General features: G+C 40.9%; 1 protein-coding gene and 1 long non-coding RNA gene across 2 annotated transcripts; both read left to right on the top strand.

Annotated features, from left to right (window-relative positions):
- Window positions 1-40,511: 40,511 nt before the first annotated feature.
- On the top strand, window positions 40,512-73,152 carry GRPR (gastrin releasing peptide receptor). The gene is made up of 4 exons (XM_083844827.1): window positions 40,512-40,981; window positions 41,073-41,576; window positions 61,059-61,410; window positions 64,641-73,152. The coding sequence occupies exons 2-4, from the start codon at window positions 41,158-41,160 to the stop codon at window positions 65,031-65,033; spliced, it is 1,164 nt and encodes a 387-aa protein (XP_083700953.1). The 5' UTR covers window positions 40,512-40,981; window positions 41,073-41,157; the 3' UTR covers window positions 65,034-73,152.
- A 16,753-nt stretch (window positions 73,153-89,905) lies between these two features.
- On the top strand, window positions 89,906-91,627 carry LOC310892496. The gene is made up of 3 exons (XR_014578183.1): window positions 89,906-90,413; window positions 90,539-90,592; window positions 90,932-91,627. It is a non-coding gene; the product is annotated as an uncharacterized lncRNA (long non-coding RNA).
- Window positions 91,628-144,179: the final 52,552 nt, after the last annotated feature.

Here is a 144,179-nt window from a genome sequence, read left to right as displayed (position 1 = left end):
ACTGCCACCAAATGAGCAGGGCTCCATTTTCCAAACAGGGAGCTGAGACACAGCTATTAGAGTAAAAAATATTTTCCTAAAATTTGAATATCCAATTAAAGAGACTTAAAACCACATTTTTTTCAGAGCATTATATAACACATTTTAATTCAAGCAGCAGCCCTGAGAGTTAAGTGTTTTGGTAGATCAGACCCCAGAGTCTCAAATCAGATATCACAGAAAACAAGGAAAGTACCATTTTTGATCATGTATGAAAGTCTCATCAGATGCCCCACCTGGTCTTGCAGACGAGCACAGTGTCAGAGGCAGGGATTGATGCTGATCCCCTACAGGGGCACTCAGCCACACCAACATCATTTTTTTCTCCCACAGACGCCTGCAACTCCAACCACCTTCTTTAGTAAACAGCGAGAGGTCCTACAAGGAGCTGTCTCCTGTACTGCATATCCCAGATGTACCCCTAAAGAAGTTTAATTCCAGTTTCTCCCTGACCTGACTTTCTCCTCCTTTCTTCCACTTCCAGCCTTGGTGTCCCCCCTCTGATCTTTCCCATCTCTGTCTCTGCTCAGGCTGGCCTGGAGCTGCGAAGGGGTGGATGCCTCAGTTGCTCCACAAAGAAGGAGACCTGGAGATGTGGACTTCCAATGGCACAGAGCAGCCATCAGGGGTGGATATTTAAAAGAGAAGAACCTGTTAAGTCCCCAGACTTTTACTTCAGTTGGAAAGAGTAGAAATTCCTCAGACGGAAGATGCTGCCAGATATGCACAGATCTCCCTACAGTGACAATAAGTACGTTTCCGATAGAAAGCCCACAGGTCCTAAGACCCTGAGCCAGAGGACGCAGGTTTTGTTTCTCTCTGGAGATGAGATTATGGGGCATTTCTTAACACTGAAAACTAGCTGCTGCTTTTTCTTCTTTTTCTTTTTCTTCTTTTTCTTTTTTTCTTTTTTTTTTTTATTTTCACTCCAGTTGTTTTCTTCATTCTCAGAAATGGCTAATCTGCTTTACCTGAAACCTAAAAAAAAAAAAATAATAATAAAAAAATCAGCTCACAGCAGGCATGTAGCACTGGGATTTTCAGCCTGATGCACTCATGTTGGACAAAGTTAGAAACAACTGAAAACAGAGTCTCATAACAGCAAAATCTGAGCAAGCTTAATAATAGGAATCTGTACCATTTCTGCCTATTATAATGAATGATCCAAGGAAGGTAACTCAAAGGACTCTCATTTGCCCTTTCTCAGAAGACAGGAACAAGACAGCATTAAATGAAATGAAAAGCCTGAAGGGAAATATTCCTCATACAGCACAACAGCACACAGCACGTGAAACGTGCTGTCACAGGATAATGCTGAGAACAAGAATTTAGTAATTCACAGAAGAGTCAGATACGTATAATGAGAACATCTACAACCACATTTGATAGGACACGTTTATAGAGGGTATTTTTCTTCATGCTTGAGGACATATGCCAAGTGCTAACTGCCTAAAGAAGAACCTTCCCTTACAGTCTCATTGGCCACTGTCCGTAACAGATCTGTTCTTCCAAAGCATCCAGCATTATTACTGAGTGTAAGTTGACTATATTCAGACCCACCAGTCCATTTTTATGTGGACTTAAATAGACCATTTGTCAGATCTAGAAAGGTGATTCCAAGGACCATGATGAGAACTCCTGTTCTTTCAGCTCTGTCTTTCTGCCCTATTTTTGTTAATCTTTTGTTTTTGTCAGACACTGTTGTTCTTGCCTTTTTTTTTTTTTTTTTTTTTTTTTGCAAACAGTTTAAATGAAGTTGACTTACTCTATTTAAAGGATGAAACATTTAAACGTTTGCAACTTTAGGTCCCTTCATGAATGAAATAATTACAACTTTAACATCAATATTCATTGTTCCCCAAATAAATTGAAACTACAGTTATTTATTTAAAATATAACCTCTTTTCTTGATCAGTATCTCACCAATGGTTTTAAACTGTAACATATATCCTCTCCTGCAGACAAGGTATGGTATAACACATTTCAAAGGAAGAAAGTCACAATCACCTTTCACAGAGAACGTCTAAAATGCAGCGCACTCTTTAATTGTCAGCTTACCACCAGATATTTTCTGCTACTTATCTAAAATACTGCTGAATGTTGTCATCAGTGGCACAGATGCCTAGTAATAAAACAAACACAGTTATCTCCCCTGGAAGCTGTTTACCCTGCCTACACTGATATGATGAAAATGTATGGGCATTGTATTTAGAATTTATTCTTTAGCTATGTGGTTCATTGTATCTGTGTAATAACGTTCCTTGTATAAGCAGAATACATTGTCTTTGAACCATAATAGCCTAACACACACTAGCTGTGAGTTTGAGATTAAATCACTTACCTTTATCAAGTTGTGCCATTTACATTTGTGCATATACTTTTCTTTATCTGGTAAACCTCTAGCTGCAGCTAACAGTGGCTGCTGTTAGTCTTGTTCTTTAGAAAAGAAAGAAAGAAACAAACAAAAAACAGTTGGCATGTGTGTTAGCTTAAATTAGTCTTGATTCAGCAATTCCAGCTGGGCTAGAAGTATTCCGAATAATGAGTTTCTCTCATTTGAATATCTCAGTATGCTGGTGGGCTTTTAAAATTAATACTTGTTTACAACTCACGTTAGATATAAATCATATCACAGAATCATAAAACCATGGAATCATCAAATCATAGAATATCCTGAGTTGGAAGGTGCCCACAAGGATCATCAAGTCTAACTCCCGGCTCCTCACAGGACCACCCCAAAATCAAACCAGATGTCTGAGAGCGTTGTCCAAATGCTTCTTGAACTCCAGCAGGCTCAGTGCTGTGACCACTGCCCTGGGGAGCCTGAAAGTCCCAGCTGTGTCCACTGAACTAGTCTCCAGTTGTGTCCACTGAGCTATGCCACTTTTGTGCGTACACCATCCAGTTTACCACAGGACTGCTCAGACTTGGTGGGGCACCCTTCCATCCATACAGGAGGCACTGACTCCACAAGCCCCTGAAATGCAGCTGTCTCAGGTAGGAATACAACACCTTCTTCACAGTACATGGCAAGCCTTACTACACTCATGGCCAGAAAGAGAAGACCACCATATACCACTGAAACTGCAGGGGCACTATTCATAACAAGCACAGAAAAAAAAAATAGGATCAAGACACAGAGCCAACATACACACTTTTGTTAAAAGATCAGTACTTGCCTCTAGCACTCAGTGCTTAGAAACCCAGCATAACACTGTGTCCCCCAAATACACTGTAATGCAAAGCTTGTTCTAAACAGGAGACAAAACAAACCAGACAGGAGACAATGAGAAGAGCAGAGGGACAAAGGCTGAATAGTGTCCCTGAGAGCTTTAAAAGTACCTGTATTTTAACTGTACTGCCAGATAACCCTTCCTAAAGGACAATTGTTATGGCTGCAAAATAAGCACCAGTGTGTGTGGGTTGGGGGAAATTTTTGTGAGGGAAACAAATTGCTATTTAAAGCTCTTTTACATAACATAGCTGCAGAATCTCTTAATGGCTCTTAAAATACTTTAACCAGAAAAGCACTTTGGATGACCAAGAAGCACAGGGAGAATGAAGTGTAGCTGTGTTCCCAACCTGATGTCTGTGAAACTGTTTATAAAGAAGCAGCATGGGAATATCTCACACTTGTGCTGTGCATCACTTTCATTACTCAGACTCCATGGGAAGCACTTCGTTAAGGAACCAAAAATGCCCAACTTCTAGCTGTCTCTTGTGAACATGTTGACATAACAAGGTAAAGCTGAACTAGTTTTTTTTAGGTAAAATTAAGAATTCATGGGATGCACTGGAAAAAATGTTTCTACAGCAAACTTTTGGCAATCAAAAGCCAGCATAAAAAAGCTATTGGATTTTGTTGTTGGTGGTGGTTTTTGTTTGCTTGTTTTTGTTTGTTTGTTTTTCTCCTTCTCCCATTTGTTTTTAAAGGAAGTTTGAACCTTTTAATAGAGAAGAGTATGGTCATTTTTTATCAGTTTTTTTCCAGAAAACTGTTTATTAATGAGCTCTTGAGTATAAATATACTCTGGGTATAATGGATTTTTCCCCTACGGTTTCTTGCCTACAGGTCCCAGAAGCAGACAAAATCACCTGTGGGTCACCTCTAGCAAGGATGCAATTCTCTGTTGTCTTCAAGTTTGCTAGGCCTACTATCCATTCATTTCTTAGTGAAGTACTGGATTTTCTTCTCTATTCTACTTTTTCAGGACATGTTCCCTTCTTAGTGTAATGATCAAGCTGTTAGCTAAACTGTTGGGAAGAAAAAAAATCAGGGCTGGAAAAAAACATTTCAAAGAATGGAAAACATTGACTGATTTATCAAATCATAACAAGATTAAAATTGCTCCATTTGAAGTCCTGGAAAATATAATTTAGCTCCAGGAGTATCCAAGCGAGTATCAATAAAAGCACTATGATATGATTTCACACTTCATGTCAATGCATTACTATTCTTGCTGCAGGTAAGCTAGAGAGAGAAAAGTATTACCAGCGCATACTAACAAATATGTAACTCTGATGAGTTGTGCACTGAGTGCACTAGTCTTAGAAAAATAAAGCCTCTAGAACCTGGGAAACCAACATGCTCCCTGAAAGACATCCACCCAAGGTCCACACACCATCTGGGCTAGTTGAAAGGCCTGCTTTCCTAATTAAAGCTGCATGCTTGCCACAGTCCTTTCTCTGGTAGAGCATGGGCTCTGCTTTTGCCGGTGGGACAGGAGCTCTTGCACTGTTTCAGGAAGAAGCTGGCGTGTTCATTAGTTGCTCTTTTGGGAGCTGCAGGGGGCATTCCTCCAGTATAACATGGCTTTCAAGTACTAACATGAAAATTCTTGAGACAAAACTTATATACAGTGTAAGCCTAATACCAGTAGCTCAGCTTGGGCTGACTTCAGCATACCTCCTTCCAGGAAGAGACACAAGTCCCCATAAGGCACAACTATGTGGTGGCACAAAACCAGGTCTCTATAACTTTGGGATGAAAGTAAAGACACAGATGTAGACAAGCAGGAAATATATATATATATATATATATATATAAAATCTGACCATGACATAACAGAGGTCACCCATTTTCATTTAATAACAAAATACTTCTCAGACGGTGCTGTCATCACCTGTGGAGGAATAGGACAAACCATCCTTCTCACTGTGGATAGCACAAAACCATCACCACTGGAAGGTTAGGAACTTCTCTGTATAAAAATGCAACACCTGCTCTAGCCCTATCTCTCATGCTGTTTAAATTACGCGTCTGTGCTGCAGGGCAGTCAATGCAGCCAAGGCACTAGGGAGGAGATTTGAGATTTCTGGGGTAGCATGGTTCTAATTTAAACACCAGATTCTTGCTCACTACCAAGAGAAAAGCTGGGTTACTTAGCTGTTTTTAACCGGGACATTTGGCTGTTGTTTTAACTTAGTATTTGTGTGAGAGGATTGAAAGAAATATACTCTATAAACTCAGCCTGATCTTGCAATACTCAAGTCACAGTAGGTGTGTTAAGGCTACAAAGACAGACCTAAATGATTCTTCTTGCTTTCCGCTATCAAGAGAGACGCTAAACCAAGCAGTTTCAAAGAACTTCCTAGGACTAAGTCTGAAAGCACTTGTGAGACTAACTGCCACTGTAACGATGGGGTCAATATAATTTAGCTTAATTTCTTTTCTCTGTCTAGTTTCTCAATTCACTTAAGCTGTTACTCAAGCTAACTCATTATTTCAGGTGATACAGAAAGGTTTTAGCTAGCAATTCGTACAATGCAGTATGAATTGTAACCTTTGATGTCAAGGGTTACCACCGTTGAGGGTTAGGGATAGTGTTTTGCAAGATAGAATATGCTGAGACCCAGTGGATCTGGGGCTGCCACAAGAAGGTGAAGACTGCCAAGAGCTTTCAATATTGACCAATTTTTGGTGGGAGCCAGAGATGGGAGGCCCTGTTGCACCTGGTCACCATTTAGGGTAGGCTTAGGGTTAGGGTTTTGCAAGATAAAAAATGCAGAGCCTCTCTAGTTGTAGGTATGTGGATGGGTGGCCAAGGGAAGGTGAAGTCTGCCAACAGCTTTCATTTTTGTCCACTTTTTGGTAGGAACCAGAGATGGGGGCTCCTGTTGGACCTAGCCACTGTCATAAATATCACCAAAGCATTACTTTATTTTTGTCATCAGACTTTTAAAACATAATAAAAAATGAGAGAGGACAAATAGGTTTGCATAACTGGGATTTAGATCTAGTTTTAGATACACCTGTCTTTTATGCAGGATATCGATCAGTAATTGACAGACTCATAACAGTTCATCTCTTTGTCATAACCTCTGCTTTCCCAATGTCTAGTGATGAAGTTTTCCTCTGCTGGACCAGAAGCTGCATGCCAGTCTTGACTTTGACAGGACATCCAAACAGGCAGTAACAGGCAGAAACAGTGAGTGCAGTGTCTGCGTGCGTGCTGCATTCCCCAGTGCAGTCCCCTGAGCACCTGGAAATGAAGAATCAGCTAGTGACAGCACTGAAGCTCTACAGCAATATTTAAAACCTCACAAATTAATAATTTAAAGGGAAAGTATTGAGGTGCTCAGGGAAAAAAAAATCTTGTTCAGATTATAGGGTCATTAAAGGTTGTCAGATTTCTTTTTTTTCTTTTTTCTGCACTGAATAATCAGTGTAGTAATTCAATTCACTGAAGCAAAGCTAAATACGTGCAAGAAGGATGCTGGAACTACTCAGAGCTTCTGCAGGTCTGCGTAAGCACCAGAGATATGTGTACTGCTTAATTAGTAAGAGAAAAGAGTCAGAAGGAAGCAGCTGGAAATGCAGATAAACTGTGGGAGGACTGGGCATTCTGATCATTTGCTACTTCATATTACCAGGTCTCACCCTCATGTCTAAATTGTTTAATATTTTCATTAATCAGTGGTAAAGTGGATGAAATTTAAAAAATGTTAATTTTAGTGACATTTAATTTCTGATTGTAAGTAGATGATATAAAATATCTGAAAGGAAAAAGATATGGAATGAACTTAAACTGCTAATAACTGCCCAATAGAAGAACAAGATCTTTTCAATATATTTGGAAGGAAAAAAATCAAGAATATTTAACAGACAATGGGACTGAACAGGTCATTGCATATATATGAGGAGTACCTTCGGCTGCTGCAGATTTATATGTGTACATCGGTGTGTGAACATGTGTGCTTATATAGTACATAAATGTATGTTTGAACATATATTTATTTATATCTATATATTTATGGGTTTGTTTATATCTGTATACATAAGGTGTATGAAATCACTGGAGAAGCCAGATGTTTAATTTTATAAGTGGGAAACATTCTGTGTGCGAAAACCTCAATTTTCTTTCTAATCTATCAAGAACACCAGTCAAGGATAATTATCTGATGTCAAAGTGATACCGGTGGGAAGCAGAAGTGAGAATTTTCCTCTTCAATTGCAAAACTATGCAGAATATTGAATATCCATTTTTTCCCGAGGTGCAAAACTGGCTGAAGAGGTTCTCATCACTGTCCATTTAGCTCCGTTACTATAGAGTAATTTGCTGCCCTTTCAATTAAGACAGTCCACATGTTAGTGAGTCTGCAGTGTGAATTACACAAGTGAAATCAACCTGGCTAAAAATAACACACATCGAGTGTAATTTTTGTATGGATATTATTAACCCAAATTATTCCAGCGTTCTGGCCTGTACTCGAACATGGAGTTGAAGTGAGAGGCAGTTTTTTTGGGGCAGCAGGAAAGAGCAGGCACAGTGAGGACCACTGAAGCCAGATTTGCATCATGTATAGACATACAGAGTTAAAATCCATAGAACTGAACCAGACACACTGAAATGTCTTTCTAAGCTCCAAGAGCATCTGGGAAGCAGCCTTGTCTTGGTGAGGGATCTGGCCATGCTGTGAGGGAAAAGGTTCCCAGTCTGTGCTGGCCTCTGAACAGCAAGCACTGAAATCTAAAGGTGAGATGATGTATGGCCATCGGTGCCCATGCCATGCAGTGCAGCTGGGCTAGTGTGAGCCACCCCAGCTGCTTGCCCATCAGCATAATTTAACTTGGCTCATTCGCTGTTCACAGGTGAAGTTCAGGTCACATCCCCTGATTTTTTCTCAGTGAATTTCTGTGGAGAGAGATGCCTGCACTGGTCCAAAATCTGGGCATGCCACCGGGGCCAGGGTAGGTAGGAGGCAGCATGGGCAGCAGCTGCATGCAGCTGAGTCAGGCAGCTGGGACCACAGTGACTGGCAAAGACACATGGGGAGCAGGGCATGGGCACCTGGCTCCTGCAGAGGAATGACACTCCTGTATGCTCCATTGGGCAGCCTAGATGTCATTTCCCAATAAAGCTGCCCTGCTTGCATACAAAATCCTGATAAAAAGTCCTTTATGTAAGCATTAAGACCAAACATCCCCAGACATACCCCAGAACAACCAAGTTAGGTTCAGCAGAAAGGCTGGAATTCAGCTGTGTTACACAACAAAGTCACCATAGCTACAGCAAACCCATAAAATGCCTTTAAAAATCATCTGAATCCTTGTAAGGCCAAAAGGGCTCCAGTCAGCTCTTCAGAGTTATGGGGTGTGTGGTGTGCCTGGGGAGACACCCTCAGTCACCTCAGCACCTGGGGTTTTCTTCAGCACTAAACTTCTGATCTCTCTGTGGTATCGAAAACACCAGTTTCTGGTGCAACCTCCCTATAACATTTTTGTCACCTTGAGGATTGCTCAGTGCTAACCCCAGCCTAACTGATCGTTGCAGCAAGGAGCTGCTGTGCTGTGGGACATGCGCATGCATGACTGAAATCACAGGGCTTTAATTCACTGGGAAATCTATGCCATTATATCACTCTATCTGCACACTACAGCATGTCTTGCTGCTACTTCTAATTTTATATGACTTGCAGCCACCCCTTTCCCGTTTGGTCAATAATGCTTCAGGACCAGCATATCAGCTGGAGTTAACCAGCACAAAATCACTTGTCTCCATAGAACTATGCCACTTTGCATCCACCATCTGGCCTAAGGCAGTTATGATGACTCTTATGTCAATAGTTATAATTTTGGTTCAGTTGCTTTCACTTATCTGTGACATACCAGCTGCTAGACACAACAGCTTTTTAAATTTTTGATTCTTACTCCATATGGTAAAGTGCCTGAGTATTTTCAGTACAGTTTGACAAGCTAAGAAAGTGCCAAGTGGTCCAGTCTTACAGATTGTCAACACTATTCTACCAACCTGTCTAGAAGGATAATCTTAGGCCATAATTTGCTATGTAGGTTTTCTTTGTTTTTATTTACCATGTGCTACATTTGAACTATTCTGCTTCAGTGTGAGGTCTGTACATGGTTGCATGGCTATATGGAGTAGGGCAGTGTGAAAATATAGGTGTATATTTTATGGTTTATTCAAAGTGCAAGAGATTTCTGCACTCATGCAATCTAATTCTCTCTCCCAGGTTAACTCAGCTTTGGGGCGTACAAAGGTCTTTGCTACTTCAGCTCTTTGCTGTCATTTCCATAATGAGCTGTCATCTCTGAATTTGTAGGTGTAATAGCTAGTTTCTGCTTATTTTTACAGTTTCATTGCAATTTAAGAGATGGGGTAAAACTGACAAATCAATCCCAAAAGAAACAGCAACAAATCATATGTGTACAACCATGCTAGTGTCAGCAAATACACAGGAGGATTTGAATAATGAGAGAAATGAGTGAATAATAAGAGAGATAAGGGAAATGTTTTCATTAAGGTAATTACCCTGGAAGCAGTTATTGTTTGAAACAATATAAAGATTATATTTTGCTTAGAGCTCAGTTTAAAGAAATTATTTAATACGATACTTATGAGAGTTCTGCTGCTTTAAAATAAAAACAGTACAGTCTGAGGCTGTGCCCAGGGAGTTAATGACAAAACAAAGTCCTTCAGCCTGGCTCTCACTGACATTAAAAGCATTTTACATTGCCCTACCAGTCTCAAAAAGTCAAACCTGTGCCAGGATTAAGAATTAGAAATAAATGTGTACTTTTGCACATTTGGATGAAGTTCAAAAAGTATCTGAATACTGAGTACATTTTAAGCAGGTTAAGGTAGCTTTACATGATGAGAATGGTGGAAAAGCTCATTAGAGCAAATGGCTATGAGGTGCAGCAGCTTCAGATATCCACACTCAAGCCCCAAAGCCAGAACCATATTGTGCTATTCTTACCAACTTCCACTCTGGTATTTATCAGCTTTCCAACATCAGAGATAGCCCTGGGTACCAGTACCACTGGGACAGGTTCGGATGCAGTGTTTGAGACTTCCCCAGAGAGCAAAGAAAGGTGTTTTGGTACAGAATGCATTAGCTGCAGTAAACACAGTCTTGGGGTATGAAACATAACTGTTAAGGGAGTTTCTTTTTCCAGATTTGTGTGGTTTTGCCTGCAAATTAAAGCAGTACAAAGGAGTTTTCCAGACTTTGAGCACTGTACATCCCTAATGGCAAATTGTTAGACAGGTCCTCGGTATGTTTCAGGTCTGGGCCAGCCCCTACCTGACAACCTGGACCACCATTTGGGAGCTAGCATGGACCAAGGACATCTATAAAAGCTCGTAGTTTGGGTAATGCTGTTCCATTTTGGAGCATCCTTCAAGGGAGTCCAATGCTGTGGACATAGGCTGCTTCACATCAGTTTGATGCATAGGCATAAACAAAGTCTCCTATGCACCATATCAGCAGGTCTCCCCCTCTCTATGCCTCTTCTTGATGTCAGTACCTCTTAAAAGCAGCCTGTACAGTCACAGGCTGAAAACAAGACTTCTCCCTTAGAGCATCAGCCAGAATTCTGAAGACGTTTAAGATATGACAGAAATACATAGACCAACACTTTCCCCTGATTACGCGCTAAGGTCACATACAGGTCTTCAAACTGAATAAACAAATTAGCAGTGTTACTGTGGAAATTCCTCCCAGACCCAGCTCTGCACAATGGAAAACTTGAAGTTTTATCACACTATGAACAAAAACAATTCTACTAGTATCAGATTGTAGCACCAAAACAAATTTAGTAAAAAACAAGCCTTTCAAATGTCATGGAGGATTAGAATGAACCTGCAAAATCTTTATCTTTTAACAATGATTTAAAACTCTGCTATATTACATGGTGAATGAGTAGAGCAAAAAGGTTGGACTAGATGATCTTAGAGGTCTTTTTCAACCTGAATGATTCGATGATTCTATGAAAGAAAAAAAAAAACAACTCATAATCAAAAGGAAAACCAAAAAGCAGACTTATTTCAGCCTCTTTGAGACAGAAACAAAGCCAACCACACAGATATGCTTCTAGTGAGTTATGTTCAAGTGACAATGATTTACTTTTGAAGAAAAGTCTTACAGTTCCAAAAATAAACCTGAATTTAAAACTGAGTATAAATGTTATATCATCTTCTGAATTGCAGTCATTTTTTTCAGTATCCCTGCCTTCTCTGCTGGGATGGAAAAACAGTCAGTTGCAGGGTAACTTTCGCATATGTAGATTGAAATACAAAGTGCATGCAAGCTCATAAATGTCAGGCTCCTTTTTAATTACTCTTCTGCAAATCTCATGCTAAATTCCTGAATATTTCACTGCTCAATATGAAGAACCACTCCTGTAGAACTGCAAACTGAAACTGGTTTTAATTCTGTTATAACCTGCTTAGACTCTACACCCTTCCAGAGAACTTCATCCAAAAGAAAAACAAACAAACAAATAAAAAAGTATTGACAATATAGTAAGGAGGATTCCCTGATTATATGAACACGTCGAAGTCTGGAAGATGTTTCCTATTTGCTTCAGCAGACCACTGAGTAAGTCTTACAATGCTTAATAGTGTTCCTATTGTATTCTAGAGACTGAATGAAAAGATTTAATGAAAAGGGTACTCTGTGGCAAATAATTCTTTGTTATATTGTATGTTATTTTATGCAATGTCTTCTGAATTTTAATCCTGCTTTAATGCTGGAACTCATCCTCTTAAGAACATCCATAAACAGTAATGGGAGGATGTTGTTCTGTGGAGTGCACACAGACCCCTGCTCTTAATTGCCATTCCAGATACTTCAGCTTGATGCAGTGCTCAGGCTAATAGATACCGCTGAGAGGGAGGGAATTATAGCCAGCACGTCAAAGACCTAATGCATTTAGTCTGTTCCTGGAGGTGACTTGGTACATCCATATAGATCTGTACAATGCTTAATTGGTTGTGGAGATGCGTCTCAAATATACATAAACATTGACACATTGGCACAGGTCTGAAGAGACAGCCTGGCAGAAGACTGAGCATGTGTATTCTTGATATATTACTTAGGAAAATGTCATTAAACATTTCTTTCAGGATACACCAACATCAAAACTGAGGGGATGGGATTTGCAAACTGAATATATATGTGATTCAGAAACTCTCCTGGACTTGACATTGAGACAATAATGAATTTCGCTTCCAGTCACGTGTCCTGTCTGTTGATACTCCTTTAGAGTTTCATGCTAAGGTAGTACCACATAATAATATCTAATGGGAACCCCTTTGCAAGCATTCATTAACCACCTTAATGATGGCCTCTTCATAAAGTGGCTTCAAAGGATGATTATTCAAGAGACACTGACAAATGAAGCCTGGCACATACTAAGCAAGGAGGGGGTGTGAGTGAAAAGCCAGACTGTTATTAATGCTCAGGGTAGAGACCTCTGCCTCCTTCCATCACGCACAAATAAGTCATTCCACACTTGTCTCACCCCAGCCAGGCCAATAACGACAAAAAAAAAGAAATCTCATAAAAATGGTAATGCACCCAGGAACTAAAGACTGCTTTTTGGTGCAGCTGCAATACAGCAGGTGAGGGTACCAGCCCAGGTCTTGGTGCAGTGGCCACAATGCCAGTGCAAAAGTCCCTCTGCAAAGCCCTGCAGAGAGAATGGTGGCCCCAGGCATCCACATGCTCCTCCTGTAGACCTAAAATCACCATTTTATTCCTTCCATTAAGACCTATTAGTTATTACAGCGACTATAAAGTAGCAAGAAAGAATCTATCCCTCCCTTTTAAGTGATTTCACTTAGAGTAGCAAAGCTTCACCAGAAACAAACATTGCAAGAAAGAGATTACTCCCCTGTAACCAAAACATAAACTCTTGGTGAAGGAACAAGATATGTAATAAGAAAAAAGCCCATAGCAATATTTTGTTAAAGCAGTGAGGCCGAGCATGAAAACATGATCCAGATGATACCTATTATGAGGGCATAGTGAAGATTTAGCTCTATCTTACTCTACCTGTTCAGAATGTCCTCTCCTAATAGCGTGGCCCTAATGGGGCCATGGCACTTCAGCATTTCAAAACCTGTTTAATCACTGAAAGTCTAAGCAAAGGGTGTTTCTTGGACATTTAGTAGAATTTGTTGAAAATTTTCCATGGGGAAAAAAAAAAGAAAAGAAAAAAAAAAGTAAAAATATAGCTTTGATGGGAAAATGTACAGATCAAATGTCTCCCTACTTAAGTATTTTGAAGTTCATTCTTCTCTATGCTCTCACGTATCACACACCCATCAGCCTTCTATGTATTTTCCCTGCCAGAAGTTAATGTGACACAAGTTTCCATAAAGATAAGTTCGGTCAGTCCCACTCTGCACTGAAAGGGTTTACCAGAGGAGACTAATGACTCTTCGAAATACTCAACGTTTTTTCAGACTGTCACAATATCCATCAGCTTACTCTCACCTTTTGCTGCACAAGTTTCATTGGTCTCATTTATACTTGATAGAAAGGACTGGGAAAGAAACATGTCAGAAAAGAAACTGAAATATTTAGAACATCAAAGAAGAGATCAATTTTTCTTCCGCTCAGATTTTATTTCCATTTTTACTGTCTTCCATCTGGGAATGAGAAAGAAAGGAAGAAAACAAATTGTATTTGGTTAATACATGTTTTCTTATAAATAACATTAACTAAATTCAGTGATATTGAGTTGCTGGTGAGGATATCATTAATTTTACAGGGTATTGAGACAATATTGTGCTAAGAATTATGTGTCTTTTCTGGCTTCGCTCTGCGTCTCCAGCCTACAAGGTCCTTCTCCCAGACCTTTATAGTAAGCTCCTATTCTCAAAATATGATGTAATCACGAAATCATAACCCAGATATCCTGGTCTTCTATTATTTTCCCCACTTTAAATGTAAAATTGTCAAGCCACTCTATTAAAACTGTCTTTGTATCAATGTCAAAATCATATTTTCAAATAACAGTAATTGTTTATCATTAAGCACCTACCTCTACTATTTAATTTGAACCACTGCAAATAAAAGTAGTAGTAAATTTAATCTTGTTGAGAAGCATTTATGGAATCATTCCGTTTTCCACAAACACATGTAATTTCTGTAAGCAGTAGCAAATGTTTTCTCTGAGAGTATTTTAACAGAGTATTTTTTCATTTTTCTGTCTTCAAAAGTACTTGGCTGAAAATTTGAGGCAGGCGAATAATGGCTAGAACATTCCAAAAGTTTGAAATGCAATATTGGCACCACAATGATTCATTAAATTAGATAAGAATTCATTAAGGTTTTCCTAAATTTCAGGAAGCTGTCTCACTTACTATAAGTGATAAATATTGTTATGAAAATAATTGAAAACCAAATCACTGCTTTTATTCCTCAAAACATTCACAAATCACTCACAGTAATGAGTCAAGATTAAATATACATTTAATGCTTCTGGAGCATCTCAACTTTATGCATAAAATACCTGTCCTTCCTGTCTGCTGCCAGAGGCTTTGTCTAGGGTGGGATCTCAATCCTCGTTAAGCTGTCCTTGCCCAGCACTGTAGCATACTGTAAAAGGTTGGATTAAACCAGTGCCGTTTCCATTTGAGCAAATTCAGTGTGCATTCCCTCTTCTGTTAAAAAGTGTTCTCCTTGGAGATCTTACTTACAGTGGCACTTGGATCACCGCTGATGGCCAAAACCTTAGCAATAGGCATGATTTACGAGGCAAACCTGGGATATAAAATTCACAGCTCTGCTGGTGCTCAACGTCCAGGTTCCAGCAGGGATGCTGATTCTGTGGCACGGCACAGATTCCTGCACTGCACCCATGCAAAGCAATTGAGCCCCTAACGGCATGGATTACCAATCTACCTTCCCATCACACAGGACTTCTCTTTGCTACTGCATTTCCCCACTGCACTCCCACCCACTCCACAGGGATGAGATGTCTTTCTCTCTCAGATCATCCAGCAAAAAGCACGGTCAAGCGCAGCTCAGCACAATGACTCTCCACCCATCCTGAGTGTTCAGTTTGGAGGGCAACTTTCAGAGAAGGATGATTTGTGTACAGTGTATTCTGATAAAATAAAGGATACACTAAAACTTCTCTACAGAGAATGAAAGACCTGTCACAAGTTTAAGCATATAAATAAATGATTTTTACATTTTTGGTCATGATCCTTTGTTTGTGGCCATGACACAGTTTTCTCACTGAAGACAATTTCTGACTTTGTGAGCTGAAGATCCTGAAAGAATTAAAATCCATACATTTTGCCTTTCTTATTTTTATTCTGAGGCTGGGGAAAACATTGTGTAAAACAAATGGTAAATGTAAAGGTAAAGCTTAGACAAGGTCAAAAACACTTTGGAACTGGTCAGTGGCTGTAAATATCTCCAGTTTTACTGCAAGTAGGCAAATAAATTTTATGTTTTGACTCAGAACAATAAAAGATTTTAAGCATATTTCCAGCCAGACTTTTTCACTGCAGCTGCCAGAGGCTTGAGGCAAAATCCTGCCCTTCACCTCCAGCCTTGTCTATGCACAGCCCTAGGGCACCTGGCTGATTGTTGCTGTTCACCTCCCACAACAATTCATGTTCGATAGAAGTCTATTTACTGCTTGTACCAAACCACTGTACCTTGTTGGTTTCTGTTCTACTCAGGCATCTCATCATCACAAACACCCTTTGAAAGTTGGCTGGGTGTTGTTCTTTTTTTTTCCATTCCATACAGTTACACCCTCCTGTTGCAGATGCATCCATTGGGAAGCCCAGAATAGCCGTGTTTTGCTGCTCACTGACCCTTTGACGTTGTTAGCAGCTTATCTGCCCACCTTACCTCTGAGTTTAGGAACGGGGCTTATTAATTTAGTTTGGAGCATTTCTTGGCGGGTGCGTTTCCTTTCTTTATCAGCAAGGATGGATAACCTTCTGGCAGGTTAAAACATGTCTGCTGTAGCATGTTGAACAGGCTCATAAAGAGATATAAAAGAGAGAATGGAAATAACGCAGAGGTGGGACAATCCATACAAAAACAATATGATCTAGATCCTTAAATATGCCACCAATCTACCTTACCCCATACCTCAAAAACATGCAACATCTTTCATATTTCTTTCATGGTGAGTTAGCTGTTGGAGTGCATTACTGAATGAAAATCATCCATTTCCAAGAACAAAGTCATAGGATGTCTGGTGGATTGGTTAAGAATAAAGAATTAGGTGGTAAAAGAATATTAAGAAGAAGAACCTTGCCTCAAAACCAGGTAATACAGCTGTGAGGGTGCTGGTGAGGTGGAAGCAAAAGAATGGGGTTTGTTGTAGGTGTTGTAGGTGTTTTGTTGTAGTTGGTTGGGAAGCCAGCTGAGATTATAACAGCCAATTATACTGAACTGAACCAAAGCTTCAGCAGAGCCCTGATTTTGCAGAGGCACCAAAGCTTTTGTCAAAAGGTATTGATTGACAAAATGAATATGTCCTCCAGCCATTGGAACATTATCTATTTAACTGGAAAAGAAAAAAGAAAAGATTAGCTGCAGCAGCAAAATTCACTGTGGTAAATTCTGTAGAGTCGGTTTATCTGAGACTGGAAACACTCAGATAACTGTGTAGTGGTGAGCTTCCTACTAAGCCTATAAAGAGTGTTCTGGAAAAGAGTAGCAAAGTCTGTATCAATTAAAGATGCACTGTAGATGTTGGCCAAAACAAACTGACACGCTTCAGAAATATTGAAGAGATTACAACATTGCAGATGAATCTGACTCAAAAACTATGGCTACAGAATTGACTGTTGTTCAAAGGAAGGACAGAAGGACAAGGAAAGATGATGACTGCAGGGATGAAACCAACAGTGAGTTTCTGGCAGTACCTACAGGGACTTCAGCCTGAAAAATGCTGCTAACTAAAAGAGTGCTTTGTCAGAGTGACTGACTCCATGTGTCTTTGTTATTAAAGAAGGACTGTAGGGAAAACAATTAAGACAATAAATGATATAAAGAAGAAAACTGTCATCATGGATTTTTCTATCTGAAATAGTTACAGCAGTAAAGAAGATCTATTTGACTGTAACTGCAACTAAATTATTATTTTTTTAATGCATGAGCATGTTGGAGGTTTTTTATAACTACACTGTTGCTTAGACTTTGAGCAACTCAGCAATCATCTCAGAAGTTCAAAGCCAGACATCCCATAGCTTACATCCTAAATGTATAAAACAGACACAAATTTAATCTTAATTTTCAATAATTATTAATTTATTACCTAGGTAAAAGAAACTAATTGTAGGGAATATCCATCTCTTGCTGTTTGCTTCTGTTGTTGTTGTCTAAATATCTTAGGAAAATTTGAGCTCTGTTGTATTTTTTCAGTTCCTATGCTTTTCTCTAAAGGCCATATTCTGGAATTTCTACTTTCATTGTTCTTATTTTATTTGTGTTCTATTGGATCTTTAGATTCAAAACCTCACTGTAATAGGTATCTCTGATGTGATACAAGGCCAGCATATACTGCAACATCAATGCAGTAAGGAGTCAGAAGTGCTCTAGCACAACGTTTTGTGTCAAGGATGTCCCTAGGAATAGAAACGTAGGGAAGCTTTGGCAAAACAATGAATGAACAGATTTGAAAGAAGTTAGCCATCACATGGTGGAAGAAGGTACTTTTTAAATGTGCTGTGTCAAAGTATCAAAGATTCTGAGAAAAGAAAGAAAGAAACTTGAATGAAAAGTATCACCTAATACAATGAAGGGAATGCACAAAGAGCGAAAAAGATAGAGTCGACCAGTGGAAAGGACACACACCAGAAAGAGGTCTACAGTGATAGTAGGTCAAATGGTTGTTGTTGTTTTTTTTGTTTGTTTGTTTGTTTTTGTTTTTGTTTTTGTTTTAAAGGAGGGTTGCGACAATGCACTTGCCACACATCATCACTTAATGCATGACCCATGAGAAAAGATGACACGGATAAAAAGTTCCTTTGGAAAGGGCAAAAGAAGTAGCAATTTTGGGCAATCATCAAAGGGTGTAATTGCTCTGTTTGTACTGAATGAAGAACATTCTGCAAAGGAGCCAATTTACATAATGTGCAGGCATTTACTATGATTTATAGATCTGCTTTAGAGGCAGTGGAGTGAAAAAAAGCTGTCATTTAAAATCCAGCTTTTTATCAGAGGAATAATTGCTGTTGGACCAGAAACTTCAAGGAACAGCCAGAGCTGGGAGACAGAAGCCCAAGGAGAAGCTGCAGAGCTCTGGGCCATGCTTTGTTGCATGGTTAGCCGAGGCACTGCACCGACACCTCTCCCCTACCACTGTCTTGGGGATCAGGAGGAAAATGCCTTGCAGCTATAGTCAGAGGACACAAAGCACTGGAGACACTTTCCCCTGGTGTGCTATTTTGTGGTGCAGGAGTGGGTCATGCCCTCCACCTTTATCATGAAGAAGCAGCTGGCTGCCCTGCTGCCACCACCGGAGATGTCTGTCTGTGTTGATACCTTCACGCCTGGCATCTTCCACCCTCAAACTGAGGGCAGTGGGATGGGGAGGATAAGGCAGCGCTGGGATGAAAGGGGAGAGTACACTGTCACGTATCTAGTTAGATGTTAGAGGTTTTCCTACAAGTCAGAAAGTGGGAGCATCTTTTCCTTCCCTAGCTTTTTCTGGCATGCTTCCTGTGTGTGCACTCTGCTGCATGGTCTGGGAGGCAGAGCCCAGCTTCCCTCAGCCTCAGGGCTCATGCTGCCCTCCTTATCATATTCTAATATGCTCTTCCCAGGCTCATCACAGAAGACAGCTGTTTCCTGGCTCATCATTTACCTCTCATGGAGTACCAGTTACCTCCAGCACAAGGTGAGAATTGGCATAAGTTGCTGAAAGATACAGACCCTGTTTTTTATCATGAGGCAAGCTCCAGTGCAATGTAGGCTACCTCTCTGGGCCAAAGCCTTCACCCATCGCAGCACCCGCTGATTGAGGAGGGTCTGGCCTTCTTCCAGCAGCACACAGCTCTGAACATAATACAGCTTTCTGAGCCCAACCAAATTACAATCAAGTGAAGTGGAGATAAAGTGTAGATAAATCAGGACAGAATGCATTACACAGGTATAACAGGGCAGTCCAACATTGATAACAGGGAAAACTAGCAAAGAAGATCTGGCAGAGCTGTGAGAAAAAGCTCACTGAAGGTGGGTTGCCAGCCCTCCATGAGCTGCATTACTCACTTCTTGCAGGGACCAGTGATTGATGCTGGGTGTCTTCTTAGTTTGATGAGCCTAAAGTTGTAACACTGCCTTGTTTCTGGAGCAAAGACATTTTTATTTCCAGGCTTTGCTCCAGCAAAGTGACTGCTTTTCCTGGAGAGCTGCTACCCCAGCACTGGTGACATTATTGCTCTGTGCTGAACCCTTGGTACTTTTCCTGTTTTGCAGTTTCAGAAGCCAGGACATATTCGCTCTTTGCAGCTTACAAGTGGCTATTCCCATCAGTCCTGCACTGCTTGTAGGATAATCTCCCTTTCAAGCAGATCTGGTTTACAGTGCTGCTCACATTCCTGCTGGGATCGAATTGGTCACGTGCTTATTTGTCTTACATCACAATGTGGTCATCTTTTGATTTGTCCATGGATGATATTTACTACAGGCTTTTAAATGGGAAACTTCTTGCCTTATCCTTCAAGACGTTGAGCACTCCCAAATCTCACTGATCTAAATGACTAATCATAATCCCTTGCATGACAAAGGAACCATCTTGGTGATCTTCTGATGACAGTCACTTAGAAATGGATGGAAGCTACAGCTAGACTGTCTTCTTTTCAAACTTAAAGTACTATTTACTTGCCTGAAAAATACTGGGTTTAGGTTTCCTCAGCAGAGCACAAAATAATTTCTGCCACACAACCACTTAGGGAAGTAAGCTGTTCATGAATTCTTTTGAGAGATGTAAAAAAACAGAATGAGAACATTTTTGTGAAAATTACCACAGATAATGTTTTACTGTTTATCTTTGAAAAAGCTATGTTACACTAAATACTCTGCCTCACAGTGTCAAGAGCTTCTACTAACTGCAAGTTAAATGTTGATGGTGCATGTAAAATCAATACCAGATAACTTAATTGTTGACTAATATCAGTTCACATGTTTCCAAGAAAAAATACACTAAAAAGCCTGCTGTGATTTTTATCACAAGAGTTTGGTTAACAAAACAGTAAAAAAAAAGGAAAGGTTGCTCCCCCAAACCCCCTGGCTGTTCTACAAACTTTATAGATTGTCCTCTGAACACAGCATTCTGCAATAGCGAGGGAAGAGGAATTATACATCTGATAGAAAAGACACTTGTGTAAATCATATTTCGAACTCCCTTCATAAATATTTTAGCTTTCTAAAGATAGAAAAAAGATTTACCTCCACATGTAATCTAACTCCTAATCTCTGTCTGGTACTATAGTCACCACACTTGCAATTTGAATGAATTAAATAATTTAAATAATTTAAACTCATTAGGAACTACAAGACCATCATGTCCAGGGAGCAGTGTTTTACATCATGAGTACTCTCATGGATCTTACCTATGCAATAAGGTATTGGCCAGCCTCACTAAAGATGGTGTAGCCTGGTCCCAGGTGCAATGGTAGCCAGGGTAGAAAGAGCAATTGTCAACGTGTTATTATGCCAGCATGAAAGGTCTTAGTGTTCCCAATCTAATCCCCCTTAGTCCTGAACATGCTCATGTCACACAACTACTGTGGGATTCACAGCTATTTCAGAGTATCCATGACTCAGTTATAAATCTTCATAAACAAGAACAATTGTCAGCATGGGCACAGGTGAATTTCCCATTTTCAAGGAGAAATAATCATCTATTAAGAAGTATATTTCTCATCTCACATGTTAACACAAATACAGCCTCACGTCATTCAGATCTACACCCCTTAAAACCTGCCCAGAGAGAATATGACTGCACCTGGCATGTAAACAAGAAGCTTTCAAGGAGCTGAAGTGGAGCCACTGAAACACATAGAGGAGGGATGGCATTGAGCATAAAACCCAGCAAAGAGATGCATGATGCAATATAACAACATGGAAACCTTGACAGAACAAGAATTGTGTTAATAGCTTACAGTGTTTTGTTTTGTTTTTAAGGAGAATAAATTTTATTTCCAGAGTGGTTAAAAGGTTTTTTTATGTGTTTAAATTCTTTATAATTTTCTTCACATAATAGCGTTTCATGTATTTTTTTTCTTGGAATCCCTCAGACAATATGCACTGCTGTTCTGCACAAGCATTTCTGCCAAAGATAGCACGCCAAATATTGATAATCATCTTACAGGGGGATGAGTTAGGTTTCAACCATCTTAATCCATCGTATTTTCTGTTTCTCTCTTCAGTGAAAGAAAAGTAAGTTGCCACATACTTCACAGGGATTTGCTCCAATGGCCATGAAATTGCTGAATGATGACACTCATACAGATTTGCTTATCTGGATGAGGCTGATATTTCTATTAAGTCTTAATAAATGTCAACAATTCCAGAATTAAACCATTCTCCTCCCTCCTTCATCTGATAAGAACTGCATTTGTAAGGGAACATACTTAACTTTCAGTGCAAAACCTGTTATCAAACAGAAGTCTACCTCTATTTATAGCCTTTGACGCCTGACCTTAAAAGGAAGCATCAACCCATTTTAGGCCCCCAAAAATGAATTAAGTAAGGGACATAAATCATACCCTGCATCTTTTCCCATAGTACAGGGGTGGAGCCTGTGTCCTTAATCTAAAAATCCAAACACCTTTTCACTATTCCTAATGAAAAATGAACTTGGGTGAGGTGAGGTGATTTTCTGAATCCTGATATCTAACACAGAAAAGGTGGTAGTACTTCATCCCTGACAGGTATCTGCAGAGAGTTTGCCAGCACGCCAATTCCTCTTGATTAGGGCCATTTGGGCCAACTCCAGTGAAAATGTCAATGGCTCTACTGAACCAACTACAGGAATGGTAAGACCAGAGAAATTATTATTGATGGGCTGGCTGGTGCAATGACTGCTGCTCTAGGGAAATGTGCTGAGCCAAAAGCGTTAACAGAGAGTGCAAGGCTCAGGAATGGGAAGAAAATGAAAAGTCAGGGTGAGAAACGTAAGGAAAGCCAATTGCCTCATGGTGTGGGTGCCCTGGTCCCTGGTCCTGGGAATGAAGTGGGAGCCCAGGTTCCACTAACATGTGTTCCCCTTCCCCATCTTCCCACTGGTTCAGTCCTTCAGTGTGCCATGAATTAAACAAAAATATAGAAACATCTCTATTTTCTGTAGTCACACAGTGCTTTTCACTCATGACCACTACCTTGCCTGTGCTGAAGTCAGTGTGCATTTTCCTGTTGATTTCAGTAGGCCTGGGTTCTCACCAACCATATTTCTTCCAAACCTTGGTGATCATTGTTAATCATTTCCTGGAGGAGACAGTGGAGAGATGTATTTTTCAGAGGTGAAGAGATTAAAGACCAGAAAGTCTCCTGGAAGTACTGCACCACCATCGCTGCTTAGTTTGGTGGCATTTAGGGGTCCTGCAGCTCCTGGTGGGACCAGCATCCTTTCTCAGAGTTCAGTTGGGCAGACCTGGTCCCTTAAGAATCCTGCAGTTTTATCAGCTTAACTTGCAGAAATTATAATTTTCAGATGAAAATTTATAGTTTTGGAAGCATTCATAGATGTATACTGAAATACAGAGCAAATTTCCTACACCTCTAAATAAAAGTCTTTGAACTCCACAGACAAATTGTGAGATGTGATTTCTTAGAGTGGAAGACTTTTTCTAATAGCTTTGCATTGCAGATTTGATTAACCTCATATTACACTGGTTTAAGCACTGTTAATATCCATGCTGAATGAAAGAACAGTTTGGGCAGTGAGTTGAGGCTCCTGCTGTGTTAGCCCAGATAAAAAAAAGTGTTTGAAATTGCCATTACACACACAGACATCTCTGTCAAAACAGGTATTGTCATCTACTAGCTCCCTCACAGAGATTTCATGAGAATATTTTCTAGTTTTTCTGGTTCTTTACTGTAAGATTAGAGGTACTCGGATAGGAAATGTAGGTTATCTTTCAGTGTACAAGGAACTTGCTACCTTTTAGTGTCCAGTTTAGGCAAGGTTTCCATGGCAGGTAAAGTGCTCTGATTAGACGCTGAAAGACTGTGTTCACTACTCAGCGTACTGACATTAATGCAAATCCTCCCTTTGACTACTCTGAGTTTGAAAAAGTGCCACAAAGACTGTGCTGACTTTTCAGATGTAACTGAAGGTTTACGGCTGAGTTAGGTGGTGTGTATCTGAAAATTTTTGGATACCACAGTGGATATGGTCTCACTTTACCTGCATCATGTTTAACTCACTTGAAATGGTCTGTTTGCATCAGGCATTGCAGAGAGCAGCCTGAACTATTAATGCTGTAAAATGTCTTCTCAGTGCTAGGGTTTTTTCATCTAAAGAATTGAATAGTTTTTAGTTTTGGAAGGCAAAGTGTTTTATTTTTTCTATTCTTTCTTTCCATAGCATTGTTCACATTAGTGTGATATCTATGTTTTGGCAAACCCTGAAGACCAGATTGAATCAGATTAAAAGTTTAGCCTCACAGAAGGTGAGTGAAGGATGCTTTTGTTCTCAGTTACTGCCTGAGTTCCTAGCAAGGATTTGCAGTGAAACAGCATCACTGGTGTTGTACAGATATTGACAGTTCAAGTTCCTCTGGCAGCTTTTTTCTCTGTGTCAACTACCCTAGCAGAACTGTTATTTTCCTGAGAGTGGCTGTTCTCCTTTGTGATTCTGAATTATTTTTCTTGACAATTTCTTTGGAAAATAAATGTCTACTGAAGTTCTTATCTTTACTGTATGATTTATTAGGTGGAATCTGAGGACCCAGATTTCTCCATGTAGTCCACAAAGTGTAGATATTGTGTAAGATTTTAACTCCTTTGCCTCCAAAGAAGGGAATAAATTGGCTCCAGATGCATATCACCCATTCTCAACACTTTGGGTACGTGCCAGTCAAGGTTTTCTGATGTTTATTTAATTTTAACAAGACACATGCAGCCATTTGGGACGATCAGTATCAACAGTTGATAATGTGCCTCTCATGAGTGTGCAAGACTGTTTTTGCTTTTCTGGAGTTATCTGTACTGCTAAATGTTCCTGGTCTGGGAAGTGATTTCTGACTGTCAGGGCTCACAGGGTATCACACCTTCTGTTCAAGCAAGTCCTGTACAGATCAGCTGGTGCATCCACATTGTGCTGTACTGGTGCAGGCCTCCTCTGGATCCCAACATATGACCCACGTATTTTGTCATGTGTTTTCTCAGTCCATAGTGTCTGAACGTCTTGACTGCAGCCCACCTGAGTGGTATTTTTACAGTGGAACACCAAGAATATGCAGGGCATACTTTGGGATGTGGTGGCATAAAAACACTGGAGAATACCTAAGGATATCATACTCACAGAAGTAGTGTTGGAGGACCTTTGGGGGTTAGGGAGGGAAACATGATGAAGCCTTAATCAAACTGATTGTTGAGAGTAGTCTCTGGTTTTGTCTGAGAAAAAACTAGTTGGTTCAGCCTTGGGGTTGTGATTTACGCAGTGTAGACAATCAGTGGGCCAAGATCTGAGAATGAACAGGGAAGCTCAGACTTTTGGCTATTTAGACATAATTCATACATGTATTGTTCAGTCCACTCACCTGTGACTTTTCAGAAGATATTTCGTATGCAGTGGTACAACATCTGCTTATGATGGAGAACCTCCTTGCCCTTTCTTCCACTTTCACTGTAAGGGTCAGGAACAGTTTGGGAAGGAATTCAATTAGTAGGCAGACTACCAATGATCAGTGTAAATTCCTTTGAAGTTCATGTGTTATATTTGACATTTGAGTGAAAAAATGCATATTCCCTACCACCTGGGAGGCCCGTGTTGTGTGAGGAAGTATTAACATTGTAGCTCCTGCCCTATTACTGCTGAAAGGTGAAGCTATTCTAAAAGTGACAGACAGCTATTGAGCAGATCGGTTTAATTCAGCTGGAAGCAATCTGTGAACACAAATTTACTGTCAGCTATTAACTGCTCTTTTGGGTTTTCTAGCACAGCATATTGTATCCAAATCAACAACACAAGCAAACTAGAAGTATACTAATATGTGGATTGTGTGGTGGATGAAAATCACTCCAACGTAAATAAATATCCTATTTGCATGTGTCTAAGTAAAGGGATCAAAGCACCATGTCACAGCTACTGCTCCTGTTAAATGACTGCATAGAATTGTCTCTTGGTAGCAGAGCCTCAAAGCATTTCCTAGAAGCTTTTGTCCCTTCCTTTATTCAAAGTTTCACTGAAATTCCAGGGTGATACATATACTTAGTACTTGAATTCCTGTCTCTTTTAGCGTTGTGGTCTAGCAGATAATAGGATTATTTCCATGAAATGAAGAAAAAGCAATAATTATGCTTGTGCTGTATTGTGTCGGAAGCCCCTTATTTGGGATTTCTATGAATAGGATGCTTGCTGAAGACCAGTGCTATGCTGAGGAAATAACTCCAAGTCATTTATTTCCCACCCGCTTGTCTGTCTGCCCAGTAAACTACTAATTTGTTTATTCAGTTAAATAAGTTGGGATACTGACTTGTCAAAATTTTGAAAGGAGTGTCGAGAGCTGTCACTACATACCTGAATGCAGATATTGTTTTCAGATGACGTTGAGCTGATTTTAGCTGAGGGTATATGCATCGTTCTCAAAGATCTTTCCATTTGGTACAGAAGGCGAGGCATTATGGCCACTGTTATAGCTGTAAACTCCAGGGATCTCCTGTCTCTCTTATTTCATGTAGGTAACATCCAGTGTTGGAAGCGGTGGCCAAAGAAGAGCTACATTTTAGTGGAATGATGTAACTGAACTGAGGTCTTTGTAAATCATATCCATTGGCACATTGTCTACAAATCTTTTGTAATCTGATTTCCCAGTGAAGTTTAGGAACGTGTTTATGAATGGATTCTCCCTAAACAGAGTAGAAGTTGCACACTGTGCCTTTTTTATTCAACAAGTGTAGGGAGCTTTCTTCTGATTCAGGGCCAGATTTTCCAAGTGCACACATATTTCTGCATGTCAGTCTTGACTCTCTCTGCAGCTGCTATAAATGCATAATACAATTTGTTGTGCATTGTTATGTACACTTTTATGGTAAATCAGGACTGTAATCTGCAGAGTTCAGGGAAGTTATGCCATTAAAAAAACAGGATGAGATCAGAATTGGCTCTCTGTCTCATTGCAAGCAAAGCTGTGCTCCAAATAAGACAAAACATGACCAATTTCACACTTTCACGTTCTCTTCTGATGCAGTATCTATTCTGGGGACAAAAGCTCACCCTTGTAATTCTATTTCAAAGTCTTCACCTTCCACCTGCTTTCTTTGTAGCTAATCTAATTGCTTGTTGCAAATGATTCATTTTCCCCTTTTCTCCTGTTATTAGTTCATCATAGTTTAGATGCTCAGAAATACCACAGGACTGCTCCAAATCTTTCAACCCACATATTTGCTGAAGTTTTTTATACAAAGCACTCCTCTGAATACACTTTCTTGGCCAATTAGCCTTGCCGTCCTCTAACAGAGTCCATCCTTCAGCAGACACCACAGAACCTGAAGCAAGGATGTGATCCCACGTGGTGGGGCTGCAGCAGTGGTCCTGGAGTGAGGAGATCCCTCCCAGACCCAATCACCAGGCGCTTGCTCCCAACCCCACACCGGTGCACACTGCCTCGCTGCCAGACTGTGTTTTCCTCATCCACCTTTCTCTTCCTTCTCAGCACAACGGTGGAGGAAGACGCCGTCAGTGGAGAGAAAAGGGGAATTATTTAAGCCAGTGTTGTCCTCAAAGCCCTGCATCAAGGACATACTGAATTGTGTCCCATTTCAGGGAGAGCATGCACAGACAGGTAAGGTAAGATCATTTCATCCACCACTGGTTGGCCACTCATTGCCATGCCGTCACTACTGAACACTTTATTAAATTGACAGACTGATCCAGTAAAGATGTGGAAGGCTTTGAATAATTTTCCAAACGGCTGTAAACCCCCATATATTTGCTTTTTTCTTCTTCTTCTTCTTCTTCTTCTTTTTCTTTTTAAAAAAAAAAAAAAAAACTCCACTTCCTGAAGTCTTTGAATTCCAGAAAATCCCAAACCCATTATTATTATTTTCTGTTACATTGTGATCTTCATCCATTAATGGAGCCCACTGAAACCAGCAGATCTTTAGCTACAAATTTCTTTGACAGATTTGCTGTCAGATGTACTCATCTAAATTGCTATGGTTTGGGAAAGTCATCAAATGCTTCCTTCAACTGTTCATAAAATGATAAAATGGTAGTTTGTTGCAGCAGACATTTAAATGTTATTCCAAAGCAATTCAAGACTCTGTGCATTTTTTTTTTATATATATATTAGTTGGTTTAGCTTTTTTCTCAAGGGATGATAGCTTAATTTATTTGAGTCTGAATCTTATTTTCCTTCAAGAGCAGAACGATGACTGTGTAGTCTACAGCAGGGACAGAGAAAGCAGAATGTGCACGGCATGCTACAGGGGCTTTTGTGTTTTTCATAAGGATGACTAACTGAAAATACAAAACCAAATTTCTCATCAAGAATGTCTAAATCAAGTTTTAAATTTTGGGTTGGTTCAGACTAGAATCTTCAATTTTCCTAAACAGATCACAAATGTCTCTTTCAGAAGCAATTATAAATATATATATATATTAAATTACATTCCATATTAGTCTTCCGTTACATGCAGCCGTAATTTATGTTCCTATTCTCTTTTATGGAGTTAGATGTATTTTCCAGGGTGGAAATGCATTTTTTCTTCTGAATCTATTATGTGCCACATCATGGAGGATGCCGTAAGATTTGGATTAAAGGAGATAATTATGACGGTTGGCTCCCCAAATAAAGGTTTAACACAGTCACGTCACAAAACAGGAAAAGCAATTATTTATTCACCTGAATTGAAAAAAAAATAATCCAATTTGTTGAAAAATTTGAAATAAAATGTTTTTGATAAATCCAAATAACAAATCTTCAGAATTTTGATTGCATGTCCTTATTTGGGCTGAAAAAAGACTGGCTATCCCAGTTTTTGATGGGTATTTGGGATTTCATTCAGCGGAGTTGAACGTGAGACTAAAAAAATGGCTGCTATCACAGAAATCCATATTTGTCTTATATTGCAACTCCTTTTCATTGCCTTTCTGTCTAGCTAATTAGAATATCTGATAACAGTGGTAACAGATACTGATTTTCAATTTTTTTTCCTAGTATTCTGACTTTTTAAGCTTATGGCACCTTTGGCAGTCAATGCAAACTCCAATTGATGAGCAGATCTCTGAGCTCTCTCAGGTGTCACCAAAGTGGTGATTATGTCAGGGATCATCTCTCTCCTCTGAGCCCCAAAATGAATATTGACAGAACATAACCTTTATCTTAGGTTAGATTCTGATGATATTGGGATATTCTTGACAGTGATACATTGGTTAGCACATTGGAAGAATACAGAGCTCATATCCTGCCTGTCTTCATAGACAAAATATGAGTTTCCACCAGAGAATATAAGCCTTGGATATGTCAATATGTTAATTAGTACAAGAATGTCAAGAGCATCCAAACATCATTATTTAAAATTTAATCCAGGTCTTACCAGCTTTTCAATCTATAGCTAATGAATAAGAAGACAGCTGTAGGTGATTGGCTTCACAAAGCATTTAGATACTTAACTCCCAGTGTTCACACTGGGACTTATATTCTTAAATGTTTTTGAGGATCGGGGCCAATTCTGCTTATATGTCTTTATGATCATCCTTCAGATGACTTCTGGAGGTATGGACAATAATCTCCAGGGTTTTGGTCACACACAACTAGTTTCTCAGCATGGGACAATGTAAATATTTACATTAGAAAACACTAAAAACTAAAGATTGCTAGCCAGTGCTTCATTATTGACCAATTTTCTGCTGGATTGCAAATAAATATGTCCCAGCAACCTCAAGCACTGTCATGTGATAACTGTTGGCAAAGGCAGATTAAGGCATTCCATGCCATGCAGAGCAGTTCCTATTCTTTAATGCAATTAGCGCTATCATTTGTAAGGGGCAGGAAACCCAGACATTAAAACGAATTACTCATTCCCTACTTATTCCTTCATCGTTCCTTCCTTGTTGTTTGCCTTTAGGTCTGTGTGCATCGAGCTGATGTTTTTGAGTACTAATCACAGTGATTTCAAGGTTGCTTTTCTTACTGGAAACAGGTTGTTTAGATCCCATCAAATATGGGTATGATTACTCAAAGTCGTTTATTCCCATGAGTATCATATTGTCTTTCTTGTCATTTATTGTCCAGCCACACAACCCAAACACCACATTTCCTGTCAGTCTCAGCAATCAGTTTTCCTTGTTAGTGTTTTGAAGAACTCAGGACCATCAACAGACTTTGGCTCCTTACAGATCACTCCCTTTTCTAGAATATTTATGAATATTTTGGGCCACACAGAGAGTAGGAGAGCTTTCCAGAGTGCTCTGGATGCCTTTCTTCTTGGAGAAGAGTGACTCATTTCTACTCTTGATTTCCTATTTTGTAGGTGTTATTAAACAATAACTTCCTGAATGCTTTCAGAGAGTCCAAGCTCACGGGTATCATATGTTTATCGTCAGATACAGCCTCCTTGCCTGTTAACTTAAACAATATTAGTTTCATAAATTATGACTTCCCCTTATGAATGTTATGTTGAGCTTTCCCCAAGACCTTACATTTCTCCACATAGCTACTGATTTTTTTTTTTTATTTTAGCATACTGCCATCTAATATGACATCATCAAAAGCAAGGTGTCTGTCCTGTGGCACCCCGCTTCTCTCTGCACATCTTTTGGATATCAGTATGGCAACTGCATCATCTTTCTGTATCGGGTTTACATGGCAAGGTTTTGGTAGCAGGGGGCTTCAGGGGTAGCCTCTGTGAGAAGAGCCCAGAAGCTTCCCCTTGTAAGAGAAGGGCCAGTTTCAGAAGGCTCCAAAGGGACCTGACACTGCCCAGACCTGAGCCAATGACTGAAGTTGTTTGTGCCTCTGTGAGAGCAGATTTAAGAAAGGGGGAAAAAAAACAACTGCTGCACAACAGCAGCTGGGAGGCAGGAGTGAGACCCAGCCCTGCAGCCCCCAAGGTGAGTGCAGCAGGAGGGCAGGAGGTGCTCCAGGCAGGCAGCAGCAGTTCCCCTGCGGCCTGTGGAGAGGCCCCTGGTGGAGCAGGCTGTCCCCCTGCAGCCCATGGGTCCCACACGGAGCAGATCTCCACGCTGCAGCCTGTGGAGGAGCCCCCGGTGGAGCAGACCCCATTCCCCATTTCCCTGCGCTGCTCAGGGGGAGGAAGTAGAAGTGGATGGATGGGGGAGTGGAAGGTGTTTTTAGTTTGTTTTCTTTGTTTTTCGCTTCTCTAGATTGCTAGTAATTGGTAATACGTTTCTTTAATCTCCCTATGCTGAGTCTGTTTTGCAGATTATGATAATTGCTGAGTGATCTCCTTGTCCTTATTTCAACCCTTGAGCCCTTTTCATCGTATTTTCTCCCTCTTTCCTTTGAGGGGAGGGAATGAGAGAGTGGTTGTGATGGAGCTCAGCTGCCCACCTGAGTAAAACCACCACACTTTCTTTCTGCTACCCCTTGTCAGGTTCAACATGGCATATTCTACAGCACTAAAAATGCCATTTTAAAAAAAGAGTAAACCCATTTCTTTGCACAAAAGCCAGTGCTGCTATATATGTAGGAGGTGTTTTAAGAGACTAGACTACACTGGTAGGTGGTTTTGCTTCCCAGAAAACAAACAAACAAACAAAAACATCCTGTGTTTGTTCCTCAGGCACACTAACCTGTGCTTTCATATTTTAAGTTAGCTCAAGTTGACCAGTAAGAATGGAGCCCATCAGACAGATGCTTTGTTGATATTCAAAGACACTAAGATGTATCCTGCAAATGGGTGGTGAGATACCGGAGCACAGACCACCAAATTAAACCCAGAGTTTAATTTAACTGAGACAAGAAGAAAAGGTCTGCCTTGCTTCTGCCTCTTCCTCTCATTGCTGTAGGATTATCCCCCAAACAGGGGCACCCATCAGTGCAGCAGAGTGCTTTGCTGGCGCTCACTTTTCCATTTTTCTGCATACCCCAACACAGTAGTGATTTCCTTTCAGTCATTTCTCTGTCCCTGAGGGTGGACTTGTTTTCAAGTGTTTTTTGCTTGGAATGCTTTCCAAACACCTTCTAACAGTGCCCACCCTTCTAACCCAGATTTATTTGTGACCTTGTTGAATATTTTCTGTGTCCTCTAGGGTTGCTATCTGCTCCTTTCCAGCTTCTGTCTCCTGCAGACACAATGATTGCAGGGAAGAGGTCTATCTAATTATCTACTTGTGTGGTCTCTTGCTACCCAGGGTCAGAAGATAGACATTAGGGTTGCTGCCTTATATCTGGAGGGAGTTGGCCCTGTGATTAACACCCAGCCCGGCTCTCCAAGTCCTTTTGCTTTGCGGGGAATATATACCCCACCAGCGGTCATGCCATGAAGTGGAGAGAGCCATGTCCACGTGCTACCATCCCCTCACAAAGGGACGTGCCGGTGTACATGCAGAAGACTTAGAAAACCGCTCTGGAGAAACAGCAGGAGCATGCCAGCCCCTCCACTTCGTAGTACTGCTCACCCTGCACCATGAAGTACCTACTTGCCCCTACCCCACTCCATCAACGGAGCAAGCCTACGCATCATTTAGCTTAATGCAAAGTGGATAGCAAGCCAGAGCACTGCTCAGCAAAAAACGTATGTCACCCATGTCCTCTAGTGGCCAATATTCTCAGACAAAACTCCTACCCTCAGCGTTTCTGTAAGGCTGTATGGGTTTGAGGTTTTTTGTTTTGTTTTGTTTTGTTTTTAGTTGTGGTGTTTTTTTTTGTTTTTTTTTTTTTTTTTCCCCTTCTCTATGGGAAGCTGCTGTGCCACACATCACAGGGTGGAGGTCTGGGCCCAGAGGTGCAAGGTGGATCCTGGGATTCATCCAGGGCTCAACCCAGAGCATCTGTGGGGTCTGCTCCCTGCTGTCACAACTGCAGCTGTCCTCTGTTTAAAGTTAGGAGGCAAATTAGAGCCTCTATCTGAAATCTCCTCTCCTTCTCATGAGAGAGAAGATAATAGAAAGCAAATCAGATAGTAGATGTCGAGAAAAACAATTTGTTCAGAGTTATCGTTATCGAATGCCTCTGTGTTATGTGATTTGCTTTCTGAAACATCCCTCAGGTACAGTATAAAGATGGTAAATGGTAATATTACATTGCTGTGTTTCTCCAGTGCATTTCTTCAGGATTTTTGCCAGCTAGCTTTGAAATCCCTTTTTAAGAAAAAAAAGTTTAAACAACCTTGTTGACAACAAATTTTACTTTTTTTTTTTTTTTTTTTTCTCTTAAAATAAGTAGTTGACACTGTGGTGTTTCATTTGTTCCCATCTCCCAGAGTACCACCTTTATTATTAACAATAACAATATTGCCATCTTTGTCTGTCTTTCTGTTAGCTGGGGAATTGTTCTCTCCCATGGCAACTAAGATTTAAAAAATAAAAAAATGCATCTCCAGTACATCTTTCATTATAAAATGGAAAGAATAGCATGCATTCAGCAATAATTTATTGCACCAGCTGCTTGTCAGCAACAGCACTGGAAGAGAGAATGTTCAAACTCCAAGAGCCCACACGGGAGCACTGGGATGGGACAGGGACGGGGGTGAAACTTGAGTGAACCCATCAGCCCAGCGTAGGAGCTACAAGGGCTTGCAGCTCCTGAACACTGCTTCTGCGTGCCAGGGGCCAGGAGAGACAAATGTCTGCAAGGTGATACAGCTGGGGAAGATGTTCACAGTTCAGGGTTTCACACAGATGTTAATGGCCTTTAGCATTCCTGTCCAGTCATGCCAGTGTTAATATTTAAATAAATGCTGAGGCTGACTCTATCCAGATTTCACCTACCAAGTAAAGTCTATTAAATCAGCACTGACATAACTTCCACCTGTCCCAGTGGAGTTCGCAGCTCTCTAAAGAGAAGTTTTTCAGCAGGTTCTGAAAAAATGTGCCTCTAAGGTAGGTTTTCAGCCTTGAAGTTGGTGTTAGAGCCCTAAGGTTACCTGTTTTGCAGCCTTCCTGTGCTCTGCTCTACTTGGCTGTCTCTCCAGGGCAATGCCTCCACATCCCTGTTAAGTGCCAGCAACCTCAGGAAAGTGCTGGCTCTGCTGGTGGATAAGAGCAGGAGATATTTGCCTTCACCTTCCAGGAACTCCTGACCAAAGTGTCTGGCTTGGAAATGCCCTCCAGAAATAAGTAGAGAACAGAGGAAAAACATGGGGTATGTGCAATTTCCTTGCCCTTTCTAAAGCTGCTGTCCTCATCCTTTCTAGCACAAAAGTCTCTAACTCTTTTAGCCTAATCTAGCTTAAGTTGTACACTATCCTTGGCCAATTAGCTATTTAGGATAATATGCTTCAACATACACTTAACCCAAAATCTTGGCCTTCCCTGATTTATTCAACTGACCTCTCTTCTCCTGCCCACTTCTTCCCTTCTGAAGCATTTCTAATGGCTTCTTTTCATCTTGCTCAGATGTCTGTGGGGTTTCAGGGTACTCTTCAGTTGGTTCTCTTCTTTTCCACTCTGAGCAGTCCATATCCACAATCTCATCTCTTCTCTTCCTGCAGGTGACTCTCAAATCTCTCCAACTTTGTCTTGCCTCCATCTGACAGGACAGGAATCTTCCCCTGTGATGTTTCTTTGGTAGTGATCAGTTGCCAGCAGAAGCTCAGCATGTTTAGCAGAGGTCTTGTTTTCTCTGCACCAAGGTCACTCTGCTGCCATCTTTCCTGATTGCTTATCAATCAAGCCAGCTTTCTGTTTGTTTCTCTGCATCCTCATATCTATCACTTTTGAAGGGGGGAGGAGAGAGTCTGTATATAGGATGAAGCTTTTCCTATCTCTTTTACTGCTAGGGTTTTGTATTGGGTTTACGTGCCAAGGTTTTGGTAGTGGTAGGCTTCATGTTTGGCCTCTGAGCAGAGCCCAGCAGCTGCCCCGTGTCAGACCAGAGCCAACTCCAGCCGGCTCCAAAAGGGACCTGCTGCTGGCCAGAACCAAGCCAGGGATCAACGCTGGGTGGGCCTCTGGGGGAGCAGATTAAAGAAAAGGGAAAAAACTGCTGTGTGACAGCAGCTGGGAGAGTGAGGAGTGAGAAGCAGCCCTGCAGCCCCCAAGGTCAGTGCAGCAGGAGGGCAGGAGGTGCTCCAGGCAGGCAGCAGCAGTTCCCCTGCGGGCTGTGGAGAGGCCCCTGGTGGAGCAGGCTGTCCCCCTGCAGCCCATGGGTCCCACACGGAGCAGATCTCCATGCTGCAGCCCGTGGAGGAGCCCACGTGGAGCAGGTGGATGTGGCCTGGAGGAGGCTGCGGCCCATGGAGAGCCCCCGCAGGAGCAGGCCCCGGGCCGGAGCTGCAGCCCGTGGAGAGGAGCCCACGCAGGAGCAGGGGGTCTGGGGGGAGCTGCCGCCCGTGGGGGACCCGTGCTGGAGCAGTTTGCTCCTGGGGGATGGATGGACCCCGTGGTACGGAGCCGTGTGGGAGCAGTGCTTGAAGAGCTGCTGCCTGTGGGCAGCCCCCGCAGGCTCAGTTCGGGCAGGACGGCATCCCGTGGGAGGGACCCCACGGGGAGCCGGGGCAGGGAGGGACCGAGGAGGAGCGGCGGAGATGGAGTGCTATAGACTGACCGCAGCCCCCATTCCCTGTTCCCCTGCACCTCTCGGGGGAGAGGAAGTAGAAGTGGGAGGATAGGGGCAGGAGGTGTGTTTAGTTTGCTTTTTGTAGTTTGCTTTTTGTTTCTCACTGCTTTACTCTTCTATCAATAGACAATAAATTACATTATCTCCTTATTCTGAGTCTGTTTTGCCCATGACAGTAATTGGTGAGTGATTCCCTTGTCCTTATCTCAACCATGAGCCCTTTTTTATTGCATTTTCTCCCCCTTTTCTTTTGAGAAGGGGGAGTGAGAGAGTGTTTCTAGTGGAGCTTAGCTACCCATCTGTGTGAAATCACCACAGGTGCCCAGTATCTCGTATCTTTCCGGCTACAGCATTGTTTTCTCTGATCTCAAAAAAGTGCGGTTGTGCTCTTCCAATATATGCAGAGGGCTGCTGCCAAGGTCATTTCCCTTTCTGTTTGCTCACACGACAGTCTTCCTGCACCTTTTCCTGTTGCTCCATCCTCAAGAGCATCTCATACATGTATTCTCAAGTCCCTCCTCATCCTACATTTGCAAAGCCTGGTCTAGTTCCTTCCTCTTGCTGGTCCAACACTCAGCCTCTGTCTCGCTGCATTTTTAGATGCTGTTACACTTTTGCTTTATCAAGCCTGGCAGGAGATTCCTGTAAATAAATGTCTGCATGCTCTCTCTTTCAAATCCTTCCTTGCCTGTATGCACATATCCTAGGTGCTATCCAGTTCAGACATCCCCTCCAGCCGTGTCTGTTTTTGATGACTTTGTGTCATGATGAGATACTGGGAGTGAGTACAGGATTTATGAAGTTCAATAACAAACTGAAGGAGTTGTCTAATTTAAGATGAGTAAGCTGTTTTCAAAGGCACAGTAGGAGTGCCTCACATTCTGGGATTTGCATCTTCTGCTTGATCAAGGAGCAAACCTGACAATGCTTCATTTCCATATTTACACATGCAAGAAATCAGCATGTAATATACACTCAAGAGACTTCTGTACCATGGGTTATATTCAGTTTCCTCTCCACCCCCTCTGACCTCCAGTTATGCAGGTACGAGACCAGATCATTGTTTGAAAAATATACATTTTAATGTAATTATCTTGCTGTAAAGCTCTACTGTAAACCAGATCTCTGGAATGGACTAAGTTAGAAAATTACCCTTTTGTAAACAGTTACTGTTAACTTCAGTGACTGAAACAGAGAGGTGAACTGAGACAAAGATCATGATGTGAACGGGTCAGGGTAACAGCAGTGAAAATGAAGACCTTACTTGAACAGATCATAGGAAGGATGTTCTCCATAACTTTGTTCCCTCTAGGAGATAATTTGCTGAAGGGAAATATTTGGTAAATCAATGGATGAGCTCAGCAAGGAACAATCCCTTGTCACTACTCCTAGCCCCAGTGACCCAGTTCTCAAGGAACAGTAGAGCCCTAAGTCCAGAGACATCCTTTCTGACACTTGACTGTGGAAGGTAGTTTATCCTTCTCCTCCAAGGAGGTGCTCAAGAGGCTGCTACAAAGGAAAGTCTTACTAGTAGCAAAGTAACGAACATGACACCCTCAGCAAAGAGCCATGCTCTCCGGGGGATGACCCCCATCACCTCCACCTCTGTGATTTCGAGCGTGCTGCTGGCTCGAGCCAGCCACAGAGTCTGTGGGTGGTCACAGCAGCGTCCTCTGCCTCCCATCACCAAAGCATCTCCTGTGGGACCTCACAGGGTCTGTGTTCCTGAAGTCTGCGAGGTTTCTTAGCTGTTTGGAAGGTGTCCCACATCTTAATTTCTCTGGGGAAATTTCCACTCATCTTAATACACAGAGAGTAGTTTAGTGCTGTGCTTGTTGGACTAGATTTTCAAAAAAAGCCAATTTAGATATGAAGAGTAAATGATCAGTGTCTTTCAAAAGATCTCAGTACACTGGGTGTTTGAGCTCTTTGATAATCTGCCTGTGGCTGTCACTGTGGCAGCTGCAGCTTGCTGAGTTCCTTTGAAAAATGGGTCCCCATGTACTTCTCTCAATGTGGGTTGCATTCGTTTAAAAATTTGGCTCCATTTCTGGGTGGTGAGTTCATGAGCAGTGTAGAAGCCTAAAATTCATTACTTTTCAAATAGGTTTAACTGCTTTTGAAAATTTTACTCAAGGACCTTTTTTACAAATTTTGTGCACAATTAAGGAGAAAGAAGATAGTCTCTTTGCAGCTATCATTTAGAGGCTGGATAAAGGTTGAGAACTGACAAAAGCATCTATTGAAAGTATCTGTGGAATCTCTCATTGTCCAGCAGAAAAACATTACAATGCAGGACCAGGCTTGGGAGACCTGCATTATTCTATTCACAACTCTGCCAACAGCCTGTTAAGTAACATTGTGCCAGTCACTTTTTGTCTGCATGTGACTGAAGGTTACCCCCAGCGAAATATGGATAATGATGCTTACCTTGTTTCGGAGAGAGGTTTGGGAGCTTGAAATGAACACTACAGCAGAAGTGCCTATGCTCATTTAAAGGCCCAAATGTTTTGTCTGCTCAGGGAAGATAATGCTATACAGCATTCATTTTATGATGAAAGAAAAGTTTAATAATTAACAAAACTTCTCATATGCAAATTATGACAAGACAAAAATATCTCTGGGAAGCGTGTTCTACATTTCTAAGTTACTTATGGGGAAGTAGGCTAGGCAAGTGTGAATACAGCCTGTGTCCTGCATGCTGGTAGCAGGCATGTAACCCAAAGCAGTCTATTAAGTCTGACATAAACAATGAATATTTTTGTAATCTGAACTAAGCTTCAGGCTTCACAGAACCTGTAGAGTTTTTTTTTTCTTTCTTTTTTTTTTCTTTTTTTTTCTGTATGTATTTTCAATTTCTCATTCTCTATGATCAAAAGAGGTTGTCCTAAAACCTGAAGCCTGGTTTTATTAAACCCCCAAAACTAGAAATCTTTTACTTTAGACTCGAAAATTTTCTTGGAATGAAATAGCTGCCTTGCAGTGACAAAGGTGAAGTGGATCTTCTCAGAGAACATGAAAGCCTCTTCCATCACATGTGAAAACACCTGGGACATGCTGATCTGCCTACACTCATCTCAAAAGAACGGAAGAGTGACCCAAATCCAAGTCTGCTGGAAGATAACAAGTGGTTCCAGCAGGGTTTTCCCTTTCCTGTCTTTGTTCACCCCACAAAGTTCACTATGTAACAGTATGAAAAATGTCAGCATATAATCATTTAAACTGTGATGAATCATGACTTAGTGGCTGTACTAGAGGATTTTTGGCAAATGAATCATATTGTTGTCCATCTGGAAGACTAAAGGCTCGTGGTGAGAGCTGGAGCTGTTATGGCTCTCAGTTGTGGGTTTACAAATCCCAGAGGTTCACAGAATTACAGAATGGTTTGGTTGGAAGGGACATTAAAGTTCATTTAATTCGAACCCCCCTGCCCTGGGCAGGGACACCTCCCACCAGACCAGGTTGCCCAAAGCCCCATCCAGCCTGGCCTTGAGCACCTCCAGGGATGGGGCATCCATAGCTTCTCTGGGCAGCCTGTGCCAGTGCCTCACCACCCTCTGAGGGAAGAATTTCTTCCTTATAGCTAATTTAAATCTACTCTCTTTTAGTTTAAAGCCATTATCAGTTGTCCTATCACTACGCCCCTGACCAAGAGTCCCTCCCCAGCTTTCCTGTAGGCCCCCTTTAGGTACTGGAAGGCCGCTGTAAGGTCTGCCCTGAACCTTCTCTTCTCCAGGCTGAACAACCCCAACTCCCTCAGCCTGTCTTCATAGGAGAGGAGCTCTAGTTCTTCAGTCATCCTCGTGGAAGCACACATTCTTCTGTTGTGAAGTCCCTCTGACCAGACTCCCAACAAACCTGGGGGAACTCCTGGGAGAGGTGTCCCACTGCGCAGTGTAGACAGGCTGCTTTGGTAGCCCCGTGGTGTCTCTCCATGCCCCCAGCATGTATTCTGTTGTGCCAAACCCTGTGCTGCCTCCAGCTGGGCTCTGCCCAACCTGGCAGCCTTGCACAGGGCTGGCCCCAACCCACTGAAGCACTTTTTCTAGTGCACCTGGATCAAATAGCACAGTTGCTCTGCGTCCTCTTTTTTTTTTTTTTTTTTTTTTTTTTTTTAACATTGGAAACCTAAGGTCTATTTTTTAAAACAGGCTTTTGTCTGAAAGGAATACCAGAAAATCTGGCTTGTTTTCCATTCCCTTGAGCTCTCAGCACAGCACTCTCTCGGGTGCTTGGTTTGAAAACATATGTAAGTAGCCCTTCTTAAAGTTAAGGGTACACATAAGTCCTTTGTTGACTGAGTGAACAGCAGCAAAGCAGCTGAAAACACTGACCTGGGTCACAAGAATGAAGCAGAAAAACGGCTCCTGGAGTCTCCCTCTTATGATCCCTTTCTGGGACATGGCTCCCAAGTGCCTGGATATTTTCCAGATCATGTTCTGAAATATTTCCCTTCTCAGCAAATCAATTATCACACTTTTGTCGTCTAATGTCTGATTTGAATCACCATCTCCTTCACTTCCAAGTACTTCTAGCAGTTGATAAAACATTCTTTTTGCCTGCAAAAATGAGCAGTTGCAAGGGGAAATGTAAATTACAGCTTCATTTAATTTTGCAGGCTGGATTCCAAATTAGCTGTATTTTTCTGCAGTCCAGAAAGTCCTTGTATATAATTGTAAATAGCCTATCTGTTATAAAGCCGTAAGCCATCAGTGTTGGTTATATCTTAATTAAGCTCTAAGAAAGAGCATTTCCAGACTTTTGTAATCTGAGCAAGTCCCTCTCTGCTGCATCTAAACATGTGTTACCTACAGATGCCATTATGATGGGTATCTCATAAATAGCAATGATCACCTTGAACAGTAAACTTTGTCCCTTGCTATTGTTACCTCCAAATTAAAACATAAACAAAAAATGTGCAGAGTTCAGCCTTCCATGGTTAACTGCAGGTGCATGGTGTTAATATGCATTTGCCTGCTTTAACTATGTTGCTGATTTTATCTTAATTGGCTTTATTCGGTTCATTTACCCTGGGGGATGAGTTTGGCTCCATATCATTACACTCTTTCATTGGAACAATTGAATACTGGAGTGCAAACAAAGTAAGTGTGCTCTCAGTTAAGAATGCCCAAGAGCTGTTTTGGTCACATTATTTGCAGTATGAAATAAACTTTTATTTTTATTATTTTTATTTTTGGCGAGGCGGTGAACCTCATCTCACGAGGTATTAGTGAGCAGTCCTTTTTTCATCTAAAGAGTTAACGGAGATTTTTTCTTCCCCCTATTTTTTCTCCTACCCAGGCAGGGATGAGATTGTCCAGTAGGTGGCTGGCATTCCCCGGCACTAGCCGGCGGCTCCCACGGAATGACTGCGATCATTTAAAGCAACCCTGCTCTCATCATGGGAAGCCGGGGAAGAATTGACGTCCGGAAGATCCTGCCTATAGGATCCGAGCCGTCAGAGGAGCCGTGCTTTTCCCTCACTTTAAATCCGGCCGGCGAGTGCAGGTGCTGAAAGCCAGAAGATATGGGGAATGCAGCATGACGGCAACTACCAAAAGTTCTTGCTGGCTGCAATTCCCTTGTTTCGGACTCCGTTCTGCTCGGCAGACCTGGAGCTGGGAAATTAACTAGCCTTGATTTTGAAAATGCCTCCCACTGACTGGGCTTTGAATGTGATAAATGGCCTTCCAGAGCTGGGGAGCAGCTAACAGAAAGACAAGGCAACGAGGAAAAGACAAGTTCCAGGATTCAAACTCTGGTAAAAGATGTTCTCTTTTCAACTTACAGAAACTGTACTGGTAAGCAACGTGCAGTGGCTTTTTTGTTTTATTTATTTTAAAAACGTTTCACAAGGTGAAATGACTTTTAAACTTTTCTGACTGTTTAAAGCAACCAAGCGGCAGCAAAATCAAAGGAAGAAATTTTATTCAAGGATTTTCAAAAAGTTGTCTTCTGAGAAAAGAAAAGTAGGACAATGGCATCTGGAGAGTGCCTTCTGCTGGACCTGGAAACGGATAGCTTCATTCTCTACAACATCTCTGTCAACCAGAGTGCAAACCTCTCCATCCTCAGCGATGAGTGGTTCTACCCAGCCTTCCTCTACGCCATCCCCACCATTTACGGGATCATCATTTTGATAGGCCTTATCGGCAACATCACTTTGATTAAGATCTTCTGTACTGTGAAATCCATGAGAAATGTCCCTAATTTGTTCATCTCCAGCTTGGCTCTGGGAGACCTGCTGCTCTTAGTGACTTGCGTGCCTGTGGATGCCAGTAGGTACCTTGCTGATGAGTGGCTCTTTGGCAGAATCGGATGTAAACTTATCCCCTTCATACAGCTCACTTCTGTAGGGGTGTCAGTCTTCACTCTCACTGCTCTCTCAGCTGACAGGTAAGCCTGCTGCTGTAGCTTTGAAAACTCTGCATATTTCCAGTTCTGTAAAATGCACAATTATGGACATCTATTTTCAGGTCACAAATACATTGCTCATAAGTGACATTTTTAACCTAACATTGGAAAAAGAACACATTCTTTTAAATTTCTGCTGGTTATGAGCACAAAACTTGAGGAAGAAACAAGCTGAATGCAGGTTACTTTTTCTGGGTTAAACTGTGCAGTTTAGCAACTAGTCTAACTTAATTAAAAGAAAACCAAGAACAGATCAAGCCCAGAGAGGAAAAATAGCTATTCATGAAAGAAGCTCTACTAAAAGACAGCATGTCCATATTTGCCAAAAAGATAATTGATCCATACTTCATGAAGTGTGAAGGCACTGGAACAGCAATTTAAAGTGCAGTTAGAATCAATTTTTTCTAGTGGCTTGCTTCCTTAGGGCTAACACCATATGAGGCAACATTTCATGAAATATGTTCAAAGTACTCAAATAAAGATGCCTGAAGTCAGGCATCTCAGTTCGCTGTAGTCAGTACATTTCCCTTGATTAAATGCTTTGCCCCGTAGCCAATCAAAAATGATCTGTGCTGTTGGTTTGGAAACTTTGTCTTCCAATAAAGTTTGGTGAAAAGAACATGTAATAGCTGTGCTATTTTAGGCTATATGAGAAAAAGGTTTTCTGCAGATGATAAGCTTCTAATAATCCAACTCTGTTTTGGATTTCTGTGAGGATTTGGAAAATTATCTCAGAGCATTCAGATTTAAAATCAAAAGACCTTGAAATCAAATGTTGTTTTGAAGAAGGAAGCCTTCCTTTATGAAAAGATTTTAAGTATTTGTTAGACTGTTGGCCTTCACAGAAGCTCATATGCACATCACAGAGGCTAAGATGTCTTGTTTCTAATTTTGATGCTTCAGAAAGAGACTAAGGAATACATTGTCACCATGTTAAACATAGGAAATTTCACAGAAATACTAAGATTTCATATGAGAAAAATCCTTATAGTTTTGTCTTGGTCACAAGGAAGTGGAAATAGCCTTGTTTTAGGTAGTGCCTTACATGCCATGCTGTGTGTCTCCTCCCAACCTCCTAGTTTAAAATATCAGACTGTTTATGCTCAGTTTTCAGGGTTGTTCACATACACATTTCAATATACCTTATGGGATTTCAATAAACGCAGATCACACACTGTGTTTCAGAGACAGAGAATGGTCAATATGTTTTGTATCACAGCAGTTCAACTCCTCTGCGATAGTTATGTATAAAAATAGCACCGCCTGCCCCAATAGCAGATAACAAACATGCCTATGTGCAGACAAAAGTCTTCAGACAATTTACTGTAAAAACACTGGGAAAATGGGAAAACTGCACAAACTCTTTACTAAAGGATCACCTACACTTTCACCCTTGAGTTTCTTGTGACAGCTGGAACCCTGCTCTGGAGAAAATGTTAGGAAAATAAGTATTTCTCCAGGGAATTCATCTTTCCAAAGCTCTGGTCAAAGTTGTTTTAAAAAAAGTGTCAGGGAAAGAAAAATGCATCATAAAGAAGATTATATTAGAGAGATTTGTTGCTGTCTCATCACGCCACATAAAGTAAACAAGGCAAATGCTTTTACTGAGCAGCACATCAATAGTGTTTTTTGCCTGAAGTAAGTCAACAGAGCAGAAAACAGCAGCTGTAGCAAGCTTGGGTTTTGGTGACTTTAAATTCCCAACTTCAGCATTGTCTGAATCCTCTTAACCATCATGCTGCACTGGTAATCAAATTTTGCAACACTTTTCCAAGCCAGTTGGCTATAAGGGAGGTGGGCACGTGTGTGCGAGAAGACTTTATGTTCCTATCTTCAAGGGACAATTTTGCTGTCTTTGAATGCATCTCTAGTTCAGTGCAGAAGGAGATAATAATAAAACATTTACCTTTATTAGATCTATGAATCTTAACTGCTGTGCACTGGACCACAAAGAGGACTTATATATTAGGTTTACTGAAGTTTTCGTTTTGGTATATTAGCAGCAGTGCTAGGATAATTTTCTTATGGAATAATATGGTCTACATTTTGCCAACTCACAGACCATTAGTCTATCTATATTTTCTGAGAAATGTCACCCCAAACTCTAGTACACAGTATTAATCATTTCAGAATCATTAAGAAAATAAACTTAAAATGTACAGGGAAAACTTCCAAGACATGCTTTGGCTGTGAGCAGCATGGTGATGCCTGCCTGAGTCCACGGAGGGACCATTAGTCCAGCATTCTGAGGTGGCCCCTAGGGCAAGGAGATGCTGACCCTGGAGTGTGGAGAGGTTTCATAGCAGGCTGCTTCCAAGGTCAGATGTGGCCTTGCAGAAAGGGTGAGCAGCAGCTCAGCCCTGCAGGGAGATGTCTGAGGGTGTTGTGGTCAGAGCAGGGTAACAGGAGGACTCAGGAGTCTGGTGGGTGACACTGCTCAGGCACAGCTCATCTCCCTCAGCTTTTGCTGTCTGAATGGAGGAGCCCCTCCAGGATAGCCAGCAAGGTGTCCCATAGTCCATGGAGAAAGGTACCTCCAGAGGAGATAGGATAAACCACTGTGTCAGGATACTTCCCTTCCTCCTTGGGTACAGACAAAGTCTTGCTGTTTAACATGAAACCTGCCTGAGATGCTCACATGAAACACGCGAATTTCCCTGTTCTCATGAATCAAAGCCATGGACCTTTAGAGAGAAAAGCCTCCTAACCCATCTGATGTGAATAACACTTCACAGCACTGTCTCCAAGGAAAGGGAGACCTGTCGGTGCACCACAGACTTTTGTCTATAATTCATTTTCTGAGGAAAAAAAAAAAAAAAGATAAAAAAACGCTCAATTATAGTCAGCTTCTATTAACAAAAAGCTAGTAGGAACAACTGCAGGCATTGCTGACAGTGTCGTGGTAATGCCTAGAGACCTGGTATCCCTGGGATCAGAAATCTGCTGTGCAAAGAAAAAGCAGTGTGATAGAACAGGGTTATTCCCATAGAGGTGCCCATTGAAACATAGTACGAAAAGCAATGGGTGGATGTGATGAGCCAATACGCTATGGCAGAGAGTGGTGAGAAAAGTCTGCTAGAAGTTACCACAGTGCCACAAACCATCTCTGTTGCTTTACATCCCCTTCTGAAGACCAGGGGCCCAGTTTTAATACGTTGTGCTCACCCCACATCAAGGGGGCAGAGGTGTCCTGAGGTACACTATTATTCTTTCCATCTCCACTTCATCATGTGTTAGGCAGGGTCAATAACACCGACTCTGTCATCTCCTGGTGACTGCAGATGCTGAGGTAAGTGCCAGCCTCCACCACAGAGCACTCAAAGCAGCTCCGTGGTTTGACCCGCCAAGACCCAGAGGTTATACAGAGGATTGGTTGCTCGCTTGCAAACCTTTCTCAGAATAAAACAGAAGGACAAACTGCCAGCTTCATCTTTTCCTGCGGTGGGAGTCTCCCAGGCTGCGAGGTGCTCTGTGTGCACATGCACACGTGCAGATCTGCACAACTTTAGTTACATAGGACATAGCCATGGGGTCCCTGGGTGTTCAGCCTGGCTCTGTGTACAACCAAGAGATTGCATCAGGCTAAAGTTAAATTATTCGAGAGTGTGAGGTAGGGTAAAATAGATTTAACAATATTAGAAATGTATTTTCTTCCAGACCGCTCCGATGGCTGCATAGTGTCCTCATCTGTCTGGCCACATTTGCAGGAGCAGTGGGAGCTGTCTGTGAGACTTTTCCTTTGAGCCTGGCAGATTTACAGAGCAGCCAGGACAGGGTTAAGGCCTGTGGTGTGCTTACAGCCACCCTCCAGGAGCGATAAGGTGCCAGGGCTGAGTATACAAGAGCAAGGAAACAAGCAGTCGATGAGTGTGTATGCGTGTTTGTGTGTTTTAGAAGGGCTGCAAACGAGGCGGACAGGGGAAGGACATCTGTCTGAGCTGCTCTTCTGCTCTGACAGAGCAGCAGATTTCTTCAGCTACTCTTCAGCTCACCCCTGCAAAGAGGGAGCTTCAGTTTGCTTGTCTGCCCTCCTCCTGCAAGAGACTCAAGGTATAGAGGCAGCCTGCACGAGTGATCAAACCTGGGCTGAGAGCCCAGGCAGAAAAGCCAAAGCTGGCTTGGCAAGTGACAAGAAATTAAGGAAAATTTTTGCACAGTAAGAGGAAAAGCAGCCCATTTAATTGCCCTTGTCATGGGAGATGTCTTTATTTAATTGACTGTTTCTCCCATGACTGACAGGGTTTAGACATTTGCATTTAAATTAGGCAAGCTGTCAGGCACTGATCATACTTGCCCACTGTTTTGCTGAGATTGTAAAAAAATCGAAATGCCCTGGTGCTCATGCAATGAAGCCTTCCTGAAGTAATGTTTCTTTTACAAGTACACAACAGAGCAAGTGTAAAGCGTAATTGGAGTTTGCAGGCGGAATCTTTACCTTAAGCACCTTGCATTATCCAGATTTTAGTGCTGGAAAACTGCAGGAATGCCTGACACCCTGAGCTGCTGCCAGCCAGTCATAGGAGGCAATGACATTTATTGTGGGGAGACACATGGGGTGACGTTATGAATATGAGGGTAGGTGGCTTACCTTGGTGAGACCAGCTGGAGACAGCAGGAATTGCAGTAATACAGGAGCTCTGAGGCCTGAAATAAGGGCACTAACAATGGCAATCACTCTTGCAAATGTTGACCTCAGTGCTTGGATGCAGGTATGGATGCAGGGATGCAGCAGTGGGTCCAGATGCCCTGGACCCCTTGGAGTGGGTCACAGCCACAACCTTCTGATGTTCCTCTGAACTCATGCAGAAGTTTGTTTATGTAAGAAATAAAGACCCATACAATCCTCTCTCCCCCTCCCCCTCCCCCCCCCCCCAAAAAAATAAAAAAAATCAGTGGTGGAAGGAAAGAAACAGACCCAGAATTTCTAGAAGGAAGCCTCTGAATATGCAAAAAATATTTGTTTGGTGGACTCATCCCTTTTGAGCTTTAGATGTCTCCTGCTCCCACTATTAATAACACATACAATACCAGAGAAGGAGTAACATCTACATGTCAGTTCATTTGTTTTATTTCACAATGCCAGATTATGGCTCCACAAGAGGATTAAGTGTTCCCCCCTGAAATAAAGCTATGAAAAGCTTTTCCCGCTCTACTCTGCGCTGGTGCGGCCTCACCTCGAGTACTGTGTGCAGTTCTGGGCACCACAGTACAAAAAGGACATTAAACTGTTGGAGAGTGTCCAGAGGAGGGCGACGAAGATGGTGAAGGGCCTAGAGGGGAAGACATATGAGGAGTGGCTGAGGTCACTTGGCGTGTTCAGCCTGGAGAAGAGGAGGCTGAGGGGGGACCTCATCGCAGTCTACAACTTCCTCGCGAGGGGGAGTGGAGGGGCAGGTGACCTATTCTCTGTTATCACCAGTGACAGGACCTGTGGGAACGGTGTTAAGCTGAGGCAGGGAAAGTTTAGGCTGGACATCAGGAAGAGGTTCTTCACTGGGGTTGTTGCACACTGGAACAGGCTCCCCAGGGAAATAGTCACTGCACCAAGCCTGTCTGAATTTAAGAAGCGTTTGGACTGTGCACTTAGTCACATGGTCTGAAATTTTGGGCAGACCTGTGAGGTGCCAGGAATTGGACTTGATGATCCTTATGGGTCCCTTCCAACTCGGGATATTCTATGATTCTATGAAAAGCCAAACTGATTTCCACAGAGTTGATTTACAGAATGATGCTTTTCTTTAATACATCATTTACAAAGTGTCAGGTCCACGGTGGTTATGAATTCATTCCAGGCAGTCTAGTAGCAACATTCATGAAATCCCTTCAGGTCACCAAGGCACAATTTTGGGGCAATTTACTTGTGCTGTAAGTTAGTGTGCAGCCTCAGGAAGGTTTTGAAAGGGTGGCTGAGAAAGCCGCTCTCTGAACTACCAAGACAATCCCGAGTCTGGTCAATGCAAGCTGGCAGAATGATACCCTCACACGTGCATTTTGGATCCACCAGTGTGATCTCAGCCAGCATATCAGTCCTTCCAAACCAGAGAAGAAGTCCTGAGGGGCTTTGAATGCCATCCCAAAGCCTTCTCTCCCACTGAAGCACGGGGCAGGCACTGCCAGTCGGTGCTGCTGGCATGGTGGCCCTGCCGCTGCTCTTCCTGTGCTGATGGCAGAAGGTGCACACAGGGAGATACAGGTATCTCTTTCATCCCATTCTCCAAGTCTTAGATACTGTGTTGCTGCCCAGTGTCAATACAATACAAACACTCTTAACACTCTTGGTTTTAGCTCTCATTTCCTAAGCTCCTGCATCCATCTGTACCAAGAGAAACAGATCAACAGCACAAACTTTCAGAGTATCTTGATTAGCTGGAGCAGATGGCTAAAACATGATAGATGCAGTACTATAGCCAGGAACATTAGAGCTCCCATTCATATCAGTGGGACCAGCGCACGAATCCAGGGCTAGAGTCAGTGCTAATGTGTTGGAGACTGTCAATATTTAAGCAATCAAAAGGAAGAAAAGTTGGATTACCTATTGTTTACATTTCAGTAAAACCTGAAAACCCCAATCAGTTGTCATGGTCTCGTGGTATGAGGTGCTGTGTGCACCGTTAGCAAGGAGAGCAATTGGCCGCAGAGAATTTGCCAGTCCCATCAGCTCAGGCATTCGTACGTGGAATTCAGAGGTGGGCAACAGCCTGGCCAAAAAGAGGAAAAGGGATTTCAGCTGAAAAAGCTCACCTGCATATGCAGTGAAAAATCCTATATCTGCTTTGCTGGCAGAAAGCCTCTGGAATAACCTGTTTTCTTTTTATTTTGAAAAGCGACTCAAGCATTAGCCCTGCAGAGACCCCTCCGGTTGCCTCTCACCAATTCTGAACCCGCGTGCCCAGCTCACCCATGTCGTGTGAGCAGCTGGGGACCATGGGGTCCTGCCCGAGCTCCTGTCAGCAGGCTCTTTGGTTTGCCCCCACACCATCTGATCGAGCAGAGCAGGGAATTTCAGTGTCCAGAAACCAGCCTGTGTCTTGGGCAGAAACCAAAGTGATGCTTCAGCCCATTCCAGTGGTGAAGCACCAAAAGGAATCCTAGCACCAGCCGATATGTGTGATGTAGAGAAAGGCAGAAAGATGGAGTCCCTTGCAGAAAACTGCCTTCCTGACCACAGGCTAGCAGTCAGTTTAGCCAGAGTGCAGCAAACTGTCAAGAATCAAAGGGAAAAGCATTGCCAAAGCTCTGTCCACCCTGTCCTTGCCTGCCCTCTGGACAGTCCCTGTGGCTCCTTGGGAGGGCAGGACGAAAAGCAGCAGTGGCACTCTAAGAGTGAAAACTATTTCTTCATACCTGCAGACAGCTCTGAAGCATGAGATTTAGCCATGGCTGGTCAAATGGCCTGGAAGGGCCAGAGATGCAGATGCTGGGCCAGAACTGACGGCTCCGGCCATCCAGATCAGCTGCTTTTCTTGCCCTCACCCACACACAGAGGCTGCTGCGTATCTCATGGCATTTGTATTAAAACAGATCATTTCAGTGACACGAGGCAACATTAAAATATTCTAACTAAAGGTGCCCTTTCCCTCTCATTGGTCTCCAATATTCTGCTATCCTCACTGCTTGGAAATTGTCATATTTCAATCTAAATTTGTCTGACCTCTGACCACTGCATCTGTCTATGCCTTTCTCAGCAGGATGGAAATATCCCTTACCTCTGCTTATCTTCTCAATATGAAAATGCATTCTTGTGGTGATCAAGGCTCCTTGGAAGGCATCATCCAGCTACACTGGCTTAAAGCTGTATTCTCTGATTCGATCTCCTCTTGGCAGGCTATTCTGAACTCTTCCTGCTATTTGATATTCTTCTTAAAAGCATATGGTACCACAGACAGACCATTCACCATGGTCCTACAGTGCTGGAGGCACTACAGACACCATCACTTCCCTGCTACTATTAATAATTGAACTAATAACAGCAGTAAAGGATAGTGTTAGACTATTTAGCCCCAACATGGAGCTAAAAGTTGATATGGAGGTAATGGCCTTTTGGGACACCTATCTTTGATGAAGCCACAGAAAGGACATACACATCATATAAGCATAGCTGACAGCTTTATACTAGCTAGCTCAGATACTGATTGCTCCAAAGCCATAACACCATAAGAATGGCATGGGATATTTGATTGCCAGGTGTATAAGAGATGCTCCAAAGTCTTGTTCTCCTTTCCTTGAAAGCCCCCCAATTATTTTGCCGTAATCTGCTCACTTGGGTCCTACATGCACTGCACTCATATGAGTTAAAATGGCTTCTGTTAGACTATGGGCAGTTATCCCAATGACTCTGACATATTTTTTTGCAGTCTGCTCAGCCACTGTGCCATCTGCAGACTTTCCCAGCAGAGGCTTCATACCTTGCCCAAGGCACCTGATAACTGCAGTAAATAGTACTGCAGCTAGAGCAGGTTCCCAGGACCCAGGCTACAAATGGCTTCACGCACTGCTACAATTTTACCAGCATGTTTGGGGACCCTCTGGGGTTGCCAAGGGGCTCGGGGTCCTCACCTGGACCAGCTCCCCTTCTTGAGCCAGGGCATCTATTTTTAACCCTTGTTTCATAGGAGAGAGGCAGGGATCACCTGGGCATGTATGGAGAAGGGAGGAGCATGCATGTCTGGGCACACTCTTGGGCAAGTCTACATCTAACAAGGTCACCCATGCAAGCATGCCCAAACAGGCTGCTCGCTTGTATGCCAGCAGGGCACACACCCTTCTTACATCACCTACAACCTTGTGACAACAGAAAAAAAAAAAAAAGAAAAAAAAAAGACTAACCTTGCCATACATTAAACAACAAGGACTAATATTAATTGTCATCTGTTAGTATTATTAGCTTCTCCATTCTACCATCTACTACTGGCCTTGAACAGCCCAAATTCTTGCACTTTTCTCAGTCACAACTTCCACCTTTTTGAACTTCACAGTTTTGGAGCCAGTTCCCCAGTTCTCGGGAATTTCTCTATTTTTTCAAGATATGTAGAAAAATTAAAAAAAAATAAAAAAAATAACACCAGTTATTCCCCAGCTGGTTCCTTTAATACTCCTAGGTGCAAATTATTCAGGCCTGCTGGTGTGAAAATGTTTTGGGCTTGCAGATGTTGGCTCACATCTTCTTTAATACAGCTGGTGACTTTTCTGCTACATCTAGAGCACTGCACACAAGCTATGGATACCTCCTCCACATTTGGGCTTAAATATCTAGTGATTGCCTTTCACCTTGTCTCCATCATTGTTTATATCTTCACTGTTTATATGTATGCCTGACTTAATGATTTTTTTGTTCCCAATGTATTTAAAAATGCACATTTGTTTGTCACACAGCGACCTTTGATATTTTGTTGGTTCCTCCAGCTTTCCTTATCAGACACCGACATTTTTAAACTCCAATATTTGCTGTCATTTACTTTTGGTTTTTTTTCCCATCTGTTGCATATTGATTTTTTTTAATTACTTCTTTGAGGTTCTAGCACAACTCCTCATTTTCTCTCACTCAACGTAGCTTTTTGCCCTGCATGTTTTTTTCAGGGCAAGGTGTAGCAAGGGAGGAGGCTGGTGGTCAGCTGCTATTGTGTCATTAGCATTTCTCACTTTACATTTGCATTCCCAGTCCATTGCACTGGCAGCTGTTTTTAACTTCAAGAAGCCTGCTTCTTTTAGGTTCCATATATATACAGCGTTTTGTCCTTTTTCCACAAAATAAAGATAAGGTGCCATGGCTGTGCACTGTAGTGTAAGTGCTACGGTGTAAGGAACTGTTAAGTTGTAGGTCAGTGATGAGCTCTTCTTTCTCTGTCAGAGCAAAGTACAATATTGATTTATTGCTCATCACAGGCAGGACTTCTGGGGCTGAGAAACTGCCATTTTTAGAAACTCCAATGAATTTCGATTGCAGGCTCTGTAAGATATTCAGCAGTTACCTCATGTGTTTAGGTTAACCACTGATGCTCCTTTTGTGCACTGAAGGCTGTGCTTTCCAGAGAAATTAGGCTGACTCTCTAGTGAGATGAAGGGTCTGCACCTGAGGCCCCAGCTTTAGCTTCCCTGTTAAAATTTTAGTTCCATGCCCTCAGTCCTACACCACTGACAACACTGGAGACTTGTCCTGTTACAGCAAATCCTTAGATGGAAAGCATCACCAGCAGCCCTGGCATGAGCAAACCACACTGGTGGTGCCTGATCCCACACCATGCAGTGTGGGCACCAGCACATCCCCCTGTCCATACCGGGTGCTGAGCACTCAGAGAACTGCACAGCAGTTAGCTGGCACCAAGGAGCTTCTCCAGCTGGGGCACTGGCTGTGTTGGAGAGCTCACTAGTTTTGAAATCAAAGGAGGTATTTCAGTGCATAGGTCCCATCCCTCCCTCAGATAGCAGGTCTTATGTCCAACTTCAAGAACTGCGGCAAATGGCAAGGCTGACCCAACCGAAATCTTTGACTTGAGATCAGGGTTTCATTCACAGGCGTGAATGAAGGTCACCTGCAGAGAATAAATACCCTAGGTGCTAGGGGGTCTTTCTAATAAGGACAGCATTGCCCATGGGACATCCACTATTTACTCCAGTGACCTTTATATCTGTTGCTTCCTATATGTATAGTTAATTTTTTAAATATCTTGTCTTCTGGGTAGTCATGACTAGGAATAACACAGTCATTACTAAATAGTTACTATGTAAGCCTTCTTCCCCCCAGTGTGTAGTCTCAGTGTCGACCCCAGTCATTCCTGGATTGAAATTCCCATTCATCCAGATTTCAGACTAATGTAGCAGTGTGCAGGTACATGGACTGAAATTGGGAAACATGCTTCAAAAATTTAGAACTACGCCACTCCGTTCATTGCATCCTGTTTCTTTCTGTTTGAATGTTAATTACTGGAAAGAGAGAGAAAGTAGGCAGTACCTGCCAATGTATGTAAGACTAGCCCGTCAGGGATGTCTTTGTGCCCATGTGCAATTTACTAAAGATTTTAATAACAGATGTTCACCCAAGAGTCATGCATAATAACGATGATCTTAACTAAGTATGCAGAAAGCAGATAGACCCAAAATAGATTGTCGTAGGGTGCTGATGGCTTAGACAGTCTAGCAATTTTGTGGATTTATTCAATTATTTATCTTTGGAGCTATAAATATTCATAACATTCAAGCTGGAAACAATGAGAAAGTTTTGGACATCACATTTCTCATAAAGTTCTTCCAATATTTAGTAAGACTTTTTTGTTGCTTTCAAATTCAGACTTCACACTCAACAAGGCTCCATGTGCTTCATTTATGCAGTCTTAGCATAGGATCAACTTTTTTTCTGTTGCTTGAGGATTTTTTGCATGGTAATTGAGCCAGTCCTTCGTATTGTGTGGGCAAAATGATAATGTGATACTAGCAGAACATAATTACAAATTTTTGATGAGAAGATTTTCATTCAGCCTATTCACAGGCCAAGACCAGATCAAGGTGCACATGTTAAGCTTAAAAATGGGACAATTTTTCTCCCTCTTTCAGTTACAGGTTGGAACAGAAGAAATACGTGGACATCCTGACTAAGAGGCAGCTCTTCCATCATCACAATAGGAAGTGGTTGCAATTTCAGAAGCTCATTTTCTAGATCTGGGAAGAACTCAGTGTTTTTATGTAACAGCAATTTAAATGACTATTTTTGTAAGGCTTCAGTCCATTCTAACAAAATCCTGCTTTTTATTTAAGTTTTAGGTTCACATTTACTCAACATCTCAAAATAAAGCTCAGTTTAAACAGATAAAAAAGTTTGTAAGTGGCTTTCTACCTTCAGAGAAAAAACAGAAAGTGGGTCTGAAATATGGAAAATCTTTCTGTGAGCCTGATGCAGTCTAAGCAGTGTGGTTGGTAATGAAGCAAAGGCAGGCCAGGTTTTGCAAATTTCATTTGTTCTTGGCCACAGAGGTACTATTATTACAGCAGACACAAGTGATTTTGTCTGAAGTTAAGATCTATCAACCTCCTCATTTTAAAAATACTGCAGGAGGTGGTATCTCTGAGCATAAAATAGCCTGCCTTTTTATTTGCATCCCATATCTACCAAGTATACAGTGAGGACTGTATGGAACATCTATATCACTTGTAATTACTGATGTAAGAGAAGAGGGGAAAGCATTAATACAAAGCAATCATAAAAGAGGAAAGCAAGCTAAGGCTGCCTACAGCATAAGCTTCTCCACAAAGCATGAAGTTACCTCCCTAAAAAAAAAAAAAAAAAAAGAGGAGCTAAATTAATTTAAAATCCAAGGGAAACACCAGATTTTCGTCCTGTGCTTTTGTTGTTTTAATTTCATTTTTGTGGCTGATGTAGCAGGCAGCAAGTAAGTGGATGAAGGTGGCAGGAAAAGAAACATGAAGGATTCACTGGAGGTGCCATTTTAGGGATAAGTTCCTTTCTCCCCTAGTGTGAGTGTGAAAGCAACCCTTCAGATCTCTGTGCCTAGGAACATACAGGCAATACGACTTTGAAGGCAAAGTTCATTTATACTTCAGCCAATGTGCATTTTCTTGTCTCAGCTGTGGAGCACAAAGATGGCTAGAATATTTTGCACCAGCAGAGAAGCTGCATCTAGGAAATTGACATCCATTTGGGATCTTAACTGTCTTTTTCATGATAAAGCTACTTCTGTGTTTATATTTGAAGTTGTGCCTTTGGGGCTAAGTGTACAGTATTAACCAATGTTTGCATAAAGTTTTAGAGTACATTATGTGGTGTTATCGTTAGTAGCATTATTATTAACACAAGGATAACGACACAGTTTTCCAGTTTCCCTGACTTATTAACCTCAGTGGGAAAAGTATTTACCACAGAAAAACCTTGTGTGGGTGTCACGCTTTGGTGGTTTATGGTCATTTCAGTAGTTTCAGTTGTGAGAAACAATTGCTCAATGAGCTCAATAGAGATCCTAAGAGACGCATGTAAGATATTTTCCAGAATTCAATGAGAAGTACATACTTTGGTAGATGGTCCTAACCATCTGTTCTGGCATATTTTTTAATTCTAACTGTTAAACTTACAAAAGTCACAAATTGAATCACTGGGATTAGGTTAAGAAGTGATTGTGCATTACATGTTATTGAATTCTTGCATTGAAGATGCCATACCAGCTCAGGTTTTGTTTCCAAAATACCTCTGGCCCAAAACCCTGCCAGCCCCATCTCCTAAGGTGGAGGAGTCACTCTGCAGTATGCAGGGACAGATTTTCGTGAGCCCTTTTCATGGTTTGGGTCATCATGCTGAAGCAATCCTCTGACCAGGCTCCTCTTGGTGGTCTGAAGACGTGGAGAAGAGAGACAGCACTGGAGCTTCATGTCCAGTGGAGGGGAGGATTGCCTTGCATGTTGAGTCCTCACAGCATCTTGCAAACTGTTTTGATCTGCCAGAGCCTCACAAAGAGGTGCTCAATCTGGCCAAAACTCTGACCCACTATTTCTGAGGCTATCCTATCATTGCATTAATTGCACTGAAGACAACACCATGTGTAATTTCTTTGTGCAGGCTGAGACTGAGACCATGAGACACAGAGATGTGCTGGCATCCATCCTGGCCAGAAGGTCATTGGTATCTGTTGTGTGTGAGGCAGGCTGCTACCTAGCAAGCACAGTGAGAACAGAGAAGTTCAAAGACTGAGCAGTAGTAAAGGTCAGAGCCTCATTCATATTTCCTGTCAGATCAGCAACCCAGTCACTTTCATCTGGGCTGTTTGACAACTGGAGAGATTGGAGTTGACACAAATTCTTGACTGTGTCCTTTTATTCAACTGAATCTTCAGAAGGCATGTTTTTCCTTTTAAGTTTTGGCCTTTGTTGTGAGGCATGAGTCATACCTTTGTTTTTTAATCTCTTTCAAGATTTTTTTTTTTTTTAAAGCAGGCAGGGGAAAGACTACAACAGAAAAAGATCAGCATCATACAAAAATTATAGAGAATGAAGGTGAAAGCAAGCAGAGGTGATAAGTACATGACCATAACTGGATTTATTGCAGACAAACTGAGATTTGGATTGGATTACTTAAATGCTGGAGGTTAAACATGGGAAAGTATCTATCTAAAATGAGCTATGAAACTCATTATCTCATTGCCTGAGCTCTGTCTACAGAAAGCAGAAAGAGGGGCAACTCTGGAGGACTTATCACCCCACTCCTTTCAGGCACCTATTTCTGGACTGGAGGAATTACCCCCTGATTCACCTCTTTCTCTCCATTGACACCAAGGCTGATGCCCTGCCTTTGGGCAGCTGTAGTAGTAGAGATGTCTGATGCAGACATGGAGAAGTGGATTTGATTCATTCAGCCTCAGTCAGCCCTCGGGTGGCCATTCACACCTCAGCTACTTACCTTCAACATGTGCTTGTCTCAGGAGATAAAATAGAACACGATAAGGAGTTAAAAGGCATTTGCTGGAGATGTAAATGGTGTGGATTAGATATCTCTCATGTCCCAAAGGGGTAGCCTACCCTAGAAAACTGGATGCATTCCAGAGTGTGTAAATTGCTGTGATGCTGATCACAACTGACGTGACTGTGCAGAGCAGGAAAACAGTGCACAGCACTTAACAGAGAACTTGGCCACCACCATGTCCAAGCAGTGCAAAATGAAAGGTAACAGCCACCAGCACCAAAGCTGTCCTATTTCTGTTTTTGTTGTTGTTGCTGTTGTTTGAGAAGTGGGCATGCAACTGATCTGAAGCTGGTAGGTGAAAGGGAAAGACTATCTCACTGTAAAGGAAATGTCAGTGGACAAAGCTGTGGAAAGCTTTGAAGAGTATTTGATGCATGAGCTGGAAATACACAGTCTGAAAAACAGGACAAGGTGCTGCTCAAATCCAGTCTACCTTGTACTCCTTAAGCAATGTCAACGAGATGTTAAAATCCAAGGTTGACCCTACCATGTAAATTGTATGAAAAAGTAAAGGAGCAAAGGAGTTTCTGAGCCCACCCCCAAAAACTAACCAGGAAGTGCAGCATTTTCACTCCCTGAGTACACACCACTGGAAGATCCATCATCCTCTCAACACCAGCCCAGCTCAGGAGGTCAATCTCTGATGCGTGTCCACCTTGTGCCCTTGGACAGAGCAATCCTCTGCAGCTACTGTCCACAACCAAAGCTCATGAGGGAAAGCAGAGCTGTTGAAATGCAAGCTAAGGGGACACCCATCAACCCATCCATAAGGCAGCTGGAAATGAAGACTCCCACCAGATCAATACTAAGCAATTAAACATTAATACTCAGGTTAACATAATTACTGGAGATTTCTGAATAAGTTAGCCCACCATCAGAAAAATCATGCAGATAGTCAGCAAAATAATTTGACTTAATTGTTAGGTTCTTAAGAAAATATGCACCCGTGTTCCTATATGTAAGAACCTACATCTTCAAATCCTTTTTTTTTTCTACAGTTATTTTTCCTCATTTTGTTGTTTTTTTTCTTTTTTTTTTGTGCTTTTGACCTCATGACGGTACACCTTGTGAGCAAAAAGTCTCTCAGATCATCTTCTGTAACTGTTGTAGCAGGCTTTATAAAGTAAACTAAATGCCTAATAATCAGTGCCAGCGTTCCTAGACATTTGCAATTACATTCTTTCAAAATTATATTGTCTGGAAATGCCATGTCTAATTAAAATGTACTAATAACCTTAAATGAATTAATTTTCTGACTCTCCATAATCTATTAATATTAATAAAAATAAGTCAGACTCTATCTTTCTCTGTATACTTTAATTCATTCATATTACTGGAAATTAATACTGGAAAATATTCTCTCAGCTGGCTATATTATATCGAAGAAAATCCCTAAAGTAATTATGTTAACATGCCATGTTGATAAGCATACAATAAACACCTGCAGAAATAGCTTTGAATTAACTAAATTTATGAATACCTTGATATGTAATTCATTTCCTTTTGCATTTATATTCTTTAGGGTTTACTGAAGATGTTCATTTAGCTACTGTTTCAGTAAATAATCTGGTGAAACTGACTATAAACTGAGCTCTTTTAGATGCCTTTTTTTTTTTTTCAGCCTAGCTCTTCCATTTTTGTACTGTAGAATTTGTAACACCATATTTGGAATCATAGAATCATATAATATAATATAATATTTTAAGAGCAATAGGATATCCTCAGTTGGAAGGGACCCACAAGGATCATCAGATCCAACTCTTGGGTCCCCAAAGGACCACCCAAAAAAAAATCAGACCCTATGTCTGAGAGCGTTGTCCAAATGCTCCTTGAACTCCAGGAGGCTCGGTGCTGTGACCACTGCCCTGGGGAGCCTGTCCCAGTGCCCGACCACCCTCTGGGTGCAGACCCTTTCCCTAGCACCCAGCCTGACCCTCCCCTGTCCCAGCTCCATGCTGTTCCCTCGGGTCCTGTCGCTGTCCCCAGAGAGCAGAGCTCAGCGCCTGCCCCTCCGCTCCCCTCGTGAGCAGACATTGCCTGACCTATCTTCCAGTGGCCATACACTTTCTTTTTCCATCTAAACTCTAGAAGAAAATCCCTGCTCAGCCAAGCTGACCTTCTGGTCTGCTTGCTTGACTTCCGGTATCTTGGAATTGCCTGTTCCTGTGCTCTTAAGAGATGGTACTTAAAAATTGACCTGCAGTGATGAACTCCGATATCTTCAAAAGCAGACCTTACTAACTAGTTCACTGAGCAGCCTGAAGTCTGCTCTCCCTATATCCAGGTTTGAAGTCTTGGTGGCACTTTTCCTCCTATTACCAAAGACTTTGAACTTGACTGCCTGATGGTGACTATTGCCAAGACAGCCACAGAACACCACTTCTCCTATGAGACCCTCTCTGTTTACAAGCAACAAATCTAGCAGGGCATCTTGTCTAGTCAGCTCCCTTTGTACTTGTACAAGAAGTCATCATCAAGGTGTTTTAGGAATCTCCTGGACCTGTTTATATCAGTGCTGTGTCACTCCCAATTTATGCCTGGCAAGTTGAAGTCCCCATAAGGACGTGTGTGGCTGATCTAGAATTACCTTTTAGTTCCTTAATAATAGTTCATCTGTGCTGTCATCCTGTCTGGGTGACCTATCGTAAATTACCACAACCAAATCTATTTTATTTGACTGTCCTTTAATCCTTACCCAGAGGCTCTCAACCTTGTCATCTCCAGCTGTAAGCTCTCTACAGCCCAGCTCCTCCATTACAAACAGCACCACCACCCCACCTCGCCTGCCTTGCCTATCCCTTCTGAAAAGCCTGTAACCATCCACCATAACACACCAGTCACAGGCCTCTTCCCACCAGGTTTCACTTATGCCAGTGATGTTATAGCTCTTGGGCTGAGCCAAGGCTTCTAGCTCCTCTTGCTTGTTCCTCATGTTGTGTGCACTGGAATAGAAACATCTCAAATGTGTTTCATTGTACACAGCACCTCGTGGAGCAGACTGGAGAATCTCACTAGCGTGCAGTCCCTCAGATTTTGGCATACCATCCCATAGCTTATAGCTGATAAGCCTAGTTTTATCCCTTTCCCCTTCGAATCTAGTTTAAAGATCTATCGACCAGCCCTGCTAGCTCCTCTGAAAAAATCCTTTTCCCTCTCTGAAAAAGGTACATCCCATTAGGTGCCAGCAGGCCTCGTGTTGTGTAGACCATCCCACAATTGAGAAACCCAAAATTCTTCAGGTTACAACATCCTCAGAGCTACATATTAATCAGCTGGGTCTGCCTGTTCCTTTCAATATTGTTCTCTGCTACTGGAAGGATAGAGGAAAACACTACCCCTGTGCCTGATTCTTTAACCAATTGCCCCAAAGCCCTGTTTAATTGGCCTTAGACTTCTCTTTGAAGAAGCCTGTTCCAGTGTTTGATAACCCACAATTTAAATATAAGCATGTAGGTATTTATGTGTGCATGCATGTATTCATGTGTGCATGTCTGTATTCATGTGTGCATGTATGTTCTCATGTGTGTTTGTAGGTACATGTACATGAATAATACATGTACATAAATATGTGTGTACAACATAAAATACACATACACAGATGCAGACATACACACATAGAGGGAAATGATAGGTACATTGAACAGGGTATTGCTTATAACTAGAAACTGAACATGTGTTTATCCCATAAATAATGCACTTAACCAGTTAAAACAGCGCAGAACTGATGTCTGCACAACTCCAGAGCATTGTACTTGCTGCCTCAGTGCCTGATTCAGTTGGCAGCCAGTCAGGACCCTGGAAGGAGATTATGAAAGGACTCTGGAGCACCCACGTAGGGATGGATCATCAATCTTCAGAGAGCTGACAGTGACTAAGGGCCAAAATTGTCATGGGCAGTGTGAGGTGGATCCTGGAAAAAAGTGTTCAGCAGACAGCAATTGCTATGATAATTAGTTTAAATAACAATTTGTGAAACCTGTAGGTTTGGAAATTCTTCTCAATTAATTTTTTCCTTCTACTGTAGTCTTCAAATGCATATGTAAATTTTGGCTTACCTGGTGTGTACACTCCTGCCAGACCAGGGCTCTAGCAGATATGAAACTCTTCTGTTCTCTTGTCCTCTTGTTCCACACATCGGGTTCAAATAACTTGGCTTCTTTCATTTTCTTGGATTCTAAAGTGCAGTATTCCAAAGGGCTGAAATCATGAAAGACAAAATTGCAAAACAAAAAATATTTTCTACATGCCTAGCATAGCAAGCAATAGTGGTGGTTTTTGTTTGTTGTTTTTGTTTTCTTCTGTTTATGCTTATGTTTCTGTTGTTTTTGTTTTGTTGTTGCTGTTTGTTTGCTTTTTCTTTCTTTCTTTAAGAAAGCCAGTTAGCATCTCTGGCTAATTAGCCTGGGAGCATTTAGTTCTGGACAATGGACTGTTGCCATCTACAGCATCAGGCAGCAATTTAAATGGGCAACACTCTTTGTAGATTGAGAAAGCATCAGATTTTGCTTCCAGAAGGTAAGCATACTCGCAGCTCAAAAGGAAATGTGCTACAAAATCTGCAAATTCAGTAATCCATTCAGTTTCTTTCAACAGTATTTTGCAATGGGGTGTAAACTGTTGTATGCCTTTGAAGAGAAGTCTGTGACTGTACTTCTGATCTTAATGCTATTTGGACACATACATATTAATGTCAGGCAGTACTGTGCTTCTTTGGGTCGATTACAAATTACATTAACTCAGAATCAATACACATGAAACTGAATGGATTCATAACAGTTATCTCTGCTTTAAAATGAGAAATCTTTTGAAAACGGTAAAATTTAAAATAGCAGAAAAAAAAATTCAATCTTGAGTAAAATAGGATATTTTGTTTGTTTGTTTTTAAATGAAAGGGGTCTGTAAAGAATGAGCAAGAATATGGTGCCTGAATTTTATCCATGACCAGTGCTATGGTCAATAAATGATTTCTTTTTTCTTTCTTTCTTCTTTTATTTTTTTTTCTTTAGGTATAAAGCTATAGTAAGACCAATGGAGATCCAAGCGTCCCATGCACTGATGAAGATCTGTGTGAGAGCTGCTATCATCTGGATTGTCTCCATGCTGCTTGCCATCCCCGAAGCGGTGTTTTCAGATTTGCACCCTTTCCATGACAAAGGGACTAACAAAACCTTCATCAGCTGTGCTCCTTACCCACATTCTGATGGGCTGCATCCAAAAATCCACTCGATGGCATCATTTCTGATCTTTTATATCATTCCTCTATCTGTCATATCAGTTTATTATTATTTCATTGCTAAGAATTTGATCCGGAGTGCTTACAACATTCCCGTGGAAGGAAACTTACATGTGAGAAAACAGGTAGAGACTTGGCTTTCTTCAAAAATCCACACTCCTGATGAACCTAGTAGCAAAGAGGGCTCATACAGGGAAAATGACATGAGGGCAGACTGCATCTGTTGCGTTAATTTTATTAGACTGTGGTCTAAAAGAATTGCAATGGTTGACACAAGCTGCGGCACAACATTAAAGACATCTCATGTTTCTAACTCTGGAGACTCTGACAGGGTGGTTACCACAACAAACACAGCAGGAAACTCAGGCCAGAGCCTGGGAAGGTATTGACTAGGATGCAGGAGATGGGGCAGAGATGAGCATGGTGTTGTGAGATCAAAGCTGAGGGGTGGCATGGCAGAAAATCAAAACTCATCAATGTTCCTTCATCAGAGAGAACCTTGGATAAAGTCTTGCCTCACAAAGCAGTCCCTCTTCATGCAGAAGGAAATTCTGGCTCTGATTCAGTCCTCAGCATGGAGACATGACAATGGGGTGTCATCTGCTGGTGTTGTGCCATGCTGAGAAACCAGTACAGGCTGGAGAGAGACTAGGGAAGTGGAGACAGGAGGATAGCAGTGCTGTGCATAGGGTCCCCAGGAAGGAGGACAGAGCAGGATAATGAGGCCTCCTAATAGATGCACTGAAGTTATATGTCTTGTGGATGGTGTGATCTTTGCAGTGGTGCAATCCAGGCTGAAGTCTCAGGAGAAAGGGAGAGGCCTGTCTTCTTCCCCTGAAACCTTTCATTTATTCTCCATCTATCAATGCCTCTTTTTCTATGGTCTGCAGAGGGGAGTGGTGTTGCACAAAACAGCCTGCCCCCTTGTTATCTGCCCTCTAATAGACCAGATTGGTCAATCTTCTTCTGGTCCAATAAGTCATACCCTCAAGTTTCACCTTAAGACTGATTTGATTTATATATGTAAGACATTTACTCTGGACCAGTGCAGACTCTTAACCTCCCCTTTGTAGCCTTGAAAGCAGAGATACCTCTGTTATTATCACTCATGAGTGTTTTTTGTTTGTTTGTTTGTTTGTTTAAATAAAATTCCCTGAGCTGTGCCACCACAGAACTCAAAGCCAGGCTGGCTCAACTGGGATATATTACAATTGAGTCTCATGCTCTGGTTGAAAATGTGTGGCTGAAAATGTGCAGGGGATTTAACCAGGATTTGGCCAAACTAACTCCAGGCATTCAGCAGGCGACTGTTCACTCTTGGCTGCTCCTTTTGTAAGCCACTAGGGAGAAAAAGTTATCTCCGGGGGTAAATCCAAATCCTTCATGTGCAGCTGAGTGTTTCTGGTCACTGCTTAAATTGGGATACATCTAAGCCTTGGGCTTGTCTAAGTAAGAAAGCAACAGCAAGGTAACTTCTTTCTAAACAACTTATTTCCATTGACAGATCCCCTTCCTTCCAACTGAGAGGTTCTTCAACCTAAGCTAAACTGACACAAGCCATTCTTCAGCTGAACAAGCATCCATATAATTGCACCAAGTTGACATCTCCACCTTAGGTTGACATAACACAACCATCTCTCACAGCCTTCCGGTACTAAGTTGAAACAACTGGGATGGAAAGCTATGTTTTCTGCCCATTAAGTGATGTGCTGTCCCTTAAATCCTTATTCTTTTTCTCTTCTGAATGTCTATAAATCTTTTCCACTACAGGCCATGTTTTTGCAGATTCAATGACTGTTTTGATTAGTGGCAATAAAGTGAGTTGTAAAAGCAGCCCTTTCCCCCTCTGGTTTTGGGGAGAGAGCTCTAAAGAAAACAAAAGGCCAGGCTACAGTCTAACACCATCAGTCCATCATTCCTGTCCTGCTGTGCATTCAGGAGCTATAGGTCTCCATCTGAGATAACTGGTATTGATTTCTTTATTGCGTTGCTTCCTTTCTTTATAGTGCAGATGTGGCCTCAATAGCCCTGTATCAAATTAAGGATACATTTAAAAAGAATATATGGTTTAGCCATGGAGAGCCCTTTCTCGAAGGATTTAATTTTCAGACCGCTCCCTGGAGACATTATCATCTGGTACATGTCAGTTCTTTCTAAGCTCAATAGCTAGTTTTCAGTTGGTGCCATTAAAGGGGCACCAAATAAAGTCCAAATGTGCACATCAGGTCTCTCCTGCATACTCCCTCCTTGCAGCTGTCCTGAGCAAAAACCAGCCTGCGTCAGCTGCTCAGTTTCTGATCTAGCTCAGAAGTTTCTGTGTAGCTCAGAAGGTAAGTGAGGATGAGGAGGTGGCCAGGAGCCTGGCCAGGCACTGCTGCAGCACCAGCACCAGAACAAGGGCAGCGTAGTCAGGGATGGGGAAAGTTTCAGGCTATTCAGGTCATTCTCAGATACAGGGAGCAAGCGGGTGGCAGCAAATACCCTAGAAGTGTCTGGGAAGAGGTGCAGAAATTACCAGACAGGAGAATATTATGATCCCTGTAAAGGCACCAATGTTATACTTGCTGTGCAGTATAACCCAGTGAGCAGAGCATTTCAGCAGGTCTTTCTGGGCAACTCCATTCATCCTCGGTTTTTGTGTGACCTCCGTCACGGATCTTGTCTTCGTTAGGAAGAAACGTGTTTTTCAGTGGCGTTATCTTAGTGTGCAGCATTGGTGGACAAAAGATAAGGTATGGGTTACCTCAGCTCCCCTCCGTTGAGCAATACTTTGGGTTGACTCCAAGCCTGTACATGTAAGGAAAACAAAAGTGTGGCTTGTTTGCGTGAAGGTTATACTGCGAGCTAGCTGACATCATAACAGCACCTTCCCCTTGGGTAGATACAGCTATGCTAAGAGAGGTGGTTGGTCATCTATCTGGTCACTCCCTACAGCCACCTGCTCCTTGTGACCCCAGCTCTTTCAGCTGAAGGGTCCACCGTGCTTCTGCCTTGGTGTTTCTGTAGGCATGAAATCTCCTCTCTTGACTTCTCCAGCCCCTTCAGCCTCTGAGTACTGCGTTTGGTCTCCAAGGGCTGTAAGCTGTTGGCAGCACATTTGTGTACATATACCACATGGCCCCAAGGCAGAAAGTCCTGCCTCTGGGCTCTGTGAAATATCCCAGACCCCTACTCCATAATTAATATTAATATTTATTAATATTATTTTTTCTATATATTACATAGTATGTTATATATGGGTAACTGGTGCAGGTGTCATGTGCTAACCCTTAAGGTGCAGCACTGGGAAAATATAGCTAGCTATTGGTCCAAGCTAGGGATATCTGCTAACCTGCATTTCTCTTTCTTCTTCCAGATTGAATCCCGTAAGCGCCTGGCCAGGACAGTACTAGTCTTTGTGTGCCTCTTTGCCTTCTGCTGGCTCCCCACTCACATCATCTATTTATACCGTTCCTACCACTACTCAGAGGTGGACACCTCAGTGCTGCACTTCATCGCCAGCATCTGTGCTCGGATCCTGGCATTCACTAACTCTTGCGTCAACCCATTTGCTCTCTACCTGCTCAGCAAGAGCTTTCGGAAACAGTTCAACAACCAGCTGTTCTGCTGCAGAGCTCGCCTCCTCATCCGGTCCCAGAGCATGGCCAGGAGCACCACCCGAATGACCTCCCTTAAGAGCACCAACCACTCCCTGGCCACCTTTAGCCTTATCAATGGCAACCACATCTGCCATGAAGGCTATGTCTAAAACATGCAGCTGAGGACCACTGCATGACGTACCTAGTGCAGCTGCTTGGTTTTGCTCCGTGGGGATGCTGAGTAGCACACATATGCACACATGCATGCACACTTGTGTGTGAGGAAGTCTGATGCACTCTGAGAATTTGCACTCGGAGGAGCTGGAAGCATCCAACATTTCATCCCGGACTGTGGCATGTCTGGAGCAGCAGGTCATTTAGCACCTGCCCGCAGGAGCTCCCTGGGGTGGGCTGCGTTGCTTCAAGACCTGCTGCTTTTAACGAGAGTGAAGTGAGCGTCTTAAGATCAAATCTAGTTTGGCTCTGCCAGTTCTTCATCACTTTCTGCTCAATCCCAAACTCAGACAGACTTACAGCAATGACAAAGACTACACCAGGTGCACAAAATTCATCAGAACAGTTGCATCCAGCAGTTCATGGCATAATATTTTTGACACCAAAATAAATCCATTTAAATAAGGTAAATACTTTTACAAAGGAGTTCAGTGTAGGTCATTTACAGACTTTTCAAGTATTTATTAATGTTTGGAGTACAGTATTAATTCATGGTATAAAAAATATCAAGAGTTTACTGGGGTATGTTGGTGGCCCCATCTGAAATAAATGAGCAGTATCTTGCACTACGTCAATGTGAAAGCAGTAAAGTAAATAAATGTGAGTTGGAATATGTTTACAGTTTTCAAATGTGTGAGCTTTTGCCATGTTATGGAGGAGACAGAAGGGCATTTTCCAAGTGTTACTGCTTTGCTCTTCCTGTCTTCAAGGTGGGAGATAGTGAATGTGTTTTGCCACTTAAGGGATACCACAGAAGTTTAGTCGGGTCTGGTTAAGAGTAGATATCTGACAGAAAATGAAGAGCAGCCACTTTTCATGCAGTAGTGCTTTGTGAAACTCACCAGTTATGCAGTAGAAACCATCAGCAATGCAAGGTCTGATCTCCAGACTACAGTTTTTTTCCTTCTATCTTCACAGAAATTTGTGGAGACCGAGTGACAAGGCTGGCTGGCAGCCTGGCGAGGCAGGCCTCCTGTAATGCTCGCTCCAGAGCAGATCTTGTGCCAGGCACCAGCTGTCCTGGAAACATGAGCAAAGTGTCCTGCAGATAACAAGCTTTCGAAGCGTGTGGGCTATAGGACAGGCAATGAGGCTGCACACCTGATAAAGCAAGCTGCTACAAATGAGGCTATAAACCGATCCCTGCAGCGGAATATTGAGTTTTTAATGGCCCTCATCCTCTGTGAGGATGATCCTGTTTCTTACCATGGCAAAAGAAAAATGAAAGCTAGAAAAACTTTGTGTTAGGCTTGCTGGGTGAGTGTCGAAAAGGCATGCAGCGTAATCGCACTCAGCCTGGCACCCATGGGTGCCCAGGGATGCTGGCGGGACCTGCTGTCTGCAGGGGCTGCAGGCTCAGAGAGTAGTGTCCCCTGGGTGAGGATCTCCTTGCCTGAAAAATTAACACAGTGGGGTCATTTTCCAGCTGAGTCCACTCTCTTTCTTGTCCAAGTGTGTGGCTGTGGCGTTAATTGCAATTCACTGGGCTGTCTGAGGCCTCTGTTACTGCCTTTTTCAGCAGGATGGTGCTTTCCCTGAGCTTTAACATGAAGCTCCTGATGACCAGCCTGGCCTGTGATCATTTCAGAGAGTTTTGTTGAGTTTTGAGCTGTTTACGATATTTCAAAATGAGAAGAATATATCTTGCCTGAGACTTTTTTTCACTAAATATTTTCTTCAGCCATGTAAGTATATCATGGAAAGCAAGCAGGAATTGCACATTTCACCCACAGCCGCAGTGACTGTGCTGCCTTGTGTGTCCTGACTGGTAATGAACAACAGATCACTGTTGCTCTACGAGAGAATTCAATAATTTCTGAATTCATGTTTCTGAGGGAAAGGAGAAAACAGAGCTCTGATGTGAGCAAATTGTAAACATGGGGAAAAGCACTGGCTGTAGCTCCCTCAGGGCTGCGCTGAATACGGCTACACTGTGTTGAGCACAGCAAAATTATGAAAATGTGGCACCATGGAATTAAACAAGTGCTGTGAATTTCACTCTTTTCTTCTTAAAAGAGCTAGTGACCCCCCTGAGGACAGGAAAGAGGGAGTTTTGGCTATCATTTGGAAAGTGGTTTCCAACAATGCAGCTGCAGGTGTTCGCATGTGTCACAGCCACACCATTGCTTCATTTCCTCACTATTCCTTTTTTATTATTATTTTTTTTCCCATTTGTTTTCAGAGCTGATAGGCAAATCTTTAGAGGGAGCGCCATGTAAAATGTAAAACTTCCATTGAAACCTAAAATGTCTGCAACTTCTTTGAGTTTCCAGCAACATGGGGCAGGCCTTTTCAGTGGAAAACTAGAGTATACATTTTCAATGAAATTCTTTATTTTATTCAAATCCCACCCCAGTCCCAATTTAATACCTTTAAGAAAATTTGGTGGTTTTGTGAAAAAAAAAAAATAATAAATCTAGTGAAAAAAAGTTAATGGTTAAAAAGAAAAAAAAAGTATTTTGGAATATATTTCACAAACTTACACTTGTTTTTTAATACCTCAGAAAGAGCAATTCTGAGTCTGAAATTATTCCTATTTCATCCCTGTGTTAAAATAATTAAAACACTCGATGCAGCAGTTGAGGTCAGGGAAAAGAGAACCCAATAAAGTTTTCAGAAATATCCTAGCACGTTACTGCATTAGTTGTAGCTGTAATTAGTTTTCTGCCTCTTGCTACTTGTCTCATTACCTTGGTTTCAAAAACATGATGTACTTTATACTGCTGCAACAGTCCAATTCCTTATCTAGAGCTATTTCGATGTTTGCTGGCACACCTGCAGCGCCGATTCTTTGAACCTGGAGCATTGTCTGCAGCATTGCTTGCACTCGATAAATTTTCAAAGAGCACAAAGATAAAGTCCCTGCCTGGCAAGCGACTGCAGAGACATGCGCTCAGATGCAGCCTGCTCCTTGGCAATGATCTGGTTCAGGACAGGAAAAGCCCTGGGGACTGCATTGGTTGGGAAATGCTGCATTACAAGGCTCTAAAAAACACTTTTCCCAAAATTCTGCAGCGTGTGGGTGGGGGACAAACGGCCCCTGGGTCAGGCTGTTGCATGTCACAAGGTGGGGTGTGCTACTTTCTACTATGAGGATGCGGTGCTTTCATCCTGGGTCAGAAGTGCTGCAGGGTTATTAAATATGTGTAGCTGCCATTAGATGAATCAGTGTGAAATATGAAACTAATGTTTTACTGGGACATCTTGAGTTCTGTCCCTGCTTTCTCAGAGCAGATTAAACAGGGCAAAAGGACAAAACATTGTTCATTAGGAAATTGAATTTTCTGAAATTCCTGAATTCCCTTTGCTCCCACCGAAGGTAGTGGGAGATGAAAGCACTGAATAAATCACAGCTTTCAGCTGTTCTTGCTTTGGGATTATTAAGCACTGTTTTGGTTAAAAATGTTTCCTCATCAGTTTTGAAAATCACTGCAAAGAATCAAAGAGATTAGAATCAAAGAATCAGAAAGAACAGAAATTTTCTAAGACTGACACCAAGTGAAGGTTTCAGAGTCCTTCAGCTCTGCCTACAAAAGGGTATCTGTGTTGCAGTGTTTCCACATATTGCCTTTTAGGAAATGTTTAAGTATGAAAAACCAGATGCATGTGATTCTGCTGCATGGTAACAGTTGTAAGCAAGAAAAATGATGGAAAAGAAGGGCTGTATTGTTGAACACAAATATTTATTTCGGGTTGAAAAAAAACACCAAATGTTGTATAAGGTAATGAATATTTCTTTGTGTTAAACAAAAAATAACTTGAAAATCCTCTATTTACCTAACAAGAAAACATATGTGTGATCCTGATTCCCCTAATTAGTTTGATTTGTATGGAATGAACGTTTTAGTTACAAAACAGAAAGATTGCATTTTTATGCATGGTTTGGCAGAAATAATATACCTTCTTACTCATTTTTCTGACAAAATACATTTTTTTTTCTTACAGCAGAAAACCATCTGTGTGTATTCAGTTGGGGAACAAAAACAGTCTTTCAGCCTTCTTTAAAGGCGAGAAGTTCAGTGCAGCTTATCTGAGCAGTAAGCAATCCCCTGAATGTTAACTGTGCAGCTCATTGTTAGTGCTAGGCACCACAACGATAAGAGGGCAGCTTACCCTCTCCATCCTGGGAAATCACTGCAGTTGATGGGCCTGTATCATTCTTCAATAAATCGGTAGAGATCTCGTATATCACCATATCTCCATTTCCAAGAGAAAGAAGGCAGGAGGCAAAGGAATATTTAGATGACTTTATTCAAACCTGAAAGCTTTCTGCATGTTTACTGAAATATTTGTGCTACCTTTAGCCTTTCTTTTTTTTTTCAACGACAGCAGGTTTATACATGCTGCTATCTTTTAAAAGCATGCATGTAAAGAAACAGCTGATTTGGGCCATCTGTAAATTGATATTTATTTAAGATCACAGAATAGGCTGTTGGGCTGTAAAATGCATTTTAGCTTGGGTAGCTACAGCCGCAAGAGAGTTCAGCCAGCCTGCAGGCAGCTCTCTGCAGCGGATGGTGAGCTGGATGAGCTGTTCGTGCAGCATCCCTCCCTTGTACACAGCATTTCTTGCGCAAGGGCTCTACAGCTCACGTGCACGGATCTGGCCAGACTGTTGGCCCAAAGCCAGTGGCCCTGCTCTAGCTGGGTGTCCACATATCTATTCTGGAAAGACCTCCTTGCTCCCCAGCCCCTTTCTCTTCCCAAAGGAGCTGGCAGGGTTTCACCCCTGCTCGTCCTGCCTGTAAGCAGCTACACGGGAGGAGCATGGGGCTGCGGGCACAGCATCCTGCAGAACCACAGAAAAGAGAGTCTCATCTCCAAATCACACTTCGGGCATCGCAAGTGCTGTTGGCTTGGGTCAATAACTCCAATAACTTATTCCTTCTCTGTAGCAGTTTCCCTAGAAAACCTGGAGTGTATTTGTACAGGCCACTTTGAAAGGCTCAGCACCTTGAAAACAGTGGACTCCGATGTGGATTCACACTTAACCCGAGAGTCCTCACCCAGGTATGGCATCTGTGTAGGTCATACCACAGAGGGGGTGAAAGTGTCCCCTTTGGAAAGAGCCTCTACCTTGGGATGTCCATCTCTGCTGGCTGACTGGCTTGTATTTATGTCCCTACCTTGCACTTCATCATAATCCATCATCGCAATTGTAAAACCTGTTAAGAATAGAGACTAAATACCACCCCGCTTTCTGCTAAGATTATCAATGAAGACTATGTCTAATTTTATATTAAAATCACATCCAAAACTCATTTTAAAAGTGCCTAATTGCTTGTTTCTGGAAATAGCTACTTCAGACAATTTCTGTGATTAGTTTGATTATTTCACCATAAGTAGTTATGAATTAAAGAGAACCGATCATAGAATTCTTTTGAAATAAAGGATTTAATCTGTTTTAATGTAAATTAATTACACTTCATGCTAAAATGCCCGCCTTATGCTGAACATCTTTTAGTAAGTGCTACTGCGTGTTTACAAGAAAAGTCAGTCCCTTACGTCCTTCCAAAATGATGCTTTGAAACAGATGAACCTGGGCTTTGTGCCAGCACTTCTAGCTCCAGAGTCAGACAGTGTATTATTGCTGTTCACACCACCATGCCTCTGCAGCCTCTTTTTAGTGGGAGGTGGATATGACACCAGTCCCTGCACTAGGAGGCAGAGAGCAATGATTAAAGCACCTGCCTGCTGGACAGAACTTCTCATCCAAAGGGTCCAAAGCATTTTTTCTGGGAAAAAAAAAATGGAAGAAGGAAGAAGAAGGAAAAAAAAAAAAAAAAAAAAAAGGACATTTCTACCTTCGTTTTATGAATAGCCTAAAACCAAGCCAAAGCAGGCTCTGACCTACTGGCCCTGAAGGTTAACGACAGAGTTGAGCACAGTTCCCACTGTGGGGTGCCTATCCTAGTTGTTGCCCTGAAAAATCTGGCACCCAGCCCTTGAAGATGGACAGGCAAATCATCCCTCTTGTTTTGGACACATCCCTTTTCATGAGACATGGTGCCCCATCTCTCACCTTTACTGCCCACACCAGCTCTAGTTGGTCAACATAGACTATCCACCTAATTTTCAAATGGCTGATGTCTGTCCAGATGAATCCTTCTGCACATCTCCTGTGGCAGTCAGCCCAGGCCTGCCCTGCCTCCATGCTGACCAGCAGAAGGGCACACGTTCTTTTCCTCCTTCTGTTCCCACCTTGCAGCTTTCTGTTCTTGCAAGAACCTTCTGTTCTTGCATGCAGCCCTGTCACCACCACCTGATGTCACATTAAACAGGCCATTAAGATGGTTTAACAAGAAGGAGGCTTTTCCTCCTCATCATCAATCACCTGAATGTGGCACGTACAAGACCCCTCCAGAAAGTGGTTCACAGCCCTTTACTCATTTGCTCTAGGGTTGTGAGGCTCCTTGCTGGCATGATAGAGGAAGGCTGCTGTGAATACACCCTTACTGCCAGTCATCCTTTGTGTGACCTTAGACCGCTGGCGTAAATTTGGTTAGACCATTAGTCTAAGAGCAGTGGCCTGTCTTCCCTGTGCCATGTAGTTACTTATGTATCAGACTGAACAGGAGGAAAACTAAGAAGAATGTCTTTATTCCCATAGGCTCATTCAGGGTAAGATAATAGAAAACTGAGAAAAAGTATCAGGCCAATCTCATGCCTACGGTGCTTACACTTGTGCTATCTATGCCACAGGTTGAAGGTGAAGAGCAAGAGACATGGATAATCATGACCCTTGGTCTAATACACACTAATATGATATTTTCCATGAAAGAGGCAAACTGTAAGCACTGTAATTTAATGATGTCCAAAAGGAAATGCGGTGCTCTTTGGGAAAATTGAGTATATTTCTCCCTGTCAGTGTTGTATTGCATTTAAGGGAAGAGGTGAGCTGTGCTGCACAATCTGAGGAACAGAGTGTAGGTTGGAAAAAAGCAAACAAACAAAAAAACACACCACCACCAACAAAAAATTACACTATTGTAAAACACTTCCCTCATTCAGTGATTAGGAGTATCAGAGGGGAACCCATCTTTCTTCCAAAAAGCAGATCCCTATGAATAGCAGGTGGACTCCAGGCAAGCATTTCTAGTTCATTTGGTTCCTCCTGGAGGAAAAATCAGTGTGTGCTTCTAATTGTTCTGAATGTGCATTCAGGACCAGTTGCTGGCAGTCTAGAACAAGCCAAGAATCACTTCAGGAAGCATGGTGATCCGTTACCATGTTATGCACTTTAAAAAATATCTTCAAGAGACCACAGAGTATTTGCTTTTTATAAAATCTACGACAGAGAACCAGTTACATATTATAGATCAGCTTTATCAGCAGTTCACTCTGAAGGCAGCTGAGGACACAACCCACTTCACATCATTTTCCTAGTGCATGTGTGGAAAAGCTTAGTTATGAACTACAAGATTGTACATATTTTATAAAGTGTAATTTTAATATCTCCTCTGAATATTACTTATTGCTTTGTAAAGTAATGTTTGTGTGCATTCAGCCATCTGTCTACAATACAAATGTCTTGAATTGCTGTGTACAGAGGTAATGCAGTTTATTTTACTGGAAACACGCTTTGCTTTCTCTTTTCCAGATGCTGTATAATCTGGTATGAAAAAAAAAACACTGAAAAAATAATTTCCTTATCAAATGAAAATTTGCATAAAGGCTAATGTTTCAGCTCCCTTGAGGTAACAATTAGAAGGGGATTTATAAGAATGAAATCAAAATGTGAAAGCATGTGTTCTATTTTGATTGGTTTATTTTGCCTTTGGATATATTTTCTAATTTTGTACACCATGCTTTCAAAAATGTGCCTGAGTGACCTCTATCGAAATATGGACTCAAACTGAACACTCTATCAAAAGGTAAATATTGAATTACACAAAACTTCTAGCTAATAAAGCATGATAGATTAAATAAGAAGGCTTTTGTTGCTTTTTCGTTAGAAATCATCTCAAGCTTCATAAGCATGTTTATTCACTTGCTTTTTTGTCAATTTTCAAACACTAGAAAGAGTTATCTTCCAGCAGCCAAACAGACAAAGACAGAGGTGGTATCACAAAAAAAATGCAGGGATTCTCTTTACCCACTGGGCATCCTCATCCCAGGTCCAGTTTGCTCCTGCAGGCAATGCTGCACTGACAACAGATTTGCAGACACTAGGGACTTGGCAGAGGTTTTCAAAATCTTCAGTGCTCCCATTTCTGCTGCCACAGATATGTGAGGGGCTGCAGATGGAGCAGGGCTTGCAGAAGGCCACTGCCAGTGAAACACTGAAGAAAGCACTGCCTATGAAAGCAAAAGGCTCAGAGCAATTGCATTGCAATTACTGAATGTGCCTAATAGCACTGGGCCTTGAAACTCAGCTGCTCTGGGTTGACTAATTAAAGGAAATATACAGAGGCAAGTTATGGAAGCTGACTGGTGCTACATTGACATCAGTGGCCTTTGCATCTGTCTCATTAGAAAGAAAAAGTGAGTGGTCTTTGCTTTCATACCACTTTGCACATCTGTTACACAACAGCTTTGGCCCTCCAAGAATCAATTGCAGCTCTCAGCTTGAAGGAGACAGTGCTCTTGTTGGGCTTTATTGCATTTTAGGCATCAATCTATTCTACCAAGCCTTTAACATCCTCCCCATCTTTACTGCAAACACTGTGAGCTGGACACAGGCTTTAGGTGTATGTTTGCTGCAGGAGGAAGAACAGAACAGAACAGAACAGAATGGAATGGTTCAGTTGGAAGAGACCTTCAAAGACCATCTATTCCAACTGCCTAACCACTTCAGGGCTAACCAGCAGTTAGGGCACATCACTGAGGGCATTGCCCAAACACCCCTTGAGCACTGATGGGCACGGGGCAGCACCCACCTCCCTAGGAAGCCTATTCCAGTGTGACCACCCTCACGGCAAAGAAACGTTTCCTGATGCCCAGCCTGAACCTCCCCTGGTGCAGCTTTGTGGTGTTCCCTTATGTTCTGTCATCATCATCATCATCTCCCTGTCACCAGTGAGAAGAGACCGGTGCCTCCCTCTCCACTTCCCCTCCAGGGAATGTCATATTAACAGATGCTGTTTGTCAGAGCCCTTCTTATTTCAGTTTCTTCTCCTTGGCATTTTTTGATTCATATTTATATTGGCGCTCACGTTGCATTCTGTATTTGACAGAATATTGATAATATTACATAAAGCTTAAACTGTTTTTCTGTTGTACAGTGTCCACTGCTAACATTAATTACCAGTTCATGGTATTTCTGTTGGTGTGGGAGGTCTTACAGACTCTCTACCGATAAAACTTATTTTTGGTAGGTTGAAATGTTTTCTGCCACAGATTTCAGTATTTATTGATATATTAATTAAGAAAATACTTGAAAACTCTACCTTGTAGCTCCTCAGATTATTGAGTTTTATTAAGTTTTCTGCCACAGGTTTAAAGGAGACTCTTACCAGGCAATGGAGCTAATGAAACCTATTTTCCCATACATTTATATTAGGAGGATTAGCTGCACTCTCATTCAGAGCTGTTCAAATGTGGCTAGGATATTTTTACTGAGAGTTATTTCAGGATCCTTCAGGCTACTTAATCAATTGAGTTTAATTAATATGATTTAGAAGTGATCCTTATGCTTTCCCCTTAATGTAAGGCACAGTCCTGCGAAGTATTATGCAACCTTAGCTGCCTTCTAATCCTGTTGGAGCAGAAATTATTGTGATTTAGAAAGACTGTGATTTAGATAGATTGCTATTTTCTCTATTATCAGTTTAAATTTATTAGTAGGAACTGTTCTAAATACTTTAAAAATCCAGGAAAGTTGGGAGTGCAGCTTTTATCTAAGAAGGGAACAGATAAGAAGTGACTATACAGTCACACACAGGAACAAATCTTTGAAAACGCTAAAAAATTCAAATTAAGGGGGAGTATTTACAAATACGTCCTCTTGCACAGAAGAAGGAAATATAGCATATTGTGTTGGTAGGAACAAAGAAACATTTACTAACAAACAAACAAACAAACAAACGTTTCCACTGCTGTCTCATGAGCCCAGTATGGCATTCCGGATTGGCATTCACCAAAGCTTTTCCAATACACAGAACATTTACAGAACCAAAATGAGTTTATGCAGGAAGGACTAAGTGAAAATTTGCTACAGCTGAGTTGTGGTGTGTCAGCAACTAAGAAATTTCAGCTGAAACATTTCCAATGTTGGAGATAAAGTATTCACTATGGGAAGGAAACACTTCCTATTTATTCAATCTAATCTCGTTTATTATATCTTATTAACAAGCCTGTCTGAGTCCAAGGTTGTAATGGCAGAATAATCTTAAAAAGACTCCTGAATCAATATGCTTAAGACTTTTTTCAGCTCGAAATAAATGAGTGCAGGGGTAACTCAGTAAAAGCATAGGTCCACCTGCACAGACCTGTGCCACTTTGCTGCTTACACTGCTAACAGGGAGAGCTGAACCAACGCTCACTCATGTTGTGAGACCCTATAATGTACCATTATTCATTAAATGTGATATCTTCTGCTTACTTTCTGGAGCAGGGCCTTGCTGCTTTATGCTTAGTGTGTGCATATGGGCAGATACAGATCCAAGCATTACAACGGGTGAGCTACCTACCCATCAGTGGTCAGGAAGGAAGATCTGAGGATGGGCTGGGAGCATGCTGGGTGTAGTACACAGAGGTGATGGAAAGTTCCAATAAAATAGCCCCTGTCAGCTCTTTCCCAAAGCACTGACTTCTATGCAGATTTCTTCTAGATGCCATGTAAAAATAAGGCTTCAAAGAAAACTGCATAGAAGGACAAGTTGAGTCCTTTCAAGCAATGTGAGATGTTTTATTGAGAAAAGCAAGCCAAGTTGCCGTCCTTGGGAAATGAGCAGGGAGATAACTATTAAAAAAAAAAAAAAAAAAAACGTGATAGAGAAATCCAGGAGGAAGGCTGAAGTTTGCAAAAGCCAGCATTATTTTTAGCGAAAAACCCAGGGTTATCCTGTCTCCCTTTTTAAGAGTCAAAACCCTGGCTCTCTTTTTCAGAGTCAAAACATATGATATTCCTCCTCAGGATGCTTCTCAAAGCAAAGCAACCCCTGCCATTACCGCCAATGGGGGCACCACGGTGAGATGCAGCTGTGCCTTACCTAGCCTTGGCTGAACCTTGCTCACTGAACAGAGGGAGTCACACCGATTTCATTCCCACCAGACATTTAAATCCTTCTGATTACACTGTTTGAATGTGCATAATTGCTATGCTGACTTCCTCTATGAGCACAGGACCAGATTCTCAGCAGAACACAGCTGTTGGCACTATATGGAGGATGTTAAGGTGGGTCTAAAGATCATTTCCAAAGAAAAGCAAAGGCACATGACTAAAGATAAAAATACAGTTCTTTGTTTTCAGAGTTTGCTTTCCATTGCACTGAATTTGATTATTTACAAGATAGATAAAATGCATATATCAGGAAAACAATGTTTCTGTGCTTTCAGAATAACAGTTATTATAAGATCTGTCTCCCCAGATATCAGAGAAGGCTTGGCTTTCTACCAAGATGAAAATAAAAAGTTAATGTCAATGTTTCTAATGTTCATGTTTCTAAATTATGAGCTGTAGGAAACCTTGACAACTCCTTATAAAGTAGTCTTTTTGATTAACCATGTGCCAGTCTTGTCAGTCAGTCTAAGCTACAGTGCTAGTGTTCATCTTCTCCCTGTGTGCTGCAGTGATTATGAGCTGGACACACCACAGAGCACAGCATCACCTCTAACTCACTTTCGGGATGGATTCTATGTCAGCTTCAAGGATACCATGTGAATCCATTAGACTCTTCTTACAGAAAGATACAGGGAGTCAGATATTGTCTCGAATTGAATATTGCCTTCAGCACCTTCCAAAGGGAAGAAACATGAGCCTCCCAAATCCTTAAATGAGGCCTTCTCCTAGATGAGTCTGTATGGCCCTTGTCTACCAATAGTTGCTCTCATATTTGTCTGGCAGTGTTTGAAGTGCAGAGACACAGCATTCCACATCTGCAGATCTGTTTGCATTTAGCTCCCTCAGATCCCTTTACTTCCCAAAGTTCTCCCTGCAGGGTCCTGTCAGGACACTTTTCCACAAAAGGTAAAAGGCTGAAGGGAAAGCTAGTCAGGGTGGTGTGGATTTAGAGAGGTTAAAAAGAAAAGGTTCACAGAATCACAGAATCTCAGGATCACAGCGTGGCTGAGGCTGGCAGGGCCCTCTGGGCTCACCTGCTCCAAGCCCTGCCCAAGCAGGGACACCCAGAGCAGGCTGCCCAGGGCCAGGCCCAGGCAGCTTTTGGAGATCCCCAAGGAGGAGCCCCCACAGCCTCTCTGGGCAGCCTGTGCCAGGGCCCCTCACCCGCACAGCACAGAAGGGCTGCCTGGTGCTCAGAGGGAGCCTCCTGTGCTCCGGTTTGTGCCCAGTGCCTCTTGTCCTGGCACTCACACCTAACCATGGACACCAAGGAGGTATATGCTCTACTCTGTCAGATCTCTGAAAACTCACAGTCCGAGTTACCTTCTAGTAACTTGCTTGTATGAAAAGAAAACAGTAAATACCAGTCACACAGAGATTTCAAGGGCACTTTTCAATGGGGATATGCCTGCATTTAAGATTTATAACACCCTGCATAAAAACATGACTTACTGCTTATGCCATGGAAATTTCAGTTACCATCATAATCCAATCTTCAAACCTTGTTAAGGGATGCTTTATTATACTCCTTCAAGTGGACCACAATGCTTGGAATTCCCATTAGATTAATTAAGCCACACTTTGAAGGTACACTTCTAACACACTTTGTGAGAGCCCAAGATGAGAAATAAATTTAATTATGGCACCTGCTCTGGTACCACCTTCCAAAATGCCAAGCCTTTCAGGGTGACTCATCACTCAAGTGCCATGAGCGAAACATTGTAATATATTCCACATCTGTCCTTCATGTCTTTCCAGAATATTTGTTGAATCTCTCTAAGCACAATTTCTGTTAATATTTCTATTTTATTTTAGGACTTCCAAATGGTTTGGATTTTTCAGCAATCGTGCGAACGTCTGCATTGTTTGAAATACTAGTTTAGTGTTATAAAAAAAAAATCTGTGCTTTAATAGTGAATTATTATTATCAGCAGGATATGAGGATATCATCCAGTATAATATTTAGGAAACTAGGATATGAGAAATAGCAGCGAACAGAATCCTCATAGAACTGTGAGAGAAATATTTGGGGTATTTATTGCTTGTTATCATGGTTATTTGCCGTAGTGGTATCTCTGAAGGTGCTGGAAAGAAGTGAGAGAAAAATCTATTCTGCTATGGTTTTGTCTGCCAACTCCTGCTGTCATTCAAAGTGACCCACAGCAGATGGAAGAGTAGGCTCAACTTCCCACTATTGTGATTTGCTGCCTAGCCAGAAACACATATTACTTCTGTCCCCCTAGTGGATGTTTGTATTTGTGGAATCAGAGGACTTTTCAAATGGTCAAAGATGGTGAGTGAGGCAGAGCTTAATTCTTTTATCTGTGTCAGATGAATGAGAACAGACACTGTAAAAAGCTCTCTAGGGCTCTCAACCTGGGAGGTGCAATTTCTTTTTCCCAAAAGCTACAAGGAAGAATAAAAACATTTTTTTTTTAACTTTGCTTTTTATATTTTAGACAGCATCCCTTTGGACAGTTTATGAATCATTTGGTATTACCTCTCTGTCTTGGAAATGTTTCCCAGCAAAAAAACAGCCAGCTGGCAATGTGTGACCCCAGTTTCTGTAGCTGCACACCCCACTCATGCCCTTCTCCAGCCCTCCCTCAGGTCAGCTGTACTCATGGCCCTCTTCAAAGGGAATTGGTTGTGACAACTGGATCCAAAGGCTTTTAGAATAGAACAGAATAGTTCAGTTGTAAGGGAACACCAAAGACCATCTTTTCCAACTGCCTAACCACTTCAGGGCTAACCAGCAGTTAGGGGACATCACTGAGGGCATTGCCCAAATGCCCCTTGAGCACTGACGGGCACGGGGCAGCACCCAGCTCCCCAGGAAGCCTGTTGCGGTGTGTGACCGCCCTCACGGCAAAGAAACGTTTCCTGATGCCCAGCCTGAACTCCCCGGCGCAGCTCTGTGCCGTGCCCGTGCCCTGCCAGCGGGTCCCAGGAGCGGAGGCCGGCGCCTCCCCCTGCGCTTCCCCTCCTCGGGAGGCTGCGGAGAGCAGCGAGGTCGCCTCTGGGCCTCCTCTCCTCCAGGCTGGGCAGCCCAAGTGTCCCCAGCCTCCCCTCACAGCACATGCCTTCCAGCCCTGCCGCCTGCTGTGCTGGCCTCCTCTGGGCGCTTTCAGGGACCTCAGCAGCCTTTCTGTGCTGCGGAGCCCAGAACTGCACACAGTACTCGGGGTGAGGCCTCACCAACACTGAATACAGCAGGAGAATCACTACTTTTGACCGGCTGGCTGTGCTGTGTGTAATGCACCCCAAAATGGGGTTTGCCCTCTGTCTGGCAGGGCACACTGCTGGCTGGTGCTGAGCCTGCTGCCGACCAGCACCCCCAGGGCCCTTTCTGCGTAGCTGCTCCCCAGCCACCCGGCTCCCAGCCTGTGCCTGTGTCCGGCATTGCTCTGTCCCAGGGGCAGAACGTGGCATTTCCCTCTGTTAAACTTCATGCCTTTGCTGATTGACCAATTTACCAATGTATATAAATCCTTCAGCAAAGAGAGATTTTGCAGCTAATGAAAAAGAAAAGGGGGGAGGGGGGCGGATCTTGGTGACCCATAGTTATAGTTCATGCTCCTCTGATTCCTTGCAAGGTCTAGTAATAGGTTTTGTAACCTCACACAGTGATGTGCAATGAGTAGTGTTCTCAGCTAAGTCAGACTTTCATTAAAATTTCATTATTCTGGTTCTCCAGGTCAAAAGACTCAGGAAAAGAGATGTTTATGGAGCAGTGACAGAAAGCAGTGAATGGGCAGGAAATGAAAAGGGCTTCTTCCCTGCAGCAGTTCCCACAGCACTGACTCACGAGGACACAGCTGAGAAGGGACTGAAATTGTTCTGATGTCTCAATTACCAGGGGGAGGTATGGCTTCTCCACTGCAGCACCTCATCTAGGAAACAGCCAGAGCCCTCAGGACTGTGTGGTCAAAGGGAACAAAGTATGACAAGAAGTCTAACACACGGTCATGACCACTCATAGACTTGATCAACATGTGTCTGCTGCTCCTCCTTCCTGCCTTGGGTATTTTTTTGCTTCTTTCTCCTTCTGCAGTCCTGGTTACAAGAAAATGCTGCCATCTGAATGTATTATGCTTTTGGTGATATTTATGCAAGCTGTACTGGTGTTGTACATACTTCATTGTATGTAACTGGTGTTACTTCATTTGTGCACATTTTAAAGGTATATAAAGCTTCTATGCTACATTTTGGTTGCCTGATTATTCCAGCAGTTTATAGATGTTCTCTGACCCAAATATATCGGAGATGGACAAAGATGGTGAGGCAGAGCTTAATTCATTTCCAATATCGTGTCAGATGAACAAGAATGGACACTGTAAAAAGCTCTCTAGTGCTCTCTTGACCTGGAAGATGCAATTTCTTTCCCCCAAAAGTTAGAACGAAGGATAAAAAACAGTCTTTTTTTTTTTTAAACTTTTTATATTTTTGGCATCCCTTTGTACAGTTTATGAATCATTCAATATTACCTCTCTGCCTTGGAAATGTTTCCCAGCTAAAAACCAGCCAGCTGGCAATGCGTGACACCAGTTTCTGTAGCTGTGCACAACCCATTTATAAAAGTGCATGGAGACTGGAGGCAGTGCTTTGCATGCTGTTGACTGCAGGTGAGAGGAGGGAAGACAGCAAACCTGCCTACACTGGGCACAGGACCTCATAGTCTTAAATAAGCTGCAAACTGTGAAGAAGCAGAGGTGAGCAGGGGAGACTGAGCATGGGGATGTTTCAAGGGGTAAAGTCCTATGTGAGGAGTTTGCTGGCTGCAGGTAACAGTTTGGCTCAGTGACAGTGTTTAGGAGTAGTAAATGAAGCTTCCTCGCTTTCATTTTGCCTATGTAGCATTTACTCCCTTCTCTCTAAGTAGGCAAAAACACCTAATAAATTACTTTAGCTACTTTTAAATTTCATTATTACACAATAGGACCCATGGAGCAATCCCACACATCTGGGGCAAATATGCAGTAGATTTTGTTTGTTCATGCAGTAATCATGTTAAGTGTCACATTAGCTATTATTAAAGATTTTCAGCTGCTGTCACAGTCACTGGCTCAACTAAGAAGTATAGAAAGCAGGATAAACTTCAGAGAGATGTGTTAAGGGGTCTAAGTAGCTTCTCCTCTATCACAGGCATGAATCAGTGCAGTGCTTCCAGGCATGGCTAAATAGAGATTTTGCCAGACCCTTTCCTGAAATGCTCTTTTGTTTCTAGCAGTAAATATCACCTTGTGATTTACTTCTTGGATAGCTTCACTCAGTGAACGGTTTCTGTTCAATCCACACTTCAACACATTCTACTTTACAACACCATCCTACTCCTCTCCTGGAAGAGAGAGAGAGAGAGACGGCTGTGTGTTGAGAAATAGAGCCTGTCTCACAGCTCCAAACACAATGAATACCAGTCCCCTTCTCTGAATCCCTTTGGGACCCTCACATCAGCTTTGTTTTGTCAGGGAAGAAGGCTCCATCCCATATGAGTGCCTTCAGCAGATTTCTTATCCCGAGAACACACCACAAATTAGCTCAGTTGCCTTCCTCCTTTTCCCCTCCAAGCTTAATACCTTCAGTTTAATACCTTCCTTCTTGATCTGAGCCCAAGTATATCTCCTTTGTGGTAAGCAGATGGAGTATACTCCATCTTCTGAGTGATGCAAGTGCTGAATATGAAGAGTTTGGTGGGTAATTAATGATGATAAATAATACAAATTCCCAAAGTTTCACAGAGGGAATTAAAAGAAGCATGGGATTGACGCAGTGCAGTGCCGATGACAGGTCTCAGTCAGTAGTGTGCAGACTCTGGAGGCCACGTAGTGATCCTCATTTTCTCCGGTGCCCTCTGTTCTCATTGTGTCCCCAGGAGGCACCAGCATCCTGCTATGTTGGTTTGTTGGCTGCCCCGATGTGTGCCCAGGCACTGTGCTAGCTGGAAAGCAGTGATGAGGACAGGGTACAGACCATGCTGCATCCTATAGCCAGATTCCTGGCTCTAATGAAGCTTTTTTTCTGCATCATCTAATGCGGTGGGGACAATCCTGTAGGCAAGGATCTTTATAAGAATACAGTTAGTCCTAATCTGTAAATACCACAAAGATGGTAACAGAGAAGGAATGAAACCATGTATATCCTCCTCCTCCAGACCCTCCAAGGAGAATGAAAAATGAGTCCTCTTGTGGCTAGGAGCTCCCACTGAGTGCGTCCTCTTCTCTGTGTTGTGAGGGTCTTAGAAGCCTAATGGAGCATGTCACTTCTTGACGATGCAGCTGGGGCCATATACTGCTATGGCATCATGTCTGGGAAAAAATGTAATTGCTGAGATCTGGACCCAAATGTTGGTGAAAAGAAAGGAACAGCATATGTGTAAGTCTCAAAGCAAATATTATAACTGAGATACGGTTGATAGCACACCAGATCCCTTGATTAAACATAAAGTTACTGTGCACAATGTAAGAAGCTTGGGAAAGGAAAAAAACTTCTGACTACTAATTAGCTGTAAAAAAAGGCTATCAACAGGTTCTTTCTGAAAAGTTATTTATTATGCAGCCCTTTTCTGTATTTAGAAGAAAGGGCTGACTTGCATCCTGGGCAGTGGTGGGGATGGAGAAATTCTCATCTGTGCTATAGCTGAGCTAATGGAGCAAACAAAAGACACGATGTGAAAGCACAACTGATTTTGCAATGCTCTTTTGAAACACACTATGGGAAGGCATGACTGAGACTTCTCATTCTGTGATAATTACAAGTGGAGAGTATAGGATGAATAGGAAAAAAAAAATTGTCTAAGGATCAGATTATGAGAAAGCCTAAGGATGGTATGGCATGAAAGACCAGAAGTTCCCCATTGAGTGGTAAACAAGATCTTGCTTTGATACATAGCAGAGCAGATTATTATGAAAAAATAGCAGCTATGCAGTAGTCATTAAAGTAAAAGGCATTTAGAACATTAGAAACATTCAGTGTTTCTCTGCAGATATTCTTCCATCTGAGTCTGCTGAGGACAAGTAAAAACTAAAAAAATAAATTATAATCACAGGGAAAAGAAGAGAGACCATCTACTGCTTGCTTATTAGGAATTTTCTTTTCCTCATTGCATACTTTAAATCATTAAGTTAATAGATAGCCTTTGCACTTTGTAGCTCTTTGAAAGCATCCATGCTAGAAGTCGTGTTATCCCACATGTTCATAAGTCTTATGGAAAAATGAGGTAATGAAATTTGTTGATGACGCTCTATTATTTCAGGCAATAAAATAGAATTCAACTGTGAAGAGTTGCAGATGGCTCACAATACTGAGTGACTGGGCAAAAAATAGCAGATGAGATGCTGATAAATATTGCACATGGGTAAAACCGTTCTTAACCATGTATAACAGTGATGGGCTCTAAATGAGCTATCAGCATGCAGAAAAAGCAATGTTTGAGTTACTGTTGACAGTTCCATTAAAATCTCAATGCCGTGTTCAGGGTCCATCAAAAAGGTAAATAAAACATTAGGAATTCTGAAGAAAGGAACAGAGAACAAGCAGAATAATAATCCTCTGCCAATCCTTTTACCAGCTCATAAAGTATGTTTGTGTTGTGAATATTATGTGCTGTCCTGACTCTTTCATCCTCCAAGGGGATAGAAGTAGAAAATATACAAAGACAGGCAAGAGCCATTGAAGGTATGGAATTACTTTTATATAAGGAAAGTTTAAAGAGCTCAAAATGTTTTCATTGCTGAGAAAGGGCTAAGAGAAGATATGGTGTGTACAGTTGTGAATGATGTGTAGAAACGAACAGGAACTCAAATTCACTATTTCTTGCAACAAAATATTTGAAGGTCCACTGATGAAATTCTCAGGTAGTATGATTAAAACTTTAAAAATGGGGGTGGGGGTAAGAGATGTAAAATGAATAATTAAACATGGATTAATCACCACAAGATCTCATGGCTGCCTGAAGTTTAGATTGATTCAGAAACTGATTAGATGAGTTTGCGAGGAGAAGGCCCATGCAAGACTACTAAGCAGGCTTTATTTTCTTTCTGGCTCAGGAAATATACCTTCATATGTTCACTATTTTTATAACATTTCCCTCAACCTCCTTTACCAGACCCAGTCAAGGACAGGATACAGAATTAGATGGGACTTTGTTAGACTGAATGTGGGCTCTATGGTGTTGATTTTTAAAAAGCGTGTTTAAAAATATATATTAAAAAAAATAAATAAATGAGCAGACAGGGTTTCCTTCTCTTTTTGAAGGCACTGTGGTCAAATCCTCTCAGCATGTCTTGTTGTTTTTCTCCAACGAGCTCCCAGGATGATGGTCTCTTGTGGGACACTGGACTAGCTTCTCCAAGGCACCCAAGGGAACAGAGATGAAAAGCTGAGGCTATCCTGAGGAATTCATGAGCTGGCTACCTCTCAGGAACTGTATGTCTCTCTGTGGAACAAGGTCAAATATAGACCCAAGTACCTTTCCTGAGCAACACAAGAAGAAAAGATCTGAGTACTACACAAGGTATCCTTAGGGAGCCAACAGAATAATTGCATCATTCAGATTAAAAACATTCTCACTCACAAGAGTGGTAGACAAGAAGCAGACTGATACATGTGCACCTCAAAAAACAGCATCTCCATGTCACATAATTATTTGAAAGCTACTTAGGACATTTGATGGGGTAGATTCCTCATCTCTCACAGGTTACCCTTGCTAAGCTTTCTGAAAGAAAAAACAAAACAAAACAAAACAAAACAAAAAAACACATCAAGGGAAGCTTTACAAAAAGCCAGGGGGATCTGGGGATCTCTCTTCTCTCATGTTAGACTCCAAATGAATTTGAAGAGCTGTCTTTTGAATTACTGACTCAATTTGACCAGTGAGCACAGACAGAAGTTCTCTTTCATAAGGGGATGGCACGCATTTTGGACTTGGATGAAGGTCATAAAATCATAGGCCTTGTCTATTTTTATAAGTCAAACGCTACAGAATATTTCTGTGTAGTACTTGTTAGACCAGTCCTTGGTTCAACTTAACTTGGGCTAGTTAGTACTCTCCTGGAGAACTGTAGGGCATACCTGATGAGTCAGCGCAGGCCAACGAACTGTCTGCCAACAGCCAGTTTTACAGGATAAAGGAGTTCAACAGTATGGACACACTGTCATTCTTCTTTTGACACTCTTCAGTTGGCCTCCATTTTCCTTGACCCACAGTGCCCAAAGCTGGACAAGATATTCTTTCTGAGGACTTACTGATACATTAGGTGTTTTGCCAACTCCAACAGTACATGTTATGTTCTGCTGGCAATACACTACAATCCCACAGATCCTTTTCTGAAGAGCAACCCAACTAGCTAGTACCTATGCACCTGAAAAATATTTTCTTCGGGCATTCCCTTGCAGTTGTCCTTGCTGATTTTTTTTCATGACTTTAATTTGTCAAGACAACTTTGAAACCTAAACCTGTTTCTCAACCCTGCCTTGGGTCATCTCTAAATCATAAAACACAGGATGGTTTGGGTTGGAAGGGACCGTAAAGATCAACAAGTTCCAACCCCCTGCCATGGGCAGGGACACCTCCCACTCCAACCTGGCCTTGAACACTTCCAGGGATGGGGCATCCACAGCTTCTCTGGGTAACCTATTCCAGTGCCTCACCACCTTCTTAGTAAAGAATTTCTTCTGAATATCTAATCTAAATCTCCCCTTTTTAGTTTAAAGCCATTACTCTTTGTCCTATCCCTACACTCCCAGACAAAGTGTCCCTCTCCAGCTTTCTTGTAGGCCCCCTTTAGGTACTGGAAGACTGCTATAAGGTTTCCCTGGAGCCTTCTCTTCTCCAAGCTGAAAAAAACAACTCCCTCATTCTGTCTTCATAGGAAAGGTGTTCCAGTCCTTCAGTAATCCTCATGGCCCTACTCTGGACTTGCTGTAATAGGTCCATGTCCTTCATATATTGGGAGCCCCAGAGCTGAATGCAGTACTCCAGTTGGGCCTCACAAGAGTAGAGAGGGGAAGAATCACCTCGCTTGACTTGTTGGTCATGCTTCTTTTGATGCACATTGCAAGAACACATTGCCAGTTCACGTTGAGTTTCTCATCAACCAACACTCCCAAGTCCTTCTCCTTAGATCTGCTCTCAATCTGTTTTCCACTGAGCCTGTATTTGTGCTTGGGATTGCCCTGACTCAGGTGCAGAACCTTGCACTTGGTCTTGTTGCACTTCATGAGGTTCTCACAGGCCCACTGCTCAAGCCTGTCCAGGTCCCTCTGGATGGCATTCCTTCCCTTAAGCATATCAGCCCCACCACACAGCTTCGTATTGTCTGTAGACTTGCTGAGGGTGCACTCACTCCCACTGTCCATATCACCAACAAAGATGTTAAACAGCACCAGTTGCAATCCCAGCTCCTGAGAAACATAACTCATCACTGACCTCCGCTTGGACATCGAGCAATTCTTTGAGTGCAATCATCCAGACAATAAATTATGAGCAGCTTCACTGATGCAAATACTGAGCCGAATCAGAGCAAAAGGAACTCTGTAAGATCCCTTACTACCTTTTTATATTTTGTCAATGAGCTAATTCTTAATACAGATACAGACCTTGTTTTGTATACAATGTCCAGTAATTTCATCCAGACTGTATTTCTTTTGCTGGTTTATAAGAATATCATGTAAGATCAAATCAAAAGATTTCCTAATGTGAAGTTCTATGGATTAGTTCCACATCTCCTTTTTTACCACAGAGGAAAATTAGATTATTTTTATACAATTTGTTCTTTATGAAATCCTACAGTCTGCTTCTCAACTATTTCTTTATCTCACAGGTACATTCTAACTACTTCATTATTTGATCTGAATTATTTCTCAGAGCTCAGGTTAAGCTCACTGATGTATAGTTCTCCATATCCTCTTCTTTTCACAGGGAGAGACACTACCAGTGACCTACAAAAATGAGAAGGCTCTTTCTTTAAGAAGTAGAGGGAAGGAAAATGCTTGTTATGGAGGGCATATGCCAGGCCAATTGACCAGGCCTAGTGTAAGTGATGAGAACACCCACTGTTCATGGTGGACTGAAGAGATGCCTCATGGTGGCCTGCAGCTTCCTCACGAGGAGAGTGGAGGGGCAGGCCCTGAGCTCTGCTCTCTGGGGACAGCAACAGGACCCAAGGGAATGGCATGGAACTGGGACAGGGGAGGGTCAGGCTGGGTGTTAGGGAAAGAGTGGTCGGGCACTGGGACAGGCTCCCCCGGGCAGTGGTCACAGCATCTAGCCTGCCAGAGTTCAAGGAGTGTTTGGGTAATGCTCTCACACACATGGTCTGATTTTTGGGTGGTGCTGTGTCGAGCCAGGAGTTGGAGTCAATGATCCTTTCCAACTAGAGATATTCTTTGATTGTATAGATGTCTTATGAAAAGAAATTTTTACTCAAAGGTGGAAGAGCCAAGAGGTCCAGGAATGCCCAGAGCCCTCGCTTTGAAATAAAGCAGACCGACAGAGTTCTTGAATGGGTGTGAACTGTGTAACATATATATTTGACTGAAAGTAGGGTCTCTTCCCAGAAATTCAGCTGTAATAGTACTTCTAAATAAAAGAGTCAAAATAAATATATAGAAATAAATATTATTCATTAATTATTCCATTATGGAATTTTCTTTGCAATTTTCTAATAGAATCAATCCAGAATTTTATCAATTCTATTGCCTGTACTTCATCTGAAGAAAAAAAAAAAAAAAGAAAAAAAAAAAAGAAGAAGATAAATTTATTCTTCCACCTATCTTGCCTGCTTTCGGTGAAGTATTTTTTACATTATTGCTAAGCAATTTTTCAAAATTCCTAAGTTCTTATCAATGGGATTGGGACCATGAAGGACAGCACTTGTGCAGAACAAACTGCCTAATGGATGGGACCATCCATGGAGCATTTTTACATGGCCCAGACTGACATAAATTGCAGGTAAAATACCATAAAAGCTAATGTAAGGATTTGATTTAAAATAATAATAATAATAATTAAATTATAGAAATATAGTTAGTGTTGCTCAGCACAATTTTCTGGCTAACAAAAATCTTGTCAAGCAAATATGATTTCATTCTTCAATAAGATGACATTTAATGATTAAATGTAAGTGCACTGACATAACAGACTTACAGTGTGTAAAGGCATTTGATTTAGTAACTCATGACACTCTGATTAAAAACATAGAATTATAGGAAATAAAAAAGCAGAGGCTGAAGAGAAAAATCATTATCTCATCGACAGATTTCAAGTTTCTTCCAACAGGGAAATCACTGAAGAAGGATTTATCTTCCTTGTAAATCTTCCCCATTACTCAGTAATCTCATCAGTGATCTGCAAGTAGATATACAGTCACTTCTGGTAGATCACAGACAGAAGTTAATGAGGTGGTCAACAAACACTAAAGACCAGGGAAACATAACATGTTGGGTTATTCAGTAAATTCCCACATTGAGGAAAGTCCATTGGGTTGTAAGAGAGATGGGCATTCTTCTCAAAGAGAGGCCTGCACATGGAAAACCAGGGTGTCTGATAGATGTGTTGATCTTTCAGAAGAGAATCAAACCAATACAATCTTTATGGAAAATACCTTGGTAAAAAGGGTGAATAAAATTGGTCATCCGGCATAATGAACTGGGAAAGACCAACATTCAAGTGTTCCTTAGTACCATTAAATTGGTACTTACCAATTGGTAACAGAAATTAAAATGAGAACAAGGCTGGAAGGTGGCATTGAAAGCATGTTTTCAGATGCTCTGAAGCATCTGAAAAAAATATATTTCAGCTTCAGGGCAACACCAACACCAGGAGAGTGCACTTGGACTGCTGCTGCTGCTGAGCCACCTAGGTACCAAACTACCTGTAAAGCACATATATACTCTTTAAGGTGAAGCTCTCTGAGTATGAGTGAACTTCATATGTAAGTGTTCTACCATGTCCACACAGAAAAAGGTGTGATGGCACAGCCTTCTGCTTGAAACAAAGAAAGACTAGATGTCCACACTTCATTTTTATATATTTTAACTAATCTAAGTTAGTCATGAAAAAATAAGTCTAATGAAAAAGTATGATGCATTGCATGGACTGAATTCAGACAGTATCTTAAGTTTTCATGACTTTTTTTCCTTGTAAATGCTTGCAATCTGGCAAGTGTTAGGCTACTTGTCACTACTGTTTGTCTTCTGAATTTAAATGTGATTTTCTGAAGTGTTTTGTAAGGTTCAGGCATAATAAAGATCTATGAAATTTCATAGACCATGCTGAGACCTTCTCTTACACTGCGACTTCATTTTATTTATTAGTGCTACAGATGTAATGGGCTCATGCTATAGAGAGGGAAAGAAAAGCTCTAAATAGGAGCAGTAAACGTTTATGCAATGGCCAGAAAAGTGTAACACTGATTTATTATTTTATTGTTGAAAATGTGATTGTGCTTTTTAAATCTGTGTCTGATTACTAATTCATTCAGTGCCCTTGTCTTCATACCAGTTATCATGAATGATTTGTGAAGGTGGATTGGATGACAGAGGAAGTGCTCTTGGCAGTGGTGACGATGTGAAGGCGCTTGTCATCCAGGCGTCATTAATGGCCTGACACTGCAAGTGGTGAGCAACTGCAATGCTTGCTGACTTCAGTGTAAGGCTTAAGCTTTTTGAAATTCAGGCTCTAAGTTACTGTGCTTGAACCGAACCTGCCAAGACAAACAATTAAGTCCATGTGTCTGAATTAATTATAGGGGCACAGGGTATTGTTAGCTGTGATTGATATAACCTGGAATTGATTGGAAACAAAGCTTTAACATTCTTTGTTAGTGGGAAACGTACACACAGTGCAGAAGGAAACAGACGCAGCATTACCTCTTTCATCTAGGCAGCCAGAGCACCAGGAAGAGCAGTCTGTGTAGTTTCTTTGAAGTTAATGGCATTAATTATGCTGTCTGAAGATGCACTAATATGGAGGCATGTTTTGAAGGCAGAGACACTGTGGTCCTCATCCTCACTGCATCCACTTGTGAACTCACATGAGGGCAGGATGTTTCTGAGTTGCACCTGCTCAGAGTGGCCTTCCTCCAGTTTCCAGGTATGAACAGCTTCCCCCCAAGGTTGTTTCCACAACCCTGTTGTGGACAATATCTCTTGCAGGAGAGACAAGCAGGTTCTCTTTACTTACAAGTGACAGAATGTCCAAAATGGTTGTATTTATAGGTAGAAAGCGAGACCCAAATGAGGACATGACAGTGGCTGGATCAGAGACAACAGGTGAGTGAAATCATTTGTTGACAGATATAGGAAGTTGAGTTTCTTATGAAAAGCTCCCTTATATGCTTCGTTTGCCTTTCCTTCCACCACTTTTTTACCTGCAAATCACAGCAACGACTCCATGTCACATATAATACATGCTACAGATCTTCTACTTCTGGCCTAGGGGGTAATTTTCATGTCACCAAACAGGCTGTTCTTGTTGGCAAGTAACAAACATGATAGACAAAGAAACATTTTCCCTTCATCTTTTAAATTCTACTTTTTTTTTTTTTTTTTTTCCCCCCCATGCCTTGCCTTGATGTGTGTTCCTAACTCTCATTTTAAATTCTGTAACAGGCAGCATCCTAGAATTGCTGACACCAAACTCCACAGCGCAATCTGACACATGACCACTGGGGAGTGGGGAGAAACAATTTGGAGAGTTAATATATTTGAATTAATTGGCCCAGCAGAAGCAGAGGGAAGAAGACGGTGGAGAAAAAGGCGTGGGCTAGCTTTGTGTTTGGTACCGGTTGTCCAGTTTGTATTTGCTGATTTCACCGAAAATAAGCACCTGCTTCTAGTTGCCCAGAATTTTCCTTCACTGTGTTACCAGTTGTTACCAGAAGCTAAAAGATACATCCTAATTTCTACTGTTCTAGAGCACTAACAAAAATGGGGAAAGACTGGTGGATTGGCTTGTTTTTGTTTTTGTTTTGTTTTGTTTTTACTCTTGATGATTGTATAAAAAAAAATAAAAATAAAAAGGGGGTTTATTGAAAGTGGGAATTTCAGCATGGAGTCTGCAAGAGTAAATGACAATATTTTGGATGAGGTTTGAAGCCTCAATGTTCACTAGACTTTTGAATGACATCTACTGTGTCATTTTAGACTTCCTCTTCTTCAAAATGACCAAAGGATGTGTTGCTTGGAGACATAGAAATGCAAATTATCCTTACTAGAAGTTACCACATCTTCTTGACTTCTTTTTCAATGACTTCCAAAAATTAAGTTTTCAAATGTATGTTTAGCCCCATAAATAACTGCAACAAAATTTACAAATATGCATTTTGAGCCAGAATTTGCAAATTTACTCTTCAGTGCCTTAATGTCTCTAGAAGATTCTTTTTAACTATCTGTATTTTTTAAAAAAATGTTATTCTTGAATAATAACATAATTTATGTTACCTTTAATTCAGTCCAAATTCAGTTATTTTTACCATCTATATTTAGTGTTTACTTACTGGAGCATGCTTAGTCTTCCTGTGTAAAATCTCTCAGTGAAGGTCAAGTCTCTTTGCATGTAAATTTTCAAAATTTAAGAGGGGAGATGTATGTGTTAAGCAACTTCTTCTTGGGCAAACCCAACAGGCAAAACTCTAAGTTAGCTTGTCCATTAATTTTCCTGAAAAGCAGCAATAAATTAAGTTTTCTAAACACCCACTTCTGAAAAAAAAATAAATATATATATATATATTTTAATGGTATTTGGATAGCAAAAGATTCCTGACCATATGAATACACCTTCAAATCTAAGCTGAGTGTTCTCATTCCTGATTTGAAAATTTTGCTTCTTCCTTTGCTAGCTATTAGAAGTAAAGGCATTCCTTATTACAAAAGTAGGAATGTAGATAGCCTTCTAAATTAAAGAACATAGTCAGAATATTGTGTGCACAGTAAAGAAGTGTGCACATTTGACTATATGCAACTCAACATAATCGACATAGACATTAATTTCCTGTGCAAAATGCTATGAAGTAAGTGATGACACCTATAAGGTGGGGGGCAACCAACTCCAAAGTTACGGTGAAAATGGCAGATGAGCACCATAAACAATTTGCAGGAGAAAAAAACTTCTTTTGACAGTCACAGGCAGAAGGAAAGCAACTCACACAGCAGTTCTCCTGAGTTGCATTAGAAGTCAGACTGGGTTTCAACATTCCCTGGAAGCCCTTAACAGATCAACAAAGAAAAAGAAAGAAGGAGAGCACTGAAGGGCATACCTACAGCACCTGAGACTGTCTGAGAAAAAATGACAGACATATTTATGGCATGAGCTTCCTTCGAGTTTGTATTCTGTAACAAGCAAAAGAGCAGCATTGACTCCAAGTGCACTGGGTCCCTAAGAACAGCTACTCATCCACTTTTAGGTACAGCGTATCTTAGAAATGCATGTGCAGACCATTAAGAACAATGATGATACAGACAGGCAGAGTACAAGACTATTATTCCTCTCCACTGGCCCTGCAAATTTGCTCTGTGTATTTTTTGTTGAATAAATTCCCTCAAAATCCCATTGGAGTCCTCAAGACAGAATAATTGTAATCCATCTTTTTCCCCAGTGTAATCCTCATACAGTCATTTAACAACTTTGAGGGGAAAAAAAAAAAAGAGCTTGAAAATAGCAATGACAGCTTAGAAGTGGTTAGAGTTAAGTGGTATAAAATTTCACAACAACCTGTTAGATTTTCAATATAAAATGTTTACCTTTCCCTTCCTTTCCAAGGACAGTAAAAGCAGAGGGGTAGATCTTGCAGAATACTATGTTTAGCTTAATTCTTTACCAGCAATCCAAGCTTCTTCCAGGGAAGGTTAAATGGACCGAACTGGAAAGCAACTTTTGTATTTGCTATTGACTGATTCACTCCAAATCTTACTGTCCACCAATATCATATGGAGCCCATTGCAGCTAGAGTTCCTGAGTGATAATTTCTTGATAAATATTTGGTGGTTTTCAGCCCAAGACTGCAGTCTTGCAAGAATACATCACTAAGAACAGAACTACAGAAACATAGTTCAACCTCAATAATAAATTCTGATCTAACGAAATGCTCTAGTTAATGAGATATACTGGTAAGATTTAATCAATTTCAGTACATGCCTCTAATCCCCATTTCCAAAGCACATGCTAGTGGTCTAAATATTTGAGTTTCTATTTCTCAACCTTCCCAAAAAGACTCATGGGAAACAAGACTGACGTGTCGAAGGATTGTGAAAATTGCACCCTTTCTCCCCTGAACACCTCCAGGATACTGAGTGTTCACCTATTCCCAGTGCTTACACACCCTCCAAGATGCATCAGACATGAATGTGGAAAGTATTAAGCTTTTCTGAAGTCCTGAATCTTGGTTAGTTTGACTCATTATGGAGTCTGTTAGTCTTCAGCTGTGCCTGGCAAATATAACCTCTGCCAGTTTCTGAGGAAAGGACGCCCCTTTTCCCTCTTTCACGTTTGTCAGAACTCCTGGCCAGCTCTTGCACCTTGGCTAGTCTTGAACTTTGAGATGGTGAGCCAACGTAAAATGTCATACATGCCATATGTTATCTGTAGTCCTTTAAACAATTCTGGGAACACTGGCCTGCCCTCCTTACAAGCTGTCTGTGGGCTTTGTTGCGCCAGTAATTTCTTACATCCAGTGGGCTTCTGGGCAGGTTCTCTGTGCTAGCAGCCCCCTGGAATGAATGAGTTACTAAACAGTAGATTTCTTGTACTGAAAGAGTCACCACCACAATCATGTTAACTGGCACAATGTATTTAATTGGCTGGTTCAGGGGGATGATGGTAGTCCAAAAGCAATGTTTTACATGCCATCAGGAGGATCATATTGCAGCGCTTTCTTAATGATATCAAAGAAATCAGTAGCAAAGAAGCTCTTTCATTACTCATAAACTATGACAGTAAAATGGAAAATGAGCAAAGATGATCATTTGGTTTGAAGTTTAATAAAGTTATGAAGAGCCAGCTAGTTCTGCTGTCTGAAATGCAGTTGGGAACAAAGAAGGAGGCAATAATACACAGTAGAGCAAAACTGTATTTTAACATACCAGCACTGCAAACAGAGATGGAGATTCTCAGCTTTGTCTTCCAGAAAGGGTCTGCAGCTCCGTAATAAGAAACTTTGGTGAATCCAGCATCCAGGCAAGGCACAGACAACCCAGCAACTGTTCTCTGTTGGTTACAGCTTTTAACAACTTTTGGATGCAGAAAGCTGAGAAAAGAGCTGACAGGAAGACACTGCAAGAAGCATCAACACTGGGACTAGAATGGGGAGGCAAAGAGCAGCTGAGGATAGGGTGGCCATGCAATGACAGAATTCACATTTCTTGAGAAAGGAAAAAAATAAAGCAAAATAAGCTGGCTTCAGAAAGTCAGCCTTCCAGAAAATCATCTGAGATCCAAATCTGGAAGGGGAAAAGGGAGTTAAAGGGAGCTTGAGTGTCCTCAAAGGAACAGATCCCAGGATATGTTTTGTGGTGCAGCTAGCTAAACAGACACTGGGCAGAGTGAATGAGAACCTAAGCAAAGAAAAGATAATAATTTCCTCTTCTTGGGAAGGACAGCAGCAGGTATATCAGATCTCTCTGATTAGGGGCCTGAGGATCTGCCCCCAAACAGGGGTAATCATGAGGCAGGCTGTGCTTTAGTACTTACTTCTAGTGAAGTTGAGTGTGCCTGTCCCATAAGTCACTATCTAACCAGTTGTCCCTTCAGAACAAAGTCCATATTATCAAGTCAATCAAAATAAATAAATAAATAAATAAATAAATCTATGGAAACCTCTTATAGATACTCTTCTACCTCAGCCTCCATGCTGCTCTCTTAACTTCACCATGCATTTCTTCCTGGCAAATTCTTGCCCTCCTATTTCATCTTCTACCACCTCTTCAGGATCTCTGATGCCAGTTTCAAATCTCTGTACCTTTCATTGTACTCACCTTTCTGGCACGTATCTGACACAGCAGAAGTGCTAGGTTGTTATGCAGGAGTCATATTTTATCCTGTTTTCCTTTAAACTGCAGATTTTAAAAAACCGTCTTGTTCATTCCAATATGTTAAATAAGGATTAGATAAAAATAATAGCAGCAGTTTCTTCTGGTCATCGCAATGCCTCTTCTTTAGCAAATTTTCAATTAATAATAATAATAATAATAATAATAATAATAATTTAAAAGAAGATTAGAAAGAGTAAAGACAACCACAAAGTTCAGGTGTGAAACAGTGGGTACAATGCTATCTATGTGGTAGTCGATGTGCGTTTTGTTATTGCTTCCAGCAACCTACTTAGGGCTCAAAGTACCACACATTACATTACATTACTATCATGTACACCAGAATGATTTGTCCTGCATTTTCTGTAAAATCTCATTTCTTCCCTGATCTTATTATAGACATTGCAGCCATGGAGTAGAATTAAACATCCTGGTCACTTTCACAGATAAGAAATTTTTGGCTTCTGTTTCTGGATTTGGGAGGAAAAACATGTAAAATATATTTATCAGAAATTGTCAGCACAACTAGAAAGGAACACCAACCTTCCACACAGGGCAGAAGAGGTGAGCAGTTTTAAGGGAGCAGTTCAATTGTGTCCAACTCTCTATATCTTTTCCCCAAGTATTCTATTTTATAGCATTAATATCAAGAAAATAACAAGATCAAAACATTGCTCTTTTCCAAACTGTAGAAACTGAGCCACAAAGCCTTTAATAAAAAAGTTGCAGTTCAAGAATCAAAGTTAACTGAGGCTGATGTATCATGCTCTTGCAGAAATAGGTAATCAAAAAAGCGGGTCTGGAGGAGGGCCAGGTGATGGGGAGGAGTACTGAACAAGTGGAATCAGCAAACAAAAAGCAAGAGTAGATGAGGCAGCAGTGGGTACAGAGTGGATTAGAGTCAATCTCCAACCTCCAAGCTAAATAGGGACTGAGCTATGATGGCATCATGGATTTCAAAGAGGCAATCATCAAAAAGTGGGAGAGAGTGCCCAGAACCAGCAGAGGTTGTCTGAATGAACCCAAGCAGCTGGTCCATCTTGCTAAAGGAACTGAAGTTCCCACAGCTGAGATGGCCAATGCAGAAATGAAGACAAGAAACCCAGAAAAAAAAATAAAAAAAAAATAAAAATGGGCAGTTAGGAAAGAAGTTGTAACAAAATTAGCATGCAGTCAAGGCACATAGTTTGGAAGAAACAAGTGTTTATCTACTTTAAAAAACTCAAGGGGAGGAATATGCTTAGCCTTAAAAATATTGCTTTTTCTGTCTGTTTTCTTCAGACACTGCCTTTCTACTCCTCTTTGCAAGTTCAGTACACTTGAGCTGCATGCAGTTTATACGCTGTTTTCTACTACCACACAGTTTCTGTTTCCTTCTGTTCCTTAGGGAAAGATCTGATCCTCCCAGCACCAGTTCTGATTAAAAGATGTAGATTTCTTGTAACAAGAAAAAGTCTAATAGTATTAATTGATGCTTCTCCACACAGGCAAATAATGTTTTGCACATGTCAAAAGCTGTATTAAATAGCCATGTTAAAAACTCTCAGCAGAGAAATATTCACACAGGAAAGATTGTGCAGATGCAGAGTGCAGCACTTACAAACTTTGCAACATCTTACACGAGCCCAGATGCATTCATGCCAATTATTTGAGTAATAATTTCCAAGGATATTGGCCAATATCCTTGCTTCATTTTATTTTGGGAATACCTGATAAAACTCTCTGTTTCTAAGATGTGGCATTAATGTTTTTTTATTACCATTGTCTCCAGTAATTTCCCCTTTTTCCAATCTTCCATCACTCCCACGAACAGTATGATGACAATGCTACTTTTTTCAGCAAGAACCCGCCTCGGCATGTCATGATGAAGATTGATATCCAGATCCTAAAAAAGTTCATATGTGCTCTTCTTAAAACTATCAAAGCCTCAAAATATGGCCTTGATGAGCTTCAGTTTGTTATTGTATCACCCCACAAGCGCCTGTGGACTGCCACTTATTTGACCACAGTCTCAACATTGTGCTTGTGCCTGACCATACTGATCCCACCTTCCTGGAGACACTGTCAAATTCCTCCCTTGTAGCTGTCATTTGCTTTTCTTTCTGGTTCTAGCTAAAGTGCAGCATACCCTCTGTTTTATCCCCAGGTTGTTCACTTACTTAGGTAATAGTGCAGTGATTAGCACCAGTACACAGGCAATGGGAGAGCAGTGCATTATTTCCTCCTTTACCTAATATTGTATGCCTTTCTGAAAACCTTTTAGAGAGCAAATGGAGTGGGTTCTGATGGTGCACAATAAGGCTATTTTGCCAAGAATTGCATTTTTAATGAATAGCAAAGGATCAGGTGGCGATTTATTAAAAACTTCATACTTTTCAATTGCTCAAAATGAAACTCCAGCCAGAAAAACAATCCGGAGCTACTAATGGTCTTCCTTAACTGGTGTGAGTAGCAGCACCGACACTTTTTTGTACTGTAAGCAGCACAGATTGTGATGCAGGTCAACAAACATCTAATCCTTGCTCACCTGGTCACTAAGCATAGTTAAACAGCATCTGCCTGTTGTGTCATTGAAAATATACCTGCTGAAGAGTAACAATGCTGAAAGACATTTTTCCATTTCACATTTAGACTATTAATCATGTTCAGCATCAGCTCAGTGGAAATGTTTGCTGCTACACCTGGCCTTAGAAAATTGTTCAGCTCCAACTCAGGAATCAAAGCTGGCTAATTTGTGATTAATCACAATTCATCTGTTTCTTATTTCCTATTCCCTGTTTTGGTTTGTTTTAAATAATGAATATCTCCATACCTTTCATAGCCTTCTCCTTGCTGGCAAATATCTGACCCAGCATAAATAATGAAAAGTTCAATAGATTTTTGTTTCTTGTCTTTCCTTACTATGTTCTTTTGAAGTACGATCTCAGTGCAATTCTTTGTAGCAATACCTCCCTGGTCATCTCACCAAACATGACTTAACAAGGTTACCATAGATATACAAAGAGGGAAAGTCTCATCTTGGAAATCATTGAGCATTTTTCTCTTTTAAGCCACTTTCTCCTCTTTAAGTACTGGGAACTGACAGTAACTGAGATTCATCTCACTAGAGGTAGGTATTCACATTATAGATATCTGCATTGGAATTGTCATCCTGGGCTCCCAGTGCAGTCAATGAAGAGAGAGGGATCTCTGTAGCGTGATTCACCTCTGATCAACGAATGAATCCTGCCTGGAAATGTCTGTTTCTTTCCACTGCCCAGTGAGGGAGTCTGGATTCAGTCATTCATACATCATTCCAGTTTTTGACTGGTGAAACTCCATCAGCAAGATGAATCTCTAAGCTTTAATATTAATTCATACTGCCCAAACAGACAGAATGGTTTTGACTTGTGGACAAAAAGTATCCCACCCCTTTCTCCATGCCAGTCTTGCCTACTACCTATATCACATGCAAGGCATCCTCTGTGCTCTGGCTCTTGATACTCCAAGGTAAGGAGGGAAGTGCCTGAGCACGTCCATTGCTCTTAGCTGGACCCAGACTCTCACCCTTACATACTCACACAACACAACATGTCCAGAAATCAACTTCTAAGCAGAGTGGGTGCCTCACCAGGTCTCAGTTGAGTTACTGGAAGCAAAAGCATGGTCCAAGCATGCAGACACAGCCCCAGGAGGCTGAGAGACTGGCCCTAGAGCATCCCCCTTTATAACGTGCTTGTTTATTTGTATTGCCCACAGCACTTTCACTGAGCTGTGTCGGTTGAAATGGCTCTTTATTCAGCACGCACCATATTAACAAAAGGAGAATAACACCTGAAACAAACTCTTGTTTCTCTAACAAAAAGAGACAGCATATATTCACTCTGGCCCCATGCTAGTTTAATTCCTTCAGACTCAGTGGTTAGATTAAATTGACATTGGAATGATACGTGGGTGAATTGGGACCAAAAAAGAAGAGTTGTTACACATGTGAGCTTGACTTCTCAAGTACTCAATGCCTGATGAGCTCAGAGCTCTTCTAAATAACAGCCTGTATAACAGCTGAACTCCTTTGGGAAGCCCTGACTCCAGTTGTAAGTGATGCACACCCCGGAAAACTCACTCCTATGTGACAACAACGGGTGCGGCTTGGAGCATCTGTCATTTTCTCTTCCTTCCCCAATAAAAATCTGTCAGGCAGCTTCATCTGCAGTGCAAAGGGCATGTAAATCAACATGCTCAGCTGCTGTTGACTGGTGGAGAAGGTGCTTGTCATTACAATAGGAAGTTATGCCAACTGGCACTCATCCATCTTGCTGAAATCTCATACATAATAGAGACTGTTTATCAAAGAGATGAGATGTAAAACAGGACAGTCTTTTTGTAGTTGAAGGGGTGCCAGAACATAATAATAAATAAATAAATAAACGAAACCCTTAGTTACAGCTATGTTTTTACACTCCAAGTGCAGGACTATCTGATCAACTGGCATGATGTCTGTCACGAGCTTGTAGCAAACACAAGAGGGACTATTTATATTTGCACATGTTCTGTGCAGATGTTAAAAAAAAAACAGCATTGTTAATGTGGATTTTTCTGGAAAAGTAATTTTGATCAAGTGCTGTAATATTTCTCAGTAGGTCTGTTAGTCGGGAAAATTTCTTCCAGGCATATGCACAGCTGGTTCCTCTGCTTGTGTATGGTCTTCTTAGTCATGTAATAGACAGGATGACTGTGAGAACTGGCAAATACTTTTTCTTGAAAAGAGAGACTGAAGAGTGAAATAAACTATCGAGGGTTGCACAGTATTTCAAGAGCTGAGGGGTGAGGTTTGCTGGTTGTCTTTGCCTGCCTTTAGACAGATCCATTAATCCTCTACTTCAATAACTATCGAACACACTCTAAATTTACAGCAAAGCAAATTACTTTTGGGAGGAGCATTGACTTTCAGGGAGAGAGAATGAGGGTGAAAGAGAAGGAAATGCATCCAGTGTAAAAGTAGGGCTTTTGTATTCTGCAAGTACAAATAAGTAAATAGAAGCTCTGGGGTTCATTAAACGAACTGATGGGATGAGGGTTAGGAAAAATAAGTTTCTTGCAAAAAGAACTTCCTCCCTTATATACAACAATGAAAAATTGTTAAAGCAGTGTCTGCCAAATCAAAAACATGTAAGTATTTCACACCTGTAACAGTGAGACACCCTAAAACTCACACAAGCTGCAACTTTTCCACACATTGCTTCTGAGCAACTTGTGAAAATCACCCTGGCATGGGAGGGAACTTCTCTTATCAGCTGGCAGCTAGTTAGTGCCAGAAAAGTACCTTGTTGTAGGCATCATGTACAACCCTGGTCAAAGGGTTTCAAGGTTCATGCAGTTTTCTTGCAGCACTGGGAGAAGGGAGGGGAAAGCTGCCTGCAGGCATGGGGAGCACCCAGGAGCACAGGCTGTTAGCAGGAAGGTGGGAAGTGTGGGTGTGCGCAAGCTGTGGCTGCGGATGGACCCAGGTGGCTTTCTAGGGAAGAGCCGAATGTTCAGGCACCACCGGGGCTCACAGAGATTTTGTTAAAAAGCACTTTTGTCCTGTTTCACATACGTAAATGCAATAATTGTGCCATCTCGTTAATCAGAAGCTTACAAACGCTGTGGCAGTGTCACATTAAACAGCACACGCCTGGCCACGTCCAACTGAGTATTTCAATTTATGTTTGAATTTGACCTCTAGCTTTAACATAATTCAGGGATGAGAGAATTTGTTTTGTTTTGTTTCTCAACAATTTAATGAGAAGCATTAGCCCAACGGAGTAGTGGTACCTCCGTTAGGGGAGAGGTTTCAGGGTCTAAGAGAATCCTCCTCCCTCCCCCTGCCCCAGCACATCAGGCAGAAGGCCTGTCCTCATTGTATTTGACAGCTGAAAAGCTGAATATCCATGCTGATATCAAAAACAGGAAATCTAACACCCCTTTCTTCTGTGTTTTAGAAGAAGTTTTATTTTTTAAGACTTCCTTGACTTTCTGTCATTAAAGCTATCTGATTCTATAACCATGTGCTCATTTGGCAGAGGGGCAATTTATAACAGTAGACAAGAGCTGATTTTGCTGTCATCATGGGCAAAGAGGGAGGGAGAAAGCAAAGCAATTAATTGAGCATTTGGGGATATGAAGTAAACACAAATCCATTCTCTTCCCTACCTCCTCCACTACACCCACACACAATCGCACAGCTCTCTAATTTGCTGTTTTGCATGAGACAGGATTTCAGGGAAGCTGTAAGACTGGATACATTCTGTTTAGAATAAGCAAGAACTAACCTAGAAATCGGATTTTAGGCTAACAATATGTGCCAGCCCAGTCATTTGTTCCAGAACAAACTTCAAAATACTGTGGGTGTTGTAAGTCTAACCTGAAGAATAAAGGAGCATATTGCAATTTAGGCTATATTTTGACCTCATAACCTTTATGGGACTAGAAGTTCTTTCCTATTTTCTGCTAACAAAGTGCCTCATTTGTTCATTTGTTGCCTCTCCACTGAGATGTCTTGACACTTCTACCAATAAGATATAATCCCTGCCCCAAAAAGCTTGAAATCTTTAGGGGTCAAAATGGGGAGAATAAAGGTGCTGAGGGAAAGATGAGAAAAGCACGTCAGTTTTCAAGCTTGGCAAAGCTAACAGGACAAATTGATTTGCTACCTATAACAAGTTTTTCATCTCCATCCAGCTTTCTACCTTAGTGCTGCTTGCCTTCGCTGCGGAGCAGAGAGCTTGGATGTGGAGATCCAGACACAGAGCACCAGTGCATGTTTGTCAGGGGTTAGAACAGGAAAGACCCACTGTATTTGCAGAAATTCCTTGCTGTAGGTGCAGCCTGACAGTAGTGCAGTGCTCCCACTGGTTCCTTGCTTTGCTGCTGCAAGTACAGGTCGCTTTGGTCCCAGGCATGTGACACACAACTAACAGAAGGGCGAACTAATGCACCAAAAAAGAGTTGGAGTCTAAAGTAACCAGAAACGTGCAAGTTATAGCAATGAACCACATCCGGATATTTAAGACATGTTTAGCTCCATGTCTGTCCTCATGCAAGAGTATCTTAGGGATTTTGACAGAGGCAGAGATTTGTCTCTCAATACAGGTGTTTTAATTGACCAAATGAATTACTCTAAATGTCACAAAATCAGTGTTAAAGAGAGTTTTCACTTGGTGAAAATAGTACCATTTCAAATCAAAGTTTCCAGAAGATCAGAAAAATTGACATATTTATTTAATATGCTAAAAAGTATAGCTCAGGTCATTCCAAAACTCACCACTGTTTCTGGCTGAGTTTCACTGCACCCACAAAGTAGCCACAATAGGGCATGACCATTCAGGCAGCCCCTCAGCAGTTACAGCACAAATCTGGGTTTAGGGCAGGTTTAATTTTTTCTTCTGGCCACAGGAGCCTGCCATGTGTCCCTTCTGCTCTCCCTCAAACCCCTTCCTCTGCCTGAAGCATCCTGAAACAGGAGCAACACTGGGGCTGTTTGTGTTATCTTCTGCAGGCAGTATTTTCCTTTGTGCACATGAGCTCTCACTTCAAATTGTTTAAGAGCTTTTTCGCAGACACCTCCTCCTGGGCATCTATCCCAGCCTGGCTACCCCAACAGTGTGAAAATTTCTCCTTAGTTCCAGCCAAAATGTACTAATACCTCATTTGGGGCCTTTTGTCTTCTTATTTAGAAGCGTAAAGAGTACTTTTCTTGTCCTGATATTTACTCCTACAAAGTTTTTAGAGGCAATAATCTTAGCTAAGCCTTTGTAGTTCTAGGCTGAACAAGAGAAAAGCTCTTTCATTTTCCTTCTGTAAAGGTTCATCCATGATCCTTCAGGTAGGTTATGTATATATGTCTTAGCTTTAATCTATCATTTTTTCACATCAGAGAATGGAGCTCCACATATTCCTATATCCTGTATCCCAGTATCTTATTTAACTTAACATGGAGGTCTCGTTATTCTGTTAGATAATATGCCCATATCTTGCTCCTCTTTATTTATTCCCAACTGAACAATACGTATGTGAAACATTTATCACTTATTCAGAACCCCTCCTTTTGCAATGAAAATTGATTTTAATTGAATTTTTAGAGCTAAACAAAACCATTCAGCCATGGCATTCAATCTCCATCACGCTTTCTTATTAACATGAGGAGAAATTTTGGAAAATCAGTTGTGCCAAAAGCTTTCCTCCTTTCCTTCTTCCCCCACCCCTGGCAAAGTTTAAATGGTTTTCATTTTTTATCTCTGAGACAATGTAGTGAAAACAACTTTGAATCTGAAACTAAAATCAAGAATGGAGGCGAGCAGTTGATGAAGCAAATGAAAAAGTATGCATCCATCAGGTAACATCAGTTGAGATTATTATGTTATTAGTTTAATGGGGTTCTAGCACACAATAATAGAAATTAATAACAGAGAATTAAAACTGTAAAATTATGTCAGGATCCATCTTTTAAAGCATCATCATATCAAGGGATAATTGACTGTATCCAAGAAGAATAAAAAGAAGTAAAAAAAACAAAGGCTAGCTAAAAGTGATTCTGCAGTTCGGTGGTGGAGGATCAGTCATCTGAATCCACAACAGTGGATAGATCAGGCAGCCAAATGAGTCTCATAGCTGTGGCTGTTTTTTCTTTACCACAAACTCTTCTGCAGATGCTGCCACCCAGGTACAAAGCTTTTTAATTCTCAAGCCAGAGCTTTTCACTGTTTTGTTCTGTTCCACCAAAAGATGACTCTTCGGCAAAATAAACAACATAGAACTGTAGAAACATAGAATCAGAAGATGGTTTGGATTTGAAAGGATCTTAAAGACCACGTGGTTCCAAAACCCTGGGATGGGCAGGGACACCTCCCACCAGACCAGGTTGCTCAAAGCTCCATCCAATGTGAGCTATCTAAAGTCTTTGTGTTTAAAGCTCTTTTTACAGAGTATGAATTTAAAAAAATAAATAAAATCTTGGAGAAGTCCCTTTCAGGATGGGTTCCTAAAAGGTTCCAGCTGTTCAGCTCATGGTGACACCTGTCACTTTTCATCCTGCTGGCTCGCTATAGACCCATGCAGGAGGCAAAAGCTGAGGAGAGAAACAGCAAATAGCTATTTACAGATTTATTTATCTTTTAATTATATAAAGTAGATGAATTACAAGAGTTTGTTTGGGCAATACAAGAAAAGAGCATGTAAAACATTTCATAAAGAAATACTTCCTTGCAGCACCTGATTCCACAGCAAGTCTTGCCACTTCAGATTGAAAATCAGGTGAACTAACAGGTGGCTGCTGCATACAGACTACATCAAGAAGGAGCATAGCCTTCAGGCTGCTGACATTGGAGGACTGTAGATAACATTGTAATGACATTGGAGAGGGAAAAATATTGACAACATGACTTAGTTCTGCAGAAGAGATAAAAACGTGCTTACTATATGGTTTACTAGATGTTGAGAAGGTTTAGAACATGTGTTATCTAGAATGATTTTTTATATGCAAGCAGTAAGTTGCCCCCATTTGCTGATTAGTCACACCATGAAAGCAAAGCCAAGTGTAACTTAACTTTTCTTTATCAACTACTGGGTTTTATTCATGTGGGAAAAAGTGGAGGGTGGAGCCTTGAGCTTCTTTTCTGGTTCTTAAAACAGTAAACCAGCTGGAAAACTGCCCTAATGGATAACAGAGAAAGCTGCAAGAAAAGTATGGCTTCCACTCTCCATTGCTGCCCTCAGAAGTATGCCTGAGCACATAAGAGCATGCAGCAGCCTAAATGGCCAAGGACAAGACAGGACAGGAGGTAGCTTTCAGAAAGGCTTTGCCGTCCCTCAGCTCATTGCACTGAACATCAATCTTCCAGATGAATTATTGACAATAGCTGTGTTATCCTCTGCCTTCTGCAGCTACTTCGAGAGGAACCACATGCCAAGTTTGTTTTTTCTTTCAGCATTTCCAAGGGAAGTTCTCTCCAAGGGCAAAAGTAACGCTTTGCTGCTGCTGCTGCTTGATGAGATTTGCAACACAGGCACAGGCCACACAAACATACAAGGCTTGAAGTGCAAATGGGAGGGCCTGTTCTGAACTGCTATTTTGGTGCTTCTTTGTTTTCAGATTAACGTCATTTTTAATGATGTCTCACTTCCCTATGCAGAGATCTGAGCTCTGATTATTGGCAAGCAAATGCTGTGTTGAAAATCATCCATGTGTCTGGATTATGATTAGGCCATAATGAAGCAGAGAAAATATCAAAAAATGAAATGACTTGTGGAGATTATTTACACAGGGAAAGAAATTTTAGTGTTCACATAAGAATTAACCTCTCTTCATCTATTAAATTCTACATAAAACTATAAAGGAAATTATTTACATTTCTAGTTAGCACTTACCTGAGCCAATTCTGAGGGAACAGTTTTTACTTTTGGCTCCTCTGTCTTTGTCTTGCACAGGCATCAAGAGTGGAAATCTCAGAAATATGGAGAGCGTGAAATAAAAACAGCAAGCAGAGGCGTGATTTAAAACTGTCAAGCTCTAGTGAAATAAACTTCTATTAGTGAATCATAATGCTGAGCATATATTAAGTTCTGCTTTGCCAAATACAGTTTTATATATCCTCAAGTGAACCATCAGTGTAAGAATGTGAATTGTACTATTGAGTAGATGTTTATGTAATTCTCCCAGAAAACACAGTTTAACTCTCAGCGCTCATGCAAGCTGTACTGCCTTGTACTTGCAGAAGGACAGACACCACTCTTGCAGGGTGTCCCAGCCTGGCAAACAATGGTCAAGTCCTTTTCCCTGCATTTGTTGGGGACTATGTCCCCCTAAATGTACAGTGTTACAGCAAGTCAGTAGAAAAATGAAAGTGTGGGACCTTACTGTCTGAAGGAACATATCTCTAAATTTATAATTACAAAATCAAAATCAGGTCTTAGAGTCTCACTGGCCACTAATTTAATATGTTAAAAAAAAAAAACCAAAACACTTCCTAGCGTTCAAGCTAACCTACTGTGGAGTAAGAATACCTCCCCATGTTGCCATAATTCTGAGCACACTATCTCTCAGCAAGGTAAAGTGGCATTTTTGTCACTAATCTAAAAGTCTTCCTGCCAGAATGGTAACAGTCTCTTTTTTTTTAATTTTTAACCATCTGAGGAAGCACTTGCATTCCTGACAGCTCAAGACACATGGTGGTTTTGCTGGAGATATCCAGAACATACGTGAATACTAATAAGTTAGCCATGAACAAATGACCAAGTGTTAACATTTCTAGGACCTGGCCACCAGACATCATACACAGTTATTCTCAATCCTACTGCCTTCAAATGTCAGGCACAACTAATTTTCAACAGCCAGGCTGCAAAAGACCATGCACTGAGAGAAGCCGTGCTTAGACTATAGCTGCCAAGTTCAAATGAAGACCAGTACAATAAGACAATCAAGGAACATTACCTTTTCTTTTAAGCAATATTTTAGTGGTAGCACAAGACTTAAGCAATATCTCGTACCCCTTAGTTCTGAATTTGTTGTGGATGTGTAATGCCACATTAATAGCTACATGATAACTTGGGATTTATTTGAGAACAACAAATATATGACTTGTGGTCTATAAACACATTCACAAGCTAGAGTTGCACCAGAATTTTATCTTTTATTTATTTAACTGGGGAATGTATGTTGCCCCTGTTTGTTAATGAGAGCTTTTCAGTCCTACCAATGAGAATCATCACTCATCTAGGATGGCTCAATTTATTCTCATACATTTGCTGCAGAGCTTTTTGTAATTTATTTCCACAACAGTAATATACCATGATGTCACCAGGGGCTTCTGTGTGACTCTTTCTCTTTGAGTCTCTTTTTATTCATGAAGGTCTGTCTTGGGCTGGTTCTTCTCTTTTCTTATGGTCTCTCTAAATAATCTCACCCCTCATTTCACATCAGCATCTGCAAACGTATTTGCAGATCTGCTCCATGTTTACCTCCCACACTCAGAACAGAGCTCCTGTGGCTGTTCTGCCATCAGGCACAGGCAATGTTATTGTAGTTGATTTTAATTACCGGTGACTGTTGAAAATACTCTGGGATTCTGGGAACTGAAATATTTCTAGTCAAATTAAACTGGAGGAAAAACAAAATTAAATGTTGTAACTAAGGATTCTGACTTCCAAATGACTTTTTTTTTTTGGGGGGGGGGGGGGTGAGGGGGATGGGGAGAAATTAAAGCCTCCAAATGAACACACAGCTAATGGCAACAAGGCTATGAAAATTACCACAACAGTTCTGGGAAAGAATAAAATAAAAATCATGAGCTCAGATGAAACTGAAGAAGAAAACAAAGATAGGAATCAACTATTTTCTACTAAACCTACCAAATGAGTAGCAGTATGATAAAGAACAGTAAAAAAAAAAAAAAAGAAAAAGCTATCAAAGGTGACTTGTGTCATACAGAATCTGTCTTCAGTAAGAATCTGGTTTTCAAAAAAGAATTCTAAACTGCACAATGGATCATACCCATCTGGACTTACATGTAATAGGTGACAAGCTGCCCCACATAATAATTTATTGCTGAAGATGGAGAAGCAAATATAAATATGAGCACTGCAAAGTGATCAATTGGATGGATTTATTTTTTCTTTTTTTTCCTTTTTGTTTACTTTTTTGTTGTTTTCATTATTTCAGAGATAAAATTATGTCAGGTATTGAAAATGGCAATACTGGCATTTGGGAGTTTATCAGAGAAGTTTTCAAAGGTAGGGATGAAATTTTGAGATTTCTTTTTTCTCTTTTCATATCATTTTCTCTTTTCTCTTTTTCATCATCAGTGATCTGATACATCACTGGGATATTTTTCAATGACTTTTACAGGTGGTTGGGGTTGGGGTTTAGAAAAGGCTTGGGAGACCATACATGAAGAACTGGATGACTTTGAGATCTACAATTACAGACATGAGCTGAAATTCAAAGAAAGAAAAAGAGAAAGAAAGGAAAATGCAATCCTAAAAAAAGTCAAGAGATTTCCAAAAGAGGTATTCTGAGGTCCAGAAACATCTGCGGTGCAGGAGAAAACTTAGCTGCTAATGAGATATTCTAGCATGGCGACCAGTAGTAGCTGAGGACGCAACTGAAGAGATTCCTTCATAACTAAGAGATTCCAAATTAAAAAATGCCCCAAAATGAAAGCCTTCTCTTACACTACTTCAACTATATCTTATGTAGGACATTGTGGGCCAACTTTAGACAAACTAGCTAGGCTGCATGTGAGCAAGATGAAAACTGTGTGTGGGATGCCAAACCCAAGAGAAATCCAATTCAACTACTCTGGTAGCTACCTTAAATCTTTACCTCAGTTGCCCACTTCCAGAGCAATGGCCGGCAGTCCCTGAACTCAGTAGCTGGCAGAAGGCTTGGGGTTGTCTGCATGCATCCAAAGCTGTTTTGCTTTACAGCATAAATTAAACATTTACAAAATAAATACTAAAAGCTCCTTGTTTTTCTGTCATTACAGAAAGGAATGTTTTGCTCAAGAAACAAATAGCAAGAATATGCTGTTTAATTGATACATGGTAAACACTTAGATTTGTTACTGTCTAAGTGACTAATGAGATACCCAATTTCCTTCATTTCCATAGAAAGCATAAAACACAAAACTTCAAACATGTATTGAAAAGTTGCCTGCCTGCCTTTGAGCAGGCAGTATGACCACTTAGCTTGGTAACTGCCAGAAGCATTTTTCCACTGGGGAGAGTGTCAGCATTTAAAAAAAAAAATAATAAAATTTGAATGGTAAGTAAAATTCAAATTGGATTTGTGTCTGTGAGGAGAAAGCTAACAAACCTCATCTTTGAAAAAGAAGGCATCTGAGGTAACAGAGACTGGTAAGTGCAGATAATGTAAATAGGAACAAGTGGTATCAGGGCATTTACATATAAATCATATTTGTACAAGACAATAAAATATTTACAGGTAGAGTTAAACTGAAAGATCATTTCTCTGTTAAAAAAAAAAAAAAAGGCAAAAGGGAGCAAAAATTTTTTGAGGCAAATTGTGTTATAATCAAGTTCCCAGAAATCCATAGGAAGGAAGAGCTATTTCCTTGCCTTGCAGCCCTGAGCAGAGAGCACAGATGTGGCATGCGCAGGAATATTTGCCCTTGTGATATTGCAAAAGCTTTTGAAAATATTCAGTTGTAAAGGGAAGAGGATTTTGGAGGAAAAAGTCTGACCTTCTGCCACCTTCCAGTGTCAGAGAAGGGAGAGGAATGAGCATGAAACAGGGGGCCCTCAAGATGGGCACCAAGATAAGTTGGCAAAAGGGCATCAGTAGAGACAGACACATGGCTGGTGATGGGAGGGAAGACACAAAGAGTAAAAATATGTGAGAGGAAGGAGTCAGTAAAAGCCAGTTAGAGCCAAGCCATCCTGGCATGAAGTTACACTGAGCGTCCCCTTCTTCTCCCAGCACTGACTGCTCCTGCACGTGGGCACTGGTTTCCTCAGCAGAAAGGAGCCTTCACTATGTTATTGACAAAGGAAATCCATTACGTGGGTGTTTATACCCATGTTGTGTGGAGCAGTGTGCTTTGTCATTTTTAAAGCCCATGACAACTTCTGCAAATATAAGGCAGAAGTAAAGCTCAATCTGGACCTGGATTAAACTTATGATACCATTTGTCCCCAGACACCTACAGCCAACCACAAATTTTATCTGGAGTGATCTCACTTCTATACCATGTGTGGTGAAATTCTGTCATTTTTATATAACTGCTCTCAGAAGAAAAGTTGCTCTGCGTTTTTGTCTGAAATGCCACCTGACAATATCAAAAAGACTAAGTGTTGCCCAAGGACTAAGCTGAAATGTCAGATGGTGGCTCACAGCGGTGCTCTGTAATACTATTCCAGCACAGTCTGGCTGATGGACTTATTGGCTACGTGGAAATATCCTCCAGTGGCATCAACAGCAGAGGTGCTAATAAGAAGGATCTCATTCCTGATCCATAGTTTTAGTATGGAAAATAAATGATAATTTGAGCAAGAGAATTGATGAAGCCCAATCCCCTTTGCCATCAGTTCCTTATGGATTTTTTTGGGGGGTTGACAATAGTCTGTCCGCTATAAAGGCACTACTGCTGTCTCTTTCATTTACCCGGCTGCTTATTTTCAGCTGGGTAAAATATTCTAGTGTAGGTTGGAACTTGTCTGTAGTTCAAAAGTTAAGAGAGTAGAATAGAAACACAGACACATACAAACACACAGAGGCCAAGGAAGCTTTATTTCCTTTGGGGATCAGGCTTAACAATAAGCCGTAGCAATCACTTCCCAGACAGATAGAAACAAGACCCATCAATAAAGAGAAAATTGCAACCTAAATAGATTTTAATAGTGATCTCAGTATTTGGTATAGGATCGGCTGCTAAAACAGTGTACAGCACTGCAACTTTCAGGTGTTTACTTCACATTCAAACAGACTATTGAAGAAATAAGTCATCATGCCAACAGTCAATGGTGGAGTAAATGTTCTGAATATTTTTTTTTTGAAGACCAGATTTCTCTCATACGGAAAGCCATGGCACTACAGCCCACTCGAGCACTGAGACCAGGTTTTCATTAAAAAGTCCATAAGCTCACAGCTGCTCCAGGAGCAGTGCTGGGGGAGCCAAGGATAAATCACATATCAGACACAGTTGACAACCAAGCTCTTTCAAGACAAAGTAACACATGTCATGCCCACCTCACAGCACATCTTTGGTGCCCAAAGCACATCTCTCCTGGGAAAAGGCAGCATGGGCACTTTCCACAAGTGACCAGTGGCCTCCCTGAAGTGGTGGTGGGACAATGGCCAAAGAGAACAGGAGTGGTTTGGCAAGCACACGGTCTAGGAGGTAAGAAAGGGATCTAGCTTTGCTTTCCTGCATCATATCAGCTTTCCCTTGTCCCTGAACACACATCTAGCTGTTAGGGTCGGTCCTGGAGAGGGCTGTGTTTGCCAGGGTAGAGCTGACAGAGATGTTATGGGCAGAAGTCACCCTCAGCTCCTCTGCTGCTGTTTACAGCAAGCACCTTGTGTGACTCCCCACGTCAGGACACAAACCAGACTGCTCATTAATATTCTGCTAACAGCACACTTCCCTCTCCCTTCCCCAACAGAGAGAACATGAAAAGGACAAAATCCTGTCATTCTGTTTTCCCTCTCTTATTCATCCTACTCAAGGGATATCTGGTCTAGTCATGAGAGATGTAGTAGTCCATTTTCAGGACTGAATCCATCTCCCTCTCCACCCCAGTTACCCCATAGTTCCCACAACACTCTGCAGTCAAACCCTGCAGCACCTTATTTTTAAATACTTTTTAGAGACATTCTAGCTCTCACTGCTTCCCCCTCTGAAGCTGAGAGCTCACATCCTTTCATTCCCTGTGATGGAGCATCTTTGGAATAGTTCCCTGAACATTTTTGGTTCTTCCTGGCAGCTATTTCTGCACCACCTCTCACCTGATACCACTCCTCAGGCCAGGAAATGTCCCCCAGGGTGCGTACTGAGTCTTCTTGTTTTAAAATCCCATGCCATAGAGGGTGTTTGGCATTAATTGTATGCTACAAAGCTGTGGTCCTCCAAGCAGTGCTGGCAGCCTGGTCCTCACCAAGACACAGACAAGCTATGTGGTGCTGTTTGCTGTACATCACTGCCGGGTGAGCTGTCAGGTGTGTGCTGCTGTGGGAGATGCCAATTAGCAGACCGGTGGGCTGGCATGACAATGATGGTGGTGGGAATAACTGTGGGGCGGGATCAAGTGGAAGCTCTTGCTCAGTTTATGGGCATCTTTCCCTGCAATAAGGTGCTTTTTGGCTTGGGGTCTGAAGAGTACATAAAGCCATGGTTTCCCCTAGGCCTTAAGGGACAAGGCATGCCTGTGATATTTGCAGATCAGAGCCTCAGGTCCCAATGCCTCCACCCATGTTATTTGTAAAAAATCAGAAAAAAATGAATTTAGGGGAGTTCATACACACAGTTCCTCTTCCAGCCCATCCTGCACCAGCAGACTGCTCATGCTGGTCTTGTCAAGGGAAAGAGAGCCCTGGGCAATCCAGTAAGACTAAGAGACACTGTTGCCAGTCTGTGCATGATGAGCAGCCTGTCCTCCCATGGGCTAGCTTAGGAACAAAGGGGCTAGAAATCCTTTGGAAGAAGCAGAGAACTGGAGACAGTTCCACCAAAGGCTTACAGATACACCTTCCTGTCTCATAGCAGCTTATTGCCCTTTTGGTTCTTCCTCTGCACACAAATGGGCATTTCAGTTGCAGGGAAGATGAAACCAGGTCAATAATAAGCGGTTAAGGATGACATGGTTTATGCTTGATTTCACAAGGTGTGGCCTAACAGCTTCATTATGTGAGCCAAGGTAAGGTATTTAATTGCACAAACCAAAGCTCCTGTCATTGTGGTTTTTGGTTTTGTTTTGTTTTTGTTTGTTGTTTTGTTTTGGTTTATTTGTTTATTTGTTTTTCCTAATTGTATCCTGTGAATAATCACTACCTTATGTTTTTCTATCTCTCTGTAAGCACTCTGACACAGCATAAGTTCATTCAATTCTGTAACACAATGACTATCACAGCATACATTAGAAACATCTTTTTCCACACTGAAAATGTCAATTTACTGGCATGCTCCCTAAGTCTAGCCTGAGATGAAAAGCCGTTGCAGGCAGCAGAGGCAGAAGGCTTGATGCCAAGTTGTATGATGCATTTCCTATATGTAAGAAGATCAGTCCACTCATGAATGCCACTTCGAGGAGATTTCCAGCTCCAGCAGAGAGGAACTATCAAGGAAGGAGAGAGAGATTCCACTTATGTGAGAACAGGCAGATATAGGACCAAGAAGAAGTAGGAAAGGGAGTCTGCAGAGGAAGAGAAATTGGAAGAAAAGAGGAACAGAATAAAAGGAAAGCATGGCAGAATGGAAGATGAGAAGTGGAAAAAAGAGAGAGCTGGGAAAAGAAAATGCATTGGAGTTGAAACAGTGTGGAGGATGTACCATGATGGAGAAGGGAAAAGATGTATGTAAAACATTGAGTGATGACGGGGGAAAGGAAGTCACTCTGCTTGTGTTTAATATTGCCATTCAGATCCTAAAAGTTTAGTTTGATTCTCTGCAGTGGAAAAGATCTTCAGTGGTATTTGGAACTAGTTAGCACATCAGTCAAAACAATGATCAAAACCCAAGACTACTGTATGTTACTGAGGAATAAGATATAAACAGAAATTACCACTTTAAGGGGCTATTAGTTGCAAGACCCAACATGACATATAACAAAGTGTATCATCTTCTCAGCCCAAATAACCAGGACAAGTGACTGAGGCTCCCTAAAGGGGAATTCAGACTGAGCTGGTTTTGCCACCAGACTCATTCATTGCCTTTCGTCTTAAAAAATGGTGTGTATAGGGTCATAATTTTGATTTTTTAATATCCTTACAACTCTATACATCTAGTCAGCAAGTAAAAGATAATAGTCCTCATTGCAAATTGCCATTCTAGACACTATGTACTCATCCTACACATGCCATCTTTTTCAAGGCAGTTAAAGAAAGAAAAAAAAAATCAGTTTCTATCCGTATTTTAAAAGGTATAATGCACAAGAAGATCTCATGCTGGCCGGAGAGATGAGAAAGGCCAAGGTTTAGTCCAGCGCTGTTTCTCTGCCCCATGACTCCATGCAGCTGGGGAGAATATCTTAACGCTTCATCTCCTACATTTTTTCAGGCTAAGCTGTACATAGGATGTAAAATTAGTATTTGCATATGGGTAACATTTCCAAAACTTTCATTTAAAATCTCAACTATCCCTCTTACCTGGCAGACCAGGCTCTAGTTAAACGTGAGAACAGGTCAAGAGTCTGCAATATGTCTCTAGCTTCTCAGATTCTGTTGCAATATTACTGTATTGATTTCTTTCCCAAAGAGAGCTAAAAATGAGATTCAAAAGTTCAAGGGCATGAAAATCAAGAAATACTGACAACCATTAAGAAAGATGTGTTTTCCTCCTGTAGCTTTGTCCCAAACTAAAACCTTTAATTTCTAGCCTTCCTTCTCATGTGTTCTCTATTTCTATGTTTACATCCTTTTCCTAATCTGCCTGAGAGCAGGTTGTAAAGTTCTTGATTTTGACTTTGACAAGTCTTCCCCACCCAATACAAAGTGTGTTTCACAGACAACTGTTGTGGTTAGCTGCTTTCAGCACAGCGTTTACCCCTTTTTTATCCTTCTGCAGTACATCAACATAACTTGATTGGTCTTCGTTGGCAAGGTACTTTATCACCAAGGCTTACTCTGCAGAGTATTTCTTACACAGTTAATTTATAATCCTTTCCTTACACCCCAAATGATGTCCATCTTGACCCCCTACTTTAGATTTCTTTTTCCATTTCCATCTTGGTGATTTTTCTCTGTAACCTCTACCTTAAAATTTGTTTTCCAAATGCCTTCAGAATGATTTCCTTGTCTTCCTTCATATTACTCCTTATGATGCTCCTCTTTTTTGTGGTTTCTCTAAGCTTTTACCTACTACTATACTGCAGTCAGTGTTTCACTCATTTTTTCCTTGGTTCACAGCTTCTGGGGAAGGTTCTTACACCCAACATATTTCTCAGTATCCATCTGTAGTCTCACAGTTGTCCCTCATCTAATCAGCTCTTAAATCAAGCTGTGGTAGCCAACAGGATGCTGGCTTCTGGACAATGGTTACTATATTTTCATTATAATTTGTACAGTGATGATGTGAAATGTGCAATCTTTGCAGTCAGAAAGGATGTGCTCACTGGGAGTCGCTAAAAGAAGTATTTTAATAAAGCCACACTACTTTCCTAAAGCTGTATCTTTTGACCACATGTAAAACAACAAACAGAAATAATTAATATGCACAAAATGTGCATGAAAAAATACACATTTGTATCAAAAATATGTTACATTCTTTCTTGTTACTTCCCACCAAGATAGAAATGACTCCACCAGCATGCAAGTAATGTGACATCTACAGTTAATAAGGACAGCAACGATATTTTTCTACCTACAATAAGTCTAATTCCAATCTTCCTCTTGGTGAGCAACACTATGTAATTTTCTTTTTAGTATGCTCTGAGTATTACTCCTCATTGAAAAGAGTACGGTAATCATAACTTCATCCCTTACAAAACAGTAATTAACGCTGTCTTCGTGTATAGCTGAACAGCATTTGTCACTCTTTGGATGTCAAAGTCTTGAGCTCAGGTAATGTAAAACAAAATTATTCCCACTTTTGAGACAGAAAGGTAAGCTTAGGTTAATTGAGCTGTGGGACTAGCAGTGTTTTGTATTCTGGTTGATTATCAAGGTAATACTGGATTTGGTTCAGTTTTGCTGAAGAAGAAACTGATAAACTCTCTTCAACAACTTTTTCTTAAAATTCTTGTCAATCTACTCCCTGACTTTTTGTGCTATGTTTAGAGTTTTTTAGAATCTAAATCTACAGACCTTTTCTAATTGAAATTTAAAAATGAATGCATATTCTTTTTCTTCTTTTTTTTTTTTGTTTCTTTTTTGTTTGTTGGTTGATTGGTTTTGTCTCCATCAGGAAGACATCCAAATACTGAAACGAATGACCTTTTCTACTAACATAGCTGAAAGGACGGCACTGTGCACTTTACAAATATATAGCAAGAATGGGATGGCAGGAATTTCAAAAACCATCAGAAAGGGACAGAGTGGAGCTTGGGGAGATCAGGAGAAATATAAGTGTTAAGTTTGTATTACATGTGACTGAAAAGTCAAAAGACAGGAAAACATTGTGCTATGAAAAATGTGTGTACAGTAAACATTGCAGGCATGAATTACAATGTAGAGAAAGCACTTCAAAAATGTAATTTGAAGAAAAACAAGGCTGGATAATGTCACTATTCTTTAGGAGCAAAAAAAAAAAAAAAAAAAGAGAGAGAAGAGAGAGAGAGAGAAAGAGAGACATACCTAGATAGAAAATTAGACGAACAGAAAAGAAATCAAATCCCAGAGAGCAAGAGAAGGGAAACTTGTCCCCCCAGCACTTGGCCAGAGATTTCTGCACAAATCCTCTTGCACATTTCTTGACTAGAAGAACAAAGAAGAACCAGGATAGTGGCACAAAGAGAGGATGGAGGGAGAAAAAAAGAGAGTATTATAAAGAAAGGAGCTGCTCTGCTTCACCTTCTTGTTTCACCTCAGGAAGGACGGCATCCCGTGGGAGGGACCCCACGTGGAGCAGGGGCAGAGAGTGACTGTGAAGGAGCGGCGGAGACGAAGCGTCAGGGACTGACCGCAGCCCCCATTCCCCTGCGGCGCTTGGGGGAGAGGAGGTGGAAGAGGGTGGATGTGGGGAAGGTGTTTTTAGTTTGCTTTTTTAGTTTCTCACTGCTCTGGCTTGTTAGTAATAGCTAATAAATTATATTATACTCCCTATGCTGAATCTGTTTTGTACATGATGATAATTTTTTAGTGATCTCCCTGTCCTTACCTCAACCCATAAGCCCATTTCATCATATTTTCTCCCACATTCCATTTGAGGAGGGGGAGTAAGAGAGCAGTTGTGGTGGAGCTCAGCTGTCCAGCTGGGTAAAACTGCCACAGTGAGCCAGAAGAGAACTGGTTGATCCGTATTGCTCATGGCATCTGATAACTGAGGAATAAAACATGAGCTAAGCTCTTAGAATAAAAGCCTTTAGATGGAGTCTGTGATCCATGCAGATTTACCAAGGAGATCAACCAAATACAGAGTTTTGCTAATTACCAGCACACTGTGGATTCCCCACTTTCCTACTAAACCAGTGCTAAATGCAACAATGTGATAATAAGCCTATGTTTACAGCTCTTTCTTATCTCCACTCCTGTTGAGATCTCAAGTCTCTCTTGTTCACATTGGGGCCACAGACTCTCTTGTCTACCACCTTTGCATTTGGCTGATGATTTTTATAGACCATTTAGGCCTGTTGACTTTTGCTTCTGTTTCATGCTCCATGGGGAAGTCAGTGCTAAAAGCAACATAGTCATTAAGACATAAACTAAAAATAAAAGCTTGTAATTGGTGCTCAGAAGTGATCTGACAAATTGTATATTATGTTCCTCTATATCGCTATGCTTAAATGGACAATTTTAATATTTACTTTACAATACTTCATGATCATTGTCCTATGCCTCAATGCTCTTTAGTTCAATGATCAGAGGAAACCAGAGACTGGTGAACACATCCAAGGGGATGTGGAAGAGTAGACCACGTACCAAGTTTTTCAGGACAACAAACACAAGACAGAATAATGAGCACAAAATCTGTTTTAAGCCATTCTCTTCCCCTTTCTCAGGTGCCTAATAACTAGAATTCTGCTACCCAACTAAAATCTACCTAATGTAAACAGTGATGTTCTTATTATTTATTCTGTATAACCCTTATATTTCAATTGTTTGATAGTTGTAGGAAAAAAAAAATATTAGGTATATATATCTACACAATGACTAGACCATGGACTAGTGCTGGGACCTGTTTTATTAAACATTCTTGTCAATGACCTGAACAAGAGAGTTCATACTAAAATCCCCAAGTCTGTAGATGATACTCAGCTCTTTGCAGTAGCTCAGTGCAGTACCAATGGCAAGCAACTCCAGGAAGACCTCATACAGGCAAAAAAGTTGTCTATTAAGTTCAAGGCATATGCAAAATGATGAAAAAAAAAAAAATCTAAAGCTTATCTCCGTGATGTTGAACTCCAGTTTATCAGGGAAGATATCTTGGAGTCATCATTGGTAGGTCACTAAATCACTGAATGAACACTGGCAGGTGGAAAGGAGGCCAAGAACATATTGAACATCATTAGGAGAGGAACTAAGAATAAGGCAACCGGCATCATCTGGCTACTTTAATAAGACAATGAGCATCATTTTGCTACTGTGTAAGATCAAGTCTACATCTTGAGTCCTGTGGATAGTTCTGGTCTTCATATCTCAAGAAGAATGGAGTGAAGTTAGACTAAGTGCAGAAAGGTTTAAAAGGATGGAGTTCTTTGTTTTAGGAGGAGACCTACAAGAAGATGTTTTTGAGGTTCAAAAGACCTTTAAGGTGGAAAGTAAATTGAATGGAGAACTATTGATCATCTAATCTCACAGCATATCTCAACTTTAATGTCCCTTATACCAGAGTTTTGGATGCCAAGGTAGCATCAGGGTAATGGACCACTGAAAATGCCGAAATTTGCATACATTTAAATAACATCAACTTTTTCTAGTGTTGGATGTGGAATATCCATCTGGATGGGGCTTGATCTGACCTGTCAGGATAGTTCTTTGTTTAATTAGATCTCTGTCCCTTGGGCTGTGTAGTGCATCTCCTCAGGTTTCCCTTAGCAAGCATCAAACTGTTGAAGGAAACAAACTCTTCCTGCAGCTACCCTATACATTTTCCCCCAATTGCCACATGTTCACATAATTCCTAATATATATAATATGAAAATTAACTGATCGTAATTGTCCTTTTTTCAGTAGAAGATATGATAACTTGTTGATATAAAAGACTATATCTGCTCTGAAGAAGTGGATTATTTCATCCCTTCTATGTCCAGAATTAGAGTGCAGAGTGAAGGTTTTGTATTCATTGCATGTTTAGGGAGACAAAATATTTCTCTTTTTTGCCTGTTCACTAATACAGGCTTATTTTATAAGCATTCATATGAGATTAATAGCTGTACTGATAAAATCTTTCCTCTAGTGAACAAATGATGATGTTATAGTCATGGAAAGAAGCCTACTGTTATCTTTATTTTCACATTTGAAGAACCATTAACTTCTGATGTGACTACCAGAGCTTGTATTTAATGAGGAGCTGTTTACACTGACAACTACATACAGGCTGTTGAGCTGAAATATTCACACTGAGTTAAATGAGCAACAAGAATATCCTTATAACCTTAAGAATATCCTTCTTACCCATCAAACGGTAATAGTACTTACCTGGGGTAACATACTGCTGCAAACTGATCTTATATTCATTCACATATGATCTTTGTGGCACAGTTTCCCCTATGTAAAATGGGGATGATAACAGTAAGAACTTGGCTATAAAAGTAATGTTTTCTTCCATCAAAGTCAAGTTGTGGGGATGACTAATGATTGCACATTTAAAGTATTTGGGTGCTTTGCTCAAGTTGCTTGGTAGCTTCCTTGTGTGTGAATATACACAGAAATGGGCATAACTAATTCTGGAAACTTACTCTTGACATTTATTTTCAGGGAGTTTGGCTCATCAACTTCCAAAAGATCTGCAAGAACCAAGAGCTAATTTCATCAGAAAACTATTAATGAGACATGGTACCCCAAAGATTGCCTGTATGAAGATTTTATTAGACTATGTTATATTTCCCTGATAAATGTAACACACAAGAGGCAAAGGAAGTCTTCCTAACTCCTACTCACTTTATCAGTGAAGTTCTAATTGCCCTCTCTCACTTGAACTGATGCACATACAAAGAAACCCATTAATTGAGTTCTGCTAAGATAACACTCATGAGAAAGAGGAATTAACCTCCATGGTCTAAGTCTAAGAAAGATGAAAGCCTCTGTGAGTTATCTTATGATTTATTCTTTTTAGAAAAATTGTTCAGTCTTTCTGAAGATAAGATTTATTACTATTGCTATTGTTATTACTAAGATTTATTATAATGATAAAAAACAAAATAGAGAACAGAATGGGCAAAAGAACTGATAAGCAAGTTTTTTGGACAACTGAAAGGGATGACTGTGAGGTGACACTGTCAGTCTGGCTAGTACCACAGAAAAATATAAAGACAGAGAGATTTTTGACTAAACCAAGGTGCTAGTGTCTCTGGGTGAAACAAAATGAGTGTCAGTGGTAGAGAGTACTTGGAGCAGCTGGCTCCAAGCATGCTAGAGTCTACAACAAAGGTTAAGCATTTCTCCTTATTAATTTAAAGGGAAATAGATTTGCAATCTAATCAAATGTGAGCTTGTGGCATATTATCCTTTATCTAACACTACCTTCTATTTTAAAAAAAATATAAATTCTTCTTCCCAGCTAAATGTGTACATCAATCTCTCAACACAGTGAAAGCAAACATCACAGATATTTATAGATGGAAGACAATGTGTATATATAAAGCTATAATTTTTTGAATCTGGGCCATCAAACAGAAAGGTTTACCCAATCGTGTTTGGTTGTTTGTTTGTTTATTTTCAAGTGGGTATAAGAGACCATTACAACACTAATTTACGCAGCTCTGTGTTCGCTGAAATAGATATGACCATGTGTCTAAGCCATCCCAGACTGATACATGCATAACCCCTTCCCAAAAACCTCAGCCAGGTACTTAGCCTATTTCAGTGCTTTGCCAACTTTACCAGAGAGCTGTGAGAAGATGGGCAAGCCCTACATACTGGTAGAAGGAGCAAGCTACTTCAAAGAAAAATGTGAGCATTTCATCTCCACAGTGGGTGCAAACGCTTGTTGCAGGACATTGTAACTTCCTGCTTGAATATGAACATGTAATGGAAAATGTGACTGATTCAATATTTGCTGCCTTCCCTGGTACAGATATAGGGAGAGGAGACTGTGTGACCTTCTTACATGGGACAGGCAAAGCCCTAATAATCTGACCAATAAATTATGTATCTGTATACTAATCCAGGAATGCGCAACCAAAGCAATAACAATGACTGTAAGAACTTGGGCAAAAGTAGCTAAGATCTGGACTTTTCAATACAATGCAAATGTTCTACCACAGTAAACCAAGGCTCCACTGGCACTCTCCTTTTCGTCCTTTTCATAAAAGGTAAGTTTGCTTTTTTTCGTTTCCTAATGTCTCTGTACTTGCAAAAGAAAGGCATAAATAAAGTTTAGCTACTCCAGTGGCTTGTTTTACGTTCACAAGGCAAGAGAGGCTCTGGTTTTCACTCTGGCCCCTTTGAAGACAGAAGTTTAGCACCAGAACATATAGAAATGGACCTAAAATCTCCAGATGCTACACTCACATAGTTTCTTTCAGACAACAGGACAATAACAATTGTAGGTTTTGTACAGAAAAAAAAAAAAAAAAAAAAAGAAAAAAAAAAGAAAAAAAATAGTTAGACAAGGTGACTTAAGCCCTGAAGAAAGGCAGATATTATGTTGCCCTTGTGTTACTGTCTCCTGATGCATACGGCAAGTGTTTTGTCTCCCTTTAGGATCTGAGATTCAAGTAAGCAGTATGGGGTAATGCCTGTCTGCAAAGGCAAAGAGAATAAAATTGGACCTTGTCCTTGGAAACACTCAGTGTAGACAAAATGCATCATGGTGGCCAGGGAGGTGGGCAGCAGGCTCTCACAGAACTAACTCAGATAAAACATATTTATCTGAAATTGAGGTGCAAGTAGCCTTGGGGGCTTGGTCCCTGAACCTGTCACATGCTGAGGATTAGCAGGTTTGCAAGCAGTAGTTGTGAGAAACTGTGCAAAAGTCTCACAGGAAATCTTAATTTTCAGGAGACCGATAAAATTCTTATAATAATCAAAATGATACAAACAGCTGAGTTTCAAAGAGGAATGTTAAGATTGACCTTAATACAAGATAATAATTTGTTTTGTGAAATAGTCAGTCTGAAAAGGACACAGTCCTGACTGAAGTTTTCAGTCTAACTGAGCATAGACCTTCACATATTAGGGACTGCCCAGCATGCATGCCTCTAATTTCAGTTCCTCCTCATTTAACCCCTGTTGTATAAATTGTTTTCTATCACTGTCTCATAAAACTTCTTTTTTTGATTAGATGTGAGTGAGTGACTCACACTAAACCATGTGTTTAGCAGGAACAGAGAATTTTTTAGTTTGTATCCACAAATAATCTAATTTTTATTCGTTTCGTTGCTATGCCAAATAATTTAATGAATGCTTTCTGAAACAAAATGTCAGCTTGCGGCACGATTACAAAGAGTTCAATAGATGTATTCCTACCTCTAGTCATTATTCTTATAAATCTGCATTCAAATACTGGCTGGCCTCAATGATTGATGTAAACACTCAATGTCACGAATTACCTGAGCTTCCAAATAAGCCTTTCCTGTAGCTAAATCCCAGGTAAGCACTCAAAATTTATTCTGCCTGTATATTTAAATGAATATGATAATGCAGACAAAAAAAAAATTGGAAAAGAAAAAAAAAAGGCAGACTAAAGAGGAGATGAGCCCAGTGAAAACCACAGTAGAAGATAATACTTTCCCTCCAGACTTTTCCTCCCTCCCTCCTCACTGAAGAGATTCACTGCTGTGAGTCCATCTTCTAAGCTGTAGATTGCCCCAATCCTGGATACTAAAAGTATCCTTCTAGATTCTGAATTTTGTAGTCAAGTTGCTAGCTCTGTTAAAACCTATGGCAAAGTGGCCATAACACTGGGGAGGGTCAGAATGCTGCCCTGTGTATGAAAACCCATCTGCATTTCACAGAAACAAGCTCCTGTGTCCAGGGTTGCTAACGTGAGTCAGAGTGACAGAGACCAGTGCAAAACAGTGAGTTTTTTTCTTCAGTTTGTCTATCACTTCGAACCTGAGGCAGAGATTCATCATCAGCAACAAATGTTTAAAAGAGCAATTCATACATTTTTTTGTCTTTTGAATTTTAAAAAATATTTTCAATGTTTTTTTGTTCTTCTTTTTGATTTGCTTCTTAACCCCCATAGTAATGTATGGCAGAAATGAAGCTAAGAAGTGACTCTGCAGATACAAAATTAAATTCTCCACTCCTAAACATCATCAAACGACATCAGTCCCGTGTCGTGTTTTTATCCACAGAGGGCTTCTTCCTGTGCTTCATCACAGCATCATGGTCACTACCAGCATCATGTATAGGCTAAGACAGTTGTCCAAGTTCCCCATGTAGGTACCAGTTTCCCCAGGAAAACAGGCACTTTCAGAGGGCAATTAAACACTAACTTTTGGATACTGCAGATAGCTGAGAGGAATCCCATCAAAAAAAGAATAGAGAGAGACCCATACACTGCTCATACCACAGCCAAGTTAGCCAGGTGAAGACAGGGTGAACAGAGTGTAGTAGGAGCAAAAGTAGCAGCACACAGACCACAGGCATTTATAGCTACAGCCATTGAAAATATTTGGCTATGAGTGAATCATTATGTAAGGATGTACCATGCTTTGCTTTACTTAATGCTGCCTTTACAGCTAAATTACCTCCAGCATTTTCTGTCTCTTCAGAAGCTGGTGCTATTTTCCAAGTTACCTTGCCTACAAAGACTGAAGTCTCAGCAATGCTAGGATGGGAGAGAGAAAATGCATAGTGAAATTGATTTCAAATGTTGGGTCCCAAGAAAACAATGGTAGTAGAATTTTGAAATAAGAATTTTAAACCAAAATGATTTTTTTTTTTAAATCTGCCAGCAGGTTTCATGGTTGCTGGAGAAAAGGGATGAGTCACATAAGCTAAAGATAGTGCAATACCATAAAGCCTATTCCCTTAGGAAATCAAGCAAGCAGTATACTTCAAAATGTCCACTAAACAATTTGTATGGGGGAAAAAAATAAAAGGAAATCTGTTGTCCCATGCGTTCTGTGTAAAACATGCCATGTAAGACTGTAATGATGTATGAAGGGTGGAGAGGACAATGTTCAGAAAGAAGAAAAATTAAATATGTTACTGCTGCAGGCAGAAAAATGGCAAAATGGATTCTTTCCAAATATACATCATGAATTTTCAACCTGGTATGATGACAATTAAAATTGCCTGTCTCCAATTATGTGGCACTGTACAACCATTATTGCATACTGCATTTAAGAAACATTTTTCTAAGACCAGATGATTAAGTGGATCAAAAGCACCACATTTTAGCAAATATACATGGAAAGGTTGTTACTTTCAATCTTCATCTTCATTTACCTAAGCAGTGATGATGAAAGAACAGGATGCTTCAGGCAGACTCAGGTTAATAGGTATAAATTGTGCTCTGGAGTATTGACTCTCTCAAGCAAGTTATTGATTCCTATAAAACAGCCTAAACCTAATTATTTTTTATCTTACTGTAGAAAATGTATAGGAAATAACCACATGCATGTAAAGTAAAATTGTGAAATTAATATTCAGCTTTCAGTTCTATATTTAATGAAGTGTGCTCCCCCTGAAGTTCAGCCAGAGATCAATTGGAAGCTCTTCTCTGTCCATTGAAGCTTTCATTCCAAAATGCCCATTTCACACTGAAAGGCTGCGAAACACATGCACACACACACACACACACCTAGCAGCCTATCCAGGAGTTTGGTGTCTACATGCTGTAGAAGGTCGAGCAGATCAGAGCCCTGAATTTAAACTGTCCACTTCCCAGATAAGTGTGCTGACCCCTAGGCTACGTGCCAGTTGGTGATGTGTTTATGTTAATCACATTTATTTTAACTTGGAATGTCATACTGGATACAAGGAACTTTCCCAAGGAAAATTTTCACAACTGGTGCATTCCTTCCAAAATTTTCGTATCTGAAAAACTGATGTAACAGAGGGGAAACAATATAACTCACGTTCCAAATCATTCTGATTTGTATTAGAGAGATCAAGAACTGCTGACATTGGGATGTCACTCTAGCAAGAGTGGGAGTGGTAGTGGGATTCATTGCTCAGACTGAAATAACTACAGTGTAGATATTGAATTAGCTACCCTCAAGTATTTCTATGATCACTGGTGAAAGTCATTCCGCCCTATCACAGAGAGCTAAAATAGACCAGATGACTCAAATCCCAATAGTGCCTTTTTTCACTCTATTGCTTCAAGGCAACTTAGTGGTGACCAGCTAAAGTGTAGATTTCTGGAGAATAGTAAGGTATATTGCAGTCCAAGGGTCCTTGCCCTGAAGGGATAAGGGAACAGAGAAGGGAAGTTATTTGCTTGTTGTCATGCTCCAGACACATCACCAAGAGTATCTGTATTTCTCTATCTACTAGACAGTATGGCTGCCTTTTCAGATTAAAATCCCATCCAGGACATTGAGGCAGTGTTGATGAGTATTTGGGAGTGGCAGAAAAAACATTCACTTCATACGTAATTAGTTCAGTACCTATTGCTCCACTCATTAGGCAGTCTGGTTACATAAAATGTCTTACTGCTGATAAAGACCTCAGCCTGGCACTTGGACCCAGCAATCCTCATCAGGTAGTACTTAGCAACTGATGTACCATAAAATGTAACACTTTTCCTTTTAAGATGCAGATTTAGTTAGAATTAGGTGACATTCAGCACAATGAACATTTACACCTTAAGTATCAAAAGTAATAACTACACAATAATACAGCTGCTGTTTTCCACCTGTTCCACTCAGACGCATATCTCAATATTTCCATTTGTTATAATGAAGAACTTCCTTGGCAGATGTGTTTCTTCTGCGGTTAGTTTGGTCTGTTTCAAGCTCCATGAATTTGCTTTGCATTAGCAGGGCTAGCCTCTATCTCTTTTAGCCTGTGCTCAGGAAACCCTAGCACACATCTGTCTGTCTCAAACTTCTGCTGCTTTTCCCAGCTCACCGCTTCAGTCTTGGTGAGATGTTTCAAGAATAACTGGGATTTGTAGCCAAAGAAGCCAGAAAGAAACCTGTTGGAGGGGCCAGTCTGAAACTCAGTCTTCTGTGAATAAAGTCACAACATCCCTTTGAACATGTATGTTGTCTGACAGATCATCACATGTGTCTGCTTCTGAGCTTATGTCTTCTCAGCAGCAGAGCAATTCTCACTGTATCAAAACTGGTAATTCACATATGCAAAACGAATGCGAGTTTAGATTTAGTGCTCCATCTGAACTTCATTTAACTTAAATATCTACTTAGAGGGTTCCATTTTCTATTCATTTTTTGCAACATTAGCTTTGTCTTTCAGCCCCAGTGGAAATCACCTGCCCTCTCTGTGAATGAATTGACTCCGAGTGGCCAATTCATTAGTGTGTTATAGGCAGAACTTATCACAGAAACTCTCTGCCAAGCATTCCGGTTGGCCAGCTGATGCAGAATAGTCAGCATCAGTGGAGTGATCATACCTCATTATCTGTCAGAATATGTATATTAGTAAGATTATATACACGAATAAGTGCTGACAGCATCTGTAACCTCTTAAGAGCATAGCAGCACAAATGTGTTGACGTTATAAAAAAAATAAGCACACCACATATTATTTTGCATTTTTTTAACCTTCATTTGTAATATATTTTAAGATTGATACTATGAACATTAGAGCATTTATACAGGTCCATCTACACCATTGTCCCATCTGTACTGCAGATGTATATGTTTTTTGGAAACCACACAAGAAATAGGGGAGATATATTAATCTTTTTCTCCTTGTGTGTCCTCCCAGCAATCTGTGGAATAGGGATGTCCTGAGCTCACGGTTATGTGTGTGTTTCATTAGTTTAATCATTGGATTTTTCACACCTTTGATTATCTTCTTTTAACCCATTTATAGCTTTTGCCTCCACACGTGTTAGTCATTAGTTTCACTGCTTAATTATACATTTGGTGAAAAAATATTCATTTTCCTTTGCATTACAATGGCTTCCCAATAATCTCACTGGGTACCTTTTAGAGACTGTGTTATGAGAAACAGTAAATGACTGTTCTTTAATCACTTCTGTGCACTAGCCATTATTTTATGTTTTAATGTCTTATACTTCTTCACATATTTCTCTTCCATCCAAGCCTGTTTAATTTCTTCATATGGAAACTAAGCTGGGCTTTTGATCATCCTCAATTCCATTTTCTGCAGTTTTTTTTCTTTCTGCGATATATGGAGAATTCAGACCAACTTTGTATGCAATATTCAAAATGTAAACACGCTGTGGATTTATACCCAACATATTAAGGTTTTCTGGTTTGTTCTCTATTCCTTTCCTAATAATCCTTAACAAGCCCATTTGATGTGGGTTTTTTGTATTTTTTGTACCACTGCCAAGACTGAACTATTCTTTACAAAGAATGAACGGCAATAGTCTCTGCTCTGAATGATAATAGATAATTTTGAGCTCGTAACTGTGTAAATATAGTTAAAGCTAGTTTTCCTTGTGTATCCTACTTCGAATATGTCAATACTGAATTTCATTTGCTCTTTTCTCAATAAAATAAAATCCTCTAAGACTCTTTGATGAGACCTCCTTTTTTTGTTTTCTAAATTCTGGTCCACAACAAATATTGCTACATTATTATTCAATCTTTTTTCCATATCATTTAAAATACAAATCTATTTTGTACTTCATCAATAACCACTCTGTTTTAAAGACTGACTTTAAATTCTTAACCTTTGCATCCTGCCTTTTAATAAGCTTTTAATTCTGGAAAGAATCTTTACTCTTACAACCATCTTAAGTGCAGGAATGTGAAAGAACATGTCAAAACTTTTTCAGAAACCAACGTAATACCATCTCCTTCTGGCTCCATGCAAGATTCTAACAGGCATAATAAATTTTATTTTTTGGAAAAAATGGAAATTTAGAAAATACTGATTCTTCCCAATTTTGTTGTACATATCCAGGAGTATAGCAGTTCTCTTCAATAACATAATTTCTTCCAGTTTTCTAGGTAAAGAAAACATCCTAGTCTGTGATCCTCAATGACTTCTTTCACTTGACATTTTAAAAAAAATTAATATCACATTTCATTTGGACCCTTCTGTTCTTGTTGTAGTAGGACTGGTTTAAGAGGTAGATATACATCACTAATAGTAGTTTGGGATTTTCACATCTGAATTCTTTGAGAATACCATGAATTATTTGAGAATACCTGTTAGTCCTGTGTGTTCATTACATTTTACATTTTTTTTTCTAAGATGAATTCTTTGGCCACTCCAATTCAAGATAGTTCTTCTGATCCAAGAGACAAATGTATTTTCTACTCCTTTTGCAAGAAATTTAACACCTGTTCTTTTGATGTCTCCTGTGACATTACACATTTTACATTGTATTGTTTGTTGATTAAATGTTTGAATCACAAGAAAGTCTTTCCCTAGGAAGCTAACAAGTTTCACTAGCAAGGCTTTCTTAAGACTTACAGCATTACTTACTTCAGTGTTACCATATTTGTATTCTAACCCAGAAGCTTAAGTGACCCAAGGAGAATGCCATCTCCCCAGCTTAAACTAGTCTGTAGCAGTTTCAGATCTGTGTAATGATAGAGTCTAAAGTATATGAAGCCTCTGCTCATATTTCTCAAGGAAGGTTTTGCAACTGGGATACATATTGCTTTTGAGCATCAGATTGATGTGAAAACAAAAGTCATGTGGTAGAATGATACGGATTATTGACTGCACTGCAGGGAGTATGAAAGCAGAAAGGAGTGCATTAGTGTGTACATATAGCTGAGCTAAACAAGGATGCCAAATGTTCCCCACTAAGAAGTATTTGAGCCATGACCTCTAACTAGCAATTTTCATTTTTTCCAAAATACTCTTTTTCAATTTAACAGAAATCACTGCTAAGGGGGAAGCCTTGTTTTTTTCCTCATTTTTCAAATTGTTTAAGTGCCTGAAAACAGTTGAGCTGCTTAAGAAGAGCACTGAGAAAGAAAGAAAAAAAAAATCTGCCAAAAAGGTGTGTGAAACAGCTACTTTCACTACTTTGAGAGTAAAAAGCTGAGTTTCCTCTGTATGGGATTTTCTTCCTCCCATAAAAGCTCTATAAAGTGTTGTAAAGTTTCTCAGTGCACAGTCAGAAGTAAAACACAACTGCATAAGGACAGGCATAAATACTCATCCTTCATGAAGAGGTGTCAAGGGCACTGGCTCGGGGAGAAAGTCTAGAGTTTAGAAGCACAATCTGGGAGAAGCTGTTTATTTGCTAAATCTCCCATTGTGATTTCTTTGCTGGGAAGAAAAGATATGCTTAATTTTCTTAAACTTCCAAAACGGGGAAGCTTAAATAATGGGAGAGTCACCATTCACATCAGACATAAATAAGAGAAATAAGACCAGAGGAATGTGTTTGGGATTGGTTTTTGCCTTCTTCCAGCTGGTATGGAGGAAAACAACTGTATCTCTAAGAAAATATGGTACAAACCAGAAGGCCTGGGAAGACCCTTTTTCCAGGGGAAAAGAGGAAGTGGGACTGAGAGTTCATGTGGTATTAAAAGCAATCAGCTACCTCAAGCAGAAAGTTGGGAGGGAAAGAGAAAAGAAAAATCACATCCACTATAGGAACTTAGTGTAGTTCTTTAAACATACTCTGAAGACACCTTGACAGATCGTCTCTTCTTTCCCAGGTTGTTTACAGAACCACTTGGAAAACACTTACTAGAATTCCTACTGAGAGAGCTGAAAACAGGAGGAGGAGTGGGAGGAGGGTGGTTCCTCCTTTTCTTATGATGACCTTTGACTCTTTTTTTTTTTTACAACCTTTGCATTTTTTTGATTACCTTTATGATCTTTGCTGCATATCAGTTGGGAAGAGGATGATTTGAGTCACTTCAGGTAGCTGCTGTTTGGATTTTCTCCCAACAGCTATAATCTCTAACTTCTTTTCTCCATTGATTTGCTGATGAGGCACTGTCTTGGTAGCAGCTTTAGACAATTATCATATTGTGGGAAATAAGTAAAATCACACCTGATTATAACTTTGACATGTTTTTGTCATTGTATCTTAGTCCATGCTCCCAGTTTGATTCAGGAAATTACCAAGGACAAGTGAGAAAAAAATCATAAATCTTGTCAACTATTTTAACATATTTTTTCATTATTATTTCAGTGGTATTTGTCTTAATTTTCCTGTTAAATTAGATGTTAATGTCTCCCAGGGGAGACGTATTTTTATGTATGTGAGCTAGGTCCAGGAGCATCAAATCAGATTGTTCAGCAGCTGTGCTACATGTGTCATAGGGCTAGGAGTCACCACACTGTACGTGTCATTGGGAGCACCACCTTTACTTTCTGCCTCTGTTTCCTCATACAGTTTATCTGAGTATCAGAACTGCCATTTAATGTATTGTCTAGCAATGTAGAATGAGGGAAGAAAATGGCAAAAATTATCTCCTTATCACCAATGCAGTGATTAGTCTGCTGTTCTTACCAAATTTCGTCACACTCTAACCTCAAGCTTTTCTTCTCCCAACAGCATCTGCTTCCCAGGTAAAAGGGAAGTGCCCATACCAGGAGGTCTCTTTGACTGGTTCCAACCCCCCTGCCCTGGGCAGGGACACCTCCCACCAGACCAGGTTGCCCAAAGCCCCATCCAGCCTGGCCTTGAACACCTCCAGGGATGGGGCAGCCACAGCTTCTCTGGGCAACCTGTGCCAGTGCCTCACCACTTAGGAGGAAAGAATTCCCTCCTAACCTCTAATCTAAATCTCCCCTCTTTTAGTTTAAAACCATTCCCCCTTTTCTATCACCGTCTGCCTGTGTAAAAAGTCACTATCTATCTTTCTTATAAGTACTCTTTTAAGTACTGAAGGGTCACAATGAGGGCTCCCTGCAGCTTTCTCTTCTCCATACTGAATGTCTTCAGCTCTCTCAGTCTTTCCTCATAGGATAGGTGCTCCAGCCCTCTGATCATCTTTGTGACCCTCCTCTGGACCCATTCTAACAGCTCCATATCCTTCTTGTGCTTGGGACCCCAGACCTGGATGCAGCACTCCAGGTGGGGCCTCACAAGGGCAGAGCAGAGGGGCACAATCACCTCCCTCGCCCTGCTGGCCAGTGTTCTTGTGATGCAGCCCAGGATGCAGTTGGCCTTCTGGCTCATGTCGAGCTTTTCATCCACCAGAACTCCCAAAGTCCTTCTTCACAGGGCTGCTCTCAATGAGTTCTCTCAGTCTGTACTCATGTCTGGGATTGCCCCAACCCAGGTGCACCACCTTGCACTTAGATTTTTTGAACCTTATAAGGATCACAAAGGCCCACTTCTCAAACTTGTGCAGGTCCCTTTGGATGGCATCCCTTCCTCCTGTTGTATCAACTGCACCATTCAGCTTGGTGCCATCTGCAAACTTGCAGATAGAAGCACTGGATCCCACTGAATATGTCATTGATGAAGATACTAAACAGCACTGGTCCCAAAATGGACCCCTGAGGGATACCACTTGTCACCAGCCTCCACCTGGACATAGAGCCATTGACCACCACTCTCTGTGTGGTCAATGTACTCCCACCATGTTTCTATGATAGCAATTAAGTCATAGCTTTCTAATTGCACTGTGGTTTCTAACTCCTCCTGCTCATTTCCCATGCTGTGTGCATTGGTGTAGAGGCACTTCAGCTGGGCTATCAGCCACATCACCTTTTCAGAGAAGCCCTCTCTAAATCCTTTGGGACAATTCACAGGTATTTCCCTGTTGCTTCCTAAAGTGTTGGTGTTTCCTGGTTCTTCTCTGTCACTCAGAAGTACACCTCCTTCCCCTGCTGAATGTAGCTTGAGGTCCTGTTAATAAGTCCAACTAGCTTGCTGCCCAGAATACTCTTGCCACACCTGATCAGGTGCATCCCATCTGGTATCAACATGCCCAGTCTCTCGAAGGTGCGTCTGAGATTGTAGAATCCAAAAGCCTAAGTGTCACACCATCCACACAGCCTGTCATTCACCTGATCCATATATCTCCTTCTTTTGGGTCCCAGTCTCCAACTAGGAGGACAGAGAACACTGCTTGCACTCCCAATCCCTCCAGCATCTTTCCAAGGGATATAAAGTCCCTTCTGATATTGTGGAGTCTCCTTGTTGGAGCCTCCTTCAGCCCTGCATGAAAGAGTAGGAATGGGTTGCAGTCCTCTGGCTTTACCAAGCTTGGTAGTGTCTTTGTGATATCATGAATGCGGGCCCCCAGCAGGCAGCAAACCTCTCTAGAGAGATTGTCCAGACAGCAAATGGATGCTTCGTTTATCATGTCGAAGGATGTTTCAGCTCAGTCTGTGGGCTGCCTTACTGATATAAAGGAATTAACATGTCAAACAATATCATTTTCCTTTGGCCTCAGATTTATTGTGTTATAAAGATCAAGACCTACTAAGTCATCTCTGGCAAATTTCACTCTTCTAATGCCCTCATCTATTTTATGATGATGAATTTTGCTCACGAAAAACAGACAGTAATTTCCCAGTGTCTGATAAAAGTGTGGATTTGTTGAATGGGTGTTAGATGATATCAGAAAATAAAGTTTCTGACACTTTTTGTGGAGTCTGGTGTTTGTTACTCAACAGATTTATGAGGCAAAAAATCCATCCAAAAAACTCAGACCACAGCTATATCTATAGGAATATCCTTAATGATGTTAATGATGGGTTTTTTTTGTTTGTTTGTTTTGTTGTCTTTTTTTACTTTGTCTTGTAGTGTAGTGTGTCCTTTTGGCAGAAAAGTAATTAAGTATATTTATAGATGTGATACTTTGACATAGCAGGACACTTTGAAAAATAAAAACATAAATATGCTCCAAGATTGGACAAGATAATATGTTCTATAGTCAATACAAACAGTTTGTTCCTCTTATCTATTCTAACTGAACATAAGAGAATACCATAGAACAAGACTTTTTTGAATTTTTGGATGATGTTTTTCCATCAAAAATGCTGCTGGGAAAGCAAGCATTTCAGCAGGAAGGTGGAATTTCCCATTTAGATAACATTACAGAGTTATGAAACTACCCACTTATCCCATTTCATCATTTTCTGAACTAAGGGTTTTAACATGGTTTGAAAGGCTTGGATTTATTGGATTTATTATATATATATATATAAAAATGTGAATTATACTACTTTAATCAAAAGCAAAATTTATGATATCAAATTATTTAAATGACAAATGTTTTAAATTATTTAGAGGACAAATATTTTCTGTTTTTGAAGACTGACATGATTTGTTTGTTTGTTTCTCTGTTTTGGACAGAAATTATCAATTCATACGTTGTTTGGGTTTTTAATCTCTAATTTGACAAGTGTTGGATCAAAATATGCCGTGCCCAATTTCAGCAAAAGCCGGGTGAGGTACTCTGAGTTGTGTGAGGTGCCTGTGAGTTACCAGGTCAATGTGCTTTCCAGGATGTATCTCTCAGATCATAATATATAGATGTGGCAAAGACACACAGTCTTTGTAATTATTCCCAAGGCAATTCCTCAGATATACATGCAAATTTTATCTCCACTGAAATCGGTGGCTTTTGGAGAGGCCTAGAAACTACTTTGTAAATTTGGCCAGGTGTCTTGGCTCTAAGCCCCGAGTCTAAAACAGTGTGTGCAAAGCAGCCGTGTGAGTGCAATGTTTGTACCATTTGTGTACCCGCAAATTGAAAGCACTAGTATGTGGACATCATGCTCATTGTAGTACATTTATGGAGAGAATTCACAAGGAGGTGAGTTCATGGTTTGGATTAGTGATGACTGAGCAAGTCACAACAACACCAGGCTTCACCTTCTGCTAAGTACAGCAAAGCAAGCTGAAGGCGCATATTTTCTGAAACCCAAGGCGCTAAGTCTAACCTGGTATTTCTTTTCTCCCTGTTCTCTGTTACTGTTTGATACCAAATTAAAGGCTTTGCAGCAGCACTAGTGCTGCACTGAGCTAACAACCAGCAGGTTTGCTAATGAGGGGAGAAAGCCTTATTGTTGGCAGCAGGGGTGGCTGCCAGTGTGGTCTCTGGGTACTACTGGAAATTATCAGCCTGGGTGGGCACCACCCTGTCTTCAGTGATTTCTGTAAAGAGGCTGCAAAGGCCTTCCTCTGTAAGAGTTTCTTGAGGAGACCAAGTGCAACATGAATGTGAAGTTCCTAGAGAGTCATGGAAAAAGTATGCATTTTTGACTAGGATGAATGCATAATATGGACACAGAAGAGCCAAAACACATTTGAGGGAAGAGAAAGCAAAACAGATACAGAGCAAGAACTCAATGCTTGACCAACTCACAGGCAGAAATGCCACAGCTGAAGGGTCTCCAGCTGCCACGTTTCAGCCCGAGACCTCCCCAAGCAGATATCTCTGCAGACATCTCCCTGACTCACTGCTAGCCTCATTGCTACGGGGGCTTCACCCTGCCATCAACCATCTCAATCTGTAAGGCCATGAAGGGAGGAGCTTGTTTGCTTTTCAAATATCCATAGTCTCAAGCAAAAGTATTGTTTTCTTTGCCTTCCAGACTCCCTAAAAGGGCTTGAGAGACAAGGCTCCTTCATAACACCAACTTCTGATACACACTGTGATGCAACACTTTTTATAACTAATGCTTGTCATTAGGTCAATATCTGAACTTTTCCGCAGAAATAAGAAAATGATTATGGGCTCCACACTGCAAATTGGGGCCCTTGAGCTAAAGCTGAAGACACGGGAAGGAGGGGTCAGGCTGTGGCAGCAGGTCCGTGCAGCCATGGGACCAGAGGTGACCTCACTGCAGCATTTCCAGGCTGGTTCCTGGCACAGCTACATACTGCTGCTTGGCTCTGCCTGAGGCATAATGCTGAGCTAAAGCGTGTGTGAAATTTAGCTGAATGAGCTGACACTGAACAGCACGAAATGTCAGTTCTCAGCAAGGGTAATAATGCTACAGAGACATAAATCTTCTGCTGGACCACAGCCAGCCAGAAGCAAATTGCAGGCCTAATAACAGAAAATATACATGATATACGCTAGGTGTGATTAAGCTCCAGGGCAAATATCTGCCAAATATATGGATTGCAGCACGGAGGACAGCATAGAGCAGAGCCAGCACAAGTAGCGAGGGAGGATTGTGACTGGAAGTAGCTGAGGTGCATTTCAGTCCATGAGCCAGGGCTAATCTCCACTTTCCGAAAGAAAAGAGGCAGCTGAGTGTAGCTCTGGAGAAGCACAGCTTGGGGACAACCTCACCACTTGTCTTCCTGTAGCATCCATCGTGACTTGGAATGGCTGGAAACACAGCAGCAGCAAGCAGGACGGTCACAAGCACAATGTATTCCACAGAGCCTTTCACTCTGTGACATGACTCACCCCCTGGGAAGCCCAGCATTGTCATAATCTGTGTCCATGGTCAGGAAAATAAATTTTTTGGCTGAAATCCCCCTCTCACCCTGACAAGTTAATGATGGGCCAACAAGAACCTCAAGCCTTCTTGTCTATGAGAAAACACTTTCCTTGGCCTGGCACAGCATCTCTGTGGCAGCTAGCTGCTCTCTTCCCAGCTGGACACTCCACGTGCCCCATTCTGACAGCCCTGCTCCCTTTCCTTCCTGCCCCAAGGGGGCTGAGCTTCTCCTCTGGGAGCATCTCCCAAACACAGTCAGTTGGGAGCACCTGGTGTCCAAACCTACAAGCAGATCTCCAAGGTAAAGCCTTAACACACCTACAAAAAATATTTTTTTCATTACAGGAAAATGACTTGTACCTGATGTGGGTCTGGTGGCATACCTAAAGCTGGGCAGGTTTCTAGAGGCTACAAGATTCATCTAAGTCACACGCTCCACCTTGGCACAGGGGCATAAATTCTGAAAATGAGGCTTATACTGAATCCCATGAGAATTTTACCTTCACAAGAACAAGTAAAAAGTGGTGAGTAACTAAGACAGAGTAGCTGATACCAATCAGCTATTTTTCAGCTTTACTTATTTGAGAATGGCATTGGTATTATAGCAACATTTTTCTTGATAAGCAGAAAACAAATGTATCAGATTAATAGTTAACATGCCTGTCCCTCATAAGATAACAGACTAGAGTGTTTTGGTTGGTTGGTTGGTTTTTATTTAGGCATAATGGTACATTAAAAAATCTTAAATTGTAATATGGTATACAGAGTTACTTCAGTGAAGTGTTACTGTTACTTAAACACAAAGAATAATCTCTTCTAGGGGACAGCACGGCTATTCTCAGTAAATAGATGCACTCTAATTTCCATCTCACAATTACATGCGCTTACCACTGAACAGGAATATTCTGTGATGTGAAGTCAATGAGTTCAGGCTTTTACCTGAGATACTCAAATTTGCATACGTTGATTGAAGAATGTCTGACTCACTCAGCTGTATAAATCTGATTTAAGCCTACTGTAAAAATAATAATAAAAATTTTCAGAATTATGCAATAGCACAACCTACAGCCACTATTTCCAGGGTATTTTGTAAGACATGAGGCAATTACCTCACTTTCAAATGTGGAAATTGTATATGCAATTAGACATTGGACAAACATGAGCACTTTAGGACTGCAATCTCCAGAAACAAACTATGTTTTTCTTGTTTTACCTTGAATTCATCATCAGGGAGACTGTTGAAGCAAGACAGTAGGGCAGGGCAAATCAAGGCAAGGCAAAGCAAGGCAGAAAAAGGCAAAGCAAAGTAAGACAAGGCAGGGAAAGGAAAGAAACAAAAACAGTACACACACACACACACAAAAAAAGAAGTTTAAATTGTGAAGGATTACTTGTTTTAGTTTTTCAGGCCATTTCTGTAACCTAGCTACAGAATATTTGTGACGTATCATTTCCCTCTGTTGAAAATACTTGCCAACATCTGTGGCATATAAAAGGAATCACAGGACAAAAAGCTAGTGGGAATTTATAAAACATGTCCATTGAAACATGCAGATAGCTTATTTTAATGGTAGAACTCGTACCTTTTTCTAGTTACTTTCACACTGTTAACTCTTTTTCTATACAGGTAACAGTATGCAGGTAATAATCACTTGCCTCTGAGTTGCTTGGGACCAATATTTAAATTGTCACAGGATTTTCATTCAATGACTGAAGAACTTGCAGATTCCCTGAAATTACTGTCAGGGAGAAGAGCGAATTTACCAAAAGAATCACTGCACAGATAAATATTTTTAACAAGAAAGCCTGTAAAAAATAGAATGGAAAATAAAAAATAAATAAATAATAATCAACGTAAAGACAAGAAAAGTGGTATGTAGAGAAACAAACTCCTTGTCTAATGGAGAGAACATTTATCTATCTTTGTGTGTTGTACAGTCTGTTTATCCTGGTGGCTAGACTATAAACCATGATACGTCAGCATGTTGATTATGAATTAAATGTGATGGTTTAGATTATGGCATGTATAAAAATATTTTAAGGATATTTAATGACCTTGATCACACACAGAAATACATTGAAAAAATAATACAGATGTTATGTTTATTGATTTTTTCTTAAGACTTCTACCTGCAGAGACACTGCAGCTACAGAGACTTCAGCAGAACTCAGGCACCCAAGCATGAAACTGCTGAAATAACTTTGATTCATAAAACATGGGAGTCGCAGATTCAGTTTTTTCCATATTTCTCTTACTGTCCCATATTATGACAACAAGCAAACTTTTAGCTTCTCTGGGCAACCTGTTCCACTGCCTCACCACCTTCTTATTAAAGAATTTCTTCTGAATATCTAATCTAAATCTACCTTTTTTTCAGTTTAAATACGTTACTCCTTGCAACATCTTTCTGTATCCCTACACTCCGTGACAAAGAGTCCCTGCCCAGCTTTCCTGTAGCCCCCTTTAGATACTGGAAGGCCGCTCCCTGGCGCCTTCTCTTCTCCAGGCTGAACAATCCCAACTCCCTCAGCCTGTCTTTGTAGGAGAGGTGCTCCAGACCCTTGATCATCTTTGTAGCCCTAATAATGCAGAAAAGTGTGCAAAGTAAGTAAATTAAAACTTTTAATCCTTAGTCAGAGAAATTAGGACCTAATTATTCGTTGTATTGGGCTTTCCCCCACCTGTCATGACCCATCAAAATAAAAGACAAGATAATACTGTCAGTATTTGAAAATGGCTTTCTATCCAAGAAAGGGTAAGAAACCAAAGAAAAAGCCAAACAAATCACAGTAAGAAATAACAATGGTTTCAATCTCTGCCTTTTTGTATGTCTCATTGTGAAGAACTTCTAAGAGCGAGCAGGTTTTTGAAAGTTGACCCTCAAAAGGGACTGAAGTTCTTTATTTCCTAAACCACTACTGAACTCTACTTCAGACTGTCATAGATCCAACAGCTTATGTACATGCAAAATTAATTTTAAACTTATAGGTTCTGCTTGGTTTATCTGCTTGAAGAAAGTAATTTCTGCTCACTTCAGAAGAATCTTTCAGGTTTTTTCCACGGAGAGGGACTCCCTGGGGCCTCCTTCTGACGTGGCTGAAGCTGCTGTCTTCTCATTCACTCAGCATATTTCTGGGCTGATGTGAATCATCCCTCCAGTTCCTAGTTATACAACCTGCACTATGTAAAGCTGGAAATTAACCAACAGCTCTCAGGAAATCATCTGATATTTTTAGAGCTATAGCTTTCTTCTTTTCAACTGTTTTCTGAAAAGTGATTTTAAGCTCCAGTGTTTGAATAGAAACACCATATCAGATTAGTCTTTGAATAGAACTGATAGAGTTTAATAGCCCATTCTCTCTCCCAGTCAAGAGAATTTCTTCTTAAAAACCTCTGGGAAGCATTTCTTGCAGCTGAGTTCAGTGAGGTATTATCTAATGTACTGCCAAGTAACAATTATATTGACTGGAGAATTGAACTGACTTCTTTGTACGTTACTCTTCATGCTATCACGTTAAAAAAATTATCAGGAGGTAATTAACTAAAACATTGTTTAAAGAGATCTAATATAAATCTCTCAGGAGAAATATATTTCAAGCATTTAATGAACCACCAAAGTTTATCTCACTGACATGAAATGTGAGTTAGATAAGGAGGCTTAGTGTTTCCTTTAGAACATATTCCACTCTCTAGAATTTGAATGCTTTGGAGAATATATATCTTGAAATACAGTTTAAAGTAAAGGCCGGATTTCTTCATAGAAAAACATGAGAGAACTGAAGAAGGTCAATCTATAAAGCATGGTTGATATTATTTTTGTAACGTTCCTGGCATTTCTTTCTGTTAAGAACTAAAACACCAACGTCTATTTTTCTTTTAGTCATTTTTTTCCTAGCCAAGAGATATTTATTTTCCTGGGATGAAACTCCTTCCATTCCTGTGTCAGCTCACTGTCTGTATAAGAAGGGGTGTCTATTTCTGTAAAGGGATTGTTACCTGCTTGCCCTTTGAGAAAGAGAAAGCAGTTCACAGCTGATGCTCTGCCACAGGTGCTGTATGTACACTCCTTCCAGCTACCCAGTGATGTACAACATCCCTGGCAAGCTGGTAACATCCAGGAGGAGGTGGAAGTGATAACTCTTACTGATAAAACAGTTGTCCATGTGTACTGAGCACATCTACAAAAATCTGGTAATATAAAGGTAATGAACATCAATTAAAATTTTCTGTTTAAACACCCTTTGCCAAGGTTTATACTTCCCAAACCAAGCTCATAAAGTAATGGGTTTTCAAACAATATAGAAGGTAGGAAGGCTAAAGAAACACAGCAAGTATTCTAAGTGCAAAGGTGTCAGTCCCTTTTGGCTCTTAAAAGGTGATAGAAGACTTTTTACTTGTACTACCTTTACTTGTAGGTGATAGAAAACAGAAACCTTCTGTTACTCTTTTGGTTAATCTCTCATTTAATATAAAAAGTATCTTACCAAGAAAAAAAAATCTATGTAAAGAAGTTGTAATCTGCAGACATGTAAGAAAGCAATTATTATTGGTTTTTAATGTGGAAGCAAGTTTATAATGATTCAGCTACTAAATACAATTTGTCAAGAACAAATAGCATCAAACCAATCTAATTATCTCCTATGATAGGATAACAGATTTTGCAGAGGGGAGGGGAAGAAGTGCTAGATGCTGCATATGTCTGGACTTCCGAGAAAAAAAAAAAAAAAAAAAAAAAGTGCTAGCTAGAGATTCTGTGAGTGAAGAATTGGTTAGAAAACAATATTCAGAAATATGTCATCAAGAATTCATTGTGATAGGAGAACCAGGGCTCAGCAGGAGTATCTTCTGAATCAAGTTTTGCCCAGTGCTTTCCATAGTAACTGAGCTGATAAGACAGTATCCACATACAAAATCTGCAAACCACATTAATTTAGGTGATGCTGAAGATATGTTTGAGGTCAGGATTGGACTTCTGAATTTTCATGACAAACTGGGGGAAAAGTCCAGGAAAAAATGTATGAAATTTAATGGGACAAGCTGACTTGCTGCACAGGCAGAAATAATCACAAAGACAGGGAGTCAGGTTGAGCTGTTTTTCTTCTAAATGAGATCTAGCAGTGGTTGTGAGACAAATGCTGAGCAGCTAGCAATATCAGTCAGGGGTGGTGAGGGGAGTGTAAGAAAAAATAAAAGAAAAAAATATATATATCATACAGGATTCTTTAAACAGAAAGATCCTGCAGAACATGCAGAATTGTCCCTCTGCTCTAATCAAATTTGATACAGCCCTCATCATCAATTTTATCTGCCTTTGGAAATTTTTCTTGATATTAGTTTAGGCAAACACCTGTTAGGAAGGATGTAAGTGCAGCTGTTCCTCTCTTGGACAAAGGAATGGACTAGATGCTCTCTTATACTTTCGTCAAAAAATAATAATAAAAAATAAATCCATTATTTCATTATAAGAATAAAATACAGTAATATTAAACACTCTTGCTCAGTGCCAGATTTCCTCTGCTCTACTTTTCTTTTTCACTTACTCCTCTCCCATCAGTGTGGGAAGCCTAAGGTAAAAGGGAGTTGCTTTCTTCTCTCTATTCTTCTCCTTTGGCAGGATGCTCTTGGCTTGATCTTATCCTGCTTTTTTCACCCCTGCCACATCTTTCACAGACCACTGACCAGTTACTCTGCTAAGGGTGTATCTTCCTCCTAGGGGTGCCTGGTGTGGATAGAAAAGCAACTTGAGAGCAAACCTCAGTATGCATCTTCTGCTCCAGGAACTACGTTAAAGATGCCGTGTCTGTGGCTTTTCTCTTAATTTCTGTAGCATTTTATAATCTCTAATCAGACTGTTAAATTGCTAGCTTTTATGTGGTGCACTTTGACACCTGGGCAGCCTTAGAGTAGAAACTGTATTTACCTTTCTCTTTGAAGCTGTGACATGTCTAAGAGTTAGAACTGGCAAACCTTGTTGCACTCCTCAAGAGCTGTTGAGGCTTTTTCCCCCCTTACTTTCCCATCTTTGTGCTCATGCCACCTCTTTTCATGCTCCTTGTAGGCTATCTACGATAACCCTACTTTTCTAAAGGTGTTGTTGTCTGGAGCTGGTTACCCACATTTGTAGTAAGATGGTTAAAAACATGATGCTTGAGTGCAAAAGTGGTTCAGCTGGCCTTTGGGTACCCCAGTCTGAAAGCTTGCATTCTGTGTGAGGCTAATTGAGAGTGCTAAGACTGAAATGCTTTGTTTTCTTCCTGTTCAGAAGGTCATATATCATAATTTTGTAAGAATGATCTTGACACTGGCAAAATGATTTACAAAACATGCATGCCTACCCTCCTCTCCAGCAACCATCTTTGCATTACACCCCACTTTCAAAGGTCTCTGGCCATCTCGTACAGCTGGTTTTTACCCTGCTTGAAAATCTAACTGTCACTTATTCCTCAATGGGAAAAGTTAGGAAAGACTGAGACATAGTTGGTAAAAAAATATAAAAATAAAAAAAAATAATAAAAAATGTAAGAAGAGATATCTGTTCTCCAGAGAGATCATTCCAGCCCCTTTGCTTTAGCTAAAGAGAAGGCAATGCTCATTTTTACTTTTGCTAGTGAGTTGTGGAGATTCAGCCTGCCACAGAATCAGGGTCAAACAGGCTATCAACAGAAACAATAAGTATTGTAGCTCAGCAGTTATGGATTGTTTCCACAAACACCTTGGCTGTACGTAATTATGATTGTAATTCACTACTGTACATTTATAACCAGTTTGCATGCTTTTATCATAACATATAAGACACAAAATATTATTCTTACATAGGACAAATTATTTTACATACTTTCAGAGACAGACTTGGAACATTGTAATGTGTTGTTTGTTTGTTTGTTTTTCCCACTAAAAGTATATTGTTTCCTAGCATGTAATCCTGTTCCTGTGCATTTTCCATTTATTCAATAATATAAAAAAGTAGCATTTCAAGTTTGGCAAACAGATCAATGTGGACATTACTGTCATCTTGATAAACAGATATTTCTGCAAGAGTTGAAATATGGATGTTTTGTCTACCAGAGAAGTTGGCATTCAGCCTAAGGGGTCTTCCTTGCTTGACATATCCTGTAACTTCTAGGTCTCTGAGAGACTGATAATGTCACAAGAAAGTTTTTTGGATGCTGCTGAGACCAAAGTTTGGCCCCTTTACAAAAGATGATAACTCCCAGCAGGTTTTTCATTTCATATAAGAAGATGAATTGGCTCAAAAGGCTGCAGAGAAATTTCCAGGTTAAATCACAGCTGCTGAGAGGACTGCATTAGATGGATTTCTGTGTTTCAAACCTGTATTAATAAAGCAAATAGAAAATGAGGAGGTGATCCAGAAAGTTACAATAGTTCAATGTTTGAAGCAGCTGTTCAAAGAAAAAAGGCAAAATACCTCTCCCGGATATTTGGTTGTCTGCAGCCAGAAGGGAATGAGATTAATTCCAGTCATTGGTGTTTTGTTTTGTTTTGAACAAAACAATATGCATAAGGATAAATGCAAGAAGTTGCCTAACAGGTTAATTTTATTAAGCAATTCCCAAAGCAAAGCAAATGTTTAAGAAAGCAATAGTAAAAGTGTGTGAACAGGATGTTACTGTTGGTGCGGGAAGGGAAGACACCCTTTTTTATATCCTGTAACATCTCACAAATTGTCATTGACATTTTACAATGACTGGGAAGTTCTCTCTGCTCTTTATCTATATTTCTAGTCAGTAAAACTGGGATCAGAGATGTTCCTCCAAATTTCTGAAGAACATCTAGGTCTGCAGACAAAAAAATGTTTACAGGAATCTCAAGTACAATTTTTATAGACTGTGACAACTTGATGGTCTCTAAGGGCCTCCCACTGGTCAAACAACAGAACTACATTGGTACCATATTAAAACAAGGATCCTTTCACTTTGGCATTAGATGTGTGAGGGCTTTGACTGCTTGTACCAGATGAGGAGGGCTTAGGCACAGCCTGAGACTAGGCATGGGGAGATTCCCGAGATGATTTGGAATAGATTCTTATGTGATTAGGTGAAAAGAACAAACTTCCAGCTAGAAAGACACTTTCAATGCCCATTGACCCTCCTAATTCGCAACAGAGTCCTCCAGGGATGGGTATCCTGGTTGTACTGTATGTTGTTTTACAAATGAGCAAAGATTTTGGTGTCTAGACAAAGAATATTTAAAAATGGACGTACAGAAACTGGGATGGGTAGAATGCAAGGGATACGGAAAAGAAACCAGTGAGAGCATAATGGTAGGGCAGAAGGTAGGACTCAAATTTGTCATAAACCTGTTCCTCAAGTGATAAGCTTTCCTCAGCTGGATCAGAAATGGTCTCTAACTTGGCCTAGGGCTGCCAAGCACAGAGTCAGTTTTGTAAATGTGCTCCTTCTTTGCATCGACTAAGAAGCCTGAATGCCAGCCCTCCTCAACCACATGGCAGGGTCCAAATCTGGATCCAGCCACATCGGTATCCCAGATATCCTGGACATATTTTTTTTTATGTTTTTTATGTTGTTACTATTTTTTATGTTACTATTTTTTTATTATGTTACTATGTTTTATGCTTTTTATCTTGTTACTATTCTCCTCTGTTCAATTTCTATTTCTGCATTACTCATCTCCATCATTTCCTCTTCCTCCTGCTCATGTGGGAGACCTTTCCTGTAGCAATTAGCTTGAGTATCCTCGTACCACCCCACATGGTGCAATACATCATTGCTATGCCTGTGCTATGAGGCCACAGAAGCCTAGACAGTTCCTAGCTGCCCTGCAGCTGGCCTGAACACTTCCCAGTGATTGCCAGTGCACAGGCATCACACAAATCCCTCTTGCCTTGCAAAAAAGTG

This window comes from Anser anser, assembly GCF_964211835.1.
Source record: "Anser anser genome assembly, chromosome: 1".
Taxonomy (NCBI): domain Eukaryota; kingdom Metazoa; phylum Chordata; class Aves; order Anseriformes; family Anatidae; genus Anser; species Anser anser.
This window is presented reverse-complemented; position numbering and strand designations above follow the sequence as displayed.

Excerpts from the sequence above, each read along its gene's own strand:
- GRPR (XM_083844827.1), top strand. The coding sequence starts at position 41,158 with ATGGCATCTGGAGAGTGCCTTCTGCTGGACCTGGAAACGGATAGCTTC. Across the intron at positions 41,577-61,058 it reads ACTGCTCTCTCAGCTGACAG|GTATAAAGCTATAGTAAGAC; the intron begins GTAAGCCTGCTG and ends TTTTTTCTTTAG. Across the intron at positions 61,411-64,640 it reads ACTTACATGTGAGAAAACAG|ATTGAATCCCGTAAGCGCCT; the intron begins GTAGAGACTTGG and ends TTCTTCTTCCAG.